Raw genomic sequence first — 126,079 nt, 5'->3', positions numbered from 1 at the left:
CTCTGGTTTAGCTGGTGCTCATATTGTTATTTGCATTATTATATCTTCTTGCATTGCCCATTATATTTTTCATTCATGGATCTTGCATCCGTTAAACTTGGTCTGTCAACTATTATTTCCTTTCAGTTGCCACCTGCCCGTTGCTAGACTTTGTTAAGGATCTAACTCAAATAAAAATAAAGTCTTGCCCTCCCAACTTCCTAATGGACATCCAAATAAAAATGAAGTCTTGCCCTCCCAACTTCCTAATGGACATCCAACGGTTATGAGAATAAGCTGTGGAGGGCATGCCTACCACGTCAACCTCCTAAAAATAGCCCAATGCATTAAAAGATGGACCTAAGAGCTTTTCCACTTCACTTGGAGCGATCAATCGTTCATTAAATTCAGCACCACACATGATAGAATAAGATAATTTCATGCTTAAAAGCTTTTGAAAAGAATATATTTTATCAAAAATCTATTCCGATTAGATGAGGTTAGCTTTATAAATCAAGTTAGAACACATTGAGCTTTGAGAGATGACTCTCAACCAGACAGCAGTGCTGCAAGAAGTGAAGCTAAGTTCCCAGTTGAGGTAAATATTGCCAAAGATGAGGGCCTTCCATATTACTTAGAAGTGGAGTTAGCAGGTTAGGAAATCTACATGGCTGGTCATGCATATCAAGCACATGGAACCAAAGAGCAACCCTCAGGACACTAAATATGGTAAGTTCTACAGAAGGATAAGTGCATGGTTGTTAAGGGAAATGCCTTCATCTTTAAGTCACAAAAAATAAGCAAATGAACCAAATTGAAACACAATTCTGCAATAGTATACTTAATATTGATGTAAATTATATAAGCATAAACACTGCGAAGAAGATATTCCAATGATATCCACTTATCTAGGCGATGCCTTTCAAGAATTGTTCCAAACTTTCTCCTAAAGCTTCTTTAACCTTTTTTTTTAACTAAATGGCTGTTATGCTTTTTTTAATAGAATAATATGTTTTCATGTATCAATGGATGTTACCACTGAAGCAAGAATCTAACACATAATTTAACAACTAATATAGAGTCACGTCTAATTTATGCATGCATCTATTGGTGCATGTGCTTCTTCATCATTAGTTACTTGTAAAGAATCAGAGTTGATTATCCTAGTGGTATTTTTTAAATTTATATCAAATTGCCACTTTGATAAAAGATAACATGGGAAAAGGGATGGGCTTGTGATGTGCTAGCATGGTTGATGCCCTAAAACCCAAAGTCATCTTGAAAAGTGTCAAAGTAAATTAGAACATGTTACCTCGTGAAGCTTCCATGCAGTTATCAAGGTGAAAAGAAAGATACCTTTTCCACATGATCAAACACTATGACATCATTGTAGAGACCTAAGTGAACGTCAGGAAGGTTTCTATCATCTTCTGGAGCATTGGAGAATGGAAGCCTCTTTGTTTCTACATATCGCATGGTGTCGTATGAAAAATATCCCACCCATCCACCTGCCAAGAAAGTTCCACGTATAGTTTTTTGAATTTCCAAAACAGTATCTAACATACCTGTGTCATTCATTGCATTTAACTGCCATGGATGAATCATAATTATCAAATATACACAGAATTCAAATGAGAAATCATGATAATTATCCTATAGATATAGAATATTTCATGTCATTTGAAAGAAGAAACATAATAAAGATTCGAAACTAACATCAATTTTTTTTCTAGGATTTTATCTTGTTTGAAAGGAAATCGAACCACAAGAGCTCATAATACAAACAGCCAATGTCGAACCACAAGAACACAAAGCCTGTTTCAATAGAGTAGCAGATGAAACTAATAAACAAGTGAAAATTCAAGAAATAACACATGATACTGAAGAGATGTGAAACAGAGGAACAAAAGAGATACCACAAAACACATTTGGAAGCTCGTCGATGAGCTGTGGCTTCCAGCCCTCCATGATCTTTCTGGGGATTTGCATGGGATCCTCAACGAACTCCTCCGTTCTCCGCCCTGACTCATGGTCCATAACCGTGACCATGTTTTCCTTGGCCACAATCTCTATGGCCGGCTGCGCTCCCACCACACTGTAACGGCCCTGGCCACCGGATTTGTTCTCTCAGAAAGGAGAATCGAAAAATCGAAAAGATGGAAAGAAATGCATTATTTAGAAAAAGAAAAAGGCAAAGTCGGAAGAATTATGGAAAAGAGAGCTGACCACATTGCTTCCACTGGAGCCTTGCTCCACCGACTCGAAGAGGAAGCTCGGGGCTGCCCAGTCGTCCTCCTTAACGAGACAGCGGTAAGCGAGCACCGGCATCAGGTGATCGAAGAATATTGTTTGGTAGAGGGGCAGCAAGTTCTCCCTCTTGGCGGCCTCCGTAAACTTGAAGACCTCCTCTTTCTCACCACCTGGAAATGATCATCGGATTAGAATCTCTTTTTCGGATACTTTCTTCCTAATCTTGTTCCAGAGAGATACTACGACTACCTCGGGCGGCGACGGAGGGAGAATAGACGGCGCAGCATCTGGAGGCGGAGGAGGAGGACCGGTGGCTCCGGGGGTAACAGTACGGAGGGAGGAGGCCCCACTTGTCCGGGTGCAGGAGAGGGAGACCAGGCGTCGGACGCTTGACGGGGCGGAGCAAGACGAGACGACGAGGGCTTCTTGGCGAGTTAATCTTGCTTGAAGCGGAAGAGTAATTTCAGAGGACAACGGAGCGGGACGGGGGAGGCAGGCAAGGGGGACAGAGGCCCAACCACGTGGGGATTGCTAGGGTTTTAATCGCCGTGCCCCCTTGTTAGGCCAGACTCCAGGGGCCTCACCTTCTAATAAACAGGATCGATTCTTTTTAATCCTCAAAATAATAATTTTTTATCCTCAAAAATATCTACTTCTGATTTGATTTTATTTTATTTTATTGCTAAATCAAAAGGGGAAGAAGGGAGGAAGGAATAGGCTCACTCCCGTATAGCAGTCCCCCACGAAGGCCTCTTTTATCCGCATCTCACCATCTGGCGACTGAGGGAGAAGGGAAAACAGCGGGAGGCGATACGGGCTCGAGCCGTATACCATCCCACCAAGAGAATATTCGATGCAGGTAGAAATAACCGTGTGTTGGGCTTGGGCACTCCGGCAGGTTGCCGTGCGTTGGGACCGACTTGATGTGGGTATCTCTCTTCCTTCTTGCTGCCGATGGAACCTTGCCTATGCTCTACCTCTATGGGCGCTCAGCAAAGGAAAAGAATCAATGTATGTGGGGCTGAATTGCAAAGCAAATGACTCTATTCCAATCAAGCAACGATTACATAGGACTCATGGCAAGATCCGGAAGGAACCTTGCGACGCCTAAACAATCTAAGGGAAGTGATGTTCTCCTCCTTAGCCCAAGCCTTTCGGCCGATAAACAAAAGGGATACAACCCTTGACTCTATGCTGAAAATTCAAAAGCTAGAAGATGATTGCCTAAGGGCCCTAATGGCTCCTCTTATAGGCTGATTGCCTTGGCTTATTTTGGACTTAATTCAAATGACAAAGGACTTCTAATTTGGCCGCAAGGGCCTGACCAAACTTGGTTCTTCTCTTGGCCATGTGCTGCATTGAGTTGGGCGCTTGGGATTTGATCTCGGTGTGGCCTGCGCGCGTGTCATGAGCTGAGGCTGCCATCTGCCCGTGCGCAACCTGATTTGGTTGCTATGCTAGGCGGCTGGGCTGCGCTGCCTGATTTGCTGTGTTATCCTTCCTGATTTGCAGGGCGCGCTGCTGCCTTCCTTGCTCTCACAGATCGCTGGCGTGGCTGTCCTCTGTGCGTCCATCCTTCGGACTGCTGCATCCTAGCGGCCTGTGTCTTCGCCTGCCGGATCCCTATGGAAGAGCCCGCAGGCTCCTCCTTTGATTCTGCGCGTGCGCTTTCCTTGTTTGGTTCTCGGGCGTGCGCGCGCTGGCTGGTCCCGGTCCAATGCTCGGCTGCCTTGCTGTGTCTTTGGCTGGGCTCGACCCATGCGCTGTCCTTGGGCTCGTCTGGCTTGGGCGCGCTCGGCCGAATGCAGCCTTGGCCGGTCCTTGCGCTTGCTGTGCTTCCTTGTGCGTGTGCGCCCAAGTGCGCACGCACGGGCTGGTGCCCCTGGCTGCCGCTCGTGCCCATGCCCAGTCTGGCATGCGCGCAACCCACTGTTGCGCGGGCGCTAAGTGCTGGCAAGGGGCGGGGAGGCGGCCTTGCTGTGCACTGGCCGATCCTGGCCTGGCGAGGTTCGGACGCGCCAGGTCGGCGTGGGTGCGGGGCGCGGGCGCTGGGCGCTGGGTGTGCCGGGCAGGCGCGGGCGCAGGCCGCGGGGAGTGCCGGGCGGGCACGGGCGCAGGCCGGTGCGCGCTGGGCGGGTGCGTGGACGGGCGCACGCGTTGAAGGCCCTGCGCGGGCGGGCGCCCTGGCTGGTGGCCGCGCGTGGGCAGGCGCGCGGGCCGGCGCGTGGGCGTGCGCCCCTGCTGGCGCGTTCGCCTATGGCCGGGCTGCTGCAGTGGGCGCGCGCAGGGGGCTGCGCGTGGCTGTCTGGGCTGTCTGGGCGCACGGTTGGCGGCGCACTGCTGTGGCTGGTTGTGCGCGCGGTCGGTCGCGCGCTGTTGTAGTGGGCGCAGAACCTCGCGCAGGCGTTGGGCATGTGTTGGGTACCCGGGGACTTGCGGTCCCGATCTCCGGCCCAATCCTCCAATTGAAGTGGCTCGGTTGCCTTGTACCTTGGGACCGACTTGTGGGTAGCGCGGCTCTTCTTGTTGTCTTTGGCCTTCACCAATGCTTAGTCCACACAAGGGAAATGGCAAAGAAAATGAATCGATGATGTGGGGAAGAAACTGAGATTCAATTCCAAGAGGACAACGATTACATGGAATGGTTGGCCAAGGGACGGGAAGTGTCCTTGCCCTATCCTAAGAACAATCTAAGGGGAGTGATATGCTCCTCCTTAGCCCAAGCCTTTCGGCCGAATGACCCCTAAGGGACCTAAGGGATGAAACCCTTTACAAGACTCTAAGTCAAATTGATATGATAAAAGATGATGATGCTCGGCCTTAAGGGCCTCTACTTATAGGCCTAAAGCCTTATTGGCAACATGCCTTCGGAATTCAAATTGTGTTGGCCGACTTCATTTGAATTTGAATTCAAATGCATTCGGCCATGTGCTTCATGAGTTGCTTGGCCGGCTTCGGTTTGAATTTGAATTCCAACCTTCTAAGAAAGGTCTTCAAGTTGGTGCTTGCGCCGGTTGCCATGTGCCGCTGTGGTTTGAATGTCTCTTGCTGTCGGGCTGATAGTGTGCTTTGTGCTTGTTGCCCCTTCACGCGGATCCTTGACATGGCTTGCTGCTGGCCTTTGGTTTGGCAGCCTGTTGCATCTAGGCCGCCCATGGTTCTGCTCGCCTGATAGCTATGGGAAAGCCTGCAGGCTTCCCCTTCGGTTTTGCCTTGGCGCACATGGAAATTGCTTGGGCGGAGGCTGGGGCGCCGCTGCTGGGGCTGCTGCCATAACTGGCCGCGCGCCTGGTCGGGCGGCTCTGCTGGGCGCGCTGCCATGTGGCCCTGCTTGCGCGCTTGGTTGGGCGCTTCTGCTGGGCGCGCTGCCTTGTGGTCCTAGCTGGGCGTGATGCCGGGCGCCTTGCTTGGCTGTGCTGCCATGTGTCTTGGCCTGCTGTTTTAGGCCGGGCGCACTTGTCTTGATGGCTGCATTGCTTGGTCGGGTGCCACTTGGACTTTGGCCAGGTTCTTGCTAATTCTGTCGGGCGCACACATGCCATTGGTTGTGCGCTGACTTGGCTCACCCTTGGCTGACTTGGGCGCAATGTGCGCGGGCTAGTGCCGGGTTGCCGTTCTTGACCCGTTGGCTTGGATTGTGCTCGGCCGCTTGGTTGGCTGACCGGGCTTTGGACTTGCCGCGCTCGGGCCTTCTCCTCTTGTGCGCGCGTGCCTAGGTGCGCGCGCACGGGCTAGTGCCCCTGGACATCGCCCATGACCATGCCCTTCAGTGGCATGCGTGCAGCAGGTTGCTGCACGTGTGCTGGATGCTGGCACGGCGTGGGCTGGTGTCCTGGCAGTGCACCGGGCCACTTTGACTGAGGCGAGGTTCGGCTGCCAGAACCTCGCCAGGACTCTGCCTGGGCGATCGGGTCGGCCTGGCGCTGGGGCGCGGGTCGGCCCGGCTGGGAGTTGGGCGCGCGCTGCTGGCCGGTCGCGGGCGTGCGCAGGGGCGCGCGCTGCAGGTCGGGCGTGGGCGCGCGCAGGGGCGCGCGCAGCAGGCTGAGCGCGGGCGCGCGCAGGGGCGCGCGCTGCAGTGTGGTCGCGCGCGGGTGCGCGCGCTGCAAGGCTGGTGCGCGCGGGTGCGCGCGCTGCATGGCCGATGCGCGCGGGTGTGCGCGCTGCTGGGTTGCGCGCGGAGGGCCGCACGCCTGCTGAGGCTGGTGTGCGCGCGGTCGGCCACGCGTGGCTGGACTGGGCGCGCCGTGGCTGGCGCACTGCTGCGGGTGCGCGCAGAGGCCTGCGCGCGGCTGCTGTGGCCGGGGCTGATGTCCACTGTTTGGACATGCTTCCAAACAGTGGAAGTTGGCTTCTTCTTGGGTTGACTCGGCCATTTGCTTCAATGCTCGGCTGGTTGATGCTCTTTGGCGCGTGGCTTTCATGGGGTCCATAACATTCCCCCCTTCTTGAAGAGCATCCTTGTCCTCAAGGATGAAGCCCGGATATCTCCTTTGGATTTCTTCATAATCTTCCCATGTAGCTTCTTCTTTGGGAGTACCTTGCCAATGTATTAACACTTGCCAAACCGGTTTCCGATGTTTACCTCTCCTCCATATTCGATAATTTAGAGCTTCATAGGGTTGGAGGAGTAGTCTTCCTTCTTCATCAAAGGTGGGTAACTCCGGTTGAATGAGGGTAGGATCCCCCACCCTTTCTTTTAACCAAGAGACGTGGAATACCGGATGGAGTAGTGAGGTTGGAGGCAACTCCAATCGATATGCCACGTTCCCGATTCTTTCAAGGATTTTGAAGGGCCCATAGTATTTCTTTGATAACTTGAAGCTAAACTTTTTTCTAAGGGCCTTTTGCTTCTTTGGATTAATCTTCACATAAACATATTGACCGAGTTCAAATGTTACCTCTTGATGCTTTTGGTCATAGTATCTCTTCATTCGTTGTTGAGCTTTGGCAAGTTCTCTTTTTTGCATTGGCTAGAGCTTCGTCTCTTGCCATCAATTGTTGATCTACCTCATGGGTTCGAGCGGTGCCTCTTTCATAGGATGCCAATGTTGGTGGAGGCCGCCCGTAGACAAGTTGAAAAGGACTTGTGTTGATGGCCGAATGATGTGATGTGTTGTACCAAAATTCGGCCCATGCAAGGTACTCCTCCCATTTGCTTTGTTGATGGTGGCAAAAGCATCTCAAGTATTGCTCCAATGTTCGGTTGACCACTTCGGTTTGGCCATCCGTTTGCGGGTGGTAGGATGAACTTGCTTTGAGTTTGGTTCCTTGTAGAGTGAACATCTCCTTCCAAAAATCACTTAGAAAAATTCTATCCCGGTCGGAGATAATAGTCCTTGGTATCCCATGTAACCGGACTATGGCTTCTACAAAGGTCTTGGCTATAGTTTTGGCGGTATAAGGGTGTTTGATGCTTACAAAATGTGCATACTTGCTAAGTCTATCCACCACTACCAAGATAACTTCATGCCCATGGCTAAGAGGAAGGCCTTCGATGAAATCCATGGATAGGTCTTCCCAAATCATCCCGGGTATAGGAAGGGGTTGTAGGAGTCCCGGGGGTGCCCTAGGGTTATACTTTATGGCTTGACATACATCACATTGGGTTACCAAGTTTTTGACTTCCGATTTCAATCCCCCCCAAAAGAAGAAATGTTTGATGCGTACATAAGTACGAACCCACCCCGAATGACCTCCTTCTTTGCTACTATGGAAGTGATCTAAGATGTCTTTTCTTAAGTTGGGAACATTGGGGACATAGACATACCCTTTGTAGAAGATAAGACCATCTCGAATTTTGAAGTTGGCCACTCCATCGGCTGCGGCTTCCACCTTTTCTATGATCTCTTGAGATCGGCTGTCAAGCTTGGTGGCTTCACGGATCCGGTCCCAAATTCGCCAATCAGCTCCACTAATGGCAATGCAAATGGACTCTTCTTCTTCGAGTGGTAATTGGGCAGCAAGAGGAATCGGATTTGCTTCCTCGTCAAGAGTATGGTCATGCTTACTTGCTGAAATTTCTGCTGCGGTTGGAGTTGCTGCAGCTTCTTCTTTGGTGATGAGACTTGGTTGATTGTCATGTTGAATCATGAAGGCACGCCCGGTGTCTTCCTCGGATGATGCGTTGTCATGATGATCCTCATCTGAATTTTCTGCATCTTCAGAATTTTCAGGGTCCTCTTCAAGCTCAATCACAAATGCTTGGCCTCGGTTGCAGCGATGGCCCTTTTTCCATTTCTTCCCGCACTTGTAGCATAGGCCCTTGTCGAAGAACTTTTGGAGCTCTTCCCGGGAAAGTCGTTTCACATCATTGGGCTGCGGTTTGGAAGAGGTTGCTGCAAAATTTTGAGGCTTCAATTGCAAGGGTTTGGAGTCCTTGCGGTTGAATGACTCCTTGGTTGGCCGTCGGTCATGGAAGTTGCTTTGATCCATGATTTCGGCCATCCTCATGGCATCTTGAAGTCGAGTAGGCTGCTTGAGCTTGATCTCCTTGGATAGCCACGATTTGAGTCCATCCACGAAAGTACCAAGGAGTGCTTCTTCGGACCACCCTTCCACCATGGTTTGTAGTTGGCGGAATTGGTCGATATAGTCTTGAACTTTGCCTTCTTGCCTCAATTTGGCCAATTGGCCATGATGATTGATGGTCGGTGATGGTCCCCATTGCTTCAAGAACTCATCCATAAACTCCGTCCATCCCAATGGATTCCCTTCTCTAGCATAGAGGTTCCTTAGCCACCTCCACCATCGGTTGGCTCTCCCCTCTAAGTGATAGGAAGCTAGAGTCACCTTCTCCTCCCTAGGAATTTCGTACACTAGGAAGTATTGCTCCACTCTATCCAACCACTTATAAGGGTCACCTCCTCCAAATGTAGGGAAATCGATCTTCGGTTTCCGGATCCTATCATGCCGATCCGAAACCCTAACCTCATCATCTTCCTCTCTTCTCCTCCTTTCCTCCCTATCTCTCCGGCCATAAGGCCTTCGATGTAGAGGACTCCTTTGGGGCTCACTCTCTCCTCCCTCATACTCTCTTGGCCGATCCTCCTCATGGATACCATCGGCCCATCTTTCAAATGGTTCTTCTCTTCCACTCCTACTTCCTCTCCTTCTTCTTTCATTTCGGAGCCCGTCACTACCATTGCTCTCCCTCTCTCCATATCTTTTTTCTAGCCTCTCGGCATTGGCATTGCTCTCCCTCCTCATGGTGGCCAATGTCTCCACTACATTGTCTAAGACATTGCCTAATCTAGCACTACTCCCTTCAATGGCTTCTATCAACTTTTGGTTGTTTGAGTCTCCTCCCGACTCCATGACAACCCTTCTACTTTTCTCCCTCTTGAAGACCAATCCGAACCTCCTATGGCCGTCACCCAAAGGATGATCCAGCCCTCCAATGAGTAGTGTTACAAGCAAATGCACTCACCCCCAATTAGATCTTACAAGATAAAAAAATAAAAACAAAGATCTAATTTTCAGACCTCATATGAATTACAATACGTATGTAGATCCGAAAGAGCTTACGTTACCACTTGAGATCGACCTTCCGTGGGTCTCAAACTAGTCGAGCTCCCGACGATCTCCTTGAAGAATTCTCTCAATGAAAGCACCAGTGTTGGGTACCCGGGGACTTGCGGTCCCGATCCCCGGCCCAATCCTCCAATTGAAGTGGCTCGGTTGCCTTGTACCTTGGGACCGACTTATGGGTAACGCGGCTCTTCTTGTTGTCTTTGGCCTTCACCAATGCTTAGTCCACACAAGGGAAATGGCAAAGGAAATGAATCGATGATGTGGGGAAGAAACTGAGATTCAATTCCAAGAGGACAACGATTACATGGAATGGTTGGCCAAGGGACGGGAAGTGTCCTTGCCCTATCCTAAGAACAATCTAAGGGGAGTGATATGCTCCTCCTTAGCCCAAGCCTTTCGGCCGAATAACCCCTAAGGGACCTAAGGGATGAAACCCTTTACAAGACTCTAAGTCAAATTGATATGATAAAAGATGATGATGCTCGGCCTTAAGGGCCTCTACTTATAGGCCTAAAGCCTTATTGGCGACATGCCTTTGAAATTCAAATTGTGTTGGCCAACTTCATTTGAATTTGAATTCAAATGCATTCGGCCATGTGCTTCATGAGTTGCTTGGCCGGCTTCGGTTTGAATTTGAATTCCAACCTTCTAAGGAAGGTCTTCAAGTTGGTGCTTGCGCCGGTTGCCATGTGCCGCTGTGGTTTGAATGTCTCTTGCTGTCGGGCTGATAGTGTGCTTTGTGCTTGTTGCCCCTTCACGCGGATCCTTGACATGGCTTGCTGCTGGCCTTTGGTTTGGCAGCCTGTTGCATCTAGGCCGCCCATGGTTCTGCTCGCCTGATAGCTATGGGAAAGCCTGCAGGCTTCCCCTTCGGTTTTGCCTTGGCGCACATGAAAATTGCTTGGGCGGAGGCTGGGGCGCCGCTGCTGGGGCTGCTGCCATGTGGCGCGGCCAGTTATGGCCGCGCGCCTGGTCGGGCGGCTCTGCTGGCCGCGCTGCCATGTGGCCCTTCTTGCGCGCTTGGTTGGGCGCTTCTGCTGGGCGCGCTGCCTTGTGGTCCTGGCTGGGCGTGATGCCGGGCGCCTTGCTTGGCTGTGCTGCCATGTGTCTTGGCCTGCTGTTTTAGGCCGGGCGCACTTGTCTTGATGGCTGCATTGCTTGGTCGGGCGCCACTTGGACTTTGGCCAGGTTCTTGCTAATTCTGTCGGGCGCACACATGCCATTGGTTGTGCGCTGACTTGGGCGCAATGTGCGCGGGCTAGTGCCGGGTTGCCGTTCTTGACCCGTTGGCTTGGATTGTGCTCGGCCGCTTGGTTGGCTGACCGGGCTTTGGACTTGTCGCGCTCGGGCCTTCTCCTCTTGTGCGCGCGTGCCTAGGTGCGCGCGTGCCTAGGTGCGCGCGTGCCTAGGTGCGCGCGCACGGGCTGGTGCCCCTGGACATCGCCCATGACCATGCCCTTCATGTTGGGAACCCGCCCATGCCGCTGATATTTCAAAAAAATTCAGATGGCAGCGGAATCGGCATAAGCGGGATCGACGTTCATCGCATGAACGTTGTTTCATGAACCGTTCGTAATTAGATAAGAATTAAAACTTTTTAAATATATTAGAAGATCATATCTTCACCTTGTGCGGGTAGATGATCACCGCAAACTGAAGTTCGTGGTCTAGGATGAAGGTTCGCTTGAAGCCGTTCAAGTGTCCGGCCTCTACGGGTATCCACACGAAGCAGGAACCGATCCAAGCTCTCTACCTCACCGGGGTGCTAGCTCCCTTGCAGAGATAGCTTTTGATGGCTGATCTCCTCTCTTTCAATCAACCCTTGATTGTGCTTGAGAGGAGGAGGAAGAAGAAGGGATCTTGAAGAAGAACAAGAAGGCTAGATGCAGCCTTTGCTTTCCCTTGCGTCGAATCCCAAACGAAAGAGGAAGAAGAGGACCGCCAAGAGATCTTTCTTGCTTCCTTGCTTTCGGCTGAAGACCAAGGAGGAAGAGGAGAGGGTGGCGGCAGCAAGGAGAGGAGGATTCACCTTCTAGGGCGCCTGATAGTCAACTTTAAATACCACGCAATAGCACGTATCTGGTAGGATAGTGATTACGGGTATCGATCCACAGGGATTGGGGTACAGTTGTTTTTTCTTTAAAAATAAAAAATATTTGAAAAAGAGAATTTGTGAAGACTATTAAACTAAGCAATTTAATAAAAGAAAATGCAATTAAAAGGATATCAGTTGGAGGAACCTAGGGCATAGAATTCACCACTAACATCGGAACAATGATTAATTATATTTTATTTCGTTCTTGGATTAACATGCAAATTGGCTACAAGCCTAATAAGCATTTAAATAAAAATTTCACAGAAGTAATTTAGGCATAATCCATCTTTAGTTTAGCATGAAATGTCTACCCTAATCTAAAGTGGTAGCACATCGCATCTTCCTTAAGCATGAACTATCTTATTTTTACTTCAATGATCATGAAGAGCAGTTGTATAAACTTCATATTTAAAATCACAGAAATTAAATATGAGATGAAATAAAATATTCATTAGAAGCAGAATAAGGTTTATACAACTCCAAGAATAGAAATTAAAAATATAAAAACCCTTGGCCCTTTGTTAGGGCTGCATCCAGCCCTGGAGAAGAGATCAGCCCTGCATGGAGTTGGAGACGGCAGCAGCAGGCTCCCATCTCTTCCTTCATGATTTCTTTCTTTGAAATATTCCCAGAATAACAAAACTCTTCTCTCTCCTCTTATTTTTTTATTCTCTCATGTTCCCGTGGCTCACTCCCTCCCCTGTTTCCTCTTCTTCTTCCCGTGGGACTTGCCTCCGAGAGATTGATAGAAGCCTCCCCCCCCCCCCGGTGGGGGAAGAAGGAATGGGATCAGCCCCCTCCCCTGGTGGGGAAGAGGAGGAATGGAAGAGAATGGCTTCTCCTCTTCAAGCTTGGCTCCTTTTATAGGCTCGGCGTCCCCTCTCTCTCTTCCTTTTCTGTGGTTGATCCGATCGTTGGATAAACTCGTGGAGGCTTCCTCTCTTCCGCGGATGATGGGAGATGTTGTATGGTTGCTGGTTTTCCTCGGAAGGAGGCTGGGGATGTGGACGAATGGGAGCTAGGATCGGAATGGGATGAAGTCGGCTTGATCCTTGGATGGAAGGGATGAAAGTTGGATGGATCTGTGAGCAGGGGATGAGCTGGGAGATCCGTGGGATAAGGATGAAATCTGTTTTGAGGCTGGGATCAGGGGGTGGTGTTCTCGGCTGAGAGGAGATGCTGGAAGAATTGGATTTGGGTTCATCCCGTGGATCATGGGATTCTACTTTGGGATGCAGGGAATCACAAGCGGGATGGGAGTTGGTTCCGAAACAGAGAGAAGTTTGGGATCTCGGCTGACAGTTTAGATGAAACTTCCGTGAAGCTTGGGAACGGCTGGCCATGGATGATTACGAATGGATTGAGCGTGAAACATGAGATGCGGATGAAGCTGGGGTGCTGTTCACGGTTGAAAAGATAATCTTTGTAATCAAACGGGAAGAAGGCCGTGGACGTGGAGGGAATTTGGGAGTTCGGTTTTATTCCGTGAAGCTTGGAATGGCTTGCGGATGGAAGCTAGGGAGCTGAAATGCGATAGAGATGAAGCTGGGACTTGAGTGGATCACGGGAGGATGAACTCGATTCGGTTGGGAGATGATCCTTCAGCTGGGAACGGATTGACACTTCCGTGATGCTTGGGAAGGAAGAGTTGCTCGTGATGTTAGAATCTAAGAGATGGGTCGAACGGCTGGGAAAAGATGAGGATGCTGGGGCTTATGCGGATGAAACGCGAATGCTGGGATTTGAGTTTATCCCACGGGCGAAGAGGAGGGATCATTTGGGTAGGGGGGAGATGCTGGGATTCGGGTAAGGAAGCAAGGCTGGATTTTTAGGACTCGGCTCTATCTTGGTTTCGGGCTAAAGAAAGGGACTCAGATTGGTTGAAGCTAACACAGGGGAGGATGACGTGGACATGGGTTCAGCTGCAAACACGACCTGCATACATTAGACTCGACCAATAAAAAGAAAATCAATCAAACTTGAATAATTTATTTAAAATGAAATGAGGAAGAAAATACATTTTTTTAGTTAAATTTATAAAATATGTGAATTAAAATAATGATAAGTGCTATGAATAAGATATTAATTTATGCATTATTTAGCACTTATCACACCCCCCAACCTACATTTTGCTAGTCCTCAAGCAAAATAAAAACTAACTCACTTTCGCAGGAATCACGATTGCATTTACCGTATGCAATAAGGCTTTAAACCCCTAGGTGGCCCTAGTGGACGAGTTTTGTCTCGTGAGGGTTTCCGGCTCAGATACCCACAAACTGCTGTCGAAAGTATTTATTTTATTGTTTTATAAAATCTAATTTCAAATGCATAAGTGCCAATAATTCAAAAGCACACAAAGTTTTAATTACTAAGTCAGCCCAAATCCTAGGTCAAGATGCAACTTAAGTTGAAGTCATTAAGTTTCCGTTAGAGAGTTGTAAGGCTAATTTATACTTGGGTGCTTGGTGATGTCTGGACCATACACAAGCTAAGGCTTTAGATTCTCCAAAATACTGCTAAAACTAGTAGTTTCCAAGAATTGGTCAGATAAGACCTAATCGCTGATTCAAAATCATCCTACCTTGCAGGATTTCGAGAGTTGTGGATGTTTACTTTAATACCTCATGGGCTTTATCTGTAATATTCCAGTTTACTCGAATTTTTACAACGATGGCTTTCACACTATCGTCTTTTCAAGATCAATATTATATTTTTTTTTCTTTTTCTCTTCTTCTTTTTTTTTTTTGAGATTTATAAATTACGCACTTTTACTCTTGTAATGATTCCTCCGTGTAGCGAGCACTCAGTCAATACTCCCACACCAGATGGCGTAAGGTGTTGGGCATCAAGACTCCCCTACGGACTTATGCTCGGATTCCTCATTACAAGCCCGCTAACCTTTGACGATAGGTAGCCCTTTTTGATGTACCTGACTAAATTCACTTTTTTTTTTAACATAAATACGGGATAATAGTGAATTAGATAGGAATGATTCATCAGGACTCAAGGTTGCTACTAGACTTAGCAACATAATGTTGAACCTACTCCTTAAAAGTGCAGGCCATGTGTGTTATGAAATTCCAAAGTAAAAATTATCTTACAACTCGCTAAAAGAATTTTAATAAAAAGAACTCAAATTGACTTACTCCTGACTAGTTATTGGGCTTTTTAGATTTTATATACTTTGTGTGTTTATCATTTCAGCACTAAAGCATAGAAATTAGGGTTTTTTTTTTGAAATTCATTTTTTTTTTTTGAAATTCACTTAAAAATGTGAAAATGCGAAAAATTCCTTCAAAAATTCGAATCCTATACCCCCCAACCTAGATCAGACATTGTCCTCAATGTTTTTTTTAAGTATTATTATTTTTTTTAATTTTTTTTAATAATATTATATTATTATTTTTTTATTTTTTTATTATTATTTTTATTTTGGATAAAAATATGATGCATATGGAGGATAGAAGCATTGTACCTTAGTTGCATCAGTAATATGAGGACTTCTGAAAAAAATAACAAGAAAATGTGCAAAAATAATCTATGGAAATTGGGTTGCCTCCCAACAAGCGCTAAATTTAACGTCTTCAGCCAGACGCAGTGCATCCTTATCAAATCATACCGGGTTCATACGGGGTTCTCCAAGGAAGAAAATTTGTGGAAGACTGATTGTCGGGCACGGAGTTATACTCTTCTGATCAGTCAAGTCAAGCATGCACTAAAAGAAAAACACGTCAAATCCTTGTATTTGCCCTAAAATTACTAGACAGCTCCTAACTGATTTGAAGAGAGCACCTAAGCCTCCAATCCGGTCTAATGAACTTAGTTGACCAGGTAAGCTCCCAGGTAAGTGGGGGGGTCACGATGCGTTGCAAAGGTCCCACTTAAAAACCACTTGCCTCGAACAGATGAACTGTCTCCCTTGGGACAAAGCTTGCCTAGACATCAACTGAGCCACATAGCGAAATTGCTGCAACTTTCGGTGATCTTCGTCCTATTAAGCTCGAATGTCCCTAGGGGCCAACGTCTAATTAATTTTAATTAAGGTGATAGCTATGTGAGAATTGATTCACCTAATTTAGGCAAGAATCTGGTGATGAAATCCAGTTCTTATCTTGCTGGGGTGATTGCCCTTACTATGTGCAGATTAATTGGTGTATGTGTATCAAGCATGCATTCACACTTTTGCTGAATTTAAAATCAAACAATCACCACACAAGAAAATTTAAATAAGAAATGTTCAGATGTTACCAAGAGGAATTTTTCCAGCAATTTTTAAAGCAAACCTTTACAGCATTCCTTTGCCAATAGTTCCCTTTCTGAATGTCCCAAACTTCCTCTTTGGTTCCTGATCAAATGATACCAAGAAAAATCAAAAATTAGTAAGAGAGGAGAAGGAGATAAGAAAAGTAAAAATAGAAACTTTTTTTATTTTATTTTTTTTATTTTTCGAAATTTTTTTTTTAAAAAAAATTTTTAATAAAAAGAAAAACAACTATGCTACCAATCCCCGGCAACGGCGCCAAAAATTGATAGTCAACTTTAAAGACCACGCAATAGCACGTATCTGGTAGGATAGTGATTACGGGTATCGATCCACAGGGATTGGGGTACAGTTGTTTTTTCTTTAAAAATAAAAAATATTTGAAAAAGAGAATTTGTGAAGACTATTAAACTAAGCAATTTAATAAAAGAAAATGCAATTAAAAGGATATCAGTTGGAGGAACCTAGGGCATAGAATTCACCACTAACATCGGAACAATGATTAATTATATTTTATTTCGTTCTTGGATTAACATGCAAATTGGCTACAAGCCTAATAAGCATTTAAATAAAAATTTCACAGAAGTAATTTAGGCATAATCCATCTTTAGTTTAGCATGAAATGTCTACCCTAATCTAAAGTGGTAGCACATCGCATCTTCCTTAAGCATGAACTATCTTATTTTTACTTCAATGATCATGAAGAGCAGTTGTATAAACTTCATATTTAAAATCACAGAAATTAAATATGAGATGAAATAAAATATTCATTAGAAGCAGAATAAGGTTTATACAACTCCAAGAATAGAAATTAAAAATATAAAAACCCTTGGCCCTTTGTTAGGGCTGCATCCAGCCCTGGAGAAGAGATCAGCCCTGCATGGAGTTGGAGACGGCAGCAGCAGGCTCCCATCTCTTCCTTCATGATTTCTTTCTTTGAAATATTCCCAGAATAACAAAACTCTTCTCTCTCCTCTTATTTTTTTATTCTCTCATGTTCCCGTGGCTCACTCCCTCCCCTGTTTCCTCTTCTTCTTCCCGTGGGACTTGCCTCCGAGAGATTGATAGAAGCCTCCCCCCCCCCGGTGGGGGAAGAAGGAATGGGATCAGCCCCCTCCCCTGGTGGGGAAGAGGAGGAATGGAAGAGAATGGCTTCTCCTCTTCAAGCTTGGCTCCTTTTATAGGCTCGGCGTCCCCTCTCTCTCTTCCTTTTCTGTGGTTGATCCGATCGTTGGATAAACTCGTGGAGGCTTCCTCTCTTCCGCGGATGATGGGAGATGTTGTATGGTTGCTGGTTTTCCTCGGAAGGAGGCTGGGGATGTGGACGAATGGGAGCTAGGATCGGAATGGGATGAAGTCGGCTTGATCCTTGGATGGAAGGGATGAAAGTTGGATGGATCTGTGAGCAGGGGATGAGCTGGGAGATCCGTGGGATAAGGATGAAATCTGTTTTGAGGCTGGGATCAGGGGGTGGTGTTCTCGGCTGAGAGGAGATGCTGGAAGAATTGGATTTGGGTTCATCCCGTGGATCATGGGATTCTACTTTGGGATGCAGGGAATCACAAGCGGGATGGGAGTTGGTTCCGAAACAGAGAGAAGTTTGGGATCTCGGCTGACAGTTTAGATGAAACTTCCGTGAAGCTTGGGAACGGCTGGCCATGGATGATTACGAATGGATTGAGCGTGAAACATGAGATGCGGATGAAGCTGGGGTGCTGTTCACGGTTGAAAAGATAATCTTTGTAATCAAACGGGAAGAAGGCCGTGGACGTGGAGGGAATTTGGGAGTTCGGTTTTATTCCGTGAAGCTTGGAATGGCTTGCGGATGGAAGCTAGGGAGCTGAAATGCGATAGAGATGAAGCTGGGACTTGAGTGGATCACGGGAGGATGAACTCGATTCGGTTGGGAGATGATCCTTCAGCTGGGAACGGATTGACACTTCCGTGATGCTTGGGAAGGAAGAGTTGCTCGTGATGTTAGAATCTAAGAGATGGGTCGAACGGCTGGGAAAAGATGAGGATGCTGGGGCTTATGCGGATGAAACGCGAATGCTGGGATTTGAGTTTATCCCACGGGCGAAGAGGAGGGATCATTTGGGTAGGGGGGAGATGCTGGGATTCGGGTAAGGAAGCAAGGCTGGATTTTTAGGACTCGGCTCTATCTTGGTTTCGGGCTAAAGAAAGGGACTCAGATTGGTTGAAGCTAACACAGGGGAGGATGACGTGGACATGGGTTCAGCTGCAAACACGACCTGCATACATTAGACTCGACCAATAAAAAGAAAATCAATCAAACTTGAATAATTTATTTAAAATGAAATGAGGAAGAAAATACATTTTTTTAGTTAAATTTATAAAATATGTGAATTAAAATAATGATAAGTGCTATGAATAAGATATTAATTTATGCATTATTTAGCACTTATCAGCGCCAGCCTCGTGCCTCCTTATAAAGCCATCTAGGGCTCCTACAATCTTGGAGCCCTAGACTTATTTCCTAAGAGGGGCGCCACCCTCTCTTCATGCCGCACAAGACAAGGGAAGGAGGAGGGGCGTGATCCCCTCCTTGTGATGCCCTAAGGAGGATTAGGTGTCCCTCTTATGGCTAAGTCCTAATCCTATTAGGCTTTAACCAAATCATGAATCAATTGGGTCTATGCTAGTCCTAATCCAATTAGGACTTGAATGAACCATGACTCAATTGAACTCTTCAATCCTAATCCAATTAGGAGTCATGTTGATTCATTAGATTAATAATTAATTAGGACTTAAGGAATCCTAATCTAATTAGGATTTGTTTGATTCTAGTCCTAATCCAATTAGGACTCTAATTTGAATTCGGAGTCCTAATCCGATTAGGACTCTAGGAATCCTACTCCAAGTAGGAATCCAAACTTAATTCAAAACTCCTAATCTAATTAGGATTATAGGAATCCTATTCCAAGTAGGAATCCCAGTCCTACTCCAACTAGGATTTCCAGTCCTAATCCAATTAGGACTCTAGGAATCCTACTCGAAGTAGGACTCTTGTTTCTAGTCCAATTAATTAATTCCCTTTGTTCCTTCTTCAACTGAATATCAATCGAATTGATTATTTGTGATTCCTAATCACGTTTCAACCATCGGATCGGTCAATACTTCTAGTGTGTGTGACCCCATAGGTTCTATTCTGACTGGTAGTGAGATATATTGTGATCTCTATCACAATATCATTGAAAACTCCTTTCAACGGGTTGGAACGATTCCAACTCTACTCATTAGGGTTTATCGATCATCGAGATAATCCCTGTGAGTCCCACCATCCACCAGTGACACCTAGCAGCATATAGTGGCTACCCAGTAGAATAGAAAGATGAACCTCTAGGTGCAGTTGTCATGTGATACAGTCCTACTATCGTGGATCCCTACAGGACGGAGGTCATGGACAACTCGTCAAACCCCATCGTCTGTCATATGTCAAGATTTATTCGACTCGAGTTCGATAGTGGAAAACTCTTTCTCCACTTTATATTACTGCCCTGGCCAAGGTCTTAGAACTCAGTCTAACAAATCACATAGGATCACTCCTCTTCTATCAAGGTCGATAGATTCCTTGTAGGTGCATACCCTACTCCTACAGTGAACCTACTGCAGCCAATCTACACTGCATGGACCCATATGGCTAGAGACCATGTATGTGTGCAGTCAAACTACAATAACCTCACTGTGAGTAGCCGAAGCACCGCAGGTCAAAGGACCAGTCACACTACTGCAACATCAAGCAAGTCACTGACGAGTGGATAGACATCCAAGTGACTTCTTGTCTTGGTCACGCTCAGTACCCTTGTTCTCTAACAAGCACCTGCACTATCACTTCAGTGTTCCTACACTGTGGACTCAAGTCTCGTCCATCCAGAAGGAAAGTGATCTGTGCACTGATCGGATCGATCACCGTCCTCGTGATGATCCATTGATCAGGAGCATTTAGAAATTAATCACCAATGATACATGGCTCAAATTCTCAACTCTTGAGAATATGCATCATCATCTTATTAATTTCTTGGACGATTCATAGACACATAAATAATATGAATGAAAAGATGCCTTTTATTTATTCAATAATAAACAGTCAAGTACAAAATTATATCCCTAGAATTAATAATGTGTCAGCCAGATTGGCTTCTAGGGCATACATCTAACACTTCAGTGGCATGCGTGCAGCAGGTTGCTGCGCGTGTGCTGGATGCTGGCACGGCGTGGGCTGGTGTCCTGGCAGTGCACCGGGCCACTTTGACTGAGGCGAGGTTCGGCTGCCAGAACCTCGCCAGGACTCTGCCTGGGCGATCGGGTCGGCCTGGCGCTGGGGCGCGGGTCGGCCCGGCTGGGAGTTGGGCGCGCGCAGGGGCGCGCGCTGCTGGCCGGTCGCGGGCGTGCGCAGGGGCGCGCGCTGCAGGCCGGGCGTGGGCGCGCGCAGGGGGCTGAGCGCGGGCGCGCGCGGGGGCGCGCGCTGCAGTGTGGTCGCGCGCGGGTGCGCGCGCTGCAAGACCGGTGCGCGCGGGTGCGCGCGCTGCTGGGCGGTCGCGCGCGGGTGCGCGCGCTGCGGGCGGTCGCGCGCGGGTGCGCGCGCTGCATGGCCGATGCGCGCGGGTGTGCGCGCTGCTGGGTTGCGCGCGGAGGGTCGCGCGCCTGCTGAGGCTGGTGTGCGCGCGGTCGGCCGCGCGTGGCTGGACTGGGCGCGCCGTGGCTGGCGCACTGCTGCGGGTGCGCGCAGAGGCCTGCACGCGGCTGCTGTGGCCGGGGCTGATGTCCACTGTTTGGACATGCTTCCAAACAGTGGAAGTTGGCTTCTTCTTGGGTTGACTCGGCCATTTGCTTCAATGCTCGGCTGGTTGATGCTCTTTGGCGCGTGGCTTTCATGGGGTCCATAACAGCATGGCCTGCGCGGGGCTGCGCCGTGGGCTGAAGGTGCTGGCCACTGCTTGGGCAGACCTCCAAGCAGTGGATTTGGCCCAGTCGTTGGTCTTGGTCGAGGTTGGCCTCGGCCATGCTTGCTAGATCTTGACTTGGCGGGGCCTTTGCACGGCACGGTCGTTTGGGGTCTGCAACATCCCCCCCTTCTTGGAGAACACCCTTGTCCTCAAGGGTGAAGTCCGGATACTGTTGGGCAATCTCATCATAATCTTCCCATGTGGCTTCTTCTTGAGAGGTGCTTCGCCAATGTATAAGGACTTGCCAAATGGGTCTTCTTCCTCTGCCCCGCCTCCAAATTCTGTAATTGAGGGCTTCTCTTGGTTGTAGGAGGAACCTTCCTTCTTCATCAAATGGGGCGTGCACGGCTGAATGGGCGCGCGTAGGGGCGCGCGCTGCTGTCGGGCGCGCGCAGGGCTACGCGCTGCTGGTGCGCGCGCAGAGGGCTGCGCGCGGGCAGTGGTGTGCGCGGAGTGCCGTGCATGTGCTGCTGCTGCTGGTGCGCGCGCAGAGGGCTGCGCACGGGCAGTGGTGCGCGCGGAGGGCCGTGCGTGTGCTGCTGCTGCTGGTGCGCGCGCGGTTGGCTGTGCGCAGGCTGTGGGCACGCGCGGTTGGCCGCGCGCTGCTGGTGCGCGCGCGGTTGGCTGCGCGCAAGCTGTGGGCGCGCGCGGTTGGCCGCGCGCTGCCGGTGCGCGCACGGTTGGCCGCGCGCAGGCTGTGGGCGCGCGCGGTTGGCTGCGCACGGGCAGGGCTGCGCGCGAAGGGCCGCGCGCCGGCTGGTGCGCGCAGAGGGTTGCGCGCTGCCGGTTGAGCGCGCGCGGAGGTCCACGTGCGGGCAGGTGCGTACGCGGTCGGGCGCGCGCTGGCTGATGCATGCGCAGAGGGCCGCGCGCGGGCGGATGCGCACGCGGTCGGGTGCGCGCTGGCTGATGCGGTCGCAGAGGGCCGCGCACGGGCTGATGGGTTGCGCGGAGAGCCGTGCGCCGCCGGTGCACGTGCGGGTGGCCGCGCGCAGGTTGTGGCCGTGCGGGCGCGCAGTTGGCCGCGCGCTGGTGCGGTCGTGGCTGAGGGCCCCGAACCTCGCTTGGGCACTGCGGAGGGCCTGTGCGGGGTTGGGTCGGCCGCTGCAATGCTTGGCCAAGGTTCGGCCAAGCCTCCAAGCAATGGAATTGGCCTTGAGCGAAGTTGGCCTGGCTTGTCTCGGCTGAAATTTGGCTTGGCGAAGCGTGGTTCGCAACATTCCCCCTTCCTTGGAAACGACCCTTGTCCTCAAGGGTCGAGCATGGCTGCGGCTGAAGTAGATCTGCAACAACTCCTCTGTTGTAAGATGTTGTCCACTGCTTCTTCTGGCCGCTGATGGTAAACTCCATGATCATGGCTTCATAATCAGTACTGACTCTACCCAATCTACGAAGCCACGAATGACCAAGGATGACATCAAGGCTCACTAGCTGAAGAACATGCAAATCAACCTTGATTTGTACTCCTTGGACATTGAGGTGCACCTCCTTGATGATGTTGCTGCACATAATCTTTTCCCCACTTGCCACTTTAACCTCTAATGGCCCAATGGGCATACTTCGTAGTTCCAATTTCTGTTGAATTACTGAACTAATGAAGTTATGGAAATAGGTGTTGTCAACAAGAAGTGGTACCTCGTATCTGTCGATCCAAGCCGTGAGCTGCATAGTAGTTGGTCGCTGAATATTGATCACCGCCCGTGTGGTTATCTTGGCATCCTCCTGGCTATGGATTGGCTCAATGTGGTTTGAAGAATCTGGAAGAAATCCGCTGCTCCTTGGTGGTGCAACAAATTTCGCAGTCGCAGAATTTTCTGCACTAAAATCTGCAACAGGTGTGTCTTCTCTTTGCAACTGAAGATCCACTGTAAAATCACCTTGTTCCTTGGCTGCATTGGCTGAGGCTTCTGTTGCAATAACCGAGGTTGACCTGCCTTCGGTTGCTGGAATTTCTGAGGTCAAAGACTCCTCAGCATTTTCACTCACAATGGGCGCAGAAGCTGAAATTTCTGCGCTCATGTGTGCAGAATTTTCGGGTTGAACAACGGCTGAATCGCTGTTCTCCCGAAATATGATGGCTTGACTGGATTCTTCAATAGATAGTTCTTCATCTCGGGTTGCGGTTGGAGTGAAAACAGCTAGGGTCTTCCCCGAACCGGTTTTGGCGATTGCTACTACGTCTCTTTTTTGTAGTGCAACTGGCCATGTCTGCGCCTGTATCGGTGTGGGAGACAAAAATCCAGCCAAATGCATCTGAAAAACAGTAAAGACAAACATTAAACAACAAATTTAATGCAAACAAAAAGCATATTTAAAATTACTGAAAAACAAGCAGTAATCGAGCTTTTTTGCTTAAAATTATAGCTATAAGAAAAAACTCAAATAAATTTGGTTGCTTACTGAAGCAACTCAAGGCATCTAGGAGGGGCTACTCAGAGTCATAGATTCAGTGGCGGAGTCAATAAGCAGAACCCTCAGCCACATTATGCAAACTGGAAGAAGGTCAACCCACCAAAACTTCTCTGCAGGGAAAACCCCAACTGCAGCCCCAGACAAGAGGGCAGCAGCTATGTAATTAAAGTGTCCAGCAGCACCGCATAAGACACATATGCTCCTTTAAAGAGCAAATGTCACAGCTGTCATGACAGAGAGTTACTGCTGATATAAACAGAGTGGAGAGGCCATGTGACCAGACATACAATAAATTCTTCAATAAGAAAGTAAACTGGCAACATTGATCAGAATGGATCATGCAATCTGAAAAGCACAACCAGCTTAAGGAGCTTAAGGATAAAATCACCTCTCTAAGTATCTCGGGAGGGAAGCCAGTGGACTCGAAGGTCATGAATGGTGCAGGAACATTGTCGCCCTGATAATTTGTTTAGAGTCAGCATCATAGCATGAAATGAGACAAATCACAAATTTATAAAATACCAAAGCACCCAAGCAATATTGTCACACAACAAGGCTACACACAACTCCCGCATAAGATTTGAAAGGAAAGATGAGGCTTTATTAAAGTTCCTTAATTACTATATACATGAATAATGTCATAGATTTTTTAGTTTTTCTATCATCGCAAAGCATACTATGAAGTATGAACAAATTCCTTATGTTCATTAATTGCTAATTTAAAAAGAAATTTAAAAAAAACCACATCATACAGTTACGTTCCCAACAATCCAAGGTCCAGGAAGGGGTGAACTAGGGATAGACCTAGCCTTTGGCACTTTTTACACAAAAGTGGCTACCCCTGGACATGAACCCATGCCATTGCACTTGTCAACCTAAACTATGACCATTGCACCAAGCAATGCCCCCATTATTGCTAGGTTATTGGCAGAAAATATTCCTAAGAAGCCACATACAGTGTTCTAAATTGTGTACGATATAAACTAGTCCCCAGTTCATGCAGCCTACTTAAGTATTAGATACTTAAAAGGCATCAGCAATCTTAGATAACTTCCACAGAGTTCATACTAACAAAAAAAATTAATATCATAACTACAATCAATGTGTCTCATGACATATCTCTTACCATTGCAGTAACCTCGTGGTGCCGGCGATATGCATCAGCTGAAGAGATATTTGGAAAATCTGATGAGCCAAGCATTCCTAGAGGTGGTCTTAATGCAGCTGGATTAGGAAAGGCAGCATGACTGTACATGTTTGGCAAAGGATGCTGGGGCAACATGTTCAATCCACCTGAATGACCTGGTGGGATAAACTGATGACTCATTCTCATATCCTGATGCAAAATGACAACTATGAGTAGTTAGCACATATAATATAATAGATAAGATATCTAACATGTAATAAAAAAAACAAAGCCAAAAACAGCATCAGACATCAGCTGGCACTCTGATAGTTGGACACAAATCAATGACAAGAGCCATAACCAAATAATGTGGGGTTCAACTTCCAGCATTCCTGGCAACTGTACTATGGAGATTCAGATCCTATTTTGACAACTTCTTCTCAGGTCAACTGCATTCCCTTCCTTTTCTAAAACCTCTTAACTCATAATTCAGTTAATTTAGTTTGCATGGAGGTGATTAACTACCATCACACATGACCAACAAATGTATACAACATCACTATTAATTTATCTCCTACACATGCTCTGACTAAGCTTTCAGAAAACATTAACTTCCTAATCCTTTGCAGTTATTATATGTACATGTAAGCATAAATTTCTAAAAGCTTTCTTGTTGTTGATAACAGGGCTGAGTAAGCAACAAATTCTGCCTGCAGGCTTCAAACAAATGGGTTGCATCTGAGATATAAGTGGTGTGATCAAGGTGGTGGGACAACAGGGGATTCAGATTTCCATATAAGCCCCATCATTATCCTCTCAGATCTTTTAGGAGATGAGCAAACAGAGCCTTTTGAAAGAGATCAGAAGTTTCCATTAAGATAATATATCTGTGATGAGTCTTCAATGAAGCCTTTAAAAGTAATGGCATCATCACAAAATTATAAAGAAAGAAAGGCGCATAGCAAATTCATGTCAGCTTGTCTCATTGCCCAAAGCATCTAGGTGAGTTGACAGCTCCTAATTAGAGCATTAAAGCCTGATAAAAATCAGAATCTAGGGTTTTTATGTAAAATATTGCAATTGAAAAAATAAAGCTATGTGAAGTGGTGGTCCCTGATTTTGAACTTATTTTCATAAAACAGAAGAAGCTTAGAATGCATCCTAAATCGTATTTCATTTGCATGATTTTCTGCCTTTGTCGGTGTTTCCTAAATGGGTGGGTTGTAGCAACAACACAAGATGATGTTCTCTTTAATCTCACCTATCCCCACCCAAGACCCACATTTTTAGCTCAACTTTCATTAGTAATATCAAGAGCTGTTGAGAGGTTAACTTTGGAGGGTTTTTAAACAAGAAGAAGGTTGAATCAAGTTAGCTACAACCAGCTCATGAGAGACAGATTTAATATGCATCGGAGTCAACACAATGTGAAAAATCAACTTTTTCAAGTACCTCTAGTATGCCATTGTTATTAAGTTAAACAACAGTACTAGTTATGTGGATATTGCCCATGACCTTGGAGCTTGTTATCTAGGTTACAGGACAAATAGGCCTAGCCATAGGATTAAAGGATTTAAGGGTCATAATCAAGATTTAAGACCCTCTGGCCTAACAATTTCAGCAAAGAATTGCAAGTCCGGAGAAAAGTCTGAAGTGGTAGGAGTACCTTTCTATAAATTCTTGACAAACCTCCTGAATTTTGTCTTGTTTGGGCACCAAAGTTGCTTATACAAAAAAGAGAGAATCCTTAGCATTTTCTTATGAATGGAGAGAAAGTGCAAATTAAAGTAGTATTTCATTTAGTCAGGCAGGATGAAGTTTGTAGGGTTAGGCTGAGAGGTGCTCAAGACATGTGAATGTTAAAGTGGAAAAGCAAAAACTCTATAAAGAACATATATGTGTTCTGCCTTCAGGTACATATTTCTGCTTAGGAAGAGGCATTAGAGAGTTCACAGGACTTGGAATGATAGTAGGATTGGCTAAGCATGATACGCTGGACTATGGAGGGACTTCGCCATTGTGTTCTAATTCCCTGTGAAGTGGAGAAATACTTACGGAGTATTATATGATCAATGCATACCTTGGAGACTTGAGAAAAATTCTATAGAATAACAATCAAGCCTGCAATGTCGTATGGCTTGGAATATTGGCTATAAAGAGAGTTATGAAAATAAGTTGCACGTAGCACAACTGAGAATGTTAAGGACATTAAAAAAATACTTTTGTAGCTTTAAAAGCAAAATGTACTTCCTAGAAAAATAAGAGTTTGGCAACAATATCTGGAAAGTATTTCTACAAGAAGAGAAGTTAAAAGGTGCTTTCAGGATAAGCTAGAAACCTAGCTTCTCTTTTTGCAAGAAGAACTTTGTAAAATGTAGAATCAATACCAAACATGCTCTATGATGGATGCATGGTAAAACCAGAAAGGATAGATTGAAACGAATATATCAAAGAAGCTGGTAGGAGTTGCACAGGATAAGGGCAAAGTGATAAAAATTGATTGACATAGTATGGACATTATAATAAAGATCTAAGGGGGTTCTCGTAAGGAGAGGTACTTTAATTTGTTTTGAAGGCTATAGAAAAAAGAGAGACTAAAGGTAACATGGATGGAGGTGGTGAGTAAAAACATGAAGCTTGGTGAAACATCCAAGGTGGCCTTGAATATGAATAGTTGATGTATGACAATCCATAAAGCTGACCTAGGTAGTAGGAAAAAGGCTGGATGCTTAAGGTAATGGTTATGGTTTGAGAGAATCAAGTAATGTTTAGTATAACATATTTTGAAATTATAGTGAATCAGCTTATGTTCGAGTCCTAGATTCATTATGGTTAAGTTGGTTGTCCTTTTAAGTTGGTATACGTTGTTTTAGGGTCATTAAGGAGCCTATAAACATGGATCTATGAAGAATGACAAATTTAGCGACTATTACAAAATCAACCACTATTTTGGATAAGAATAGTTTCTTTTTGGATTTCACATACCTGCCTAACTCTCTCTCTCTCTCCTCTTAGTTCTTGTACTCCTCCATGTCTCCCTCTTCTTCCCTCTATGGCTCTACCCTTTTTCTCTCTAAATAATGCTTTATAATTATCTTCAGATGCCCCCAATAGAAAATGGCAAGAAAATTTCAAACCTTAGCAAATTCTAAATAAATTACAGCAAATGAACTTTACAAGCAGCCTTTATCATATCTAGAGCTGCATAGATTCTTAAGATTTGGAAACCATGAAGATAGACACCACTTACAATGCATAACATAATCAATTCCATACCCCATTCAATTTTGTGAGAAATACTAAGGAAGCCTAAATAAAGGATTTTTAGCAGAAGGTGAAACTTAGATGAACTGCATGAAGATCGTGGAAAGTTGAAAGTTGGATCTTTTTAATTTTATTTAAAGGGGTACATATAAGGCTGCAAATGGGTCGGGTTGACCCCTGATCCGACCCGCTTAGATCCAACCCGACCCGCTTAGATCCGACCCAACCCATTTTGGAGGACCCGTGGGGCCGGGTCGGGTCCTAAAATTAGACCCATTCCATTTTCTAGGTCGGACCTGCGTTTACTGAATTCAGACCCGACCTGACCTGATCCGACCCATTTGAAATTTGGATAATTTTGAGTTTTCAATCCTACAACCCATCCTGAACCGATCCAAATCTGTAAAATTATTTAGGCCCGCAGGCCGCAGCCCGCGAGAGTGCAAACAAATTCAAAAGCCATGGATGAGTTGACCCAAATCGGATCCGAATTTTTTGGGTTGGGTTCGAGTTATACATGGACCCGACCCGACCGGAATGACCCATTGGATCAAAAATTATAGCGGTGGGCCCGACCCAACCAAACATGATCTTCTATTGGGTTGGGTCTGTGTCCAAAATTAGGACTCGAATAAGAAACTGGATTGGGTCGGAGTCACTTATGACGCGACCCGGCCCGACCCATTTGCACCTCTAGGTACATATAATAATGCTGCCTACTAAGAAATCTTAGGCTGTCTGTGTTGATTCACTTCCCCCTAAACTGAAAACTAACTTCCTTACTATTAACGTGACTTAGAAAATAGCTAGTTAGCCTTGTCGTAAATTAATATTTGATTAAATAATTGTGATGTTTATTGACAACCTCATCTCTAGGACTCATTTTGAACCATTTCGTTTGAACATGAAACAGAACTTTAATCTTTACAAAATTTCATAACAAAGAACCAAAGCTGGTTTTAAACGGGTGGCTCCAAAACTAAACGTAACAAGATGTTGAATGCAGGGAATTGCCTAAGTCCTGATGTGATACATGAGGAGGCAGATGTGCCATGGGGGCTTGGATCCAACTAATTCTCAGCTACCACACACAAGATGATCGTACAATTCATGGTGTCCATCAAAATCTGCTACAGGCTCCCATCACAGCCATCTGCCTCCTAATGCAATCACATAAGGCAGCGAGCTAAACAGTATTCTTATTTCAAATGCAATTTGTGTATCTGGTTAAACAGTGATTGCAAAAAAAAGATGCGATGGCAGATAAAGAATAATGATGATGAGATAATGATTGTAAATGGTACTTGTGATAGCAACAGCAGGGACCAATCTCAAGAGCCCAGAAAAGGAGTTGCAGCATTTTAGAAAAGTAGGTTGCAGTCCTGTTTGGTTGTCTTTGAGGTTTCTTAGAAACAGATAATCATAAAACCCGATTTTCTGTAAAACAGGCTTTGTGAAAAACAGAGGCAGAATTTTTACCCCTAAAAAACAAACAGAGGCAGACACCAATTTTTGTAAAACTTGTTTGTCAAGTTTTCATGACCTGCTACTTCTACAAAACCAGTTTTATAAAAAGTAACCAAATTGCTGTTTCATTAAAACTAGACCATTTTAGATTTTCTATAAACCTGTTATAGTAATACTGCAGGAGTATATAACACATCTTAAATTTACAAGAGTACAGAACAAATAAGAGAAAAGATGTAGTAAGGGAAAATAAATTAGATCTTGTATGCCTGATTAAGCTATCTGTTTGCAAAGCAAATCATTCAAAATTAAACATCATAAATGAAACCAGTCAGATTATTGTAAATCCAGAGATCAAGGGTGATTTGTTTGTGCACCTTAAAGCAATTTAATGCCCTAGACTGTGTACATCATAGTTTTCACTTGATAAAAAGTAGAACCATAAAAGATGACAAAGATCTGAAGAAAGAGAGATCACCTGTTGACTCCGTGCAAGAGGTTGCTGTGGAAGCATCATTGGTTCTTCCATTCTTCGGGAAGAATAAAATTCTGTTCTCCCTCTTTCATGTTGATCATCATCATAACCCATGTTCAATCCCATAGGCGGACAGACCATTGGATGCCCCAGCTGATTCGGAACTGTGGTGCCACTTGTTTGCTGTTGCCGATAGCTCGTGTCTATTCCCACAGGCTGCAACTGAAGTGAAGAATTCTGCTGTGCACTAACAGGAGATGCCCCACCAAACTGTTGCTGTGGTTGAATTGAACGGCTTCCCACCGGTGATATATTAACCTGAGGAAGTGAAGATGGAAGGTGATGATTCCCGGATATCAGACTGCTTTGTTGTACCTGAGGCAAAGAAAGACCAGCCTGTTTTCCCTCTTGGCGAGTTGCTTCCTCCACCCCTGGGAGCCCAACTTGCTGCCCTTGTTTCTTCTGCTCAAGCTGGTTCCCGATATGTGAACCCTGTGATTGTTGCCCCTGCTGCTGTGCAATTGGAGGCCCCTGTGTGTGCTGGAGTAGCTGAGCTGCAATTTGAAGGCCCTAAGAGTGTGGGACTTGTGACCCCTGTGGTTGCTGCTGTAGCATCATCTGTGACTCCTGCGTTTGTTGCTGGTGAGGAATTTGTGGCCCCTGTGGTTGCTGCCCCTGCTGGTATGACACCTGAGGCCCTTGTGACTGTTGACCCTGCTGATAAGAAGCAAATTGCAGCCCCTGTTGTTGCTGGCCCTCAGGGCATGGCATAAGCTGCCCTTGAAGGTAAGAAATTTGCTGGTGTGGCATCTGCTGCAGCTGCATGTGTGAGAAGTGCCGAGGGGTCCGCTGCTGTGTAAATTGCTGATTTGACACTTGCTGTGGCTGCTGATATGGGAGCTGCTGGGTTGGCTGAAGCGCCACCTGCTGACCCGACTGCTGAAGTGTCATCTGCTGACCCAACTGCTGAAGTGGCAATTGCTGGCTCAGCTTCTGCTGTTGTTGAGTTAGCTGCCCTTCTTGCTGAAAAACCTGTTGACTTGGCTGTTGTTGCTGCACTTGCTGTCCTGCCTGCTGAGCCAATTGTTGGCGAGGCTGCTGCTGTACCGTGCCATTAGGAGGTACAGTGCGAGCAATGGGTATTGGGGCCAAGTTTGGCAAGGAGGCTGAAGGAGGAGGACCAGGCGGCAGTGGGGGGGCTGAGGTAGCTGGCCTCTCATACTGGGTGACATTCGTTTCAGGGTTCCAGTAGTACAAGAGACCAGTGCTTCCATCTATCAGCCCTTTCCAGGGCTTGGGGAGTGCCGGGTCCTCTGGTGCAAATCGTGGGCCGAGTGAAGCTGGAGCCGCCTCTGTTGTTGCCATGCCCGAAGCTTTAAATACTCACAACTAATAATTCTTGAACCCAATCCCCCTATACTTCACCAATATTGGTTCAGTTGAAAACCAGGTCATACAAAAACCATAATCAAGTTTCATGTAGATAATACAGAACAGCACCTAAAATTGAACAACTTTGAAGGTTTGAAAAAAATAATTATGTTTAAATTATTTTTCTGCAAAAAACTATAAGTCCAAATCATTAGTACCACAGATTCTCATACCCATACATCCCTAAAACCTAGAAAATGCAAGAGTAGATCTAATCAACCTAATTTAGAGAACTAAAAGAAACCCTAGAAGCATATGAATCGTATAAGCTGAGACCTGACACATCAAATAATTCAGGCACTTCATTTAAAAACCCAATTATCAACCTTCCCGTTCATCCAAGTAAGAAAAATCAAATGTTCTCTATAACAGTGTTTGCGAGTCCACTCTCTCGAAACATAGAAATCCCTAATCTACTGAAATGTGAAAACAAAAAAAAGGTTTAAAAAATCAAAAAAAAAAATGAAATCCTGACATCTGACCTCCATGGTACGACTACTTTGCAAGCCCTAAGAGTTCATCGCAAGCATCACAAATTCATCCATCCACATAGCCCTAAACCCTAGAAAACATCGAAGAAATCAGAGCAAACAACAGAATTAATACTACCGAAAAGATGAAACACATCAACCAAGAAACTTTCAATCTGCGGACCGTAACACAGGCATCAAACCAATTCCCCGGCTTTCCAAGCTCCATAAAGACTAAAAAGCTTGAACATTTGAATCCCAAATCCAGAAGATGCGATTAGGAATCGAATAGCTCGTCTAGAACCTTATAAACCACGAAAAAAATGCTCGAAAAAGCTCCTACGAGAGAGGACGAGAAGTAAGAAGAGGTAGAGGAGCTCACCTTCTTTGCGCTCACTGGTTTCTCTATTGCTTCCTTGGCATCCCTCTTGCCTGATCATCAAACATGGCAGATCTCTTAGAAATCAAAAAGAAAAAGAATAACCAAGATAGAAAAACCAGGTAATATAAATATATTAGTGAAGAAAAAAGAACCTTTTTTAGCAGATTTTGCAAGTGGAGCCGATACAGGAGCTGCAGCAACCTGCATCACAGAAATGCATGCTTAGAAAATCAGGCAGAATCATAAATTGCCTGCATAGTGTAGAGCACTGAATAATAGATGTCAATACCTCAACATTAGATTTCTTGGTTGCTTGCCCATTTTATTGATTCTAGTTACCGATGAACCACCCTGAGAAGAAGCAAAACAAACACAGGACAAATCAGAAAAACAGAAAATAAAAATAATGCAAAAAGTATGCAATAGAGGTGATGTATGCTTGTCATAAAGATCATCTTACGTAAAAAAATACAAGTGTGTGATGTGAAAGACTTTAACTCTCTAGCAAAGCCATATCCACAGTTCTAGTTTCATGGAGAAGATGTAAACCGGGTTTTGAATGAAATATATGATCAGTATATTAAAGAGAAAATCAAATAAACATCCTTTTTTTTTCAAAGAAAAAATTGCACAATTTTGTGAATCAATTTATGAAAAAAAAATGAAAAGAGTAAATATTAAAATTGCACGATATCTTCTCTTGCTGACATATTCAGAATTCATATACAAAATTGTAGCTATATACTACCTAGTAATATTTCATTACTTGTACCGGCCAGTAGTGGTAAAGAGCACAATACAAGTACTTAAACCTTTTCTGGTGATCCTTTTTAGTTTGCCTCTATCTACAGGGTATTTAGCAATTTGTACTTCAAAATACCTATGCATTGTCTTGCTGCAGAAGTGAATCAACCTAACTACTCTCTTCTTTCAAATTAATGTATCCCTAGTTGCTTCCTAAGTAGGTTCCAAAGACTCTAAAGTAAAAAAGGCAAGTAATTAAGCTTGGGTATATAAAGATTTCCTTGTTTTTTCAAACCAAGCAAGGCGGTTAAGTGGAGTCCTTACTTCACTGTACATCGCAATTGCACAGATGCAGACCAAACAGCATTGGTCGATCAATCTTAACAAAAAAGCATCAGACATCACTCGACAATAATCTACAGATAGGTAGGGAATTGAACAACCACACCACCAACTCTACGCTCTCCCATAAATACGAACAGGCAAGAAAAGCTCCACACCCCCCCCCCCAACCCCCGCATCTTTTGGTGGAAAGGCAAGAAAAATTCTATCAAGATTTTTGGTGTCTCCTTGTTTGATCCATCATCATCCTTAAGATTGAAAATATTAAAACACCGTATTTACTATGTTTAAATGCTAAGTCCTCTTTGACAGATCTTGGAAAAATCACCTTCTTAACAAGGCACATGAAAAACATCTAATCCACCATAATAGATTCTGGGACGTCATTAATCCCTCTAGAAATGTTTTTAATCAATCCCTCTAAAAATTTGTACAAGCCTATGATCTAACTATTGTGCAATGCTGGAGAGCAGGAGGGCGGCTAAATAGAAATGCATGCATATCTGTCTCGAACATTTTTACTACGGCAGGAAACAGAGGCCTCTGCGCCGTCTCTTTTTCTTCTTGCTCCTCCAAACAGATCTCATTTTTGACAACCATGATGTCAAAATCTCATGAAAACTTTCTGTTTTGCAGAAAAATGTTTGTTTTTAACTCATCTTGCAATTACGCCCTGTTCCAGCTTCTCCAAACAGGAACATTTTCGATTTAATCTGGGTTCCAGCCTTCCAGGTTTGAGTCCAAGAGTCACCTTGGCAAGCAGTAAACAGAAGCATAATTACTGCATGAAAATAGACAGTTCTGATGTATTGCTTGCAACCATGAACTTCAAAACCTGGGCCTGTAAGCATCTCAGCCATAGCATGCTATAACTTCATATTCAAATTTGATGCCACTAAGGGCTCGTTTGGTTCACGGAAAAAGAAGGGGGGAAAGTGTGGTCAACGGAAAAGTAATGAGATGCCTCTTGTTTGGTTGGAGTTTTCAAAGAAGAGAGAAGGAAAAGTTGTATTTCCATGGGAATGTGATTCCCACATTTCATGGGAAAGTCTTTCCCATGAGAAACATGGGAAAGTTACTTTCCCATGAGGCGGGAATCACTCCATTTTTACTTTTTTCCAAAAAGTCCCTTCAGCATTAAAGAAGCATTAAAGAGGTATTAAAAACCTAATTTTTATTAAGGGCATAATAGGAATTATATATAACTTTCCTAGGAAAGTGGATGGCCAACCAAACATAAGCACCTTGGAAATTTGTCACTTTCCCATGGTCAACCAAACATGCCAAAAGTACTTTCCTAGGCATCCTCTTCCTAGGAATTTGTTTCCCAGAAATCATATTCCTAGGAAGAAAAATGCTTCCCGCGAACCAAACGAGCCCTAATATTTAAAGGAGTAAGATGTTTTCCTTCGCTTTCACTCAAAAAAGAGTTTCCCCTGCCTCCATCGATCGCTCCTCCTACAGTTCGATGTTTCGCTCTTCTTTCTTCCGGAGAAGCGATCGAGATCGAGAGAGACAGAGAGAGAGAGAGAGAGAGAGAGGGAGCGAGAGAGTTAGAGAGAGGGAGGGAGGGAGGGAGGGAGGGAAGAAGGATTCTCTTACCTTGAATGCTCCGTGAGGCCTCCGCCGCTGCCGCTGCCTGGAACCCGCCCCTGCCTCCATCGATCGCTCCTCCTACAGTTCGATGTTTCGCTCTTCTTTCTTCCGGAGAAGTGATCGAGATCGAGAGGGAGAGAGAGAGGGAGCGAGAGAGTGAGAGAGAGGGAGGGAGGGAAGAAGGAGAAGGGATGAAAGGCGTGACCACCGCCCTTATATACCAATCGTTACGGTAATCCGCCGGACCAACTTTATCAGTCTTCCTTCGTTCCCGTTGAAGATTTGAACGATGATTGCAATTACACGATGCCCTAAGACAACCAACCATACAAAATGCCCAAGGAGCAACGTGCAACGATTGCAATTACATACACAATAGCGTACACACAAAGGCATACATGCATAAGTAGATGCATGACAGATAAATAGATACAAGATACACGATAGATAAATAGGTAGATATATTGTGAGACCCAAGCTTGTCGCACGTGAGGGCACACGGTGAGGAGGTGGAGGGGGTCCATCCCGAAGAAGCCGGGATCCCCTGTTTTAGGGCATCCTCCTTCTCCCCTTTGAAACCGCTCGAGGTAGAGCCGCCGCGCCCGAGTTCTTCCTCCTCGGGCTGCCGGCCGAAAGAGAGAGAGAGAGAGCCATCAAAAAAAAAAAAAAAAACTGAGTTTCCTCCGTTTGCCGCCGGAAAGAAGCCGTCGGATCTTCGCCGGGGCTAAGGTAAGGATTTCTACCCTTCACTTCTTTGTTATACCATTTACAAAGAAAAGAAAAGAAAAGAAGAGGAAGAAGAAGAAAAGGAGAAAGAAAGAAAGAAAGAAGAGAGGGAAGAGGGGGCTTACCCATGTGCGGCTGCGAATTCGTCGGCATCGCGGGGAGCATCCACGGATGTCATGAGAGCCGCCAACCTCGGCTCGGCCGTGCGCACAGGCCGCGAGCGTCGGCTGCAAGCTCGATCGAGGGCGCAATGGGCTTGGCTAGGGGCACTGCCGGCCATGGCCTGGCCCCTCCCGAGCTCGCCTCCTCCCTCCATGGGAGAAGAAAAGAGAAGAAAGGGGGAGGGTTGAGCAGAATATGAGAAGAAGAAGGGGAGAGTTGAGAGAAGAGAAGGTGAATCGAGAAAGGAAGAAGAAGAGGGAAAAAAAAAGAAAAGGAAAAGAAGAAAGTAAGAAGCGGGGAAAGGAGAAGAAACAGAGAAGAGAAAAGAAGAAAGGAGTTGGGAGGAGAAAGAAAAAGAAGAAAGAAAGGGGGGAAGGAAGAGAGGAGTCGGGAGAAGAAAAGGAGATTCTGGAAAAGAAGAAAAGAAAAAAAAAGAAAAGAAGGAAAAAGAAAAAAAAAGAAAAGAAGGAAAAAGAAAAAAAAAGAAAATAAGAAAAAAGAAAAAAAAAGAATGAATAAAGAGAGGGTGTGGTTTACGGGTATGAACCCAAACTCAGGATGCTAGGCACTCCTGCAGGGCCAGCCATGGGAGGATATTAAAATTTAAGTCTTTGTATACATATGTTGTGATGAATTTTAAAAAAAGAATATGATTTTTGAATATTAGGTTCTGCGAGGGATTTGCGAAATTAATTGGATTTGTTGTGGATCGTGTTCGCAAGGTAAGTAATGTAACCTCTTTTCTAGATTTATCAGCAATCTATATCTATTTTACGAATTGCATTATTCTTGATTACGAAATTGATGCAAGGTGTTATATGTCTATTTTTAGAATATTGTATGGTTTTGATTGAGCATATTTGCTTTTGATATGAAATGTATTTGATTGATTCGGCACCGTATTTTTGATCTGGAACATTGAAACATAAAGCAAGAGAAGATAATAATTCAAAATAGATTCGGATTCGCGGTCGGGCTATGTTGAGGACCCTGCCAATGGGGGCTAATACATTGGTACCGCAAGAAGAATAGTCGGTGATATGACCCTGCCACAGGGAACATGTGGTCATAGTCCTTGGCTGTTGAGTTGAATCTGGTAAATTAAAAGAGGTTAAGATATGAACGATATTTGGTTTTGACACTGTATGTTTTTATAACTGAAATATGAAATAGAGAACTAATTGAACTATCGACCTGGCTATGTTGAGGACCCCGCCAATGGGGGCAGATACGTTGGCAATTGACTGTCCTGAAGGACTCACCGCAAGAAGATTAGTCGGTGTTGATGACCCTGCCACAGGGAACATGTGGTCATAGTCCAGGATCGACAAGATGAATTGAATATGTGAAAGAATCTTGAAACCGCGAAAAGAATCTTGTGAATTTAAGAAATATTTGACTTATACTTTGGAACTGCATATCTATTTATTTTCCACATATTATTGCTTGATTTATCTAGCTAGAGTGTTCATTACTTACTGGGTTGTCTAGCTCATTATACCATCTCTTGTTGTTTTACAGATTTCGAGAACTAGTCTATTGGGGATTCAAATTGGGAGAGCGACTAGAAGGATTGTGGCACAAGTTATCTTAGATTAGGGTTATTTAAGTTGATTTGTTATTATGGACATTTATTATGATTGGTGGACTTTTATTATTTTAAGAACTAGGTTTCTGCATGTTGGTAAATGATTATTCCGCTGCATATTTAGACTTGTGAGACATTATGACTTGAGTTAGTCAATGGAATAAGATTCCAATTTATTCTGTTAAATTATTTTGGAAATTCATAATTGAGGTGTTTGGTTTAGATGCCTTGCATGCTCGTGGGGAGAGTTTCCTACGGGTGTGCGGCGGTTGGCGCGACCCCCGGCCCGCGATCTCGGGACGGGGGCGTGACAACTTAAGTGGTATCAGAGCATACATGGATAAAATCTAAGACAAAGAATCTGACATAAGATGAGTGTAGGTGGGTAAACACTAAGGGCATTGGACGTGAATCTATGTCGATTGCATTATAAGCTACTTTCAAGATTTTCTATTAAGCCTTGTGATAGATTATGTATGAGAAGGTTACTAGGAAATTATGATTGAATTTACTTATGAGGTTTGATACATTATGGAAGGTTGGGCAGTCTATGAATCAAGTTATAATTAGTTAGATTTGGATCTAAATTAAGTGCAAAAGGATTGGCCATGGAATATTATCATACATTGTGATTATTTATTATTTAAGTGAACTTGTAAACTCAAAAATTGATATGGAGGTATACTATGATTTTGCTTAATTTTGAAGATAATTTTTTTTAGAGGCAAATTAAGATCCATTTATATAAAGTTGTTTAAGATTTGGGGCTATGAAACCTTTTTGCAGTGCTTGATTAAAATATTCTTCGAGGATTGAAAACTATATGTGGATCATGTATGAAACTCCTGTGTAGATGGAGAATATATTTGGGATAAAATTCTAGAATTATTATTTGGCTTTATTGAGAATTTGAAATTTTAGATCTTTTCAAATTACAATATAGATTGGGATTTTGATTGGAAGTAATTTAGTAAATTATTAGAATACTGGTTGTTTAAATTATTTTAAGATGATCAACGATATTAACTCTATGATTGGAAAATATTTTCTGATGGGTTTTCTTGTTAAGGAGAATTTCGTTGTCAAAGAAAAGAATATTGTTTTTGATTTTGACTGATATGGATATTATCATGTTATTAGTAGGTTCTTCTATCTGCTATGAAAAAAAAAATGAGAGAGAGAAATCTGGCATTCTAAGTCTAGGATTAATAGTTCCTGCATTGGCTAATCTTGGATTTGGAATGATTTAGTATAGATTGATTTTCTCTTTGATTTGTAGCTTATTCTTTCGAAAGAAATCAGGGATAAATATCAATCTCGAATAATTGATTTTATTGGAGATTATAAAGTATTCATCTCGATGAAATTATTAATAATTTAAATTATCACCTTTGGATTCAAATAATAGATCTTGTTCATGTTTATCGAAAATTATGTAATGTATATGAAACTTCAATTCAAAGTTTGGATTTATAAGCTGATCTAGGGTCTTTTGTCAATATTGTTGCAGTTGCTGATAAAATCTAGATTCTCATAAAAAAAAAAATTGAATTTTAGAGGTTTACATGATTATGATGGAAGATTTTTAATAAATGCTATAGATCTTGATGAAGAAAACTCTAGAAGAGATCGCCGAGTCAATTTTACTTGTATCTATTGATTTAAGGTCTTCTAACTTGGTGGAGCATTGAGAATATTTTTCTAGTTATTTTTACTTGTAAGAGTTTGACTTGAAACCGTCCAGTTGAGTAGATGAGAGAATTAAGATTTAATTTATTTTGAATTATAGTAACTAGCCTATATGGTGTTTTTGAACGTATCAATTGACTCGAGGATTAGTCTAGATGGATGTACTCGGGGAAAGTTAGAGGACGAAATCAAAAGTTCTTTTTGGGCTTTACTTGGAAATTAAAATTTTGAATCTCCTTAGTTCAAAATACAAAGTAGTATTTTGATTAAAAAAAAAAAATTGGTGGTTTGAATCAGAGTGCGCAGCGAAAGCGTAGTGGTCCGAACTATTTTTCTAAGTTGGTCAGAAGTATTATCCCTTTAATTTGGCAAGTTTTAATAACAAAAGACTTGATTTGATTTTGAATTTTTGGATATCGCTGCACTATCTTAGGTTCTCTAATTTTATGTCATGCTAAGGAAATGATTAACATCTTGAGACTAGAATTAATAGATCATCGATTTTGATTTTGGATCTGGAATATGTTGGTGTAGACCTCTTTCCTCCTAAATCTGAAGCTTGTACTTCTTCAATTAATATCAACCCTCTATTTGAAAGAACTTGAGGTTGTCAACTGACTTTGATGAATATTCCACTAGGGGTGGATTAGAGTTGTTTATGATCTAATCTTGTGATAGATCGATTAATCAAGAGTAGTTGATATTTTGACGAAGAAACTTGATGTTCTTATTCAAAATTAAGACGTTGATTCTTATTTATAAGAGAGAGTTACATCATCTACAAAAAGAACCAAATTTGGAGGTATTGGACCTTTTTTATGAAAAGATGAAGTTGTATTGATAAGTAGAGTTATTGGAAGACTTAAGTTAATCTTCTAGTAGGGAATAATGTTGTTGCTTCTATAAATAATTTGGAGGTAGCTATGTAATTTTCACCCGCGGGTTTTCTATTGTTGATCGTGCTAGAATTTTGGGCATCCTAAATTTAGCATTAACAGATTGATGGTTACTTGATTGGACTTAGACTTGGAATACTTTGACATGGATCTCCTATTTCTAATTCTGACATTATTAATCTATCTATTTGAAAGGGGTTGAGGTTTTTCTAAGACAAAGTTTGATCATTATTTCATGGAAAAAAAAAATGAGGAGCATTTAATGCTAAAGCTTTCTCCTACTTACATTTAACCGATTAAATTTCTATATAGAATTAATCAAGAGCAATTAATTTCTTTGGAAAAAGAATTATGGCATCTTAATCCAAGGCTAGAAGGTTAGTCTTATTTTGAAAGAGATCAAGAACTTGCTATGAATCATATATGGAAAGGATTAAGTTTTGAGATGCCATGATTTTGCCAAAATTTTGTGAGCTTGCATTTCGAGATGGGAATTGTTTAGGAGCTCGGGAATGATATGATGTTTCCATATTTTCATAATTTGAAACCTTAAGTGAGTTAATTTCGAGGACGAAATTATTTTAAGGGAGGAAAAATGTGAGACCCAAGCTTGTCGCACGTGAGGGCACACGGTGAGGAGGTGGAGGGGGTCCATCCCGAAGAAGCCGGGATCCCCTGTTTTAGGGCATCCTCCTTCTCCCCTTTGAAACCGCTCGAGGTAGAGCCGCCGCGCCCGAGTTCTTCCTCCTCGGGCTGCCGGCCGAAAGAGAGAGAGAGAGAGAGAGCCATCAAAAAAAAAAACTGAGTTTCCTCCGTTTGCCGCCGGAAAGAAGCCGTCGGATCTTCGCCGGGGCTAAGGTAAGGATTTCTACCCTTCACTTCTTTGTTATACCATTTACAAAGAAAAGAAAAGAAAAGAAGAGGAAGAAGAAGAAAAGGAGAAAGAAAGAAAGAAAGAAGAGAGGGAAGAGGGGGCTTACCCATGTGCGGCTGCGAATTCGTCGGCATCGCGGGGAGCATCCACGGATGTCATGAGAGCCGCCAACCTCGGCTCGGCCGTGCGCACAGGCCGCGAGCGTCGGCTGCAAGCTCGATCGAGGGCGCAATGGGCTTGGCTAGGGGCACTGCCGGCCATGGCCTGGCCCCTCCCGAGCTCGCCTCCTCCCTCCATGGGAGAAGAAAAGAGAAGAAAGGGGGAGGGTTGAGCAGAATATGAGAAGAAGAAGGGGAGAGTTGAGAGAAGAGAAGGTGAATCGAGAAAGGAAGAAGAAGAGGGAAAAAAAAAGAAAAGGAAAAGAAGAAAGTAAGAAGCGGGGAAAGGAGAAGAAACAGAGAAGAGAAAAGAAGAAAGGAGTTGGGAGGAGAAAGAAAAAGAAGAAAGAAAGGGGGGAAGGAAGAGAGGAGTCGGGAGAAGAAAAGGAGATTTTGGAAAAGAAGAAAAGAAAAAAAAAAGAAAAGAAGGAAAAAGAAAAAAAAAGAAAATAAGGAAAAAGAAAAAAAAAGAATGAATAAAGAGAGGGGGTGGTTTACGGGTATGAACCCAAACTCAGGATGCTAGGCACTCCTGCAGGGCCAGCCATGGGAGGATATTAAAATTTAAGTCTTTGTATACATATGTTGTGATGAATTTTAAAAGAAGAATATGATTTTTGAATATTAGGTTCTGCGAGGGATTTGCGAAATTAATTGGATTTGTTGTGGATCGTGTTCGCAAGGTAAGTAATGTAACCTCTTTTCTAGATTTATCAGCAATCTATATCTATTTTACGAATTGCATTATTCTTGATTACGAAATTGATGCAAGGTGTTATATGTCTATTTTTAGAATATTGTATGGTTTTGATTGAGCATATTTGCTTTTGATATGAAATGTATTTGATTGATTCGGCACCGTATTTTTGATCTGGAACATTGAAACATAAAGCAAGAGAAGATAATAATTCAAAATAGATTCGGATTCGCGGTCGGGCTATGTTGAGGACCCTGCCAATGGGGGCTAATACATTGGTACCGCAAGAAGAATAGTCGGTGATATGACCCTGCCACAGGGAACATGTGGTCATAGTCCTTGGCTGTTGAGTTGAATCTGGTAAATTAAAAGAGGTTAAGATATGAACGATATTTGGTTTTGACACTGTATGTTTTTATAACTGAAATATGAAATAGAGAACTAATTGAACTATCGACCTGGCTATGTTGAGGACCCCGCCAATGGGGGCAGATACGTTGGCAATTGACTGTCCTGAAGGACTCACCGCAAGAAGATTAGTCGGTGTTGATGACCCTGCCACAGGGAACATGTGGTCATAGTCCAGGATCGACAAGATGAATTGAATATGTGAAAGAATCTTGAAACCGCGAAAAGAATCTTGTGAATTTAAGAAATATTTGACTTATACTTTGGAACTGCATATCTATTTATTTTCCACATATTATTGCTTGATTTATCTAGCTAGAGTGTTCATTACTTACTGGGTTGTCTAGCTCATTATACCATCTCTTGTTGTTTTACAGATTTCGAGAACTAGTCTATTGGGGATTCAAATTGGGAGAGCGACTAGAAGGATTGTGGCACAAGTTATCTTAGATTAGGGTTATTTAAGTTGATTTGTTATTATGGACATTTATTATGATTGGTGGACTTTTATTATTTTAAGAACTAGGTTTCTGCATGTTGGTAAATGATTATTCCGCTGCATATTTAGACTTGTGAGACATTATAACTTGAGTTAGTCAATGGAATAAGATTCCAATTTATTCTGTTAAATTATTTTGGAAATTCATAATTGAGGTGTTTGGTTTAGATGCCTTGCATGCTCGTGGGGAGAGTTTCCTACGGGTGTGCGGCGGTTGGCGCGACCCCCGGCCTGCGATCTCGGGACGGGGGCGTGACATATATAATACATATCATACATAGAATAGATAATTGCAATTACACATAAAATGGATAGATGCATGATGTATAGAATACATACCTTTGGCATTAACTTTATGCACTTTGCATGAGGCCCAAGAACTTATCATATCAATATTGTTGGGAACACCCCATCCCAGGACCTCTTCTTTATCTTTCTCCAACAATGTTGGGAGATCCACCACAATACCTGGCAGATTGACGTTCTTCCTCTCACCTAACATACCAGTGTTCTGACAACGGCGTCTCACAGTTTTAGCATCTGGGTCACATGACAGGACAGAAAGGATTATGGTACCATCTGCACGCAATATGTATTCCCAGGTTTCAAGTCTACAGGAAGCTTCTTGTAACTCACGGAAATCATGTTATGATCGCCCTTAATGCCGTAATCAGTGCTTATTGTAATTTCTTGACCCTCCTTCAGTTGGATAGGTTTTCCATCCTTCAGGAAGCCACTACGAATCTCTGGGCCCTGCAGCAATGCTAGCTGGTAAATAACAACGAGTGCAAATGCTAGAGAGGGTTCTGGTAATAAAAGTCAATATGGCTTACTCTGTTGAGCATTCAAACAAAAAGAAATCCAACAAAGACAACAATCTAAGGACGTCCGACAAATAGAACAATCTAAAGTGGAATGTCTTTAATAAGCAACCTACAACTAGAAAACTCATTAACACTCCCTAAGACTTGCCCGACTCAAGATTAATTCCTCAAATGTCTTTAATAAGCAACCTTAACATATTAAAATATTCTCATGATGCAACTCAGCTCTTGTAGGTGAATACATTCTAAATATCGCCAATCTGAGTTCTACCATAGCTGCAACTTCTCCATCTTTGTTTCTTTCATGTCCTTGCACCTTCATTATAAATGCACATTCTGATCAATACAGCATTGATGGCCTTACTGTATATACTCTTTTATGCCTCACCAACATACAACAAATAAATAAAATCTAAGGAGGTCATCTTATGATCCAGTTCACTAAGATTCCACTACAAATGATGGGGGGCAAAATGGATCGTCCTGCTCAAGACTAGGAATCATCCCATTCTGGCCGGGCAGACGTCAGTACCGACCAAGCCAAACCTTAGTCCTGCTAAGAGCCAGTCTGATTCCAAACTTCGCCGAGGGCTCAACCGACCTCAGTCGGATCTCTATGTCGCTACGACCTGCAGCAACCTCTCCTGATACTTATAATGACGTCTCGGGCCCGAGCTCGGGATGTCCTGCCGCGTCGATTGCAAGCCAAAGAACTCCTTCAACCGCAGAAATATTCGCCGACGCATCCTGGCCAAGCTCGGGCGCCCCTATATTCACCGACGAGCCCTAGCCGAGCTTGGGGCGCCCTTTATATTCGCCGACGTGCCCCGACTCGAGCGAGTCGGGGCGCCCCTGATATTCGACGACGCGCCCCGACTCCCCCTATACAATAACGTACCCTGACCGGCACCTGGCAAACCGACCTCAATGCCCACAAGGCTGACCTTGTTGAGTATATGATGCGACCTTTCACTGAGTCTACCTCGTCCACGGCAGCATCTACGTGCGCACCTACGAACGCACCCATGCCCACATACGTGGTCGTACATTACAACTTCACCACGCCATACTTTGCTTGCTGGCCAACAACAACCCCGAATGATGCCATGCTGCCCCAGCCATACCCTGCCACATCTGCCAACGCCTTACCATTCACAAGAACGGCCCACGCCGTTCTAGCTACACGCCAATACGCCATATGGCTAAAAACCATCTTCTTCCATGATAAGGATGGGTCATACCTCCGTCACTTGGGCACCTCTACGGAGACTATAAATAAGCCCATCAGGTAATGCCTAAGGAATTTTTGGACCAACTAAGATCCACTCTAACTTGAGCGTCGGAGGGCCCTCACTGGAACTACCGGTGAGGTTTTGTGCAAGTACACTATCACACGGAAAGTGGCTCCCCTTTCTTCGCTCCGGCCAACAGCTCCTTCAACTCCCCCGGTGTGGTCACCTTCGGGCCAAATTTGAACCACAACAGTATTGAAATTTAGATTTAGGATCTCAGACTATCAAACGAGCTAGGATTTACGAAGAGATGGAACAACCTCACAAGGAGAGAGCGAGATAGAATGGCCATCGGGTTCATATTGGTTTGCTTGAATCCAAGTAAAATAGCCCCAAGTTTGGGTTAGGCTCAACCTAACCTATTAAATTAGCATTACATTTATAGATACCAAAAAAACACGTTTCCAACTAAAATAGGGGTTACTCGGGAAGCCGAATTAAAAAATGCGTTCAAGCAATGCATTTTTAAACTACCAAATCAGTATCTCCTCGTGAGCCAGCACCTTGGTACCACTACTAATATAAATTAAAAACGAAAAACTTTAATTTGGATTTTGTCCACATGAATATTCTTCATGCAGAACTCTCCTTGTTCAAGTTTCTTTCTTTAATTAAAAGTCTTGTAAATCTCTTATTTTTTGATTAAAAGCAATCTACTATCTATTAATATTTCAGTGGGACAGAAGGAAAATTTTCTAGCCCCTCTTTCTGGACAATGAGCTGAGAGATTTTAGTATTCTATTAATATGTTTAAAATATATCCTTATTTCCTACATTAAATATATAAATAAATTTTATAATTTTATATAGATGTTTTTCATTTCTTGAATTGTACAAATTTTTATCAATCATTTCTAGCTCTCATTTCTCATATTGTTTCCCGCACTAATTTTTCAACCTGGTAGCCGTGAGAAGCAGTACCATTTACCATAGCATTATTGTCATTATTTCCATTGCTCTATATAAATTATAATTCGGGAATTATAATTTTTTATATTCATATCTCAGCTTGGCTAAGATTTTTAAGATATGGCATGGGTTGGCCATTGCGGCGACTTATATTGCTTACCACATTTGACTGGCCAAAAATGTCATAATTTTTAGAGAGAGCAGTCCCTACACCTAGGTTTGTTGTGGAGCGAGCCCGTGTGCAGGGGACGGAGATCACCCATGCAGGTCCATCAGACATTCCTTTAACAGCTCAGAAAATCTAGAATTCTGTATTTGCTCTTGTAGCGCCACGAACAGTATCTATCATTTGGGAGCCTCTACTTTTGAGTTTCCTCAAGGTCAACTTCGACATATGTGTGCTAGTGGCAGTAGGAGGGATGGGATGGGGATCAGAATCCTAGCTTTAGGGTAGTTGCAGCTGGTGGGTGCCAAATCTTTGACATTTTTGTTCCTACGATAGAGTTGAAGGCAACTTGGGTTAGTCTGTGTTAGGCTAACGCATACTGCAGGCCAACGCAATCTTACTTAAAGATGACTCAGCTATGGTGATCGGCTAGATTTCCGAAGGCACCAGTGGCATTTGGGGGGGGGGGAGGTGCGATTCACTGCTCCACAATATTTGACTCCACCCACTGCTCTCAATATTTGGGCTATAGTAGGTGGAGACATTGCCTTCCAGGCCAAGGCTAATAGAGCTGCGGATTGGGTGCCCCCGTATGTGTGACAAATTTTTTTAGAAGAGTTCTCTAAATTAATGAGAGAAAGCTATTTAGAGCACTCCCAGGTTTATTTTTTAATTATTTTAGATATATTCATATTAAAGTGCATGAGTATAGATTTATGTATACCAGCTGTATTGCTTATTTACATTATTATTTATGTTGCCAGTTGCCACCTAAGATATCAGCATCGGCATCAATCGGTGCAGACTTAATGCCGCATAACCGCGACCACCGTGGGGTGGCTTTTCCGTTACGCGGACACGTGAAGCGTCAATGAATTTGCATTAATTGCATCCGGTCTGACACACCAAGTATCCCCACTCCAGGTCAAAAATGCTCGAGTAGCTCAAAAACTCACCCAGCTTGTATTGTATTCTCATGGCGCCCTCTTTATTTGCGTCGCGAATTACGCCACGTGATAAAGCGATTTTAATGGTGAAAGATAGCCGAGTTAACTGTTCGGGGTTTTTGGTCTGTTACCATGGCTCTGCTCAACGTGGGTTCTGCTTTGGGGGCCAAGCCACACTTCGGATCTGGCATGGGCTAGCTCAGTCGCGGTACGCCATGCCGAACTTTCGGATCGCCGCCACATGCACCAATAATCATCACCATTCATCACCCGAGCACAGCATATATAGGCCCCAGGGTCCGGACACCAGAGGACTAGCCCTGCACCGCCCAGTCACTGTAGGGCTGCAAATGGGTCGTCTAAACTTCCCATCTTCGATGCTTAGTCCATGGACAGAAGGGAAAGGCATGGAAAACTAACCCGTAAAGGTACTGCTGTGATGCTGCTGAGCTGTTTTTCTTGCTGCATTACTCCATATCTTCTCCATTTGTTTAACTTTGGTTGCATGGGAACCGCGTTTTGAGTGCTATATGTTTCCTGTGGTTTTGCTGCAGCATTTGAATTCACTTCCAACTGCACTGCGTGCGCTCAATTGGGAAGGCAAATCAAATATTTTTCACAATGGGAAACGCTTTATTCGATGTGAAACCCATTTCACGTTAAGGCTGGAAGTTCGCTCGCATATTTTCACCTTGCAGGAAGTGGCTGAGCCACTATTCAGTGTGGGAGCACAGGTCGAGGTCAGCCGGGAAAGCGAGAACTATGGAGCTGCTTGGTTTGCATCTATGATTGTTAGTATGATCAGCAAGTCTATATTTTTGGTGGATTGTAGGACCATGGAGCTGTCACTGACAGAGAGTTGTCGACGGAGATTGTCTGTCACGCCCCCGGTCCGAGATCTCGAGCCGGGGGTCGCGCCAATCGCCGCACACCTGTAGGGAACTCTTCCCACGAGCATGCAAGGCATCTTAACCAAATATATCAAACATATATATATATATATATATATATATAATAATTCAACTAATAAAAATGCAATCCTATTTCATTGACTAACTCGAGTCATAAAGTCTCCCAGTTCTAAATACGCAGCGGAACAATAAAGATAAAATATCAATTTAAATAAAATCTAATATAAGATAACTTGTGTCATAATTCTTTTATTCGCTCTCCCATATTGTAAAACCCCGAATCGAGCTAATTCTTCGGATCTGTAAAAACAGTAAGAAATCCTATAATGAGCTAGACAGCCCAATAAGTAATAAATACTTTAACTAGATAATTCATATAATAACATAAAATATAAATACAAATTAAGATATAATCAATTTTTTTTCAAACACAAATCCATTGAAATCCGTATCTTTCAAATATCCATATACATAATCATAAATCTGATTCGAAACAAATCACATTCATCTCAACAGCCTTTAACTATGACCACACTTATACCCTGTGGCTAGGCCAGAAACAGAACCGCACTTATACCCTACGGAGTGGGCCAGAATACCGCACTTATACCCTGCGGAGTGGACCTGAATATCACACTTATACCCTGTGGTGGGGCCAGAATTGCCAATGCATAACCCCCAATTGGCAGGGTCCAGAACGTAGTCAGGTTGAGAGTTCCAAATCTGATGCACATCAAAATTCTTTTGTAACATAATAAATATATCATAATCCGATCTAAATATGCATATACCATGCAAGAACAGTAAATATATCCGAAAAATATTGTTCCAATTCATCTATCTATCTTTCATTCAAATCATCATATCATAAAATTCATAAATCACATATAAATTCATTAACAATTTATTCGATGCAAAAATAATATTATATAAATGAAGAGTCTAGAAAAGACAGTTCATTACTTACCTTGAACACGATCCACAACAAATCCAATTAATTTTACAAATCCCTCACATAACCTAATATCCAAAAATCATATTTTTCTTTTAAAATTCATCACAATATATATAAAACTTATATTTTAACATTTTTCCAGGGCCGACCCTGCAGAAGTGTCTAGCACCCCGGGTTCGGGTTCGGATTCGGGTTCATACCCGTAAACCACCCTCCGTCCTTTATTTTATTATTATTATTATTATTATTATTATTATTATTTTCTTTCTTTCTTTCTTTTCTTTTTCTTTCTTTTCTTTTTTTTTTTCTTTTCTTTTCTTCTTCTCTAGAATCTTCTTCCGACTTCTTTCTTCCTTCCCCCCTTTCTTTCTTCTTTCTTTTTCTTTCTCCTCCTCTTCTCCCGACTTCTTCTCCTCCCCCCCTCCTTTCTTTCTTCTTCTTTCTTCTCCCGCGAAGGAAGGTCGGCGAGATCGGAAGAGGCCAAGTCGAGGCCGTCGGCGTCCACGACGACCAGCCCTCTCCTTCTTCCCGCAGAGGAGGCATGCGGACGAAAGAAGAAGAAGAGCCCGCAACGGTCGGCCTTCTCCTTCTTCCCTCTCTTCTTCTTTCTTTCTTTCTTTCTCTTTTTTTTTCAAATGGTATAACAAAGAAATAAAGGGTAGAAACCCTTACCTCAGCCCCGACGAAGATCCGGCGGTTTCTTTTCGGCGGCAATGGAGAAAGAGGAAGACCTGTGCTGTGGCTCGACTCTCCCTCTTCCTCTCTCTCTGGCAACGTGAAGAAGACCCTCCCCCTTTCTTCCTTGGGTGTGGCGGCTCTCCTTCGGTGGACTCAAAGGAGAAAGGGGAGAAGCCCTAAAACAGGGGCTCCTCCTTCTTCTTCGGGATGGATCTCTCCATCCCGCTGCCTCACATGCGCCGCACGTGAGGCTGAACTCTAGGACTGGGCCGGTCAAATGGATCTGGCCCAGTTCCAAGGTCTCACATCCTTCCCCCCTAAAAAAAAATTTCGTACATGCAGTTCAAGAGTAGAGAATATTTCTTCCAAACTAAGTTATAACACTATTCAAATCAAAGTCGTCTTGTCTGAGCAATGTCAAATAATTCTATTCACCACACTTTCTCTGCACACTCCGATTTAAACCTCAACATACCCGTGTCAAGTCTAGATTTTTTTTCTTCTAGAATTACTTGCTTGTTGGTACATTCATTATTATGTCTTAATCCGTGTGAACACTTTCGAAATTTAAAAGTTCATATTCTTCTTTTGACAATTAATCAAAAAAATGTTATGTAACTATTTAATCTTTTCTAGCAGCGTAATGAGTTGTCTAACAAAGAGCAGTGGGCATGGCAAAACAATAAATAGAAATAAATATTGGAACTAGATTAATACCTGTCGTCAACATATCAGAAGCTTGTGCATCTTGCTGTGTAAGTGCAAATACTCTTCCTTGAGTCTTTGGCCCTGGCTTCCTTCCATTGCCGGAGTAGATCTATTCTCGTTTTTTTGTAGGCAGTCTGCAATTTTATGACCTATCTTACCACATCTAAAATAAGCACCGGTGTTCCAATGGCAACCTTGTCAGCATGAGCCTTACCACATTTGGAACATTTATTGCTATTCATCTGCTTAGGGTTGTCACTCGTAGATTTCTTGTTTGAACTTTCGACATTTTCATTGCTCTGCCTTTGGAATTCATTTGACCTGTTCATCTTCTTTTAATTTATTTTCCTTTCCAACCATTCATTATTAACTTTTCTTTCAATTATCAAAGCCTTATTTACCACAGCTGCATAGGTAGTCAATTCATAAGGTACCACTTATTTTCTAATTTCAGTTTTTAGTCCCATCTCAAATTTATGCGCTCGATCTAGCTTATCATCGACTAACTTTGGAACAAATTTGGTTAATTCGGTAAATTTAACTTTATATTCTGCAACAGTCATATTTTTTTGCTTTAGATGAATAAATTTCTGCTCTTTCTGCGTCCTTACACTCCTAGAAAAATACTTATCATAAAATGCTTTTCGAATTCTTTCCCAAGTGAGTGGCTCCCTATCCTGCTCATATTTATGTTTCAACATCCGCCACCAGTTGAATGCCTCACCTTGCATCATGTATGATGCAAACAAAATCTTTTCATCATCTTGGCATCTCACACAATACAATTGAATACAATGCAATACAATACACTGCATCGATGTGGGCATGACATCATACATCTGTGGTCTTTTGTTTGGATAAAATCATTCTCTTTCTGTATCAGCTGGATGTCCACTGATATCGGCCAGGATGTTTTGATCAACTTAAAACTATTTGGACGTGTTCTTTTCATGGATATTGTCTACTGTACACAATGCCAAGATGATAGTTGATCTTTCTTTTTTACTGCATTAGCCATTATTTAGATATCCTGATTGTTACATAAAAGCTGAGATATTCGGGTATCTTAGTCTTTTTAAAAACTCTACATCCTTCCATCTTGATCACCAGAAATTGATTTCTTGTTTTTATTCTGTTTTTAGCTTTCTAGATTTTCAAGTACAATCTTCTTTTCTATGGGTTCAAAAGAGTCGGTATGGCTAATGTGAACTCCTGGTTATCCTATATCTTTGTACCTGCAATAATTGTAATCAACGTCAACCATTAGAATTAAATTGGAAGCTCGAGTCTTTAGAGAGATTCTTTCTGCTTTTATGTAACCGGAAACAATATAGAGGTATACACCAAAGTTAAAAGAAAATTACATGTTAGCAATTCCATGGTCATGTATAATAGGATTTCATATTCCTGTGGTTGATTCTTTCATGCAGTGATAAACTCGCAAGCTACAGTGGCATTCAATGCACTGTAGGAGCTACAGCAATACATGTGTTTATGGTGGCATAGTGGCCTCTTAATAGCCACTGTATATTTTTCGCTGAAATTTGATAGATTGCCAAATATGGATTGTTCAAAACAAATCAGTCCTCTAAGATAACATAACCGTTGTAGCCTTAATATCTCAATGACCCTCGATTCGAATTCGCCGCGGCGGCAACAAAAAGAGACAAAATCGGTAAGCACAGGAGGTGACCGGATTCCCAGCAACCCCGCCCCCTCCCCTGCTCCTCGTCTCCATGGCTACTTCACTTCATTTCCTGCAGATTTTTACCTGTTCCATTCCCGCCAAAAAAAAGAAGAAAAATCTCATAACAAATGAAATCCTAACCCTAAACCGAATGGCATAGAGGTCTCAGAGAGGAGGAGAATCTTCGAATGGTGGGAGGACCGCCGGCGGGGGCTTTGGTGCTGGGGCCAAAGTCGAGGTCCGAAGCGACGGGCTTTGATTTTTTTTTTTTTTTTTGGTAAAAACAACAATTCACATAGTTTTTATATGAGTACAGCCAGACAAATCAAAAGTAAAAAAATGATATGAGAGAGAAGATCAAGATATCAGCGGTTCTTATTCAAATAAGCTCACCGAAGTGTCAATTTATAGCTTTATTTGCTTTATTTAAAAATGGATTATTTGCTTTATGGATGAAATTCAAAGATGATATGGATTGGATTGGCAATTCAATCCATAGCTTTATTTGCTTTTTGAAAAATAGGTGCTATCTAAAAGGATTATGTTTTTAATCAGTCTGCGAATTTCATCCGTCAATGGGTGGCCATTTTTATGGCGGTCCTCTCCGTAAGGAACGGTGACTGCGGCCGGCCTTTTGAAGGGCTGGGGGAGTACCCCCAGACAGACAGAGTACAGCCTTGTGCAGTTATGGTTTGTGTTACTTCACATCACAAAATATCACGTCTCTTATCTCCCACCTCACGCAACGGAGATGGGGAGACCTCATGTATGGAAACCCAGTATAACCAGAGTAGGGAAAAAGAAATATAAAAAGATTATCATGGTTAGCATTTTCACACACAGAGTAATCAGTTTACATAAAATCATAAATTTTAAATTATTAAAATAACTAATCGAAGTAGGCACTCATGATTGTCTACGAAAGGCCAAACCTAAGTTTCTCCTTGAGTAGGCGCTCATAAATCTTTCACAGGCACTCATGAGTTTTTACGAGGTGAGGCTGATGATTAAAGTTACCGTATGATGGCAGTAATTTGCTGGGTTGGTGAGAGGACGGCGCGGCAGGGCGGAAAGAAACCCAGTGGAACGGCAGAGAAGGTCGTGCCTTGGGTCTGCCAACCCGTAGTTCTCCCATCTCTTCCATTGCGAACCGTGCACGGCGGCCCGATCCAAACAGAGAAGAAGACTCCTCATATATTGTCCAGTGATATTGTTGCAGAAACATTTGTAATGAAGGTTCTTTTCTCTGTGTTGAGGGATCAGAGGGAGGCGATAAGGTTCTCGATGGTAGTGAGGAAGAAGGACTTCAAACACATGGAGAGGGTCGATGGCCGGTGGATCAATGTGCTCGAGGGGCTCGAGCTTCATACTGGAGTTTTTAGTGGAGCGGAGCAGAAGAGGATTGTGGCTTCCGTCTATGATCTTCATGAGAATGGGAGGAATCGGCAACTCAGAAGTATGATCTTGGTACCCTTCTTGCACTTTTATTGTGGTGATAAGAACATACAGGCGCTGGTTACTGCAATGCCAATTGCCAAGAGTTTTTTATCTTCTTGCACTGCGCTGTGTCATACTAGAATCGCTAGGGAAATGTAATCTTGATTTTGTGCTACGTGCAAATCTAGTTAGGTTTCCGATATGCATAGATCAATGCAAAAATTTGCTATTGTACTATAGAAAAATTTGTTAATTACATGGAAAGTGTAGATTGAGGCACAATTTTGCTATTATAGGAAAAAATCAAGGCATGGTGAAGAACAATCATAAATTCTTTGATGAATAAATATCCTGAATGCAGACTGCCACTTGGGAATTTTGTTAACTTTAATGTTAAGAGCTCTCAATATATAAGCTTCTTGCTGGAATGAAGAGAACAGTAGCATGAGATGTAATCAAGACCTTTATCCTGCATGTGAACTATCACTTAGAAAATATGTGCAACATATTAATGTTATAGGCTTTTTAGTTATAGGATAAAAGTTGGAGTGATGAAAAAAGAAATGCAGCAAGAGATTTATTCAAAGTCTTCCTATTTTTTTTTCCTCTATCAGATGTCTCTGAAGAGATCATTAAAAAGATTTCATACAACCTTCTCTGAAGATTTGATATATGGTTTATTTGATGAAACTTTTTTTTTTTTTGGAAAATGTAAAAGAAATCCTTCGTGGTCTGGGGAGATCTCCTGTCCTTCTATATTTATAGCCAGACTCTTTTGATCACCTTGATTAAACTTGTGGCCCCGTTTATTAACTAGACTGCATCATTGAGGGAAATTAACATCCCATGGTAAACATTATAATATTCTCTCCCCACTTTGCTCATTTACTGCATGAAGGATGATAGACATACACCTAATGTTCATAAATGAATCATGAGTTCAACACTTTCTTGAAAAAAACACTTCACTGACATTGACTGGTTCTGGTATTTAAGTAGCTTTAGAGCTGCCATTGACAGTTTCTAGTATAGCTATCTTTATTCCTTGCAAATATTCTGATTAGTATAGAATGTAATCAAAGCTCTTTGTCTGAAATTCATTTTCATTTTTAAGGATGCTATCATCAATATGTTATCCTTCTGCCCAGGCTTGCAGAACATATGGTGCATGAAAGAATGAAATCTTATATCCATCAAAACGCTCACTGTTTTGTGCAATCTTTGTTCTCTCGTGTTATGTTGGGCAACAGGGGGGAGAAGAGTTACAGCAAATTTCTTACTTGCATGCCAGTTGAGTGTGGAGAAATTATGTTAGGGTGCCCTGTTGATGCACATGCATCAGATAACAACCACACTCCATGGAAAACTCGTTCATTAATTTCGTTTTGACTTATCTAAAATAAGAGTTAACAGACTGTTAGATCAACTTGTTAAGAACATTAGCAATTACCATCGATACGAGTGTTTCTTTAAAACATCCACTACACCATACATTCCGCACAGATTCCTGATTCTAGCAACCAAGGAGGTTCAGCTGCGGCCGAAAGGTCCAAGCAGAAACAACAGCATAGAATTATAGAAAACCGAGAGTGGGTTAAGAGGAGAAGAGGAGCAATACTGACTTGAAGGTTTTTTTTGGCTGGGAACAATACATAGCCTCGAGGCATTTCATTATCATCAATCGAAAAATTGGAAAATGCCGGAGATTTGATAGGTCATGAGCATCCAAGAGGTTGCAGTGAATATTTGAAAATCATGCCTCTCCCCTATCTTCTGGGTTCAAAATCAATAGAGGAAAATGCCTTTGTGCATGTTCTCTGTGGAGCATGCTAGTAAAATTTGAGATGTCATGCAACTGGATGGTCCTAATACAAGCTTGGCAGTGGAATGCTTTTAGATTAATGGGAGTGGTTTAGGTCTGCTGGTGGTCTAATGCTGCACTTTTATCGACCATTAGATTACCGTCGTGATCTGTAACGGGCATGTGCTTTGATGCAGTTCTGGGGCTCCCTGATATCACAAATCTCAAAGCTCGCCAATCATGGATCATGATGGTGATCCAACTGTTCCTTCTGCATCGGACCAGCTGCTCGGCTGATGAGCTTTCAAGCCTGAACCTCGCCCATGTGGGCAATGTGAGGCATAAAAGATGGTGCAGATTAATAGGCCCTTGATCAATAACAAGTCATTTAGGGGGCTCTTTAGCCAGCCAAATCATTATGTTGAAATTTTGTTGTGCACGTTAGATTTAGATATAGTGCACCATGCTGTGTGGTTTGGAGTTCAGACTGCTAACCATCTAGATGGTGCTCCATTCCAGAAGAATGTAAATTTTCTTTTTCAAGTAGTTGTATTTATGTAGTTTATAAGCATCACTATTCGCCTGACTGATGACAGATAAATTAGAATTTACCCTTCTTATAAGAGAAAGGAAGAAAGGCTGCACACATTATGATTATCCTAGTTCAAATACCTGAAGATGCTGATGCACCCCCCAAGACTTGAAGCCCGAACCTCTAAGCTAAATTGACAGGTGTGACCACTTAGGCAACCCCAATTCACAATAGGATCTGAGCTCCTAGTATCTTATTATAGATCATTAGTCCTCTCAAGCTTGATTAAATCTAGTGATTTTTCTTCAGCGAGCTCTTTTGAAGTTCAGTTGACTTGAAAAGCTTATATTGTCTTGATTTTATTTACTCAAATCATAAATCAAATATGATCCCAAATGGGTTCATACTAAATGGGTTCATACTTTCTAGCAAGCTTGTGTCCAAGGAATTAGGAAACAGAAAGATACCGCATAACTTTCTAGCAAGCTTGTGTCCAAGGAATTAGGAAACATTTTTTCGGTAGTCCAGTGCAGCCAGACAGATCATAAATCAAAATATGATGCCAAATGGGTTCATACTAAAGCACTGCATCTATGAATTACAATGTATCTCAATGCGTAATCAACAGTTGGTGCTGTATTGGGCCTTCAAATAGTTCAATGAATACCAGACCTACCTATGCCATGCACAATTTCTGTACCTTAAAGAAATTGAGAGCTAAAAAAAAGGAAAAGCAATCCACAATTTCTGTACCTTAAAAAAATTGGGAACTAAAAAAACAAAAAACTTTCGTTGTTCAAGAAAACAATCATGCCATTACAGAAGCCACATGCAAGAGAAGCATAATTGAATATTTGGTCAGAGAGATACAATACCGTAAGATTATGTTCTGTAAAGAAAATATTAAAGCTATAGCAAAAAGAGTACTAATTTGGCACTTAAATCTTCCTTAAAAATCTAAAAACTTGTTCTGAGAAAACCGTATCTTCTAAATCTTAAAACTATGAAAGATATTATCCAGTCATTGACATTCAATTACTTTATTCTAGCCAATGGAGTAGACCCATAATGTATCGCCAACTGATGATACAAAACCTCTTTCAGAACATGTATATTCTTCACGCAACAGGAATAATTTTGCTTGAGATGATGAAATCATTCATGTAAGCTATTGAAGATGAGTGCAATGTCTTGTGGTTCACACAAGTCAATGGTTGGTGCAATTCCTGGTATGTCCTTATCAAAAGATTTAATCACCTCCTTTACCAACATAGTGTTTCAGTAGTCAAGTTCCTGGAAAATTAGAAACAGGCAATGTGATGATTACTGTAGATACCCCTTTCTTATATTAACAAAACAGAATCTAGAGCCTAGGAACCATTGACAAATTTTAATCCCAATTCACCATCCAACAATTTGGCAAAATCTTCAGTTGAAGAAGATAGATGGTGTCAAAGAGAATAAGGTTCATTTACCAAAAAAAAAGAAGAGAGAATAAGGTTTATATACAGAATTTTATGCTTCCCCATATCCAAGAGCAGTTACTGGTGATCAAGGCTCATTCATCAGGCCCAGAATCAGCATCGGATGCGCCTTCTAGAAATGAGCCAAGAGATTTGCGTAATATGCTGAAAGATTTGTCATCCTGGATCACACTGACATAAAGTAGCATCATTGGAAAGTAGATTGTGGGAAAGTGGAATACATGCATAAACTTTGAAATTACATCACTAGAAAAAAGAATATGCAATCATTTCAACACGTCTATATGTCCAAAACAGAAAATCAAATATATTGAGCAGATTCTTTCTGAAAATAATGTATTAGATTAAAAATCTACAGTTGAATCTTTTCCCCTTTTTTTTCTCTTTCGAATTGATATACCTTTATACACAAGTTTTATATGGAAACCACATTCGTATATCTGGTATAGCATGCATAAGTGATTGTTAAACACCTAGGCATAATGTATAAGAAAATTGGTATAACAATGCACGAGACTCCCGCTATTGTAGGGTCTCGGAAGGGTCAAACGTATGCAACCTTACTCCTATATATAGAAAGGCTGTGTTTCGATCCCATAACCTCAGGTTATAATAGAACAACTTTATTGTTGCACCATGGCTCACTCTTAGGATGAAAATTATAATACATCAAGATAATTTTGCAAATAAAACCAGATAAAACAAATAGATGATAGGAGAAAATCACAAATGACTGTCTGCTAACTTAAACATCCCATATTCATATACCTGCTTCTTCTTTTTCAGAGATTCTTCTGCTCTGGCAATCTTCTGAGCACAAGCCTTCTCAAGTTCAGACAGATTAGCCTTTTCCTTCCTTCCTGAAAACTCGAGAAGAAATCTAAAGCATTGAACATCTGCTGAGAGTAGGATGGATGGATTCCATGTAACTGGAAAAGAACACTATTACTCACGCTATTGTTCGTAACGGGCATATAGTTTATCCTTTTCATCTTCATATTTGGAAAATAATTCTGCAGAATACACCAAACTAATACATAATACTTTGAAATGAAAGAAAGGTATGTAACTTGAGTTTTGTTGAATCATCAGGGAGAGAGAAAAATCTTAACCAGCATATCAGATTGGTAGATAATGCATTGTTAAAATAATAATGATAATAATAATAATTCCGGGCACCACAATATAATATCCTTAACTTTTTTGCTAGATTTCTGTCAAGAAAGGTACTACGTACCTCCTATGGAAAACAGGAGCAGGAGACAAATACCAACTCATTTTGAAGGCAAGCATATTATTTTACTGATGTCATTTTGATTCTGTAACAACCCAGGACCTCACCCAAAATGGCTAGCCGGAAGTTATTATTTGACTTCCTTGATCTTGTATAAGTACCCAAGATCTACCCAGCGAATAACCGATGTGGGACTAAACACACGCCCGCACGGGTCCTCATATACTCCCCCCGTTCAAGCTCTGACGTCCTCGTCAGGCTAAGGGTTCAAATCTAATCACAAACACCATGATTGGCCCGTGGTCAGTCCCAATGGATCCGTGCTGCAGTGTCTCCTAGTCCACATAGGTTTTAGGCCGGATCCGCTCTGATACCATTTGTAACAACCTAGGACCTCACCCAAAATGGCTAGCCGGAAGGTATTATTTGGGTTTCTTGATCCTGTATAAGTACCCAAGATCTACCAAGTGAATAACCGATGTGAGACTAAACACATGCTGGCACGGATCCTCACATACTCCATCCGTTCAAGCCCTGACGTCCTCGTCAGGCTAAGGGTTCGAATTGATTTAAATCTAATCACAAACATCACGATCAGCTCGTGGTCAGCCCCAATAGATCCGTGATGCAGTGTCCCTTAGTCGACATAGATTATGGGCTGGATCCGCTCTGATACTATTTGTAACAACCCATGACTTCACCTAAAATGGCTAGTCGGAAGTTATTATTTGGGTTCCTTGATACTGTATAAGTACCCAAGATCTATCCAGCGAATAACCGATGTGGGACTAAACACACGCCCGCACGGGTCCTCACATACTCCCACCATTCAAGCCCTGATGTCCGCATCAGGCTAAGGGTTCAAATCTATTCAAATCTAATCACAAACACCACGATTGGCCCGTGGTCAGCCCCAATGGATCCGTGCTGCAGTGTCCTCTAGTTCACATAGGTTATGGGCTGGGTTCGCTCTGATACCATTTGTAATAACCTAGGACCTCACCCAAAATGGCTAGCTGGAAGGTATTATTTGGTTTCCTTGATCCTGTATAAGTACCCAAGATCTACCCAGCGAATAACCGATATGGGACTAAACACACGCCCGCACGGGTCCTCACAGATTCAATACTTGAGGACTGCATGGATCCCCAAAGATGCATGAAAATTCAAAAAACTAATTAAAGAAATTGAAGAAGATGAATATAGATAAGAGCAATATGTGTCCTATCATGGGACAGACAAATATGTCCTCGGAGAGCTCTGGGGCGTACAAAAGGTACATTTATTAAGCTATAAGGTTTTAACTTTAAAAGAATTTTATCTTCAAAGTTAATAGGCAATTTTGTAGTCTAATGGATTTAGAACTATAGGTGTTCCCATTTTTTTTCTTTTTCTTTTCTTTTTTTTGTTTGAGGGAAAGGAGGGCAGAGGCCACCATCTACTGAAAGAGACAACAGTGCCTCCAAATGAAGGTGAGGGAAGCTACCGGATCCAAAGCAAAATTCCGATAATGAAACAAAGGAGACAGCAAAAGCCAATCCTTCTCTTTCAAAACCTTCTCCTTGGGTTTACAGAACACTTTTTCCATGCAACACTTTCTACTCTTTTGCAAGAGACAAAACTTTGAAAAGGACAACATCGTAATAGTTGTTCATTTGCTAACAGAGAATATTGAAGCTTGCATAGAGATTCCAAAAGTGTTCAATGGAAGCTTTCAGATATTTTTTTTCTTTTTGAGAGAAATATAGTGAGAATGCCACCATTCAGATTTGAAACTGGGACCTTTCCCTAGTGCGTGTGCTGAGGAGAGGGGTGCCAATCAGCAGATCCAGACACAGTTGGCCAGAGAATAATGTTACGCACACTGCAAATATAGTTAATCTAATAATCCACATTGCAATGAAAATGACATTGTTCAGGTGCCTCATCAATGAGGGGATTCGACTGCATTGGCGGAGTCATTTGTAGAAAATGACAAGCGATATATCAGATGCTTTGACCTATAATGCTTTTGATGTTGCCACTTTTATTTCCTTTTGATAAATGCAGACTACAGCATATTTGGTGGTTAAAATATTTGGCATAATAGGCAGACAATGAAAGGTCGCATGAGCATTTCATTTGCTGTGAGTGTTCAAGACAAAGTGATAAAGTGCTGAGAGCAAACATAGAAGTTATGCTTATTTGAACGGAGGAATTTGTACTTGCCTTTCAAATTCTGCATATGTGCCACTTTTTCCTTGCAAAAGTTCTCATAAGCTGCTTGAAACTTGGCATATTCATTTTTCAGAGAGCTCGCACACTGCATTTCTTGCATGTTAGCAGACCATTGCTAACTAAAGCTTAACAGCGTCATTCCTGCAAATAATCTTCTAATATCTATGTTATAGTTGATCAAACTATTGTTTAAACACCTCTTTAGAAATCTCTGAAAGAGCCTTCAGAATACCCTGCCTGCTCCCATGGAAAAAGCAAATCAGTACGATCAAAATGTGTAATTTGTGCATTATATTAGCAGTTGAGCAAAGAGTCATTATCAAGTAAATAAGGCATGCGCCAAAAACTATACTAACATGCCCATAACAGCACACTTCAGCATACTACAAGAATCAAATAATCATTGATCTACAGTTTTATCCAGACAAAAGACATCATAAAACTAATAATTTTCAAAAGTAACACTAAAGAATATGTGTAAAGTGCTTCTTTCTTACCTGTCCTTCTCAATTTTTGTCTTTTCATCATCAATGATAGATCGAATCTCCGAAGCTACACTGTTTGAAAAGAAATATTAACGACATGTAACTGATTAGAAAAAGTTATTATTAACATATAGAATTAAGCCATTAAAACACTAAATTGCAGTTCAGATGCAACCAGTTTCTTTTCCTGTAATCTAATTTAATAGCTCAAGATGTAAGCAGTTCTTCCCTTCTCATAGGATGCATAACATAACCAAAACTAGCAATTCTTAACCCATTTGTAAGGGTTTGTCTATAAGAATTGGATCTAATCTGGACCAAGTAGTGACATTTCCTTTTGATGCTTTATGATGTAACCTTTCTCTCTCAACTTACTGCTAGGCCTTCTTAAAAATTAAGCTTCTTGCATTATGAGGGCATCTATTGGCTGTTTGTGTACATGCCAATACCATTAATTTTATTCCAATATCCTATCCCATATGCTTTCCGAAGCATCCTTTGGTTTATCCATCAACATTCTTGTATCTCTGATATCGCCCCATTGTTTGTAGATTCATCATTGTTGACCGGTATTCTATGCCATTGCAACATTTCTTGGGCTGCTTATTTGTATATTAGATAAATGAGGACCGTATAGAAGACTTATTGGGTTCCCTAGGCATTGGCTTCCTCAGGCATTGAGTGATTGAATGGAGGGAAAAGATGATAGCAAGAGATCTTTGAACTGAATTGTAGATTTACTGGCATTGTATTCAAGGTGATTATGGACTGATGCCTACGGTAGTTGACTGAAATGAAGAGCATGTGGGGAAGTATTTGCAGATTGGGATGGGTTAAGCCCAGAGATTGGTGGGAATTAAAAGATCACAGTCTAGAGAAGGTTATGACAATGTTGAGGCTTTATGGAAAAGTATGACGGAGGTGATTTGGCGGTTAAGGCATATGTGATGGTTTAAGTGAAGATGATGGCATGTTGAAAGTATGAAGGGATGGCTTTGGGCTATGATAATGAGGGGTTAAGCTAGAATCTTGGCGACAATGCATCCCAATAGATGTCATCGTGGCCTTAATTGAAAGTTTACTGCCATGAAACATATAAGGATATAGAACTATAGAAGTATTCAAAATTTCAAACATGTATTGTGACCAGAAGCAATAAAAACATGCTTTGAACTTCGTGAATAAGCGCTGACCACTTATATGTAAATTATTTTAATCTTGGGCATATAATCAAGGTGTTTTCTCCCATCATCTTTTCATGGATTTGTGACACATAATGCAACAAGAAGCACTAAAAATTTATATTGAATTTTGGGAAAAACTAAGAGCTAACTGTTTCTATGTAATTCTTGGGCATGTAATCTGCATGTCATGATATGTTTACTGATTGGTGGGTGCTTAAGTGGCACAGTTACAAATATATTCCGGTGAGTGTTAAGTACAAACTGAGCGCAAGGGTCTTTTGGATTTAATGGATGGAGTTGCAAAATATGGTGAACTTCCAAAATTGCTATTGTAATAGCTTATTGCCTCTTTCACAATGAACTTGTCATACATAATGTGAGAATCCATTCAATGCTTCTGCTGGTTACTCATCGTATCTTTCTTTTGTTTGGTTCTTTTTGTTTCTTAAATAATAAGACATTTGCTGATGTAGTTTCATGTATTATCGGCTTAACTCATCCTTATTATCATGGAGAGCAGATGCCCTTTTTCCTTTCTTCAAGATATGAATACTCAAATGCTTCTCACCGAAGTTCAACCCAGAGACCTGCTCCTGCAAAAGAAACTCCTAATTCAGGGAACTATATCTCAAACATTGTCCTTGGCAGTGTTGTTGTTGGCGCTGCTGTTATGACAACTTACAAAATTGGATTTTTAGATATTCAACTTCCAGATAAAGCATCTTCACTAAATTCTAGTAAGCTAAACAATGTGAGAACGTCAGACATTCTCGAGCATTCTGTTGAACAAACAGTTCATCAAAATAATGAAAAACTGAGCACATCAAAAGCTGACATGGAGATTGTTGAGAGGCACGATGAACCTGGCGATTTTAATGATTCAGAGATCAAGAGGGAAGTTCCAGAGCTAGCACCTGCAGAGGTGCCTTTGCCGAATGAATCAATTAGCCTTTCGCAGGAGGCTGCTTCAGTCCTAGTTGGGCAATCAGTTGATTCAAAAATACCATATGAAGACATTCAGAACATAGATAAGCATGTGGCTTAAACAGAAACCAATGTGGAACAGAAGACAAGTGAAGCCTTTGTGGAACAAAATGCAGAAATTGGTAGTTTAGTTGATGTTCCCAAGGAAACTACTACAAATGAAGCCACTTCTTATCATGATACCTCATTAGAAATTCCAAAGGTATGAACTTGTTCAGGTAGTGTCTTTTTCATTAGATTTACCCTGATTCTGTTGTCTTTCTTGCTTTAACAATGTTTTGAAGTTTTGTTACACTTCTAACATAATTCTAGCTTCCAGTATGTTCAATAAAAGCCATTTAAGGTGCAAGCTGCCTTGTGCCTTTACTATGTGATTTTTTCCTTGAATTGATGTCATCATCCTAACATTCATGAGAGTTGCTTTGATTGTTGCTGTGTACTACAATGGCCAAATAGATAATTCTATCTTAACCTTATCTAACAAGCTTGTCCCTGGTTTGCTTTGATGGATTAAAGTATGATTGATTTCACCTGAGAACATTTAGCAACTGTGTCTCAACATTTCCTCGATCTACAATGAATCTTAAAGACTATACAAGATAATCTTGGGTAAGTTTTTAGCGTGAATGAAACATGAAAGGTGTAAGGAGACTTGGTTATGCAATTTAAGTTCCTGCAATAGGAAGCAATTCTTCAAGTTCTCATAAGAGTAATGAAATAAATGCTGATAAAGAGGAAAGAGGGCAAGGTTTGATACAAGGAAGTACATTCATATCTTATGAATTGAAACCTAAAAAGTCAAATTGGCTGTAAATATCTTTTTGTATCAATTTGATAGGGGTGGAGTATTGCTTCTTTTTCTTAGGTGCATTTTACATGTCTTATGTGTTACTGGGGGTGTAGATGGGGGACATCCGTTATATTGCTTTCTATTATGATCCGTTAGAAGTGCTTAGAACTCTCTCTCCCTCTCTCTCACTCGCTCGTGCGCTTAGAAGCTTCGAGGAGGGTTTTCTTCTGTCCCTTGGAAAGATCCGAGGATTTTTTTCCGGGCCACAATGATGGGCGATGGAGCTTTGCCCGCAATGTCCCCCCTGCGATCGATCGAAGCAGCACCGAATGCAGTGGAAGAGAAATCCAAACCCCTTCAAGAAATTCAAGGTTTCAATCCTTCAATCCCAAATCCCCTTTCTTTCTTTCGTTATCTTCTTTTTTTAGATTTATCTAAGAACCTTGTAATCTTTTTGAGATCGAACCTTAGAAGCCCACTCTGATTCCTGCATTAATCTCCCGGATCAGGTGATTGATCTCCTCTCCCTAGTAATTGGAGCAGCGCAACAGCAATTTCTTATTTTTCCTTTTCTTTTCTATTTTTTTAGTCCTTTTTCTTGAATTCCTTGTCTTATTCCAGATGCTTAAGGATGATATGATTGCCTCATTGCATCTCCTATTCTGAAGGGAATTTCTGTTCTTGATCTCTCTTCTACTCTTCAGCTTCTTGGTATCTCGGCCACTTTCTTTTCCCTTTTCTGAAGGACTGGTAAAGTTTTGGATGATCACCTACTAATCAGTGCAAATTCAAATTCTCTCTTTTGTGTAGGGTCTAAGTATAACAGTCAGATGAAGAGACACCACGAACAGAGTGATAAACTTGTAAAACTACGGGCTAATTATGAAATGCTAAAAAATAAGTTCCTGGAGGAGTGCGAGCCTAAATACGAAACCTTGAAGCAGAAGTACTCAGAAGAGTGCGCTGAAAGGAAGCGCCTACATAATGAACTGATCAAGCTGAAGGGCAATATAAGGGTTTTTTTGCAGATGCAGGCCATTAAAATCAGAAGAGATCTCTAAAGGTTATTCTTTTGTGGTAGAGCTTGACCCATCACGGGATACTGAATTGCAGATCATCTGTTTAGACTCCTCCAAAAAGCAGTTTAAATTTGATCATGTTTTTGGACCTAAAGATGATCAAGGTAATGTTTCTCTGTAGATGATTAAGGTAATGAGTATTCATATGAATCACACGATTGCTATGGACACCTGAAATGTAAAAGAAATAATTTAAAATTTATTATTGGATTCCTCGTGGTTCGTGCACTGTTTCATGTAGATAGTTTCCATGTATGTTTTTGGTAGAAAGTGATTGGTTATCGTAGTCATTCCTCAATTCCTTATTTGTATGAAAAAAGATTCCAAGGATGAAAGAAAAATTACATGCAGCAGATTCCTTGTATAACAAATTAAATCCTCAAACTGCATGTTTTCTCCAGACACAAAGCCGTGATCGTCTTTTTAGTTTCAAATGTTCAGTTCAGTTTAGAGTTTTGATCTAATGATTGATATGTTGTCTGTGCAGAGGCTGTCTTTGTGGAGACCTTGCCAATTGTGAAATCAATACTAGATGGGTACAATATGTGCATTTTCGGATATGGGCAGACAGGTAGTGGGAATACATTTACGATGGAAGGAACAACAGAGAACGGGGGTGTTAACTACAAAGCTTTGGAGGAACTGCTCAAGTGTTCCAAGGAAAGCAGCTCCATAATCAGATATGAACTTTCTGTGAGCATGTTGGAGGTCTATAATGAGAAGATCAGAGATCCTCTGGTAGACAATGCAGATCAACCTGTGAAGAAGTAAAAATTCCTTTCTTGTGCTAGAAAATATCATGGAGTGCTTGATTGTTATTTGGACTATAATTCTCTAACCTGAAATAAGATTGTAACTTTATTCTGGTTATTTTTTTAATAAATTTCATGAAGATTGGAGATAAAGCAAGTGGCAGCCGGAATACAGGATGTGCCTGGGTTGGTTGAAGCTCAGATCTGCAGCATAGATGAGGTGTGGGAGATGCTTAAAACTGGAGCAAGGAACAGATCGGTTGGGTCAACCAATGCAAACAAGCTCTCACTGGTGAGATTCTACTGCATTTTTTAAATGCATCCATTGAGGCCTAGTTTCTAAAAGTGAACATTCCTTCTTGCTGACTGGAAGTGAAGATTTGTGATTATTTATAGAGAAAAATGCTGTGTTGCATGTTAGCTCTCTCTGAAATATTCACATTACGACGTCATTAGCTTCATTGCAGCATGGTTCGGGTGACTATCAAGAGTAAGAATTTGGTGAGTGGGCAGAGGAGCAGGAGCCACATGTGGCTTGTGGATATAGCTGGAAGTGAACGTGTTGCAAAGACTGAAGTTGAGGACCAGAGTTTGAAAGAGTGTCAGTTCATCGATAAGTCACTCTTGGCATTAGGAGATGTTATCTCTGCTCTTGCCTCAAAGAACCCCCATATTCCATACAGGTCTCTCTCTCTCTCTCACTCGCTCACTCTCTCTCTCACTCCTCTCTTTTGTTCACAAATACAGGAACTCAAAGCTTACCCGTCTGCTCCAAAGCTCTCTAGGTAAGATGCATGTTAATGTTTCTTAAAATCTAGATACCAGTTTTATGGTTTGCATGACAAAATAATGCATGCACATTGAATGCACTGGCAATGTAAATTACAACAGGAGGAGATTGCAAGACTCTTATGTTTGCACAGATCAGCCCAAGCTCAGCAGATTTGGGAGAAACACTCTGCTTATTAAATTTTGCTAGTCGAGTCCGGGGAGTTGAGCATGGCCCTGCCCGTAAACAATCAGATCCAGCAGAAAGTTTCAAGCTTAAACAGATGGTAGTTCTTATATGTTCTAATGAAGTGAGATAGAAGGGGGTTTACTTTAAGCTAGAGTAGTTGATCTGAATAGTTTTTGTACAGGCAGAGAAGCTCCGACAGGAAGAAAAGGAAACAGCAAGATTAAATGAAAGCTTGCAGTCGATGCAGCTCAAATATGCATCACAGGAGTATGTCATTCAAACTCTTCAAGAAAACGTAATCTCCAATAGAAGAACAAAACTTAATTTTAACATATTTTAAAGTTCTCCCGTGTCAACCTTCTGATGCACTATCGGAAGGATCACTTTAAAGATTCTGTTGAAATGAATTTTATTTACTTGGTGTTTTAAGTTTTGTGTGGATATAGGGGAATTTATTTTCTTTTGGATGAATTTTTTGGATGAATGGTGGCAGGTTAGAGATCTTGAGAACCTGAGGGCCTCCAGACAGACTGCCAAATTCTCCAAGCCACCACCGGCTCCCATCAAGGAGAGGCCTCCTTTGAGCAAAATCACTAACCGTTTGCCACGTTAAGAAAGAAGTGGTTCAGATCAGTCAGGCAACCTAGATTACCTCCAAACTTGCTCCTTGTGTGGAGATCAGATGACCCATTTAAGGGATAAAAATATCACATCATATTCTTTTATCTTCCATCACCTCTATATGTTTAAATATTGCTTTTAATTGCCTCTAAAGTCACAATGATGAAAAAAAATCATACCACATTTCTGTTGTAAGCTCGCCATAACTCCAACCCAGTGTGGCCTCCATTTCCCATGGGCTGCCCACATGTATTGCATATGCAACCGTTAGTGCTAAATAATGATTTCAAAAGTAGGCGATTAACATGGGATATCTAATTATGCAACCCGGCTTCCTCCTCACTATGGGAATGTAATATTTTAGTTGTGATTTTTAACTTGGCAAAGATAATGGAACCCAAAAAAGATTCTTATAAAATTTATTTGGACAATTACATTTGTGATAGTCAACTTTAAAGACGACCTAATAGCACGTATCTTGTAGGATAGTGGCATATTACGGGTATCGATCCACAGGAATTGGGGAACAGTTGTTTTCTTAAAAATATGTAAAGAAGATTTTGTGAAGGAGATTAAACTACGATAATCTAATAAGAAGTGCAATTGAAAATGATATGAATAGAAGAACTTAGGGCAAGGAATTTATCACTAACATAGCCATAATGATTAATTTTATTTTAATTCGTTCTTGGATTAACATGTAAATTGGCTACAAACTTTATAAGCAATAAAATAAAAACTTACAAGAATAATTTAGAAAAATCTATCTTTAGTTGGCATGAGATGTCTATTCTAAACTAATATGGCAGGATACTGCATCTTCTTTAAGCATGGATTATCTTATATTTACTTAGTGATCATGAAAAACAGTTGTATAAATATCATACTTAAGATCACAGAAATTAAATATGAGATAAAAGTAGATATTCATTAAGAACAAAAAATTCATACAACTTCAAGAAAAAAAATTAAAGATACAAAACTCTTGTCCCTTTGTTAGGGCTTCATCCCGCCCTAGTGAAGAGGTCAGTCTTCCATGTAGATGTGGGCAACAGCAGCGCATAGGGATTCTTCTATCAAGACGGCTTCTCCTCCTTTTTTACTCCTCTCTTACGTATTATTTAGCACTTATCATACCCCTTAATCTACATTTTGCTAGTCGAGCAAACTAAAAATAGAAACTTAAAAAAAATTAACTCACTTTCGTAGGAATCGCGATTGCATTTACTGAATGCAATAAGGCTTTAAACCCCTAGGTGACCATAGTAGACGAGTTTTGTCTCGTGAGGATTTTTAGCGAAGATACCCACAAACTTCTATCTCTACCCAAATAATTTACTTTATCTTTTTCTAAAATCTAATTTCAAATGCATAAATGATAAAAATTCAAAAATACATAAAGTTTTAATTACTAAGTCAGCCCAAATCCTAGGGTAGTATGCAATTTAAGTTGAAGTCATTAAGTTTCTATTATGACGTTGTAAGACTTATTTATACTTGAGTGCTCGATAAAATCTGGATCATACATAAACTAAGGCTTTGGATCACCAAAATACTGCTAAAGCTAGTAATTTTCAAGAATTGGTCTGATAGAACATAATCACTGATTTAAAATCATCCTATCTTGCAGAATTTCGAGAATTGTGGATGTTTATTTTAATACCTCATGGGTTTTATCTGTAATATTCTAGTTTACTCATGAGTTGTAGATGATTTATCAGGACTCAAGGTTGCTACCAGACTTAACAACATAATGTTGAACCTAACTCTTAGAAGTGCAGGCTATGTGTATTGCGAAATGTTAAAGTAAAAATTATCTTACAACTCACTAAAAGAATTTTTAATAAAAAGAACTCAAAATTATCTTACTTCCGACTAGTCATTGGGTTTTTTAGATTTTATATACTTTGTGTATTATCATTCTAGTACTAATGCATAGAAATTAGACTTTCATTTATTTTTATTTTTCTAATTGAAGTAAAACTTCTTTTAGAATAAAAAATCAAAAATCAAAAATTCCAACTTATACCCTCCAACCTAAATCATACATTGTCCTCAATTTTTTTTTTTAAAAAAGGAAAAACTATGCGATGCATATAAAAGATAGGACCATTGTACTTTTGTTGTATCAACAATATGAGAGTCCCTGTTAAGAAATTGAAAAATGCAACAGAGAAATGTGCAAAAATGACTTATGAGAATTGGGTTGCCTCCCAACAAGCGCTAAGTTTAACGTCTTTAGCATCAATGAAGAGATTCGATCAACTACCCTTCTGCAATGCATTCCATATAAGGTTTCAACCTTTGACCATTGACGTTGAAGACACGGCCATCACTGAGGTTTTGAATTTCTACTGCACTATAAGAAAAAATCTTTCTAACTAAAAAGGGACCATCCCACCTAGAGCGAAGTTTACCGGAGAAGAGACATGACTTGGAATTGAATAGCCAAACCTTTTGATTAGGCTCGAAAGACTTACGGTTAATGGATTTGTCATGAAAAGCCTTAGTCCTTGCTTTGTAAATTTTGGTATTTTCATACGCCTCGTTGTGTAACTCTTCAAGCTCGTTGAGTTGGAGTTTTCGGTTAGAACCAGCTGCTACTATATCGAAGTTAAACTTTTTAATAGTCCAAAAAGCTCTATACTCAAGTTCTACCGGTAAGTGGCAAGTTTTACCAAAAATCAGTCGGTAAGGAGACATGCCAATAGGAGTCTTATAGGCAATACGGTAAGCCCAGAGAGAATCATTTAACCTTTGAGATCAATCTTTCCTATCGGGACGTATTGTTTTCTCTAAGATGTGTTTTATCTCCCTATTCAAAACTTCAACTTGCTTGCTTGTTTGGGGAAGGTAAGGGGTGACAACTTTGTGAGTGATTGAATATTTGCGAACCAAAGCCTCAAAAGACCGGTTGCAGAAATGAGATCCCCCATTACTAATGATAGCTCGGGGTGTGCCAAAGCGACTAAATATATTTTTTTGTAAGAACTTGACTACAACCTTGTGGTCATTAGTTCTAGTGGCAACTGCTTCTACCCACTTCGAGATATAGTCAACCCCGACAGAATGTACTCAAAACCAAAAGAACGCAGGAATGGACCCAAGAAGTCAATACCCCAGACATCAAAAATTTTTATAATGTAAATGGGGTTAAGTGGCATCATATCTCTACGGAACATTGTACCCATCCGCTGGCACCGCTCACAAGTCTGGCAAAAGTTATGAGCATCTTTGAACAATGAGGGCCAATAAAATCTACTTTGTAAGATTTTAGATGCAGTTTTTCTACCCCCAAAATACCCCCCACATGCTTGGGAATGGCAAAAAGTAAGAATACTCGAAAATTCACATTCAGGCAAACATCGATGGATTACCTGATCGGGACAGTACTTAAACAGATCTGGGTCGTCCCAAAAGTAGAACTTGACTTACAAAAAGAATCGGTCCTTATCCTGCTTGGACAATGATTGGAAATTTGTCCCACAGCAAGGTAGTTCACTATGTTAGCAAACCAAGGTGTTTTCACTTATTGTACCTCAAACAATTGTTCATCTGGAATAGAGTTATAAAGGGGTGAAGTGTTACAAGAAGGCTTAAGAAGAATCCTAAATAAATGGTCCGCTACAACATTTGTTGCACCTTTCTTATCACAAATTTCTAGATCAAATTTATGTAATAACATGATCCATCGAATTAGGCGAGGCTTTGTGTCCTTCTTTGAAAGGAGGTACCGAATAGCAGCATGATTAGTGAATACAATAACCTTGAACCCTAAAAGATAGGACCGAAACTTGTCTAGAGCAAATATTACAACTAGTAATTCTTTCTCAGTAGTGGTGTAGTTCAATTGTGCATCTGAGAGTGCCTTACTAGCGTAGTAGATGACATGAGGTAACCTATTTAGCCGTTGCCCTAAGGCCGCCCCAATGGCATAGTCAAAAGCATCACACATAAGTTCAAATGGAATGGCCCAATTGGGAGGTTATATGACAAGTGCTGTGGACAACTTAGATCGGAGCTTTTCAAAGGTCTCCTCACATGCTTCATCAAAAACAAAGGGTGTATTCTTGGCAAGGAGATTGCACAAGGGCCTAGAGATCTTGCTGAAGTCCTTAATGAAGCAACGGTAAAAACCAGCATGGCCTAGGAAAGAATGGATTTGTTTCGCAAATTTGGGTGGGGAAAGATTAGCAATAAATCAACTTTGGCTTTATCTACCTCAATACCCCTTTTGGACACAATATGTCCCAAAACTATGCCCTCTTGAACCATGAAATGGCACTTTTTCCAACTTAGCACTAGATTGGTCTCTTTACATTTTTTTTGAACCAGAGCCAAATTACTGAGACAATCATCAAATGAGGAACAAAAAATAGAGAAATCGTCCATGAATACCTTCAGAAATTTCTCTACTATGTCAGGAAAAATAGCCATCGTACATCGTTGAAATGTCGCGGTTGCATTGCATAATCCAAATGGCATTCTCCTATACGCAAATGTCCCTAATGGACATGTAAAGGTGGTTTTCTCTTGATCATCGGAATAAAAAGGCACTTGGTTATATCCAGAATAACCATCTAAGAAATAGTAGAAATCCTGACCGGCTAATCTTTTCAATATTTGATCAACAAAAGGGCAAAGAAAAATGGTCCTTCCTAGTCATAGAATTTAGCTTCCTATAGTCAATGCAAACACGCCAGCTAGTGGTTGTGTGTGTTGGCATCAACTCCCATTCCGCATTTTCAACTATAGTAATGCCCGACTTCTTTGGTACTACTTGAATAGGACTCACCCAGTTGCTATAAGAGATAGGATAAATGATTCTGGCATCTAGCGACTTCACTAGTTCTTGACTACTTCCTTCATGTTAGGATTAAGTCTTCTTTTCATTTCACGGGTAGGTTTTGCATCTTCTTCAAGGTAAATTCAATGCATGCAAATAGAGAGATCAATCCCCTTCAGATGGCTACGGACCATCCAATTGTATGTTTGTGCGCTCCGAGCATGCTCAAAAGTTGACTTTTCTGTTTGTTAGACAGGTCAACCGCGATGATTACAGGCAAGGTGTTAGAAGTATGCCCTAGAAGCCAACGTGGCTGACGCATATTTGCAATCTGGGGTATAAATTTGTAATTTGACACTTATTCATAAATAAGATTTGACAATTTGTTTTTCATTCATGTTTGTTTATGTCCATGAATCGTTCAAAAAATTAATAGATGATGACACATATTCTCAAGGAGTTTTCCATATCTCGAACTGGAAGTCGTATAAATTTGACATATGACGGACGACGGGGTTTGACGAGATATCCATAACCTTCGTCATGTCGGGATCCATGATAGAGGGACTCTATCATATGCTAACTGCACCTAAAGGTTCAGACATTCCATTCAGCTGGGTTGCCACCATATACTGCTAGGTGTCACTAGTAGATTGTGAGACTCGAAGACATTCACTTGGTGATCAGTGAACCCTGAGAGTAGAACTGAAATCGTTTCAGTCCACTGAGAGGAGTTTCAGTAATATTGAGATGGAGATCTCAATATGTCTTACTACCAGTCAGAATAGAACCTACAGAGTCACACACATAGATGATTTAATTAGTCAGACTATCATAATTGTAATTTTGAATCACAATAGAAATCAATCATCAATATGATTGGTGATTGAATTAACCCACTAAGTGTTAGTGAGTTAATAGAAGAAGAATTAAGTGGAATTGATTGCAATTGGGCTGATTTAATGAGCCAAATCAAATTGGGTTCGACCCAAATTGATTTGGGTTCATGATTGGGTCAATTTGATTAAACCAGGGTTTGTGCAGATTTTAAAGATCACATGTAGTCGTAGGATGAATATGACTTAAGTCGTGTTCACACTATGCGGACTTTAAAGTCCACATGGCATCGTAGGATGCATGCTCCTAAATCAATTAATTCTCCTAATGAGATTAGAAATCCTAATGTGATTAGAAAATTAATCAATTGATTAAGTGGGCACATGTCATACATCTATGAGCACAAGGATTGGACACTTGACATTAATCTAAGGGTGGGTTATAGTTCCATACTTCTAATAAGATTAGGAGAAGCCCTAAACCCACGACAACAAGAGACTTCCCCTCTTCTTCCCACGGCAGCAAGGGAGATTAAGTTCATCTTCTTCCAAGTGTTGGAAAGAAAGAAAGAAGAAGAACCTAGGAAGAGATCAATTCGCCCAAGGAAAGAAGAAGTTCTTTCCCCCATGCCCAAGCCCATTCTTCCTCCTTCTCTACAGCAGCAAGGGGGTCCTCTGCATCCTCTTCTTCCACGGCATCAAGGCAAGGAAGATCCACGTGCAAAGGTTCCTCCTTCCTCTTCCTCCGTTGCGAGTAAGATCAAAGAAGAAAGGGTTCTTCTTCAAGGAGGTATGTTGCAGATTTCTTCCAATCTATTTGATAGTCATGAGAGGTCTTTGCAAGGAGCTAGCACTCCGGTAAGACCCTATCTTAGATGATTAGATCCTCATGTGGATACCTGTAGAGGTCAAACACATGTGCGGCTTAACCAGGAACCTAGAAAGATCATCAGGTTGTGGTGTTCTACACATGCAGAATTTTTGAAGATGAGATCTTCAAATTTATAACTTCTGATTTCTGTTTCAGTTTTATAAATCTTAATCAACCCTCCTTAGATCCTAATCTTTCCTTCCTAATGAGTTCAAGATCTTCTGGATTTGGATCCAGAAAGTTTTTTGAATTCTACGATCCGAGACGCGTTCATACGATGAACAACGTCCCATTCGAATTTCGCTGCGAATGTCGTATCGAACGGGGCGTAACTCATCAGTGGTATCAGAGCTAGGTTCTAGGGAGCATGATTCGGACTTAAGGAATGATTACCATGTTTTTAATCTGATTTTTAAAGAAATTATGCTTGCTGGATTTTCTACGTGCTGAAATTTCAGGTTGCTGAAATTTTCAGCATGCAGATTTTTATTTGCTATGATCTTGCAAATTATTTTAGAATTGCAATTAGATTACAATATTTTAAATCAAGTAATGCATGATCTGAAATCCAGAGAATAGCATAATAGGTTTAAAATTTCAGATCTGAAAATATACATGAGATGCATGTGGTAATCATAATGTTCATATTAGTTTAAGGATATGTTTAAAGCAATGTATGCATGAGATGTATGTATTAGTTAAACAAAATTTATTTGCATGAGATGTAAATAAAATACTTAAACAATAGGACATTTACATAAGATGTAAATTGAAACAATTATGTCATTTACATAAGATGTAATCACATAATATATGAAAGGGTTTCATAATTACATAGGATGTAAACCTGAACCAATGTGACATTTACATAAGATGTAAATCGAATGACATATGGTATGGGGTAGATTGTTACATTAGATGTAAATCCCAAGAGACCTAAAACCTTCCTAAATCAATCGAAAGTGAATGATACATTGAGTTAGCCATATTTGATTAATTGATCTAATTGGTGTCTAGGAAAGCTCAAAGGTGGTTACTTAATTAGGACCTTACTCTCTGAGTAAGGGGAGCCTCCCACCTTCTTACCTGGCCAATTGATCGATTACCTTCTATGGGAAGCTCAAAGTTGGAATCACTAAGATCTGATTACCCAATATTAAGTCGATTGGTCTTCCACCGTAGTAGAGTTGCTAAGATCTTTCCGGCGTTGATTAGTCTCGGCTGGATACAGTGGGCTAGTTGCATCGGGAGCTTGGATCTATCTATTAACATGAGATGTTGTGGGGTAAAGGTGGGATTGGGCTCCAATAACTGTTAGGTGAGGACCCAATCACAGCTTTATTTTTGCGGGATATACGGTAGGTCTGACTTAACCAAGAAATAGGTCCAATAACTGTTAGGCGAGGTCCTTATGACTTGGAGATCAGGTTAGCTCAATATGCTTACGAAGCATTGTACAAGAGTTGTACACTCATCGTCTATGTGTCTCCAATAACTGTTAGGTGAGGTGACATGTAGATTGGTAGGACCACAGCACCCCACTCGAAATCCTAAGTCGCAGGTTTCCGTATCTTTACCAGGGGAGTGTGAGAGATCTGAGAAATAGTGGAAGAATTTGATCCAATTTTGTTTTAAAAGTTCCTAAAACAAATTAATGTCAAATACAAATTTTTAATTAGAATCTTTACTCTCTGCAGATGTCAATGGTTTCCAACCCGATAGTTTGAATCCTAGATAACAATAGGTTGACCGGACTAAACTACAAAGATTGGCTCCGCAACTTGAAGATTGTCTTGAGTTGCGAAAAGATAGCTTATGTTCTTGACCATGAACTCCTGGTGTTACCAACCCGTGCAACTAATGAGCAGCGTGAGACGCATGCAAAATGGTTGGATGACGACAATAAGGTGAGGTGCTACATTTTGGCATCCATGTCCAACAAATTGCAATGCCAGCATGAGAGCATGAAGACTGCTAAGGACATACTTGATCACCTACAAGAGTTGTATGGTGAACAGAGTCGCGCAGTGAGGTTTGAAGTGTCCAAGCGGCTCTTCAAAGCCAAGATGCGCGATGGGCAGTCTGTCCATGAACATGATTTGACCATGATCAAGGATCTTAAGGAGCTTGAGAAGCTTGGCATGACCATGTACAAGGATTTGCAAACGGATTTGATCCTACAATCGTTGCCATCTTCATATGGGCAGTTTATTGTAAACTACCATATGAATAAAATTGAATGCACCAAGCTTGAATTGTTGAATATGTTGGTGACAACTGAGGAAGCAGCGAGTAGACTCTGCGGACAACGTGGCAGACCCGTTCACTAAGCAGCTAAGTCAACAAAAGACTGAAGCCCACCTTGAGAAGATGAGACTAAGATATATGACTGATTGGCTTTAGTGCAAGTGGGAGATTGTTAGATGTATGCCCTAGAAGCCAATTTTGGCTGACACATTATTAATTCTGGGACATAATTTGTACTTGACTTTATTATTATTGAATAAATGAAAGGCATCTTTTTCATTCATATTGTTATTGTATCTATGAATCGTCCAAGGAATTAATAAGATGATGATGCATATTCTCAAGAGTTGAGAATTTGAGCCATGTATATTTAGTGATTAATTTCTAAACGCTCCTGATCGATGGATCATCACGAGGACGGTGATCGATCCGATGAGATCAGTGCACACATTACTTTTCCTATGGATGGACGAGACTCGAGTCCACGGTGTGGAGACACTGAAGTAATAGTGCAGGTGCTTGTTAGAGAACAAGGATACTGAGCGTGACCAATACAAGAAGTCACTTGGATGTCTATCCACTCGTCAGTGACTTGCTTGATGTTGCAGTAGTGTGACTGGTCCTTTGACCTGCGATGCTTCGGCTACTCACAGTGAGGTTATTGTAGTTTGACTGCACACATACACGATCTCTAGCCATATGGGTCCATGCTGTGTAGATTGGCTGCAGTAGGTTCATTGTAGGAGTAGGGTATGCACCTATAAGGAATCTATCGACCTTGATAGACAAGGAGAGATCCTATGTGATTTATAAGACTGAGTTCGTAAGACCTCGACCGGGGTAGTATGCACAGTGGAGAAAGAGTTTTCCACTCTCGAACTTAAGTCGAATAAATCTTCACATACGACAGACGATGGGGTTTGACGAGTTGTCCATGACCTCCATCATGTAGGGATCCACGATAGTAGGACTGTATCACATGTTAACTGCACCTAGAGGTTCATCATTCCATTCTGCTGGATAGCCACTACATGCTGCTAGGTGTCACTGATGGATGGTGAGACTCACAGGGATTATCTCGATGATCGATAAATCCTAATGAGTAGAGTTGGAATCGTTCCAACCCATTGAAAGGAGTTTTCAATGATATTGAGATAGAGATCACAATATATCTCACTACCAGTCAGAATAGAACCTATGGGGTCACACACACTAGAAGTATTGACTGATCCGATGGTTGAAAAGTGATTATGAATCACAAGTAATCAATTCGATTGATAATAAGTTGAAGAGGAAATGGAAATTGATTAATTGGACTTAAAATATGAATCCTACTTAGAGTGGGATTCCTAGAGTCCTAATTGGATTAGGATTGGGAGTCCTACTTGGAGTAGGACTGGGATTCCTACTTGAAGTAGGATTCCCACAATCTTAATTAGATTAGGATTTTGAATCTATTTTGGATTCCTACTTAGAATAGGATTCCTAGAAATCCTAATTGGATTAGGACTTCGGATTCAAATTAAAGTCCTAATTGGATTAGGACTAAAATTAAATAAATCCTAATGGGATTAGGACTTCTTAAGTCCCAATTAATTATTAAATCTAATGAATCAAGATGACTCCTAATTAGATTAGGATTGAAGGGTTCAATTGAGTCATGGCTCATTAAGTTCTAATTGGATTAGGACTTACCTAGATTAAAACCCAAATTGGTTCACCCTTGGTCCAAGCCTAATTAGATTAGGACCTAACCATGAGTGACCTTCCTAATCCTCCTTAGAGGAGGATTAGGTTAACCATGAAGGAGGGGCACACGCCCCTCCTCCTTTTCCTTGCTTGGTGCGGCAAAGAAGAGGGGTCGGTGCCCCTCTTGGAATTTAATTAAGGAGCTCCTACAAAGTAAGAGCTCCACATGCTATTTAAGAGGAGGCATGGGGGCTGACCTAGGGTATTGAAGCCTTCTTCTCCTCAGCCGTACGCCCCCTCTCTTTCTCCTCTTGGTTCAGCCGCAAGCAAGGGAAGAAAAAGAAAGGTGGCCTCTTCATCCTTCCTCCTTCCAACGCAGGGAAAAGAAAGAAGGCTGCAGGGGTTTTGTTCCTTTACTATTCTTCATCCCTCTTCTCCCTCCTCTCAAGCATATTCAAGAGTTGAAAGAAAGAGAGGAGATCAGCCATTAAAGTTGTCTCTGCAAGGGAGCTAGCACCCCGGGGAGACAAAGAAGCTAGGATTGGTTTTTGCTTCGTGTGGATACCCGTAGAGGCCGGACACGTGAATGGCTTCAAGCGAACCTTCATCCTAAAACTACGAACTTCAGTTTGCGGTGATCATCTACCCGCATAAGGTGAAGATCTGATCTTCCTAATGTAGTCAAAAGTTTTTAATCCTTATCTAACTGCGAACGGTTTTTGAACAACGTTCATGCGATAAACGTGTGATCCCACGCATGCCTCTTCCGCTGCCATCTGAATTTTTTTAAATTTTCTGCGGCATGGATGGGTTCTAACATTAAGATCTATAGAGATAGATCTAAGAGGATGCTTGGCCTATCACAGAAAATGTACATAGAGAAAGTGCTGAAGAGGTTCAGCATGAAAAACTCTAAGAGGGGATTGTTACCCCTAAGGCATGGGATAAATCTCTCCAAAAAGATGTGCCCCAAAATATCTGAAGAGATTCAGCGCATGAGTAGGATTCCTTATGCATCGGCAATAGGGAGCCTTATGTATGCCATGCTATGTACTCGACCTGATATAGCACATGCTGTGAGTGTCACGAGCAGATATCAGTCAAATCCAGACGAGGAGCACTGGATAGCTGTGAAAAATATCCTTAAGTACTTGAGAAAGACTAAGGATATGTTTTTGGTCTTTGGGGAGGCACAAAATTAAAGGTAGAAGGATATACTGATTGAGACTTCATGACTGACCCTGATGATAGAAAGTCTACATCAGGATATATATTCTTATGCAATGGAGGATCGGTAAACTGGAAGAGTTCCAAGCAATCGATTATTGCATATTCTACCATGAAAGTAGAGTACATTGCTGCATCGGATGATGTTCGTCCGATTCCTGTCTAACTAAAAATATGCTAAACAGATCGTTGTTAGAACCGACAAACAAAGTTTAATTTAAATTTTTACTCTTACCTTTCCTACTCGAAGAATAGTGGTTGTAAGAGGTCGATCCACAGGGAGGCGATTGGAGTTGCTTAAAAATAAAAATGTTCACTCGGATTCAAAAGCGATTTTTGAATAACAAAATAAAAAAAAACATTATGTCGGGGATGTTGATATGATTTTCTAATTGAAACTAACTAAAGGGAAGAAAGAAAACTTGCAATTGAATTCTAATGTAGAGTAGGGGTCGATTCCTGAAGACATAATATAAATGAAAACTGCAGATCGAATATCGAACAAAAATTTCAAAATTATCTTAAAACTAAGAATTCTAAAATGCATAAAATGAATTGCAGAAATTAAATTGAAGCTTTAAAACATAGATTGCATAAAAGATAAATGTATGGATTGCATAAAAGGGCAATTACAAAAATAAAATGAAGATTGGAAGCTTAATGCTTCCTCCTTCTACAAATAAAAGAAAAACAAGAAAATTGCATTTTCTTTCCCTCTCTCTCCCACGGTGGGCCTTCAACATAAAATATAATTTTTTATTTCTTTCTTCTTCCCAAGAACAGAGCAATGCTCTGTTTCTTGGCCTCCACCCTGCACCTCAACCGAGCTCTCCTCCCCCTTTCTGTTTCTTGGTCTCCAACCCCAACCGAGCGCTCCTCCTGGCTCGCTGGCTCCCTCTCCTTTTATAGATCAACCCCCCTGGGGAGGGGGAGGATACTTGGGATCATGGAACAGACGCGGGAGCTTGATCCGTGGAGGGGGTGATTCACGGATGGCTGAATCACGGGCGGAAGGAGAGGGCGGACTGCCGGTGATGCGTGGAATGAAGCTGGGACGTTGCAAATGGAAGGAGCTTGACGCTGATCGCGGGATGCTGGAGACGCGGGCGTTGCGATGCGGACAAACGCAAGGCTGATACGCTGGGGATCCAGAAGCTTGGACGCTGGGACTCTGCTGATGGGCGAACGGCTGGAAGAAGCTGCTTCGAACGGGCGCCTGGGAGGAGGCGTGGATCACGGACGCGACGTCGGAGGCTGGAGATGTGGACGAAGCAGACGGGCTGATCCATGGTTTCCTTCTTTGGACGTGCCGGCTGGGACATTCATGGCACGGGAGAGCTGGGACGGATGCCACGGCTGTGAAAGAAGTTGGGGACGCGCTGAAGAGGAAGGAGCTGATCACGGCCGCGTGATGCTGGATCAGTCGCGGAAGGAAGGAGATGCGCGTGGGATGGGGTCTCCCGTGATCGCACGGAATGGGGCGCGCATGGGGTGAGCTGGGTTTGCGGGATGCTTGTGAGAATCTGGAAGCTTGGAGCTGGGGAGGATGGACGACCGTGATGCACTGCAGGAGGCTGGGAGGAATGGATTTATTTGGGATGTTGATGATTGGCTGGATGGTTGAGAAGGAAATAATCGCGGGGCCTTGATGCGGGACTGATTTGGTAGGTGACCTGATGGACGGCGCAGGATTTCATGCTTGCATGGCAGCTGGGGAATTTGTTGAGCTCGGGCTGCCGGGTATTGGGCTCAAACCCAATGTTATTGGGTCTCTTGGATTCCTTGCACTCAAACACAAATACAACGTTAATTAATTAATTTTATCATTTAAGATTAACTATAATACTAATTAAGATGGTACGATGATTGCACTTTTGTGCTCTCATCACACCCCCCAACTAGCTTATTGCTAGTCTCTAGCAATTAACAAGCAAACGATAAAATGAGGGCACAAAAAGATGTAGTCTAACTTATGACTTTTTTGTTTATTTATTTATTTATTTATTTATTTGAAGCTAAGTACACAAACTAAGATATGTACCCATTTTCGTAGGGAGTTACGATTGCACTTAGCACGTGCAACAAGCCTTTAAACCCCTAGGTTACCCTAGTGGACGAGTGTTGTCTCGTGAGGGTTTGCAGTGAAGTTACCCACAAACTTCATTAGTCAGGGATTTCTAATGTTTAACTCAAAATTTGAACAAGTATTATTGTATGAACTTAGAATTGCAAGGACAATAAAGACTTATTGCTATCATATTTAAGCATACTCTAACTCAAGTTTCATTACTCCCCATCTATCTGCTAACAAGTCAAGAATGTAGTGAGGTGCAAGATAGTATCATATAAATGAGTGGCTTTCACTTACTTCCAACATGATCATTCTAATTTTCAAGACTTTCTAGAGTTAAATGGTAATGAACACCCCATATTTATTTATTTATTTATTTATTTTATTTTTTTTTTGAATGCTAAAAAGAATGACTTGTGCAATATCTAGTCTTATTAAGCTTTCTAGCTAATCCATGTAGCGAGTGTTAGGCCAATGACTTCCGATCCAGATGGCTCAGGGCACTAGGTGTAAAGACACCCTAACAGGCTTAATAACTCAAGTCAACTAGGCTCCAAGGCCAAATTAGTCACTCAGAGTTTAATCTCAGCCATCCTCACCTTTTTACGCGAACACTCGCTGCTTGCCAGGCAAGAGGCCCGGTTACTCAGTGAGAAGACTTAAAATAAACTCATTATTTTATTTTATTTTCTCTCTTTTTTTTCTTTTTTTCTTTTTTGGTGTTCATCACACATATAACTTTAAATTATCCTGAAGATTAAAAGTATTCATATTAGTTGCAAGTATACATACCCCACTATTCATATGTTTACGTGTAGGTGCTAAATCATCTTGTATCATGTTAGCAGAAGATAGGTGGGATGAAAACTCAAGCTAGAACTGCTATCATATTCCTTAACTCAAAGCTATTGTCAAAGCAATTCCTAGTTTGTACAACCAAAAAGATTAGAGTTTGAGTTAAAAATTTGAACTCCCTTTTTTTTATTTTTTTTTAATTTTTATTTTTATTTTTATTTTATTTTATTTTATTTTTGCATAAAAAATCAAAAATATTCTCACCTCCATACCTAAATCTAACATTGTCCTCAATGTTAAAGAAAATTTAAAGCAGTAATAGGACAGAGGAGAAGTTACCTGATATGGATGGGTAAAGTGACAATTAGGGCCAAAAACCCCCAAACCTGCATGTTAATAAATTTTTATTTATTTATTTATTTATTTTTTTATATAATTTTTTTTAATAATATTTACATGCTGGGTTGCCTTCCAAGAGCGCTAAGTTTTATGTCTTCAGCCGGACAAAATGTAAATCCTCTTTTTTTTTTCAACCATTATCTAAGAATGGTTTCGGAAGAGTCCGATGAAGAACAGTCGGCTGATGACGATCTATGCTCATAAGAGGAACAGAACTAAGGGGCGCATGTTTGACCACTTCCTCGGAATGGGCAAGGTAAGCCTCTAAAGGGTCCTTATTATAGGTTTGTAAGAAAGTCTCCTGAACCAGATTTTCAATCATGTCAACTTCATTGATTTCTTTGTCGTCTGGTGGTTGTTTACTTATGTTGAAGACATTAAGCTCGACTTTCATGTTGCCAAAAGATAACTTCAGCATCCCATTTCGACAATTGATCACAGCATTTGCTGTGGCTAAGAAGGGTCTACCTAAAATTATAGGTGTGTGATTGTCTGGATATATTACAGGTTCGGTCTCAAGGATAACGAAGTCCACAGGATAGTAAAACTCGTTTACCTTCACTATTACATCCTCTACAATCCCTTTGGGGTACTTCACCGTCCTATCTGCTAAGAAAAGGGTAATATTTGTAGGCTTTAATTCCCCCAAACCTAATTTTTGGTACACATAGTAGGGAAGTAGGTTTACACTGGCTCCTAAATCTAATAGAGCTCTCTGGATGATCGTCTCTCCTATTTTTATTTCAATAGTTGGGCAACCAGGGTCTTTGAATTTCGGGGTAATTGATAAGTGCTAAATAATGCATAAATTAACCTTTTATTCATAGCACTTATCATTATTTTAATTTGCATATTTCGTAAATTTAACCATAAAATATGTGTTAGCATCATCATTGCATTTTAATAATTATCAAAGATAATTCGAGTTGATTTAATTATTTAATGGTCCATCTAATGTATGCAGGTCGAATCAAATTCATCTGGGATGACCCCTGAACCCGAATGACACGCACCCCGTGAATCAGATCTTCTCAATTTCCTCTTCAACACACGGCTATCCCTAGTTCACGTTCTTCTCCCATGCTCCATGTACCACAACTCCAACCGCAAGTTATTTCAACCATTTATCTTCTCCACATCCCAACATCCTTCCGGATTCATCCCAACAAACCAATCCTTCACGGATTCTTCCCGAATGTCCCACGATGAATCCAACGCGTCCCAGATCTCGTTCAAAATCAAACATCCCAGCGTCCCATGCATCCCGGCATTCCGAATTGATCCCAGCCAACCTCGATGATTTCCTTATCCAAACTTCCTCCCCTCCGAGTAAAACAGCATGGTCTTATCTTCCGGACATCTCCCAGCTTCTCTCGCAATGCATGCCAAGCAAACAAACTCTTATCTTCATCCACGTCCTCAGCCGAATCCAGATCCTCTCGTTTCGGATCATCTCCCAGCCTATCAATGGATGAGTCCACGCGTTCTTCCCAGCTCTACAACAACCATTCCGAGCTTCACGTAAATCACAACTAGCAGCAGCTGTGGATCAACCTCCTGTGGATCAACGCCTTCAACCGGCCAACAAATCTCAACTTTTCCAACTTCCGGATCAACTCCAGCCAGCCATCCTTATCCCACATTCAAGCTTATCCTTCGCACGAAACAGGGGAGGAGAGAGGGCTGGTGAAGGCTATAAAAGGAGGAGGAGACGGATCCCATGGCATCTCGACTCGGGTGGAAGTCCCACAGGAAACAGAGGAGGGAGAGAAAAGTTTGGGTCATTCTGGGAATGATTTCCCAAAGAAAAAAATAATGAAGTTCAAAAGGGAGAGGAAGCCGACGGGAGAAAAGAGGGAGAACCTAGTCGTGATGAAGACCTTCTACATCGCTGCTGCTGTCGCCCACGACTCCATGGAAGGCTGATCTCCTCACTAGGGCTGGATGCAGCCCTAACAAAGGAACACGGGTTTTATATTTGTTGGGAACCCGCCCATGCCGCTGATATTTCAAAAATTTTTCAGATGGCAGCGGAATCGGCATACACGGGTTCGACGTTCATCGCATGAACGCTTGTTTCGAGACCTTTCGTAATTAGGTAAGAATTAAAGCTTTTAAAACAATAGGAAGATCAAATCTTCACCTTGCGCGGGTAGACGATCACCGCGAATCTGAATTCGTGGTTATGGGAGAGGGTTCGCTTGAAGCCGTTCAAACGTCCGGCCTCTACGGGTATCCACACGAAGTAGAGAACCGATCAAAGCTTTCTTGTCTTCCCGGGGTGCTAACTCCCTTGCAAAGACTCCTTTGATGGCTGATCTCTTCTCTTTCTTTCAACTCTTGAAAGTGCTTGAGAGGAGGAAGAAGAAGGTTGAAGAAGAGGAAGAAGAAGAATCCCCACGCAGCCTTCTTTCTTTTCCCTGCGTTGGAAGGAAGAAGGGAGGAAGAGGATGCCGCCAACCTTTGGCCTTGGTCTTCCTTGCTTGCGGCTGATCACAAGAAGAGAGGAGAGGGAGGCTCACGGCAAGGAGAAGGAGGAGTTCTTCTATGCTTAGGGCGCCGGCCTCACACCTCCTTTTATAGCCATCTAGGGTTCCTACTAAGTAGGAACCCTAGACATCTTTCCAAAGAGGGGGCGCCGGCCCCCTCTCTTGTGCCGCACCAATGGATCAAGGGGGAGGGGCTTGCGCCCCTCCCTCTTGGTAAACCCTAGTCCACATTAGGGTTTGCATTGCCCTAATGTGGTCAAGCCCTAATCCTATTAGGTTTAGCCCAAGGGTGAACCAATGGATCCAATCTAGGTAAGTCCTAATCCAATTAGAACTTGAATCAATTTTGACTCAATTGAACTCTTCAATCCTAATCCAATTAGGAGTCTTATTGATTCATTAGATTAATAATTAATTGTGACTTAAGAAACCCTAATCCATATTAGGATGTATTTAGTCCTAATCCAATTAGGATTAGATTTGAATCCGAAGTCCTAATCCAATTAGGATTCCTAGGAATCCTACTCCAAGTAGGAATCCAATTTTAATTCAAAATTCCTAATCTCATTAGGATTGTAGGAATCCTATTCCAAGTAGGAATTCCAGTCCTATTCCAACTAGGATTCCCAGCCCTAATCCAATTAGGACTCTAGGAATCCCTCCCGAAGTAGGATTTGTGTTTAAGTCTAATTAATTAATTCCCTTTGTTTCTTCTTCAACTTCTTATCAATCAAATTGATTTCTTGTGATTCCTAATCACGATTTCAACCATCGGATCGGTCAATACTTCTAGTGTGTGTGACCCCATAGGTTCTATTCTGACTGGTAGTGAGATATATTGTGATCTCTATCACTATATCATTGAAAACTCCTTTCAATGGGTTGGAACGATTCCAACTCAACTCATTAGGGTTTATCGATCATCAAGATAATCCCTATAAGTCCCACCATCCACCAGTGACACCTAGCAGCATGTAGTGGCTACCCAGCAGAATGGAATGATGAACCTCTAGGTGCAGTTAACATGTGATACAGTCCTACTATCGTGGATCCCTACAGGACGGAGGTCATGGACAACTCGTCAAACCCCATCGTCTGTCATATGTCAAGATTTATTTGACTCGAGTTCGATAGTGAAAAACTCTTTCTCCACTGTGTATACTGCCCCGGCCGAGGTCTTACGAACTCAGTCTTATAAATCACATAGGATCTCTCCTTATCTATCAAGGTCGATAGATTCCATATAGGTGCATACCCTACTCCTACAGTGAACTTACTGCAGCCAATCTACACTGCATGGACCCATATGGCTAGAGACCATGTATGTGTGCAGTCAAACTACAATAACCTCACTGTGAGTAGCCGAAGCACCGCAGGTCAAAGGACCAGTCACACTACTGCAACATCAAGCAAGTCACTGACGAGTGGATAGACATCCAAGTGACTTCTTGTATTGGTCACGCTCAGTACCCTTGTTCTCTAACAAGCACCTGCACTATCACTTCAGTGTCCCTACACTGTGGACTCAAGTCTCGTCCATCCAGAAGGAGAGTGATCTGTGCACTGATCGGATCGATCACCGTCCTCGTGATGATCCTTTGATCAGGAGCATTTAGAAATTAATCACCAATGATACATGGCTCAAATTCTCAACTCTTGAGAATATGTATCATCATCTTATTAATTTCTTGGACGATTCATAGACACATAAACAATATGAATGATAAAGATGCCTTTTATTTATTCAATAATAAATAGTCAAGTACAAAATTATGTCCCTAGAATCAACAATGTGTCAGCCAAATTGGCTTCTAGGGCATACATCTAACAATCTCCCACTTGCACTAAAGCCAATTGGTCATATATCTTAGGCCCATCTTCTCAAGGTGGGCTTCAGTCTTTTGCTGACTCAGCTGCTTAGTGAAAGGGTCTGCCACGTTATCCGCGGAGTCTACTCTCTGCACCTCTACATATTTCTTCTCCACATAGTCGCGTATGAGGTGAAAGCGCCGCTCTATATGCTTAGACTTCTGATGAGACCTTGGCTCCTTAGCAAGGGCTATGGCGCCATTATTATCGCAGTAGAGTGTTATGGCATCTGATGTCATCACATCCAACTCTGCAATGAATTTCTTGAACCAGAAGCCTTCCTTAGCAGCTTCAGAGGCGGCGATGTATTCGGCTTCCATAGTAGAATCAGCAATGATCGGTTGTTTAGAACTCTTCCAATTCACCGTACCACCATTGCACAAGAACACGTATCCAGATGTTGACTTCCTGTCATCGACATCAGTCATGAAGTCTGAATCTGTGTACCCTTCTACCTTTAACTCTGATGATCCTCCAAAAACCAAGAATAAATCTTTAGTTCTTCTTAAGTACTTAAGAATATTCTTCACAGCTGTCCAGTGTTCTTCACCTGGATTCGACTGATATCTGCTTGTGACACTTACAGCAAGAGCTATATCAGGTCGTGTACATAGCATGGCATACATGAGGCTTCCTATTGCCGATGCATAAGGAATCTTGCTCATGCGCTGAATCTCCTCAGGTGTGTCGGGGCACATCTTTTTGGAGAGATGAATTCCATGCCTTAGGGGTAAAAGACCCCTCTTGGAGTTTTCCATGCTGAATCTCTTCAGCACCTCCTCTATGTACATTTTCTGTGACAGGCCAAGCATCCTTTTAGATCTATCTCTATAGACCTTTATTCCCAAAATATAGGATGCTTCCCCAAGGTCTTTCATGGAGAATTCTTTTGACAACCAGACCTTGACCGAGGTTAGCATGGGAATATCATTCCCAATCAGGAGAATGTCATCTACGTACAGTACGAGAAAAGCGACAGCACTCCCACTAACCCTTTTATAAACACATGGTTCCTCCTCGTTTTTGATGAAATCAAACGTTTTGATTGTATCATCGAAACGAGTGTTCCAACTCCGAGATGCTTGCTTTAGTCCATAGATGGACCTTTGCAGCTTGCAGACCTTGTGATCTCTATCACTGGAAGTGAAACCCAAAGGCTGTTCCATATAGATATCTTCATCAAGATATCCATTCAGGAAAGCAGTTTTCACATCCATCTGCCAGATTTCATAGTCATGAAATGCTGCAATGGCAAGCAATGTCCGGATGGATTTTAGCATGGCTACAGGTGAAAAGGTCTCCTGATAGTCAATACCTTCGCGCTGACTATACCCTTTCGCCACAAGCCTTGCCTTATAGGTCTCTACCTCTCCATCCGAACCTATTTTCCTTTTGTAGATCCATTTGCATCCAATAGGTACAATACCTTCTGGTGGATCTACTAAGGTCCAGACTTGGTTGGAATGCATGGAGTCTATCTCTGACTTCATAGCTTTCAGCCATTTCTCGGAATCGATATCAGATATCGCCTCGTTGTAGGTCTTGGGATCCTGTATGTGATCCCTATCTCCCACTAGGAACATTTCCTCGGTATCCTCTTCTAGTATACCTAAGTATCTATCGGGAGGATGGGAGACCCTACTAGATCTACGAGGTGGTTGAGGGACATCGTGTACTGGCTCTGTATGAATGGGTTCTATAGGATCCATGACTCGTTGCTTTTCAGAGACTTTCTCTTCAAGCTCAATTTTCCTCCCACTGCCTCTATCAAGGATAAACTGATTTTCCAAGAAGATGGCATGACGGCTCACAAACACATTGTGATCCTCTGAGACGTAAAAATTGTATCCTAATGACTCTTTAGGATATCCTATAAAACGAGCACTTATGGTCCTAGCCTCTAACTTGTCCGCCTGTAGTCGCTTGACGTGGGCCGGACATCCCCAAATCTTGAGATGACCCAGACTTGGTTTCTTACCATGCCATATCTCATACGGTGTGGTAGGAACGGATTTAGAGGGAACTCTATTCAATAAATAAATCGCTGTGAGTAAGGCATCTCCCCAAAGGAACATAGGTAAATCAGTGAAGCTCATCATGGACCTGACCATATCCAATAGGGTCCGATTTCTCCTCTCTGACACCCCGTTGAGTTGAGGTGTACCCGGAGGTGTCCATTGTGAGACTATGCCGTTTTCTTTGAGATAGTCTCGGAATTCCCCACTAAGGTATTCTCCTCCCCGATCTGATCGAAGAGCCTTAAGAGGTTTTCCAGTTTGTTTTTCTACTTCATTCTTGAACTCTTTGAACTTTTCAAAAGATTCAGACTTGTGTCTCATAAGATACACATACCCATACCGTGAATAATCATCGGTAAAGGTAATGAAGTAAGAATAACGTCCCCTGGCTAGCACATCGAATGGGCCACATACATCTGTATGTACTAGGGTAAGTATTTCAGTGGTCCTCTCCCCATGTCCTACAAAGGGTAGTCTAGCCATCTTTCCTTGAAGACAGGACTCGCAAACTGGATATGACTCGGAAGTCAATGAACCTAAAAGCCCATCTTTATCCATTTTGTTCATTCTATCTTCTCCAATATGGCCAAGTCTGAGGTGCCACAAATATTTTTGGTTTATCTCATCTCTGGATCTTTTGGATCCTTTGGCACTCACATCTTGCTCGGTAACATTCACAGATACATCCATATGTAAATGGTAGAGACTGTCAATCATAAATCCACGTGCGACTATTTTATTTCTCAAATAAATAGAACAGCAGTCTTTGTCAAATGTAAAAACATGACCTTCCTGTGCTAGACATGAAACAGAAATCAAATTTCTGCTAGCAACAGGTACATAATAGCAGTCTCTAAGTATTAAACTAAATCCAGACGGTAGTCGCAGATGGTAGGTGCCCACAGCCACAGCAGCAACTTTTGCCCCGTTGCCAACCCGAAGGGTTACCGCACCTTCCGCCAGCCTTCTACTTTCCTTTAGACCCTGCATGGTAGTGCACAAATGAGCACTAGAACCAGAATCTATAACCCAACTAGAAGTAGAAGAAACCGTTAGATTAGTTTCAATAATGAGCAAGTCTATACCTTCTGAAGGTGTGTCACCTTTCTTGTTCTTCAGGCTCTCGAGGTATGAAGGACAGTTTCTCTTCCAGTGGCCTTCGACATTGCAGTGGAAACATTTTCCTTTGTCGTTAGCCTTTTTCTTTTGAACTTCCTTCTTTGGCTTCTTGTCTTTCTTCTGCTTCTTTGCAGGCTTCTTTTTCTTCCAAGTAGACTTTCTCTTGGAACCAGAAGTCAACTCAGCAGCGAGGACATTGCCCCTTGAACCTTTCAAGGCTCCCTCAGCAGTTACCAACATGTTGATTAGTTCAGTCTTAGTGCATTCAATCTTATTCATGTGGTAGTTTACTATAAACTGACCAAATGAATCAGGAAGTGACTGTAGGATCAAATCCACTTGCAATTCCTTGTGCATGTCCATACCGAGCTTCTCAAGCTCCTCTAGGTCCTTAATCATGGTCAGACCGTGATCATGGACAGACTGCCCTTCGCGCATCTTCGCTTTGAAAAGCCTCTTGGACACTTCAAAACGAGCTGTGCGACTCTGCTCACCATACAACTCTTGTAGGTGTGCCAGTATGTCCCTAGCAGTCTTTATATTTTCATGCTGGCATTGGAGTTCATTAGACATAGATGCCATCATATAGCATTTTACTCTAATGTCATCATCCAACCACTTTTTATGCATCTCACGCTGAACATCAGTGGGACGTGCTGGTAATGTGGGGATATCTGAATCGAGTATATAGCCTATCTTCTCACAGTCCAAAACTATTTTGAGATTTCTAAGCCAGTCCTTGTAATTGGTTCCGGTCAGTCGGTTGGTCTCAAGAATACGGGTCAAAGGGTTTGAAGCCGACATTGTATCTGCAGAGAGTAAAGATTCTAGTTAGACTTTTGTACTTGATCCTAATCTGTCCTAAGGTCTTTTTAGAACAAATGTGACTCCCACTATTTTCTCGAATTCCTCACACTCCCCTGGTAGGAAAACGGAAATCCCACACGACTAGGGTTTCTAGTGGGTACTGCGGTCCCACCAATTCACATGCCACCTCACCTAACAGTTATTGGTGACACATAGATGGATGAGTGTACAACTCTTGTACAATGCTTCTCAAGCATGTTGCAGTGCAACTTGGTCTCTAAGCCATGAAGACCTCACCTAACAGTTATTGGTCCCATTTCTTAGTTAAGTCTGACCCACCGTATAACCGTAGGAATAAAGTCGTCATTGGGTCCTCACCTAACAGTTATTGGTGCCCAACCCCACCTTTACCCTACAACATCTCATGTCTATAGAGAGGTCCAGCCCCCCAATGCAACTTGACCACTGTATCCAGCCGAGACAAGTCAACATCAGAAAGGCCTTAGCAGCTCTACTACAGTGGAAGACCTATTGACTTAATATTGGTTAATCAGGTCTTAGTGTTTGCAACTTGAGCCTTTCATAAGAGGTAATTGAACAATTGGCCAGGTAAGCAGGTGGGAGGCTCCCCTTACTCAGAGAGTAAGGTCCTAATTAAGTAACCACCTTTCATGCTTTCCTAGACACCAATTAGATCAATTAATCTAATATGACTTGCTCATGTCGGTTCACTCTCGACTTGATTGAGGAGGTTTTAATTTAGGTCTCAATTTGGTTTGCTACATCACATGTAGACCTATCTACCCGACTCTCATTCACATCACATGCAAACGGCGCATTGCAGGCAGTTATAATCGCGGCATCAAATTAAAGCTAAACTTTAACTAGGTGATGATCATGGATTCTAATTAGGTCGTATTACAAGCACATGCACATCAATCGATCAAGTGGTCTTCAACTCTTGAATTGGATCCAAGCTTCCTTGATTCGATCCTTGATCAACTCTTGATCCCATCGCCATCAACCGCTTAGACCCCTGTTCATCTCATGCATCGTCTTCGACTTGATCGTTGATGTACATCACATCACAGAAATACAACCAGATGTAAAATAAAAATAAAAATAATTTACATCTCCTTTTAGGAGGCACGCAGGCCTCTCAAAACATCAAATAAGATGCATGCAAGCATCTGAAAAATTACATGACATCGCAGATCACATCGCAGGTCATTACATTTGATACCAAAAGGGGTTGAATCCTATGATCATCACCGTATGCTACAATTATAATTTCAGATCTGAAAACTAACTGATTATATCATGACATAGGTCGCTGATCATGCTAATCATGATTCTAAACTTTGTAATCCCATTAACAATGCAATTAGAATCATCTTTTTATCACATAAAAATCAGCATGTAAAAAATCAGCACCCCTGAAAAAATCTGCATGCAGAATTTTTCAGCATGCATGATCATTTAATTTTCAGATCTAATATGCCTTTAGATATTTAATTCTTACCTTAATCTACGAAGCCTAGGCTCTGATACCACTGTTGGGAACCCGCCCATGCCGCTGATATTTCAAAAATTTTTCAGATGGCAGCGGAATCGGCATACACGGGTTCGACGTTCATCGCATGAACGCTTGTTTCGAGACCTTTCGTAATTAGGTAAGAATTAAAGCTTTTAAAACAATAGGAAGATCAAATCTTCACCTTGCGCGGGTAGACGATCACCGCGAATCTGAATTCGTGGTTATGGGAGAGGGTTCGCTTGAAGCCGTTCAAACGTCCGGCCTCTACGGGTATCCACACGAAGTAGAGAACCGATCAAAGCTTTCTTGTCTTCCCGGGGTGCTAACTCCCTTGCAAAGACTCCTTTGATGGCTGATCTCTTCTCTTTCTTTCAACTCTTGAAAGTGCTTGAGAGGAGGAAGAAGAAGGTTGAAGAAGAGGAAGAAGAAGAATCCCCACGCAGCCTTCTTTCTTTTCCCTGCGTTGGAAGGAAGAAGGGAGGAAGAGGATGCCGCCAACCTTTGGCCTTGGTCTTCCTTGCTTGCGGCTGATCACAAGAAGAGAGGAGAGGGAGGCTCACGGCAAGGAGAAGGAGGAGTTCTTCTATGCTTAGGGCGCCGGCCTCACACCTCCTTTTATAGCCATCTAGGGTTCCTACTAAGTAGGAACCCTAGACATCTTTCCAAAGAGGGGGCGCCGGCCCCCTCTCTTGTGCCGCACCAATGGATCAAGGGGGAGGGGCTTGCGCCCCTCCCTCTTGGTAAACCCTAGTCCACATTAGGGTTTGCATTGCCCTAATGTGGTCAAGCCCTAATCCTATTAGGTTTAGCCCAAGGGTGAACCAATGGATCCAATCTAGGTAAGTCCTAATCCAATTAGAACTTGAATCAATTTTGACTCAATTGAACTCTTCAATCCTAATCCAATTAGGAGTCTTATTGATTCATTAGATTAATAATTAATTGTGACTTAAGAAACCCTAATCCATATTAGGATGTATTTAGTCCTAATCCAATTAGGATTAGATTTGAATCCGAAGTCCTAATCCAATTAGGATTCCTAGGAATCCTACTCCAAGTAGGAATCCAATTTTAATTCAAAATTCCTAATCTCATTAGGATTGTAGGAATCCTATTCCAAGTAGGAATTCCAGTCCTATTCCAACTAGGATTCCCAGCCCTAATCCAATTAGGACTCTAGGAATCCCTCCCGAAGTAGGATTTGTGTTTAAGTCTAATTAATTAATTCCCTTTGTTTCTTCTTCAACTTCTTATCAATCAAATTGATTTCTTGTGATTCCTAATCACGATTTCAACCATCGGATCGGTCAATACTTCTAGTGTGTGTGACCCCATAGGTTCTATTCTGACTGGTAGTGAGATATATTGTGATCTCTATCACTATATCATTGAAAACTCCTTTCAATGGGTTGGAACGATTCCAACTCAACTCATTAGGGTTTATCGATCATCAAGATAATCCCTATAAGTCCCACCATCCACCAGTGACACCTAGCAGCATGTAGTGGCTACCCAGCAGAATGGAATGATGAACCTCTAGGTGCAGTTAACATGTGATACAGTCCTACTATCGTGGATCCCTACAGGACGGAGGTCATGGACAACTCGTCAAACCCCATCGTCTGTCATATGTCAAGATTTATTTGACTCGAGTTCGATAGTGAAAAACTCTTTCTCCACTGTGTATACTGCCCCGGCCGAGGTCTTACGAACTCAGTCTTATAAATCACATAGGATCTCTCCTTATCTATCAAGGTCGATAGATTCCATATAGGTGCATACCCTACTCCTACAGTGAACTTACTGCAGCCAATCTACACTGCATGGACCCATATGGCTAGAGACCATGTATGTGTGCAGTCAAACTACAATAACCTCACTGTGAGTAGCCGAAGCACCGCAGGTCAAAGGACCAGTCACACTACTGCAACATCAAGCAAGTCACTGACGAGTGGATAGACATCCAAGTGACTTCTTGTATTGGTCACGCTCAGTACCCTTGTTCTCTAACAAGCACCTGCACTATCACTTCAGTGTCCCTACACTGTGGACTCAAGTCTCGTCCATCCAGAAGGAGAGTGATCTGTGCACTGATCGGATCGATCACCGTCCTCGTGATGATCCTTTGATCAGGAGCATTTAGAAATTAATCACCAATGATACATGGCTCAAATTCTCAACTCTTGAGAATATGTATCATCATCTTATTAATTTCTTGGACGATTCATAGACACATAAACAATATGAATGATAAAGATGCCTTTTATTTATTCAATAATAAATAGTCAAGTACAAAATTATGTCCCTAGAATCAACAATGTGTCAGCCAAATTGGCTTCTAGGGCATACATCTAACAATATTTTATTTTATATTCTTGGGGTTGTATGAACTTATTGTTTTTAATGGATATCTTCTTTTGAATCATATTTAATTTCTGTGATTTTAAGTATGATGTTCGTACAACTGTTCTTCATGATCACTGAGTAAATATAAGATAGTCCATGCTTAGGGAAGATGCGATGTGCTGCCACCTTAGATTAGGGTAGACATTTCATGCCTACTGAAGATGGATTATGCCCAAATTACTTTTGTGAATTTTTATTTAAATGCTTATTAGGCTTGTAGCCAATTTGCATGTTTATCCAAGAATAAATTAAAATATAAATAACCCTTGTTCCGCGGTTAGTGGTGAATTCCTTTCCCTAGGTTTCCCCCAAACTGATATCCTTTTAATTGCATTTTGCTTTATTAAAATTCCTTAGTTTAATTTTCTTCACCAACTCTTTCTTTTTAAATATTTTATTTTTTTTAAAGAAAAACAACTGTACCCCAATCCCTGTGGATCGATATCCGTAATCACTATCCTACCAGATACGTGCTATTGCGTAGTCTTTAAAGTTGACTATCAGCAATCTGTTGTTGAATGAGAGATGAGGCTTGTGCAGCCATAACAGCTTGCCTAAGAATGCTGGTTTTTCTTTTAACCGTGGTGAGGTCTTTCAAGAATTTTGTATAGGAGGGAATTTGTCTTATGGCAACGAGAAAAGGTATATTTATTTGAACAGTTTTAAAGACTTCCATTATTTCATCAAAGTTAGATTGTTTCTTGGAGTCCTGAAGTCTACTGGGAAAGGGCACCTTAGGTTTGTATGTTTCTATGGGTTCTTCCTTTTTGTCTGATTTATCCTGTTCTTGACCTCTCTTCTGAATAGGATTCTTATCGGATTCAGTTTTATTTTCTTTTTCATGTTCAGGAAGTTGAACTTTATTGTCCACTTGCTTGCCAGACCTTAAAGTGGTAATTGCCTGGACTTCATAGGTTGGATTTCCATTAGAATTGATTTGATACTGACCTTGATTTTGTTGTCTACTAGGGTTAGGCACTGGTTGACTAGGTAGTTCACCTTTCTTCCTATCCCCTAAAGAGTTAGCTATTTGGCTTAGACTAACCTCAAGTTTTGCAATCGCTTGCGCATGGAATTGGTTAGTCTAGGCTTGGGCTGTATTGGTCTGTTGTTGTTGCTTGATAAAATCTTGTTGTTGTTTCATCATATTAGCCATCATGGTTTCTAATTGTGAAGGTTGCTGTGGGATAGGGGCATTATAAGGAGGTACAGATGGAACCAATGGTTGGTTCATTTGTGATGGACCTATCCTGGAGAAGTTGTTCTGAAAACCTGGTGGACCACCTTGATGCTGAATAGGTTCGTTCTGCTTATATGAGAAATTTGGGTGGAACCTATTATCAGGGTGGTAAACTGGGCTGAACGAATTGGGAGTGGGCTTCTTAAAGGCACTATATGAATTTAGAGCATTTGCTTGCTCGGCCTTTATGGTGGGCAGATTAGGGCAGCACTCCACTAGATTCTCTGGACTGTTACACAAGACACACAAACTATATGACTCGTGATCCACTTTTATGACGAGATTTGACTCTTTATATGATCCTGAACTAGTGGACACAGTGAAAGCATCAAATTTTTTGCCTAAATTGTTTACTCCAGTCACCAGATTGGATATAACATTTTTGAGATCTGGGTCTACTTTCATTTCATAATTACCTGGTTTCCTAGACCCGAACTCATCTCTATTTACTTCCTCACCATAGCTACTCCAATTTTGGGCATTTTCAGCTAAGTCAACAAGAAATTCATAGGCTTGATCTGGGGTTTGGTTCATGAACCTACACTTGTGCATGGACTCAATCATGTTTCTATGTGCCGGAGGTAGTCCTTTGTAAAAGAAATGTACTAGATCAGCTTTGTCAAGCCCATGGTGGGGGCACTTGACCAAAAGATCATGGAATCTTTCCCATAGTTGGGAAAATTCCTCCTCAGATTTTCCTCTAAAAGTTCTTATAGCATCCTTAATTTTTTTTGTTTTAATCATGGGGTAAAATTTTGCCATGAACTTCCTAGATAGTTGTTCCCATGATGTGATGGAATTTGAAGCAAGGGAATACAGCCATGCAGCAACACGATCCTCTAAAATCATTGGAAACAACCTTAATTTAATACCCTCTTCATCTAAGTTTTGATTTCTAAACGTTTGACAGATTGTCAAAAATTTGTTTAGATGAATGTAGGGTTGTTCACTCTCGAACCCATGAAACTTGGGTAACATATTTATTGTTGAAGCCCGAATCTCGAATTGGGCTGCATTGTTAATCAGTAATACTATGCAGGTAGGGGGACTAGCGGATGCGGGTGCAAACAATTCATTCAGGGTTCTAATATGTTCACCCATTGTAGAGATCGACGGTTGGTTTACAGTTCGCAGGTTGTGATGAAAAGTTCTATCAATCTCAGGATCAAATGGAGTTAGCTTATCCCCTAATGACCTTCTACCATGCATACATTATCACAACTTAATTAGACTCGACTCCTAAAATGAACGAAATCCTAAGAGAAGAGAAGGGCTAGACACAGATGACCGCAATCAACACCACACAACAATTTGACCCTATTAGTCTTAGAATTAAGTGAGGTTTAGTAGCTTTTTAAATCTAGTTGCACAGAGATTTATCAGATTAAAAAGTTTCTGAAATTCTCTCTAGATTAGACAGCTCCTAATCTCCCTTTCAGATTAAGCTTGAGCTTACCAGTTAAGCGATCCAGTAACCAGTGACCAGGAAAGTCCCGGGGTGTGTGGTGGTGCCAGAAGGGATACACCGATACCACAATACCCGTAACAGTTCTCACTGTTGTAAAACTTTTCTAGACATCACCAATTACTAAATCCTCACTGGAGTGGCTTTCAACCGCTTCTTTCCAAGAGCCTAATTGAGCTCGAAAACCCTAAGGCCAACGTCTAATTTGATTTTAATTTAATTTGGCTTAGGATAAGTATGCAAGGTGGTGATTTTTGGGCTAAGGACAGGTAATGACTTCCCGACCTTATCTTTTTAATGGGTTTTGCCCTTAATTACTTTATGCAAATGCTTAATACTAAATGCAGCAAATAATCAATATTTTTTTAAAGTTTATGCAATGTCATTAGGTTGTATTGATTAAATGAGCAAGCAATTTTTTTTTCACTTTTACTTTTTTTTTAAATTTTTTTTTAATTTTTTTTAGCAATAACTTGAATGTAAACTAAACACAATCCTTATGCGTCAGTTAATCTCCAAATGCCCGTTGAATAAGCTCTGGAGATTACTCCGTGAGGAGCCCCAATAAAGGTATGATAACCTCGGGGGATTGCACCTTATCAATTACTAGCAAAAATAATGTAGATTTTTTTTAATAATTTATTTTATTTTATTTTATTTTATTTTGAATTTTTTTTATTTTATTTTTATTTTTATTTTTTTAAAATTTAAATTTCAAATTTCGAATTTTAGAATTCAAATTTTGAATTTAACTTTTTGAATTTTTGAATTTTTGAATTTTGAAATATATTTTTTTTTTAATTTTTTTTTGAATTTTTTTTTTCGAATTTCAAATTTCAGAATTTAATAACTACGAAATTATTAACTGAAAATAATCAAAATAATAAAAATAAAAACTTACTACCGGAGTGCGTTCACTCCGGGCATCCAAAATCCAATTTGATCTTCGTGATCGTTCTTGCTTCTCGATTTGCCTCCCCGGCAACGGCGCCAAAATTTTGTTTGTCCGATTCCTGTCTAACTAAAAATATGCTAAACAGATCGTTGTTAGAACCGACAAACAAAGTTTAATTTAAATTTTTACTCTTACCTTTCCTACTCGAAGAATAGTGGTTGTAAGAGGTCGATCCACAGGGAGGCGATTGGAGTTGCTTAAAAATAAAAACGTTCACTCGGATTCAAAAGCGATTTTTGAATAACAAAATAAGAAAAAACATTATGTCGGGGATGTTGATATGATTTTCTAATTGAAACTAACTAAAGGAAAGAAAGAAAACTTGCAATTGAATTCTAATGTAGAGTAGGGGTCGATTCCTGAAGACATAATATAAATGAAAACTGCAGATCGAATATCGAAGAAAAATTTCAAAATTATCTTAAAACTAAGAATTCCAAAATGCATAAAATGAATTGCAGAAATTAAATTGAAGCTTTAAAACATAGATTGCATAAAAGATAAATGTATGGATTGCATAAAAGGGCAATTACAAAAATAAAATGAAGATTGGAAGCTTAATGCTTCCTCCTTCTACAAATAAAAGAAAAACAAGAAAATTGCATTTTCTTTCCCTCTCTCTCCCACGGTGGTCTTCAACATAAAATATATTTTTTTATTTCTTTCTTCTTCCCAAGAATAAGAACAGAGCAATGCTCTGTTTCTTGGCCTCCACCCCGCACCTCAACCGAGCTCTCCTCCCCCTTTCTGTTTCTTGGCCTCCAACCCCAACCGAGCGCTCCTCCTGGCTCGATGGCTCCCTCTCCTTTTATAGATCAACCCCCTGGGGAGGGGGAGGATACTTGGGATCATGGAACGGACGCGGTGTTAAATGTATGCCCTAGAAGCCAATTTGGCTGACACATTGTTGATTCTAGGGACATAATTTTGTACTTGACTATTTATTATTGAATAAATAAAAGGCATCTTTTCATTCATATTATTTATGTGTCTATGAATCGTCCAAGGAATTAATAAGATGATGATACATATTCTCAAGAGTTGAGAATTTGAGCCATGTATCATTGGTGATTAATTTCTAAATGCTCCTGATCAATGGATCATCACGAGGACGGTGATCGATCCGATCAGTGCACAGATCACTTTCCTTCTGGATGGACGAGACTTGAGTCCACAGTGTAGGGACACTGAAGTGATAGTGCAGGTGCTTTTTAGAGAACAAGGGTACTGAGCGTGACCAAGACAAGAAGTCACTTGGATGTCTATCCACTCGTCAGTGACTTGCTTGATGTTGCAGTAGTGTGACTGGTCCTTTGACCTGCGGTGCTTCGGCTACTCACAGTGAGGTTATTGTAGTTTGACTGCACACATACATGGTCTCTAGCCATATGGGTCCATGCAGTGTAGATTGGCTACAGTAGGTTCACTGTAGGAGTAGGGTATGCACCTATAAGGAATCTATCGACCTTGATAGAAGAGGAGTGATCCTATGTGATTTGTTAGACTGAGTTCTAAGACCTTGGCCAGGGCCGTAATATAAAGTAGAAAAAGAGTTTTCCACTATCGAACTCAAGTCGAATAAATCTTGACATATGACAGACGATGGGGTTTGACGAGTTGTCCATGACCTCCGTCCTGTAGGGATCCACGATAGTAGGATTGTATCACACGTTAATTGCACCTAGAGGTTCATCATTCCATTCTGCTGGGTAGCCACTACATGCTGCTAGGTGTCACTGGTGGATGGTGGGACTCATAGGGATTATCTTGATGATCGATAAACCCTAATGAGTTGAGTTGGAATCGTTCCAACCTATTGAAAGGAGTTTTCAATGATATTGAGATAGATATCACAATATATCTCACTACCAGTCAGAATAGAACCTATGGGGTCACACACACTAGAAGTATTGACCGATCCGATGGTTGAAATCGTCATTAGGAATCACAAGTAATCAATTTGATTGATAAGAAGTTGAAGAAGGAACAAAGGGAATTAATTAAGTGGACTTGAAACAAGAGTCCTACTTCGAGTAGGATACCTAGAGTCCTAATTGGATTAGGACTGAGAATCCTAGTTGGAGTAGGACTGGGATTCCTACTTGGAATAGGATTCCTACAATCCTAATGAGATTAGGAATTTTGAATTAAAATTGGATTCCTACTTGGAGTAGGATTCCTAGAAATCCTAATTGGATTAGGACTTCGGATTTAAATAGAGTCCTAATTGGATTAGGATTAAAATTAAATACATCCTAATTGGATTAGGATTCCTTAAGTCCAAATTAATTATTAATCTAATGAATCAACATGACTCCTAATTGGATTAGGATTGAAGAGTTCAATTGAGTCATGGTTCATTCAAGTCCTAATTGGATTAGGACTAGCCTAGATTGGATCCAAATTGGTTCACCCTTGGGCTAAGCCTAATTGGATTAAGGCTAAACCACATTAGGGCCTCCCAATCCTCATTAGATGAGGATTAGGGCAACATGAGAGGGAGGGGCTCACGCCCCTCCTCCTTGGATCTCTTGGTGCGGCAACAAGAGGGGCCGACGCCCCTCTTGGTAATACATCAAGGGCTCCTAACTTGTAGGAGCCCTAGATGTTATAAAAGGAGGACTCTTGGGGGCTGACCTAATGAATATAGGAATCCTCCTCCTCTCCATCACGTGGCCACCCTCTCCCTCCCTTGGTTCAGCCGCCAGCAAGAAGAAGGGAAAAAGAAGCCATGGCGCCCTCCTCTTCCTCCTTTCCTCCTTCCAAAGCAGGGAAAAGAAAGTAGGCTGCAGGGGCCTTGCTTCTTCCTCTTCTTCTTCCTTCTTCTTCCTCCTCTCAAGTACATTCATGAGTTGAAAGAAAGAGAGGAGATCAGCCATCAAAAGTTATCTCTGCAAGAGAGCTAGCACCCCGGTGAGATAGAAAGCTTGGATCGGATCTTGCTTCGTGTGGATACCCGTAGAGGCCGGACGTTTGAACGGCTTCAAGCAAACCCTCTTCCAAAAACCACGAATTCAGATTTGCGGTGATCATCTACCCGCGCAAGGTGAAGATCTGATCTTCCTAATGTTTTTAAAAGTTTTAATTCTTACCTAATTATGAAAGGTCTCGAAACAACGTTCATGCGATGAACGTCGATCCCGCACATGCCCCCTTTCCGCTGCCATCTGATTTTTGTTTTGAAATATCAGCGGCATGGGCGGGTTCCCAACACGCGGGAGCTTGATCCGTGGAGGGGATGATTCACGGATGGCTGAATCACGGGCGGAAGGAGAGGGCGGACTGCCGGTGATGCGTGGAATAAAGCTGGGACGTTGCAAATGGAAGGAGCTTGACGCTGATCGCGGGATGCTGGAGACGCGGGCGTTGCGATGCGAACAAACGCAAGGCTGATACGCTGGGGATCCGGAAGCTTGGACGCTGGGACTCTGCTGATGGGCGAACGGCTGGAATAAGCTGCTTCGAACGGGCGCCTGGGAGGAGGCGTGGATCACGGACGCGACGTCGGAGGCTGGAGATGTGGATGAAGCAGACGGGCTGATCCGTGGTTTCCTTCTTTGGACGTGCCGGCTGGGACATTCATGGCACGGGAGAGCTGGGACGGATGCCACGGCTGTGAAAGAAGTTGGGGACGCGCTGAAGAGGAAGGAGCTGATCACGGCCGCGTGATGCTGGATCAGTCGCGGAAGGAAGGAGATGCGCGTGGGATGGGGTCTCCCGTGATCGCACGGAATGGGGCGCGCATGGGGTGAGCTGGGTTTGCGGGATGCTTGTGAGAATCTGGAAGCTTGGAGCTGGGGAGGATGGACGACCGTGATGCACTGCAGGAGGCTGGGAGGAATGGATTTATTTGGGATGTTGATGATTGGCTGGATGGTTGAGAAGGAAATAATCGCGGGGCCTTGATGCGGGACTGATTTGGTAGGTGACCTAATGGACGGCGCATGATTTCATGCTTGCATGGCAGCTGGGGAATTTGTTGAGCTCGGGCTGCCGGGTATTGGGCTCAAATCCAATGTTATTGGGTCTCTTGGATTCCTTGCACTCAAACACAAATACAACGTTAATTAATTAATTTTATCATTAAAGAATAACTATAATACTAATTAAGATGGTACGATGATTGCACTTTTGTGCTCTCATCAGATGCTGCGAAGGAAGCATTTTGGTACAAGAAGTTTGTCGAAGAGCTAGGAGTCATGTCATCAGATGCCATAACCCTTTTCTGCGACAACAACGGTGCCATAGCACTGGCTAAGGAGCCGAGGTCCTACCAGAAGTCTAAGCACATAGAGCGGCGATTTCATCTAATTCGCGACTACCTCGAAAAGAAATATGTAGAGGTGCAGAGAGTAGACTCCACGGATAACGTCGCGGACCCATTCACTAAGCAGCTGAGTCAGAAGAAATTAGAAGTCCATCTTGAGAAAATGGGACTTTAATACATATCCGATTGGCTTTAGTGCAAGTGGAAGATTGTTAGAAGTATGCCCTAGAAGCCAACGTGGCTGACGCATATTTGTAATCTGGGGCATAAATTTGTAATTTGACACTTATTCATAAATAAGATTGGACAATTTATTTTTCATTCATGTTTGTATGTGTCCATGAATCGTTTAAGAAATTAATAGATGATGACACATATTCTCAAGGAGTTGAGAATTTGAGACATGTGTCATTAGGGATTAATTTCTAAATGCTTCTGATCGATGGATCCAGCACGAGGGACGGTGATCGATCCGCTGAGATTAGTGCACAGGTCGCTTAGTCAGATGGACGAGTCTTGAGTCCACGGTGTAGAGATACTGGAGTGATTATGCGAGTACTTGTTAGAGAACAAGGTACTGAACGTGACCAAAGATAGTAGTCACATGGATGTCTATCCACTCGTCAGTGACTACTTATGCTGCAATTGTATGACTGGTCCTTTGACCTGCAATGCCTCAGCTATTCACTGTGAGGTTGCTGTAGTTTGACGAGCATGTGAACTCGGGCCCTAGCCATTCGGGTCCTTGTAGTACGAATTGGCTACAGTAGGTTCATTTTGGAATAGGATTGCATCTAGATGGGATCTATTGATCTTGATAGATTAGGAGTGATCCTATGTGATTTAAAAGACTGAGTTCGATAAATTTCTGGCCAGGTATTTTGGAAAAAGAGTTTTCCATATTTCGAACTGAAAGTCGTATAAATTTGATATATGACGGACGATGGGGTTTGACGAGATATCCATAACCTCCATCACATCGAAATCCATGATAGAGGGACTGTATCATATGCTAACTGCACCTAGAGGTTCAGACATTCCATTCTGCTGGATTGCCACCATATACTGCTAGTGTCACTAGTGGATTGTGATACTCGAAGGCATTCACTTGGTGATCGGTGAACCCTGAGAGTAGAACTGAAATCGTTTCAGTGATATTGAGATGGAGATCTCAATATGTCTCACTACCAGTCAGAATAGAACCTACGGGGTCACACATATAGAGGATTTAATTAGTCAGACTATCATAATTGTGATTTGGAATCACAATAGAAATCAATCATCAATATGATTGGTGATTGAATTAACCCACTAAGTGTTAGTGAGTTAATGGAAGAAGAATTAAGTGGAATTGATTGCAATTAGATTGCAATTGGGCTGATTTAATGAGCCAAATCAAATTGGGTTCGAACCAAATTGATTTGGATTCATGATTGGGTCAATTTGATTAAACCAAGATTTGTGCGGATTTTAAAGACCACATGTCGTCGTAGGATGAATATGACTTAAGTCGTGTTCACACTATGCGGACTTTAAAGTCCACATGATGTCGTAGGATGCATACTCCCAAATCAATTAATTCTCCTAATGTGATTAGAAAATTAATCAATTGATTAAGTGGACACATATCATGCATCTATGAGCACAAGGATTGGACACTTGGCATTAATCCAATGGTAGGTTATAGTCCCATACTCCTAATAAGATTAGAAGAAGCCCTAAACCCAATCTATAAAAGGGTAGCAAGGGAGACGTTATGAAACAATTCTCTCCTCTTTCTCTCCACGCCTTCCTTTCTCTTTTCTTCTCCCTTCCCACGGCAACAAGAGACTTCCCCTCTTCTTTCCACGACAGCAAGGGAGATCAAGTTCATCTTCTTCCAAGTGTTGGAAAGAAAGAAAGAAGAAGAACCTAGGAAGAGATCAATTCGCCCAAGGAAAGAAGGAGTTCTTTCCTCCACGCCCAAGCTCATTGTTCCTCCTTCTCTACGGCAGCAAGGGGGTCCTCTGCATCCTCTTCTTCCACGGCATCAAGGCAAGGAAGATCCACGCGCAAAGGTTCCTCCTTCCTCTTCCTCCGTTGCGAGTAAGATCAAAGAAAAAAGGGTTCTTCTTCAAGGAGGTATGTTGCAGATTTCTTCCAATCTATTTGATAGTCATGAGAGGTCTTTGCAAGGAGCTAGCACTCCGGTAAGATTCTATCTTAGATGATTAGATCCTCGTGTGGATACCTGTAGAGGCCAAACACATGTGCGGCTTAACCAGGAACCTAGAAAGATTATCAGGCTGCAGTGTTTTATACCTACAGAATTTTTGAAGATGAGATCTTCAAATTTATAACTTTTGATTTCTGTTTCAGTTTTATAAATCTTAATCAACCCTCCTCAGATCCTAATCTTCCCTTCCTAATAAGTTCAAAGATCTTCTAGATTTGGATTCAGAAAATTTTTTGAATTCTACGATCCGAGGCGCGTTCATACGATGAACGACGTTCCGTTCGAATTTCGCTGCGAACGTCGCATCGAACGGGGCGTAACTCATCACAAGGTATCTTCTAGTCCTAGAAAAGCATACTTAAGCATTGCTGAAAGTGGCTTTAACTCAAGTTTGGGAGGGGACTCGATAGAGGGACAAAGTGGCGCACTAGAAAGGGTAAGAAGAGGTTAATGTCGGGTTCTCCAAGGAAGGAAATTTGTGGGAGACTGATTGTCGAGCAGGGAGTTGACTTCTTCTATGGCCCTGTCTACATCAAAGTTATCAATGTCAAAATGGGCTAAGCATATCTCCAGAGGGTCATCTGTCTGAATATAGGGAACGACTTCTTCTACAAGATCATCCATTTTGTCTATTAAGAAGCACTCATCTTTCCTTGTGGGTTGATCAGAGACATGGAACACATTTAACTTGACCTCATATTTTCAAAAGATATATCCATCATCCTAGTTCTACAATTGATACATGCATTGGTCGTAGCTAAAAAGGGACGACCAAGGATCATAGGGTTATATTTCCTAAAGTTAGGCACATGCTCCATATCAAGGACGATGAAATCGACTGAGAAATAAAATTTGTCCACTTTGACTAGAATATTTTCAATTATCCCTCGTGGTATCTTCACAGATCTATCAGCCAATTACAGAGATACCGAAGTAGATTTCAATTTACCTAATCCAAATTTTTCATAAACCGAGTAAGAAAGAAGATTCACACTTACCCCTAAATCTAAGAGTACTCGATCAATAGAATTATCTGCTACCATGCAAGAGAAGGTAGGAGCACTAGGATCCTTGAACTTAGGAGGAGATTTGTGTTGGAGAATAGAGCTCACTTGTTCAGTTAGGAGGATCTTTTTAGGCACATATGTCCTAGATTTTTGCTTTTATGTACAAAGGTCCTTGAGAAATTTGGTATAGCACGAGACTTGTTTTATGGCATTAAGAAGCGGGAGGTTGATTTTGACTTGTTTGAAAACCTTCATTATTTCTTCTAGTGAAGTTTCTTTCATGCCAAAGGGAGAATGTGCATTCATAGACATTGAGGGAAAGAGGCCTTCGATATATAAGGTGTGGCCGAATGTGGACTAGATGATGAAGAAGAAGGGTTTGGATTCTCTTTTGACATATTCATAACCTTGTCTTCACTTTCCTTATGCTTTCTTTCCCCAACCTTATTATCCACTATACGTCCGCTTCTTAGGGTAGTCATGGCGTTTGCTTGCTCTTGATGAATATCATTTGGGTGAGTCTCTTGAGCAATGTACTGCCCCCTAGGATTACTCACTGGTTAGCTTGGAAGCTTTCCTTCCTCTCTCCTATTTAGTACATTAGCTAGTTACCCTATTTGGATTTCTAGTTTGGCAATAGATTGAGTACGACAGTGCAACAATTGTGTATTGGCTTCTAGTCCTTGAAGAGCGGTCAACACTTTCTCCTCAAAAGCCATATCTCTTAGGGGTGGTGGAGGAGGGGCATGATGAAATTGTGGATGGTGAGTAGGAGGATGGTAGGGATGAACATTCTGGAAGGACTGAAAATTTTGGAAATGAGGTTGGGAAGTACTGGAAGTATGCTGCTTCCAAGAGAAGTTTGGATGGTTGCGCCATCCTGGGTTCTAAGTATTGGAATATGGGTCATTACCCGGTCTAGACTGTGCTTGGGCACTATTAACATGTTCTTGCACAAATTCAAAAAATTGAGATAGGCCGGGCTAGAACAGAGGGCACACACTTGTGCTTCGAAAAAATTTGTAAACTGTCCTCTAGACATTAATTGTCCATCTTGCGGGATAGTGCATCTACTTTGTCAGACAGACCTATGGAGTGGCTAACTTCATACATAGTCCCTTTTCTTTAGAAACTCGAGGGTGCTTGACGAGAGGAGAAAACATGGTGGAGGAAATTTTCATCGAGATTTTCAAACAATTGCCATGACTCATGCTCACTCTTAAGCATGAAAGTTTCCGCACAAGAAGAATCAACCATTTGACGGTTTCGTTCAGACAACCCGTCATAAAAGCATTGCACTAATTGCCATTTGGATATTTGATGATGCTGGCATTTTCGAAGCAGATCTCTAAATTTCTCCCAAGTTTCATAAAATTCTTCTCCATTAGATTGAGAGAAGCTCATGATAGCACGCCTAAATTGGTTCGTTTTTCCTATGAAAAAGTATTTCTTCATAAATTTGTGTTGCATTTGGGCCCATGAAAGAATAGAATTGGCTTCCAATGAACTGAGCCACTGCTTAGCTCTATCCTTGAGGAAAAAAGGAAACAACCTAAGTTTCAGAGCATCATCAGTAAAGTTTTGAATTTTCACAGTAGTACAGATCTCAAGGAACTCATCTAGATGTTTGTATGGATCCTCGTTGTTGAGCCCATAAAAAGAGGGAAGCATTTGGATAACAGTAGACTTGATTTCAAACTACACAACAATGGTATCAGATAACCGAATATAAGATGGAGAGGTATAAATGGAAGGAGTGAAATACTCCTCAGCAGCTTGGATTGTTCTTCAGCCATCTCAACAGGTGGAGTAGATCCTAAGGTTCTATATGTGTCGATTTTCGCTCGAAGAGCCCTAATAGAACGCTCTATTTCAGGGTCAAAAGGTGTTGAACCTAGAATTGATTTTAATGATCACAAAACTTTGTAGTATAATTTCTAATATTTGTGTTGCAAGAAGAAAGATAATTTATTTTGTAAGAAACATAGCAAGTTGAAAGAATACAAGAAGGCCTCAAAGTTTTCAAGAAAAGTTGGAAGAAAACTACACTTCATTGGCCCAAATTTCAAGTTCAAAGGATTCAAGTTGGAGGAGCAATTCAAAGAAAAATTCAAAAGAACATTCCTCGAGTCGACTCCTGGAAGCTCGAGTCGACCCCTACCTCATTCGAGCCGACTCTTTCAATCAAGACAGAAAGATAATTTTCAAGAATAGAGCTCGAGTTGACTCCAACATTCATGGAGCCGACTCCTGCAGGAGAAGACAGAAATCACTTTTGAATATGCCAATGTGCGAGTCAACTCCCCGTTGCGCGATCGCCCACAGTAGAAGCAGAAACACAATTTTGAAGAGCCCGAGCACGAGCCGACTCCCGACTTATGCGAGCCGTCTCCCGCAGGATTAACAGAAACTCACTTCCAAAGAGCCCGATCTCGAGTCAACACCAGACAGACTCGAGACGTCTCCAACCTGAGACAAGCCGACTCATAGAATGGTCGAGACATCTCCAAATATGCTAGCACTCCAACGGCTAGTTTTTTACGACTCCAACGGCTAGTTTTTCACTCCCAATGGCTAAATTTAACCTCTAACGGCTAGAAGAAGCTTTCCACATGTTCTTAAGACTATAAATTCATGAAAACACCATCAAACAAAGAGGGAGAGAGCTCCATAAGATCAAATCTCTCAAGAACCTTAAAAGAGAGAGCATAATGCCATAATCCACAAAAAGGGCTAAACATTTGAGCAAGAAGTGAGCTATTCAAGTTAGGATCAATCAGAGCATCCACCAAGAGCCTCAAGATCACATTCTCAACCTTAACAAATTGGTGAAGAGCTTCAAAGATCAACTACTTCACCAATCTGAGTTTTACTCTTTTTCATTTGTGTTTTACATCTTGAGCTTAATTCTAGTGTGCTTTAATTCTTTCAATTCTTGAATTGTATCAAGTTTCACAAGGGTGGAACTTGAGAAAAAAGGTTTTCGTTGATTTCCTTTAAAATCAACCGAATTTGTTGGGATCCCAAAAAACAATATGTAAGGTTTGGTTGGTGATCTTGCAAAACCAACTGAGTTGTTTGTGATCCCGAAAAACAAACGGTATTGGGTTTGATTATTGAGCCTGGGAAAATCAATCAATTGAATTAGGTTCGTTGTGATCCTAGAAAAATAACAAGTTAGGTTATGAACTCGGAAAACAACCACACTGTAATCAGGAAGATTATAACGAAATTTCCAAAAGAGCTTGGAGAGTGGACGTAGGTGCAGTTGGCACTGAATCACTATACTTTTGTATGTTTGTAATGCTTTGTTTCTTCTTTAGCGTACTTGCCTATTCATTCAGTTGCAATTTTAGTTAAAATTGTTTAGCTAGTTTTAACTTGCTTCATTTTCATCTACCTAACTTTGATTAGAATTGTACTCTTGATTGTATTAAGTTAGCTCCTTTGTTTAGATTATCTCTCCGCTATACTGAACTTTATAAGCTCATTTATCTACTGCCTAATAGTTTTAATCTTGATTAGATTAAAATTAATCTGTTGCTAAGTTTAAGTTCCACTGTGCATCCATATAACTTAGCTTAATTAACTCAAAAGTTTAGAAGTAATTAAAATTTTTTAAAAGCCCAATTTACCCCCCCCCCTTTGGGCTGCATCTACTTGGCAACAAGTGATATTAGAGCTAGTGCTTTAATAAATATTTTTTTTTGTGCTCCAGATTTGTCCCCAAAGCCCCTTAGGGCTTCCTCTCATACACACCCGAAAAAATCCAAAAATAAATAATATAATGAGGGGTGCATGCCCCTCCTTTTATTCTGTGTGTGAATCCTCCTTCAAGGAGGATTAGATGGCCTAATCCAATCATGACTCAATCATTGGCTCTAGGACTCTTAATCCTTATCTAATAAGGAGTCCTATTCCAATTAAGATTCTTCATCCTTATCTAATAAGGAGTTCTATTGCAATTAGGATTCTTCAATTAAGATTCTCAATCCTAATCTAATTAGGACTCTAGGAGTCCTACTCCAAGTAGGACTCTTATAATTTGCAGTCTTAATCTAATTAAGACTCTAGGAGTCCTACTCCAAGTAGGACTCTTAAACCTTATCTAATAAGGTCAAGCCCAATTTAATTAAGTCCAATTGATTCAATCAAATTGCAATCCAACTGCAATTATTCCTTCTTCAACTCACTAACTCTTAGTGGGTTAAACCAACTATCAATCAAATTGATAATCATAATTTATTGCGATTCCAAATCGTAATCTAACCATCGGATCAGTCAAAATCTCTTATGTGTGTGATCTCATAGGTTCTACTCTGTCTGCTAGTGAGATATATTGTGATCCCTATCATAATATCATTGAAACTCCTTTCAATGGGTTAGAACAATTTCAACTCATCTCACCAGAGATCATTGACCATCAAGATAATCTCTGTGAGCCTCACCATCCACCAGGGACACCTAGCAGCATGTAGTGGCAACCCAGTAGAATGGAATAGATGAACCTCTAGGTGCAATTATCGTATGATAGAGTCCTTCTATTGTGGATCCCTACAAGATGGAAGTAATAGATAACTCGTCAAATCCTATCTTCTGTCATATGTCAAGATTTATTCGACTTTAGTTCGAGAGCGAAAAACTTCTTTTCCACTGTACATACTACTCCGACCGAGGTCTTTCGAACTCAATCTCATAAATTATATAGAATCACTCCTTATCTACCAAGATCGATAGATTCTATGTAGGTGCACACCCTACTCCTACAATGAACCTACTACATCCAATCTGCACCACAAGGACCCATATGGCTAGAGATCATGTATATGTGCAGTTAAACTACAGCAATCTCACTGTGAATAGCCAAGGCACCGTAGGTTAAAGAACCAGTCATACCACTGCAGTATCATGTAAGTCACTGATGAGTGGATAGACATCCAAGTAACTTCTTGCATTGGTCACACTCAGTACTCTTGTTCTCTAACAAACACCTGCACTATCACTCCAGTGTCCCTACACTGTGGACTCGAGACTCGTCCATCCAAAAGAAAAGCGATCTATGCACTAATCTCTTTGGATCAATCACCGTCCCCATGATGATCCATTGATCATGAGCATTTAGGAATTAATCACTAATGACACATGGCTCAAATTCTCAACTCTTGAGAATATGTATCATCATATTATTAATTTTTTGGACGATTCATGGACACATACATAACATGAATGAAAAAAGATGCCCAATATTATTAAATAATAATAAAGTCAAGTACAAAACTATGTCTCAGAATAAATAATGTATCAGCCAGATTGGCTTCTAGGGCATACATCTAACAATCTTCTACTTGCACTAAAGTCAATCAGCCATGTATCTAAGCCCCATCTTCTCAAGGTGGACTTCAGTCTTCTGCTGACTAAGCTACTTAGTGAATGGGTTTGCCACATTGTCCGTGGAGTTTACTCTCTGCACCTCGACATATTTCTTCTCGAGGTAGTCGCGTATACGGTGAAACACTCAGCTTCCATAGTAGAATCAACAATGATCGGTTGTTTGGAACTCTTCCAATTTACCGAACCACCATTACACAAGAACACATATCCTAATGTAGACTTTCTATCATCAATATCAGTCATAAAGTTTGAATCTGTGTATCTTTCTACCTTTAACTCTGATCCTCCTCCAAAGACCAAGAACATATCCTTAGTTTTTCCTAAGTACTTAAGAATGTTCTTCACAACTATCCAGTGCTCCTTGCTTGGATTCGACTGATATCTGCTCGTGACACTCACAGCAAGGGCTATATCAGGTCATGTACATAGCATGGCATACATGAGGCTCCCTATAGCCGAAGTATAAGGGATCTTGCTCATGTGCTGAATCTCTTCAGATGCGTTGAGGCACATCTTCTTGGAGTGATGTATCCCATGCCTCAGAGGTAGAAGTCCTCTTTTAGAATTTTTCATGCTGAACTTCTTCAGCACCTCCTCTATGTACATTTTCTGTGATAGGCTAAGCATCCTCTTAGATCTATTTCTATAGACCTTAATCACCAATTTATAGGATGTGTTGCCTAGATATGCAGCCCAAGAGGGGGATAAATTGGGTTTTTAAAAATCTTTAACTAGAATGCAGCAGATAAACAATAATTTCAATATGAAAGATATAATATGCTTTAATAATGAAATAATAGCAGAGATTAAAGTGCAATAGTGTAAAGAGAAAAGCATACATAGATACAGAGGATTTATAGTGGTTCGGTGTAACCCACATCTACATCCAATCTCCAAGACTCTTGAGAATTTCACTATAACCACCCAGATTATAGTATGGTTATTTTTCGAGCTCACAATCCAACTCGCTATTTTTTCAGGATCACAACGAACCTAGTCGGTTTTCACAGGATCACTAACCACAATCTTAACCCATTTGTTTTTCGGATTCACAAACAACCTAGTCGGTTTTCACAGGCTCACAAATCAAAATCTTACACGATTATTTTTCGGGTTCACAAACAACCCAATCGGTTTTCACAGGCTCACCAACCAAAACCTTAACCTTGTTGAATCTTCTGATTCAACAACTTCCAATTAAGGTTTGGAAGAACCTTAATCAGTTTTAGAGCAGAGAAAATTGTTACAGCAGAGTTTAAGGAATATGTAATAAATGTTGTAACTATGTAAACTAAGCTTCAAGATAAATGAAATAATAAATATGGATCAGAAGCTTTGAAGATGGTTGTTGGTGTCGGGTTACCCCCACATGCGTTGCGATGATCGTAGTGGAAATACATGTGTGGGGTCGTTCATTATATGAATGTCCTAGAAAACGTAGATTTCAAAAAAATTCTGAGTTCTCTAACTCAAAAAATTATGAAATCTAAGAAAAGATTAAAATTAAATTACTTGATTAATTTTAGATCTACAATAGAAATAGTAAAGATCATATCTTCACCTTGTGCGGGTATATGATCACCGCAATCTGATGATCGTGGTATTGTATGAAGGTTCGCTTAAAGCTACACACGCATCCATCCTCTATGGGTATCCACACGAAGATCTGGATCGATCAAGGTCGTGATCTCACCGGGGTGCTAGCTCCCTTGCAGAGATCCCTTTTGATGGTTGGAACTCCTCTAAGCAATCAACTCTTGATTGCTTCCAGGAGGAGAAGAAGGAGAAGGAGAAATGCTTTCTCCTTTTCTTTACTATGGAAGAAGGAGGAAAAAGAGGAACACCTTTCTCTCTTTTCTTTCTTCCATACGGCTGATGAAGAGGAGGAAGAAGACTCCTTGCTTGCTGCCCTTCTTTTCCCTTGCGGATGGAAGAAGGAAGAGAGGGGAGGGATGGAGGCCGCCAAGCCTTTGGTGTCATTTCTCTTTCTCCTTGCATTCGAACTAAAAAGAGAGAAGAAGGAGGTCGCCACCCTTGAACCAAAAACCCATAATATAAGTCTAGCGCCCCCCCCCCCCCCCCCCCCCCCCCCGTTATAACCTTACCCTAGGCATGGCTCTTCCTAAAACTAGGAGAAGCCACGCCCCAACCGGGTCTCGCATCCCGGACACCCAGGACGCACGTCCCGGCCATCCAGGATGCGAATCTCGAGAGCATCCAAGGAAAGGAGGGGCTCTTGCCCCTCTCTTCTAATCCTAATCAAATTAGGATTTAGGCAGCCCTTTGGTTCATTGAATCCTAATCTAATCAGGACCCAATTTGTCTCCCTATTTGATCCACATGAATCCTAATCTAATTAGGAGTCATTTTTATCTATTGAACCAAAATTAATTAGAACTCTAGGAATCATAATCCAATTAGGACTCATATAATTTTAGTCCTAATCCAATTAGGATTTTAGAAATCCTACTCCAAGTAGGACTTTAATAATTTGAAGTCCTAATCTAATTAGAACTCTAGGAGTCCTACTCCAAGTAGGACTCTTGAACCTTATCAAATAAGATCGAGCCCAATTAATTAAGTCCAATTGATTCAATCAAATTGCAATCCAATTGCAATTAATTTCTTCTTCAACTCACTAACTCTTAGTGGGTTAAACCAATTATCAATCAAATTTATAATTACGAACTATTGTGATTCTAAATCACAATCCAACCATCAGATCGATCAAATCCTCTATTGTGTGACTCTATAGGTTTTATTCTGTCTGGTAGTGAGATATATTGTGATCCCTATCACAATATCATTGAAACTTCTTTCAATGGGTTGGAGCGATTCCAACTCTTCTCATTTGGGTTCACTGATCATCAAGTAAATGCTTTTTTGAGTCTCACAATCCACCAGTGACACATAGCAGCATGTAGTGGCTACCCAGCATAATGGAATAGATGAACCTCTAGGTGTGGTTAGTGTATACAATCCCTCTATCATGGATCCCAACAGGATGGAGATCATGGATAACTCGTCAAACCCCATCATCTATCATATGTCAAGATTTATTCAACTCTAGTTCAAGATTAAAAAACTCTTTTCCAAAAACTACCTTGGTCAAGAATTTACGAACTTAGTCTCATAAATCACATAAGATCTCTCTTAGTCTATCAAGATCGATAGATTCCATCTAGATGCATCCCTATTCCTACAATGAACCTACTGCAACCAATCTGCACCACAAGGACCTAAATGGATAGGGCCCATATTTTTATGCTCGTCAAACAACAGTAACCTCACTATGAATAGCCGAGGTATCCCAGGTCAAAGGACCAGTCATACAATTGCAACATCAAGTAAGTTGCTGACGAGTGGATAGACATCCAAATGACTACTTGCTATGGTCATGCTCAGTACCCTTATTCTCTAACAAGGACTTGCACAATTGCTCCAGTATCCCCACACTGTGGACTCAAGACTCGTCTATCAAAGAAAGCGATATGTGCACTAATCTCAGTGGATCGATCATCGTTCTTATGATGATCCATCGATCAAGAGCAATTCAGGAATTAATCACCAATGACACATGCCTCAAATTCTCAACTCTTGAGAATATGCATCATCATCTTATTAATTTCCTGGATGATTCATGGACACATAAGAATATGAATAAAAAGAATGCCCAACTTAATAAATTCATAATTAGGTCAAGTATAATTTTATGTTCCAGAACAAAATAATGTGTCAGCCAAATTGGCTTCTAGGATATACTTCTAATAGTTGGCTGTAGTCGAAGATCTTGATAGCACATTAACAACCCCTCTGTTGAGTATTTTAACTAATTTTCTTACAATATGGTTTTTTCTAGAAGGCTCTTTTTGTGAGGATTTTATCTTTTGAAGCTTGGATTTTGGGTGATATGATTTTCTCACTTGATCCTCTCCCTCGTCTTCTTTTTCCCTTGGTGTTTATTTAAATTTATGGACTGTAATCTTTTCAGGAAGTACTAGATGGTCATCACACCAAAAAATATCCGTTGTCACCTAGAAGAAGTTGTATTGAAAGTAACTGTTGGAGCTGTCAGGATGCCAGGGGTCGACTCACCAGGTTTGGAAGTCGTCCCATGTACGAAGGGAGACGGCTCACTAAGCATAGGAGTCGGCTCTTTCCTTCAATCCATATAAAGTTTCTGTGTTTGCTTCTAGGGTCGACTTGTTAATGTTGGGGATCGACTCATGTAGATATTGGATCGGCTCTTCAAACACAAGAGTCACCTCATTTCTTTAGTGTACATAAGTTTTCTGCGCTCCCCCAAGGGTCGACTCCTTAATGTTGGGGGTCGGCTCTTGTAGATATTGAGTCACCTCCTTAAACACAAGAGTCGGCTCATTCCTTTAGTGCAGAGAAGTTTCCTGCGCTCCCCCAAGGGTCAACTCATTAATGTCGAGGGTCGGCTCATGTATAAATTGAGTCACCTCCTTAAACACAAAAGTCTGCTCATGTAGTTGGTCTCAGGCAGTGATTCTACTCTATTTTTCTTGAACTATACAGGGGTCAACTCAGTTTCTGTATGGGTCGACTCATTAAATTTTTCACAGATTTTTCAGAGATCTTGGATTTTATTCTTTTTGATTCTTGGAGGTTGTAAGTGCAACTTTTTTCTAGAGGTCTAACCCTTCATATTTAAGCCAACATCATTAGTGTGCATATTTAACTCAATTATTTTTGTGATCATCAAAGTCCATCCTTTAGGATTAACAATCTCCTCCTTTTTCATGATGACAAAACTATTGAGTCAAAGAATTTTGCAATAATTTTTAGAGTATATTTGCAATATAGTTCAGAGCAAAAAGAATATTTCGAAGGTTCAGAATATACAATAAAATTTAGTATGAGAGCACTTTTTGCAATAAGATTCAGAGCAAGGAAATATTCAGAATATGTGCATTTAAGACTTTCAATATGTGAATTCTGTATATTTATGAGAAAATCTTCCCCTTTATATTATGATTAAACAAATTATGCTTCTCCCCCTATCATTTGTCATTTATCGATTTTCTTCACAGTGTCTGTTTTCTTCTTCCTCTTTGAAGTTCTATTACTTCTCCCCCTTTTTTGAAGTTCTGTTACTTCTTCCCCTTTCTTAAAATTCTTTTACTTCTCCTTTTTGTCATCAACAAAAAGGTGACGGGTAGAAAAGTTTTCTACTTGTAGATCATTATTTAAGCATCAAGAGTTTAGGAGAATAATTGAATAAGAGGTACAGATTTGATAGTAATGTTTTTAGTGCAGTAATTAATTAATTAGACTTAAACTGTTTGGCCAAGAGTTCAGAACATTATTATTATAAGGATGATTATGGATTAGAGCATTTTAGCTTATAAAAGGATTAGAGCTTTTTAACTGATGAATGTATTGAAGCTTTTTGAATGTATCAGTACATTGTAAATGTATCAGAGCTATTCAATTTATAACTGTATCAAAGCAATTTGTTTTGTAAATATATCAAAGGATTAAATGTATTAGAACACTTTAATTTATACATGTATCCGAGCTTATAAATGTATCAGAGCATTGTATCATAGCACGTTATCTTAATTAAGAATGTATCAGATCTTTTTGTTTTAAGAGTGTAATAGAGTTGTTGGAGATAAACAACAAATTCGAACAAAAGTGCAGTAAAGACATGATTCAGTGAAAGAAAACATTCATTTCATTGATACAAAAGCAGTTTACAGAAGTGGTAATGTTTACATGAAGATAATTGTCCAAGACAAAAAGGATGTGAAAAATATTTGGACATAGGGTTTCAGAATTTTGATTGAAGAAAGTTCGAAACTAAATAAAAAGATCTAGGCCTAAGAAGATGGTCCAGGCTAATCGGTATCCTTGTCTCCTAGAAGTTGACTAACTTTAGATTCTAGAATGGAGAGGGAAGCAGTCAACTGAGATCCTTGTTTTTTGATTTGCTGCAGTGATTCTTGGAGTTCATTTTCTTGGTACCTTGTATTTTCTTCAACAACTCCAAGTCTTCTTTGTTGGGCAGCAGCAAGTGTCCTTAGTCCTTCCAACTCAGTTTTTATATCTTTTACCATAACAGTTAGATCATAAACTGAGTTCCAGCAAACTCCAGACCAAAAAAGACCTTGCAGTATGTGATCTCCAATGAATTTCAGTTGGTCTCTCTCAAGCCTAAGGGACTAAGCAGGTGGCCTTTCTCCTTGTGCACTAGTGCTAGGTATCCTCTGAGAATGTCATGCACTAGCCTGCCTTGATTCTACTAGCCTTTGTGCCTCTTCTCATGCTCCTTCTTCTCTTTTTTTTCTTTATGAACCCACTTGTTATTTGCCTTAACAAACCCCATTCTCATTAGCGATTTTTCACTATAGATGTCAGTGTGCTTGCGCTCCATCTTAGCTTCCCCTAGAGTACTGACATCAAATCTAACAAAAATGAGGGATAGAACCATACCATAAGGGAGTGATGCTCCCTTTCTTTGTCCAAGATCTGCCATATGCTTCATCATCATGGCAGGAAGGTTTAGTGGTTGGCCTCTAAGTAGATGATGCATCACCAGAATGTCTCTCTCAGACACATGATCAAATCAGCCTATTTTGGAGAACAAAATCCGACTAATAATGTGATGAAGAAGCCTCATCTCTACATTCAGCTTATTGGCCTTGACTTCTTCTCCTTCACTGACCTCATCCTCAGACAGAATCAACTTTATTCCTTCAGCTCTATCTTCCAGTTTGTTTATGCTCTCTCCATCATTGGGTGCCCTAATTGCATTTCCCAAAATTTCATCCGTGATTAGAATGGGAACATCCCAAACCTTGGATGAAATCTGACCAATCCCATACCTAGCATTGCCGTAGAACTCTTTTACAAGGTCTGGGTAGGTCGGAAGGTCTAGTGAGCATATATATTCCCATCCCATTTCTTTCAAATTTACTCTAATGAGAAATCCTTCCTTTTATAAGAATTGAAAGTCTACCTTTCTCTCAGTTGACACCGTTCGGGTGGACAACGTGGTGAACGGAATAAGCCTCGGAACGGAAAAAGATGATGACGGAACAGATGAGGACGGAACAGATTCTTGTTGGGATGGTGAGGGATTTGTGGGTTCTACCGCTCTGTCTGATCGTACTTTAGATCTTCTTTCTTGTTGCATAATTGGTTGTTTTCTTTTGGGACCAAATGTGATTTACTTCCTAGGAGCCATGAGGGACCGGTCGGGACCACATTAGGGTTTTAGGGTTTTTGAAAAGGAAGAAGACGGAAACAGAAATTTTGGAATGTCTGAAACATTATGTGGAATGGGGGTCGACTCTCGACTAAGTGAATAACGATTCGGAAGAAAACTATTTCGGAACAGCGGGGGTCGACTCATTTGTTCCATGAGTCAACTCAAGTAAAGCAAGGGTCGACTTCCGATTTGGGTGAGTCGTCCCTTCTACCTGAGACGGAGTTGTATCAGATCTTTAAATGATTCAAGCTCTCCCCCTCAATTCATAAATCGACTCCTCATTACCATGAGTCATCTCCTCATCAGTCTAGACTAAAATTTTTAAATTAAGATCCCCCGAATATGTTTTAATCAATGAGAATAATAGGCATTAATTATGTAAGCATTCAATCAAACAATGTTTGTACTATGATTTTAATAAAAATAGATCACAAATACATAGTTCTCCTCTTATTTCATTAAATCTCTCTTCACTTAGAGGTTTGGTGAAAATGTCAGCAATTTATTTTTCAGTGTTAACAAATTTAATTATGATATTTTCATTTTGAACATGATCCCTATGTGTTTGGATCTTGAGTGCTGAATTGGTTTCTTGGTTAAGTTTATGACACTTGTATTTTTACATCTTATGGGAATTTTATTTAGTTTAATGTCATAGCCCTCAAGTTGTTGTTTGATCCATAAAATTTGAGCACAACAACTGCCAACTGCAATGTATTCAGCTTCAGTTGTTGACAATGCAACTGAATTTTGTTTCTTGCTAAACCAAAAAATTATATTAGCTCCAAAAAATTGATAAGTTCCACTTGTACTTTTTCTGTCTAATCTACAACCGGCAAAATCAACATCTGAATAGCCAATTAAGTCAATTGTAGAGTCCTTAGAATACCGTAGGCCTAGATTTTGTATGCTTAATAGATATCTCATGATTCTTTTAACAGTAATTAAGTCTGATTCTTTAGGATTTGATTGATATCTTGCACATAAACAAACACTAAATATTATATCTGGCCTACTAGCTATAAGATAAAGTAGAGATCCTATTATGCTTCTATACAGCTTTAAATTAATATATTTACCTAGCTCATCTTTGTCGATCTTATAAGATGGGGTCATAGGCGTACCTATTGACTTTGTATCCTCCATGCCAAACTTCTTTAAGATTTCTCTTGTATACTTACTTTAGCTAATGAAGATTTTCTCTCTTATTTGCTTAATTTGAGTCTGAGAAAGAAGGTTAGCTTACCCATCATACTCATCTCAAACTCACCATATATGAGCTTAGTAAAATCTTCACATAAAGCTTCATCAGTAGCACCAAAAATAATATCATCAACATATATTTGAACAATCAAGATATCAGATTTCTTTTTTGATAAAAAGAGTTTTATCAATATTTTCTCTTGAAAAGTTACTTTTTATCAAAAAGCTACTTAGTCTTTCATACCATGCTCTTGGTACTTGTTTCAAACCATATAGTACTTTGTTGAGTTTGCAAACATAATTTAGGAATGTATGGCTTTCAAATCTAGGTGGTTGTTCTACATATATTTTTTCAGCAATATAACCATTCAAAAAAACACTCTTGATATCCATTTGAAAGAGTCTGAAGTTCATGTAGCAAGCAAATGATAATAGCAATCTTATGGCTTCTAATCTTGCTACAGGCGTAAAGATTTCATCAAAATCTAGTTTTTTCTTCCTGATTATATTCTTTAGCAACCAACCTAGCTTTGTTTCTTGTCACTAATCCCTCTTCATTAAGTTTGTTTCTGAAAATCCATTTAGTTTCAATTATAGAGGAGTTTTCAGATCTTTCAACTAAATCCTAAATATTATTTCTTTAAATTGATTAAGTTCATCTTGCATTGCCATTATCCAATTATTGTCTTGTTCAGCTTCTCTAATATCTTTTGGTTTAGTTTGTGAGACAAAGGCAATATGATTAATGATATTTGTAACAGAAGATCTAGTTTTAACACCCTGAGTAGAATCACCAATAATTAGATCTTTGGGGTGATGGGTTGCATACCTCCATTCTTTTGGCAGGTCATGCTTACCTTGCTGAACTTGATCTTCTTCTTGATCATTTTTCTGTTTTTCATTACCCTGGTTTTTATTTTCTAATGTACAACCATCCTTCAGGGTTAAGTTCCCAATTTCTTGATCAAGCTCTTCTGCATCATCATCAGCATCTAGATCCTTTCTTGATGAGAGGGCATTAGTTTTATCAAAAATAATATGAATTGATTCTTCTACAACTAATGTTCTTTTATTGAATACTCTATATGCTTTGCTTGATGATGAGTATTCTAGAAAAATACCTTCATCAGATTTGGCATCAAATTTTTCTTAGTTATCTTTTCCATTGTTTAGAACATAGCATGTGCAACCGAAAACATGAAAATATGAAACATTTGGTTTTCTGTTTTTCATGAGTTCATAAGGGGTTTTCTTTACAATAGATCTAATGGTAACCCTATTAATGATATGATAAGCTGTGTTGATAGCTCCAGCCTAGAAATATTTAGGTAGATTACTATCACAAAGCATTGTTCTTGCCATTCTTCAAGGGTTATGTTTTTTCTTTCTACAACCCCGTTTTGTTGTGGTTTTCTTGATGCAGAAAAATTGTGTTCAATTTTATTTTCTGTGCAGAACTTTTCAAAATCTTGGTTTTTCAATTCTGTACCATGGTCACTTCTGATTTTTACAGTTTGTAAACCTTTTTTTAATTGAAACTCTTTTATAAAGTTTTGCGAATGTGGAAAATGCTTCATTTTTATGTGCCAAGAACAAAACCCATATAAATCATGAAAAATCATCCACAATCACAAAACCATAATGTTTGCCTCCTAGTCTTGCGACTATGGGTCCAAATAAGTCCATGTCGAGAATTTCCAAAGGCCTAGTGGTGGAAACAACATTTTTAGATTTAAAAGTGGTTCTAGTTTGTTTTTCTAGCTGATATGCATTGCACACTTTGTTCTTTTCAAAACTTAATTTAGATAATCCAATAATAAGGTCTTTTTGAATGATCTTTGAAATTAAGTCTATGGGTTCTCTGTCAAGAAACAGAGGCTTTGGGTTTAAATCTTGAGTGATGCAACTTTAATAATTTCAACTCAAGAGCTTATTTGGGAAATGCAATAGAATTAAATTAATTTTTTAAAAAAACTATTCTAATTTCAGCTTAAATCTCATCTATGATTTTGTTGAAGCATAGAATTCAAAAAAAAAAATCTATAATTATTTTTCATGATTCTATAAAAAATTTAGCTTGCTAAATTTCTCAAAGCCCTAAATAATTTTCTCTCTCTTCTCAAAAAAAATCTATATTTTATTATTGCAAGTACATTTGTACTCTTGTAGCAACCCCTATGATTAAAAGATTTCTATTATATCCAATATTAAAATATGTCTTTCCAATTTAGTTAATACAATCCGGTCAAAGTTGATCTTTGTTGAAAGTCAACAGGAGATTTAGTTTCACATTAGGCAAAAAACCTAAGGACTTAAGTTTTTGAGTCAAGTTTTGCCTCAACATGTGTATCGAAACTTTCAACGGTAAACTCCCAGCCTTTCTAATAGATTCTAGAGTACAAGTGATTAGAAAGTTTGATCATCTGGCTTGCAATGATCATCTTATTATTATTATTATTATTATTATTATTATTATTATTATTATTATTATTATTATTATTATTATTATTATTATTATTTTGTTTACGACATTTGTTTGATCCTTTGATAACAACTAACTGTAGCGGCTTGGTCTGCAAGTGTCATCACATTTTAATAAGAGAACGTCATATTTCCTACCTTAATGGTAGTGAGGAGCATGCTTATCACTTAGGCAGTGTTTGGTGACCCAAATGGAATCACCGAGGTGATTTTAGATTACCGGCAATTCTTATCCCAAGGTAATCTGGTCCTTGATGATTTAAGATCACCAGATTTAGTATCCTATTTTTTAGTGATTAAAGATTTTTAGGTATCCATGAGTAAGCTGTTTGGTATTTTATAAGAATCTATGATCACTCATTATATAATACCAAACTACCCCTGATATATTCCATAAAAATATATTATTAAAATCACATAAATATATTATAATAAAAATTTAATATATTTATCAATATATTTCACAAAAATATATTATTAGTCCTATAAATTATTAATTATTATTATAGAATTAATATTTTTATTTATACTTATAATATATTATTTATATTACTAATAATTATTTTGATTAGGAAAATAAGGCAAATAAAGAAATATATTAAATACTTTCATTATATAAATATAACATAAATAATATATTTCTACTATAATTTAAAATTACCATTAAATAATAATACGACAATAATATAATATTATTTAATATTGACAAGATATATTAAAGATATATTGATATTATATTGGCATAATATAATACATATATAATATTAATTTGAGATTACTGCCACAAAGGATCACCATAGTGCAATCAAACATGGTGATCTCATGACCACTATCTATATCACTCTTAATTTTGGGATGATCATCCAACTAAACACCCCCTTACAAAGAGACATGGGCTACCTCTTTTGTCTCTTGGCCAGCTGCAGCAGAGATCTGGGCCCATGAACATTATTGTCAGGTGGACGCAAACCTCCGAGCTACTTGAACTAAGGAAGAGCATCCCTAAGCATGCACCGCTGTGTGGAATCAACAGAGGAAGGCGATAATGTCAAGCATTTTGTTGACAAGGGTCTCTTCTCATCTTCAGGACACTGCGAGGAAGTTCTTGAAGCTATCCATCTCTTGCTCCTATCCGGCCATTGCTTGCCTTATGGCGTTTCTTTTTTATTCCTTCCTCTTTCATTATTTCAATGAAGTGGGTGAGGATTTCCCGGGAGTTTTAGTAACAATTGTTTTATTAAAGTAAGCTATTATATCCCAGCTGCAAGAAATTTCTTTGGCTTAAGTCGAAGAGAATTTCTTGTCACTCACATGAGAAGGATGGTGATCTGCCACCTACGGAATGTTGCTTAGTTGCAGCAGTGTATAATGCTTGGTAGGTCGAGACTAACTGTTTTCTGAAACCCAGAAAAGGATAAAGATTTAACCGCACAAGCTCAAAACTTGTAGAAGGTTAACCAACCTTCTCTACGTTAATGATATGTTTAGACTTTGCATTGGTTCTAGGATGTCAAAGGAGATTTTGATTCTTTGGTACTCCTCCATGCTTGTACTTAATAGCTTCAGAATTATCAATATCTAGACATTTAGAAGCAGAGACATGCCACATAAATATTTAGATGGTTAAAATAATCACAGAAGAATTCTTTGGAGCCAAATGTTTTAGAAAAAAGAAAATTTATTTTCATATTAGAATAATCCCCTGCAGGGACATTATTTACATCAAATGAAAAGACATTTTTGTAGCATAAGTATGGTAATATCAATATCTTATCTTATATTAATAGTATAATATTCCAAAGTAATTTTAGAATAAATACATCAATATAAAATAATTAATAGTGAAACCTTTAATATACTTTGGTAAGCAGAAACACCAATGGCATCTCCCTTGTGTACGCCTCAAGAAGCACCAACAAGCCAATATGTTTTAAAAGGAATGAAGGCAAACATTGTTGCAGTGGTGATCAAAGTGATTGCAACTTTATTTGTAGTCCAAAAGAATTAAGATTGAGAAAGACACTTCTAATAACACAAAATTATATAATCAGAGAGTTGAGGTATGTTAGACCAGCAGCTTTGCATGACAAAAATATCTCACGTACTCCCAAACGATATGTTATCAGTCTTCCTTCGTCCCGTTGAAGATTTAATTTTTATTACTTTGTCTACTGCAAACAATATAAATAGTAAGTGCAGTTAAATATAAGCACTTAAATATAATATATTTGTAGTGGTTCGGTGTCAAACCTAGCACCTACACCCACTCTCCAAGCTCCCCAAATGAAAATTTCAATCTACTAGTCATCCACAACACTCTATTTTTTGTGAGTCTAAACAGCTATTTATTGCAACTTACTATTTTACTTGCATTTATCTCTAGCATATCTGCTTATTGATTAACTGTTAAAGTTTATCCTCTTCTATCTAGAATTTAATTCTGCTGCATTTAGCAAAAAAAATTGAAAAACCTAATTTACTTATCTCTTGGGCTGCATAGCTGGCAACAATATCCATATTTGTATTTATTTTCATTTAGTATGAATATATGCATAGCTTTTAACGACTTGATTAATATGCGTACCCGCAGTTGCATCACCTAACAAAAATAGTGAGCGAGCCTGGATTATAAATGATCGATAGGATGTCCATTCAGTTCTAGGCAAGGAGACGGGGGCCATCACATCGCCTGTGGAACAAAACCCAATCACGGATGGCTCCGCAGTCTACGAGTGGCCGGTGATTTAAAACTGGAAATTCCAAATACTTTTTCGGATCAACCCCCAACCAGCGCTTTGTCCTCCAACAACAGGTAAACAGTGGATCGCGTCTAACAAATCACACCACCGCCAATAAGAACTATAGTGTACACATGATAAGAGAATAAATCTCACAGTGCTGATGTACATGCTGCTCTTAGCTCACCTCATTGTGCCCTGGAAAGGACATCCGATTGCTCATTCGCTCTGTTACAAAATTAATAAAGAGATGCCTGAGGCATTCCTTCGTAGATCTATAGATTTTAATTTTGCACGAAATTCCACAGTCTCACTCAAGTGAATTGATTTCGAGAGCATTCGGCCAGTTTATGGTGACTTTCACTTTACGAATCTATTAAGCAAAGTCAAATGATGAGTCTATTAAGCATTACATTCAAAAGAAAATAAAGATTAAGATTCTGTGCATTAAAACCATGTCACGGCCCAAGAGAAAATCCAAGTCCCAGAACTGTTTCGCAACAAACATGAACAAATACGGACAAACAAGCTCAAGCTGCACGGAAATAAGTGATCAACAAACGAAAAAAAAAAAAAGGAATAGCAGCACCAATTAAATGGGAAGTTAAAGTTCACTTCTCTATTTGAACCTGTTAATTTCATGAAAGGTATAAAAAGTTCACAAATTGTAAGCTACAGTTGCATTCAATGCTGTAGGAGCTACGTACATTGTGGCTACATATACATTTACGGTGGCACAGTGGGCTCTTAATAGCTACTGTATATTTTTTGCTAAAATTTTGCAGGTTACCAAATCTGCATTTGTTCAAAACAAATCACGCCTCCTAAGATAACATAACCATCGTAGCCTTACAATTGATTTAGGCTTAGCATCCTCTTTGCCATCTGATCGTTTGGTGACACCAAGTTTTGGGAAAGCCTGATCATTAGTGAGAGTCATGTTGACTGCAATCTTTGAATCATCAGACTTGCTTGAACTTTCTACTATCAAATTTGGCAATGTGCAAAATTTCAGCAAAAAATATGCAATAGCTATTAAGAGCCCACTATGCCACCGTAAACACGTGTAGTTACACTGTAGCTCCTACAGTGCATTGAATGCCACTGTAGCTTGCGAGTATATAGGATTCCATATACTCGCAAGCTACAGTATCATTTTTTTTTTTGGGGGGGTAGAGACGGCAATTTATAAAGCTCTAATGTGAGTACATCCTGCCAAATTACGAGAAAGTAAAGAACATAGAGAGGAGGGAGCGTCTACTGCTGAAGTCCAAAGGACCTCTCCGGCATGCCGGGCAACAAAGGAGGCGACCCAATCTGCAAGCTGGTTTGCCTCCCTAAACACATGTGCTGCTTGAAAGTCGTCCATCTCCTGAGCCAGTTTGCGGATCTCGCGGATGAGGGGATGACCATCGCCATACCTGTCCGCTCCCCATATCCAGCCGATCACCACTGATGAATCCCACTCCAGATGCACCTGCTCAGCACCAAATACTTGTCTCGCATAAGATAAGCTACAATGTCATTCAACGCACTGTATGAGCTGCATTAGCTACACATGTGTTTACGGTGGCACAGTGGACTCTTA

At 41.0% G+C, this 126,079-nt stretch overlaps 3 protein-coding genes, 1 long non-coding RNA gene and 1 pseudogene across 6 annotated transcripts; 2 read left to right on the top strand and 3 right to left on the bottom strand.

Annotated features, from left to right (window-relative positions):
- Nucleotides 1-20: 20 nt before the first annotated feature.
- Nucleotides 21-2,671, bottom strand: LOC113461041 (anthranilate synthase alpha subunit 1, chloroplastic-like). Of its 2 annotated transcripts, none has more exons than XM_039132605.1 (4): nt 2,476-2,671; nt 2,206-2,399; nt 1,896-2,085; nt 21-1,487 (listed from the first exon to the last, which is right to left on the bottom strand). In XM_039132605.1, exons 2-4 carry the CDS (start codon nt 2,305-2,307, stop codon nt 1,315-1,317), a joined length of 465 nt encoding a protein of 154 aa, XP_038988533.1. In that variant the 5' UTR covers nt 2,308-2,399; nt 2,476-2,671; the 3' UTR covers nt 21-1,314. The 2 variants fall into 2 exon arrangements, with proteins under 2 accessions (XP_038988533.1, XP_038988534.1); XM_039132606.1 differs by having other exon boundaries at nt 2,479-2,671.
- A 13,430-nt stretch (nt 2,672-16,101) lies between these two features.
- Nucleotides 16,102-34,930, bottom strand: LOC103699024 (pre-mRNA-processing ATP-dependent RNA helicase PRP5-like). Of its 2 annotated transcripts, XM_039132603.1 has the most exons (9): nt 34,798-34,930; nt 32,399-32,460; nt 32,262-32,310; nt 32,110-32,159; nt 29,830-31,240; nt 24,621-24,830; nt 23,883-23,951; nt 22,718-23,335; nt 16,102-16,199 (listed from the first exon to the last, which is right to left on the bottom strand). In XM_039132603.1, exons 5-9 carry the CDS (start codon nt 29,965-29,967, stop codon nt 16,140-16,142), a joined length of 1,095 nt encoding a protein of 364 aa, XP_038988531.1. In that variant the 5' UTR covers nt 29,968-31,240; nt 32,110-32,159; nt 32,262-32,310; nt 32,399-32,460; nt 34,798-34,930; the 3' UTR covers nt 16,102-16,139. The 2 variants fall into 2 exon arrangements, with proteins under 2 accessions (XP_038988531.1, XP_038988532.1); XM_039132604.1 differs by lacking the exons at nt 32,110-32,159; nt 32,262-32,310; nt 32,399-32,460; nt 34,798-34,930 and adding an exon at nt 31,740-32,074.
- A 311-nt stretch (nt 34,931-35,241) lies between these two features.
- On the top strand, nt 35,242-41,818 carry LOC120112765. The gene is made up of 3 exons (XR_005514428.1): nt 35,242-35,520; nt 36,347-40,710; nt 41,513-41,818. It is a non-coding gene; the product is annotated as an uncharacterized LOC120112765 (long non-coding RNA).
- Nucleotides 41,819-56,824: 15,006 nt separating this feature from the next.
- Nucleotides 56,825-62,327, bottom strand: LOC103696447 (annotated as a pseudogene).
- A 2,044-nt stretch (nt 62,328-64,371) lies between these two features.
- LOC103713299 (kinesin-like protein KIN-14J) lies at nt 64,372-67,304 on the top strand. The gene is given in 9 exon segments (XM_039132602.1): nt 64,372-64,732; nt 64,734-64,896; nt 65,280-65,559; nt 65,686-65,836; nt 66,001-66,227; nt 66,292-66,329; nt 66,436-66,599; nt 66,684-66,797; nt 66,996-67,304. Coding segments are annotated over 9 exon segments (1,446 nt in total). The 5' UTR covers nt 64,372-64,543; the 3' UTR covers nt 67,116-67,304.
- Nucleotides 67,305-126,079: the final 58,775 nt, after the last annotated feature.

This window comes from Phoenix dactylifera, chromosome 12, assembly GCF_009389715.1.
Source record: "Phoenix dactylifera cultivar Barhee BC4 chromosome 12, palm_55x_up_171113_PBpolish2nd_filt_p, whole genome shotgun sequence".
NCBI lineage: Eukaryota > Viridiplantae > Streptophyta > Magnoliopsida > Arecales > Arecaceae > Phoenix > Phoenix dactylifera.
Note: the sequence above shows the minus strand (reverse complement) of the source record. Positions and strands in the feature narration are given on the sequence as shown.

What these genes read in the sequence shown, in the direction of transcription:
- LOC113461041 (XM_039132605.1), bottom strand. Translation starts at nt 2,307, where the DNA reads ATGCCGGTGCTCGCTTACCGCTGTCTCGTTAAGGAGGACGACTGGGCA. An exon ending in GCTCCAGTGGAAGCAATGTG is followed by an intron (nt 2,086 to 2,205) that starts GTCAGCTCTCTT and finishes TCCGGTGGCCAG; the next exon opens with GGCCGTTACAGTGTGGTGGG. An exon ending in GCTTCCAAATGTGTTTTGTG is followed by an intron (nt 1,488 to 1,895) that starts GTATCTCTTTTG and finishes CTTTCTTGGCAG; the next exon opens with GTGGATGGGTGGGATATTTT.
- LOC103699024 (XM_039132603.1), bottom strand. Translation starts at nt 29,967, where the DNA reads ATGGTCTGTCCGCCTATGGGATTGAACATGGGTTATGATGATGATCAA. An exon ending in ACCACGAGGTTACTGCAATG is followed by an intron (nt 23,952 to 24,620) that starts GTAAGAGATATG and finishes ACAAATTATCAG; the next exon opens with GGCGACAATGTTCCTGCACC. An exon ending in CTTGGATCGACAGATACGAG is followed by an intron (nt 16,200 to 22,717) that starts GTACCACTTCTT and finishes TCATTTGATCAG; the next exon opens with GAACCAAAGAGGAAGTTTGG.